Source organism: Leuciscus leuciscus (genome assembly GCF_965113295.1).
Source record: "Leuciscus leuciscus genome assembly, chromosome: 18".
NCBI lineage: Eukaryota > Metazoa > Chordata > Actinopteri > Cypriniformes > Leuciscidae > Leuciscus > Leuciscus leuciscus.
The window spans coordinates 31,427,938-31,561,130 of record NC_138742.1 but is presented as its reverse complement, the minus strand read 5'-3'; the positions used below and the strand labels follow the sequence as shown (position 1 = coordinate 31,561,130).

Below are 133,193 nucleotides of genomic sequence, written 5' to 3'. Positions count from 1 at the left end.
AGTTTAAAAATTCTGATGCAGTAAGTGGGCTGAGTATACGGGAATAAACCATTGACATGGGAGCAGACTGATATACACTTGGGAGATTCACGTTAAATACTACTGGACAATGATCAGAGAAACTATGTGGGATAATATTAAGATCACAAATTGAAATTCCTAAAGACAGAACGAGATCGAGAGAGTGGCCAAGTTCATGTGTGCTACTCTTAACAGATTGAATCAAGTTAAAAGAGTCCAACATTCCTAGGAATTCAGCTACCATTGGTTTTCCTGGGCAAACAAACATGTACATTAAAATCACCAACAATTAAGATTGAATCAGATAGTAATACAAAGTGAGACAAAAAATCTGAGAATTCTTCAATGAAGTCTTTGTGATATTTAGGTGCACGATAAACATTTACACAAAGCACCGGATTCTTATAATCCAACATCATCACTTGGGCTTCGAAGCTCTGATAGTTCATAAATGGCAGTAAGCGACATTTAAAAGTTTTGTTAAAAATAATGGCAAGGCCACCACCCCGACCAGAGTTTCTGGGAGAGGTAAAAAAGTCACAATCAGCTGGAGCTGCTTCCATTATAGGGGTGAGATCAACAGCGTTCATCCATGTTTCAACAATAAATAAAAAATCCAAGTCGTTGTGTATATAAAAATCATTTAAAATGAATGATTTGTTTGCAAGGGATCTGGCATTGACTAATGCCGTCCTTACCAGGGTGTTCCCAGTTGTCACAATCGCGCCCCCACACTCTTCTATCTTCCGCAAATGACACAGATTACCGTGGTTTATACCTTTCCTGATGTGATGGGGCCTTGTTACAAAAGGTCTGGGCACGGACAACAGCACCGCCGGACAAACAGCGCGAAGACACGGGAATCGCAAATCCCGCGCCCTCGAGGAAGTAATATTCCACGCTCTCTTTGATGCGTTTTTTCTTTTTACCACTGGCATTCCCCGTCATTGATTGAATTATCTCCGCGGGTAGAGGTCTCACAAGCCAAGGATGAAAGTAGTATTGTCCAACGCCAGAGAGGTCGGGTACAGATGAACGGATATTAATAATGCTTGATGATCGTAAGTCCATAAAGTTTGGCCATATTGAGGAAATAAACACAACATAAAAAGTGATAACAGTAAAACAAACTGAGCAAGAGGAGCAGCCAACACACCACTGGGCGCCATCTTGATCATCCTCGTAAGCGAAGAATTTCTTATCTTTATTTACATGGGACGGGTAAGTCCATGGAAGCTTCCATGTCGTTCCGCCATCTTGAAAAACTATAATGGCAGAGAGGGACAAAAAGCACTAGCTACCTCAACGCGTTTCATCAACGAGTGTTCGTTCAGACCCGGCTGACTGAAACCAGCTGAAGCGGACAAGGAGATCAGTGAGAGGCGCTTGTCACTGCCCCGGCAAATTTGAAAGGCTGCACTGCACGGTACAATATAATGCTGGATCATACTTACACAGAGCCACAGGAGAAGGAATCCTCATTGCCAAAAAGCAAAAAAATTATTTAAAAGGAACCGTGACCGGCAAATTCAAAATGAGGGTAAATATTGGGATAGCTTTTCCCAGGTGGAAAGAGCTAATGAATGAGAAAGACTTTGAAAAGGACGCAGAAGTTGCCTGCTTTTCTTCTCGACAGGTAAGTCAAAGTTACGGTCTAAATTACAAGCTTTTTTTTTCATTGCTTGGTTGTGTAAATCATTATGTACACTGTAAAAAAAAGTGTAATTTTACAGGTAATGGTCTGTATTATTTTACAAAATATTTTACAAAAATTGTACTGTTTTTTTTACAGTGAATGCCTGTTATTTTACATATGCCTGATATTTGCTGTAAATTAAAGGTCCACTATTAAATTTACAGGTAATTGCTTGTATTTTGGTTTTACATCAAAACTTGTCTGTATTTTTACAAAGTAATATTTTACAGATTTTTTCTGTGAAATTAGAAAACAAAGAAAAGAAGGTATAACTGCAGAAATCTGCATCTATTCAATATGTTGTCCTTACAGATTATTAAGCATGTGGGGGTTAAAGTGAGTTTTTTTAAGGTTAAATAATAGTATTTGTACATACAGTAGCCTACCCTACATAGGCTATAGTAGGCAAATAGTTGCATAGGCTATAGTTGCAAATAGATGCTCATTTTGATCATTATTTCATTGTCTTATTCTCCCATAATTTCATGTATATTTTATTAATATTTTTCCAAATCTCAGTTGCTGCACATTCAGGGCTTTGTGTGTGTGTGTGTGTGTGTGTGTGTGTGTGTGTGTGTGTGTGTGTGTGTGTGTGTGTGTGTGTGTGTGTGTGTGCGCACGCGATGACGCAGATTCAAATTCGCCGCCATTACGTTTCCGCTGTTTAGTCCCGCCCACAACTAGCGTTGCCACCCGTCCCGGTTTTCCAGGGATTGTTCTCTTTTTTGAGCGACAGTCCCGGAAAATGTATATTCTTTCCCGGGACACGAATTGTCCCGTTTTTTTGTGAAAATGTACTTCTAAAGTAGAATTTCCTGGTTTTAAATTAAACCGTTTCCTTACTGTTACTGTGTTTTCTTCATGGTTGTGTACATCCAATCCTGTGTCCGTAAACGTGTAAAAACGGGTAAACAAACAGTGGATTGGCCAATGCCAGGCGTTTACTTTTATTTGATTGGAAGCTCAACTTATCGCCTATCGCCTAGCAACCTGCCTGTGCTGTCGGTCGGTCGCGCGCGCGCATCCATCCACGCACATCCAGGATAAAACAGTGTGGGTTCGCTAGCTAGCTTTTTTAAAACTTTATATTAACTCAGCTTTGTGAAATGGGGGGAGAGACGGACGAGGAGGATAACACAACAAAATCGGATGAGCCACCAGTGTCAAAGAAAAAACGATTTACAACCTACAACTCAGACTGGGCGAAAAGAGAAAACTTTTCTGATTGGGTAAGGCCCACCCAAGGAGACCCGTTCTCCGCTACCTGTGTTTTGTGTCCTGCCAAAATTTCAGTTAAATATGAAGGAAAAACGGCACTGGAAAATCATGCAAAAACAAAGAAGCACCAGAGTTTTGCATTAAGCAAACGCAAAAATCTAGCCATTGCAACGTTTATGACCAAGAATGGTTCACCAGAGGAAGACAGGATAGCAGTAGCGGAGCTTAGCAGTGTATACCACGGAGTGCTTCACGGCCACAGCTACTTATCTACAGATTGTGGTAATAAAGTAAGTGCGAAAATCTTCCATGACTCAAGTATTGCCACAAAAATGTCATGTGGAAGAACAAAATGCGAAGCTTTAGTTCAAAACGTCCTAGCACCTTACAGCCAGGAGCGTTTAGCTACAGAACTGAAAAATACCCCATATTTTTCTGTCTGCTCTGATGCATCAAACTCGGGGAGCGCTAAACTATATCCATACACAGTCCAATATTTCCACGAAGACGAGGGTGTTAAATATGGGCTATTGGAATTTTACGAAGACCCCCATGAAACCAGCAGAGCTATCTATGAACAAATTTTGGATATCACAGAAACAAATGGCTTGTGTGCCAGCCAGATCAGTGCATATGGTGCTGATAATGCTTCTGTAAATTTTGGCAAGCATAATTCTGTTTATCAAAAACTGAAAGAAGTCAGTCCACACATCGTAAAGGGCAACTGCAAATGCCACTTGATCCACAACACCCTGAAAAACGCGAACAGAATTCTCAGCGCTGCAGGTTATGATGTTGAATCCATTGTCCTAAAAATCTACAGTGAATTCTCATGCTCAGCCAAAAAAGTAGAATCTCTGAAAGAGTTTTGCGAGTTTACTTCAGTACAGTACAAAGAGATACTGAGGCATGTACCAACCCGTTGGTTATCTCTTTTGCCTGCAATTCAGCGGATCCTGGAGTGTTGGCCTGCCCTCACTTCTTATTTTTTGTCACTGGGAAAGAAGGATTGTCCTGACATTATCTGGAAGGTTGTATGCAGAAGTGGTGCTGATGCTGCCAACAGCAATGATGAGGATGATGTGACAGTGTCTGGATGTTTCCTGTTGCTCATGCACAATGTAATGCAGGAATTTGACAGCGCAATTCGGAAGTTGGAAAATGAGAGTGCTACTCTACTGGATGTTCACGGAGTAATTAGCCGATTGCGCAGCCAACTAATCTCGCGCCGTGCAGACAGATTTTATGGTAGTAAAACAAAGCAGGCATTCCGAAAACTAAGTGCAAGAGACCAAACTGAGTTTGCAACACTGGTCGACAGCTTCTTTGAAAAGGCTGTTCAATACCTGGAGGCTAACTTTGATTTTGATGATCCAGTTATGTCTAACCCTAGCTGTCTGTGACTGAGTGGTCCAATGGAATGGGATGCTCTCGAGCGACTGGTCGACAAATTAGCTTTGAGCATTGACGAAGACAAACTGTATCAGGACTACACTGTACTGAACGATGTATTTGAAAGCATCCCACAAGAGCTGGCACCAGACAAGAAATGGGCTTTTTTTTTCAAGAAGGAGAAAGCAGCAACTGAATTGCTCAAAGTGGTATCATTTGTTTTTTCTGTCCCTGTCAGCAACGCCTATGCTGAGCGTGTATTTAGCCACATGGAGGATGTCTGGTCAGACAAAAGGAACAGGATGTCAGTGGGGTTGGTCAAAGCCGAACTTCAAGTTAGATTAAACTTTAAATTATCATGCTTGGAGTTTAAAGCATTCATTGAGGGACAGCCGGGACTTCTGAAGGCAGCAAAAAGGGATGAGAAATACACATGGAAAAAGAGGTGAGAAATGTCAGTCTTAGGTGGCCCAAATTTACTAAGTTAACAAAAACAAAACAAAGTTGTATATGTTGTTATAATCTATTATAATACATGTAATCATGTTTTAATTGCTAAAGAGTATAGCCTATCTTTCTACAAATGATTCGATTTTATAATAGATCATAATTATAGAGTATATATGTTTACACAATGTTTATACAAAAGTGTATTTAATGTATGTATTTAATGTAGAAAGGAGTCCAGAGTGAGTGCATCTACGTCAGGGAGTGCTTCTATGTCAGGGAGTGCCTCTACGTCAGGGAGAGCATCTACGTCAGGGAGTGCATCTATGTCAGGGAGAGCATCTACGTCCGGGAGTGCATCTACGTCAGGGAGTGCATCTACGTCAGGGAGAGCATCTACGTCAGGGAGTGCATCTACGTCAGGGAGAGCATCTACGTCAGGAAGAGCATCTACGTCAGGGAGAGCATCTACGTCAGGACAAATATAGGTAAGAGAGGCAATAGGGAGTCCTACAACTGTTAACATAGTATATTTGCAAATATGGGTTGATAAACAACCCTACCCACAACGGTTAGCTGATCAGTTGAGTTTGGATCTGTATCAAGGGCAAGCAGGAGATTTGAACTCAGTCTACTCTCGTGAAGTGGATTGTGAGATTAACAGTGGTTCAAAGCAATCGTATTCGTCGTGAGCAGCGGTGAGCAGGAGCCCTGTTGTCAGTCATTCCGTTTGGATCACTGATCTATATAATGTCATTCTATTTCAGTGGTTTGGATTCTTCGGAAATAACGCCCTTTTCAGTGAGCCTGGTTCGTCACAGCGGACATCATGCCAACCGATCACCGGCTGAGGTAAGATATACATGTGAACGATATTTTATATTACATTTGTGTTAAGTTTACGTTACAGTTTTCAAGCTAACGTTAGCATTTTAAATGATGTTCAGTTAACTGGCGAGAGCTGGAGGCAAAACACTGAAAATGTAGCATTCTCGAGGTCGGCGTTACGTCACAAATCATGTGACCTGCATAGCAACCATGTTTGAAGGGTAAAACAAACCGAAGGCAAAGCCAGAGGCAAATCAAAAAGGTATCTATTCACAGAAGTTTTGCTGTGGATTATGTCAGTTATGGATACTAACGGACTACTTTGTATTAATAATGAATGATATATGTGTATGCGAATGTATGTCGGTGGTGAGAAGTGAATGTAATAAAACACTCATGTAAGCGCTTTGTGACTAACGTTAGCTACGTTACATATCAGTGAAAGGCGCTAACGTTATATGAATACAGATCTTCTTCTTCTATTACATAATGTCTTATCAGTATATAGACAGTCTCCTAGCGCCTGCATTGACCAGGTACCACAGAAAGCTGTCGCTAAAAAAATATTTGTTAGCAAAATATTCTGTTCTTTTCAGAAACATTTAATGTATCCTCAAGCCTTATGGATTCAATTTGTACCTCCAAGATCTGTATTTTGACATGGATTACCATTTTTGTAGCAGTTAACCTCCCAAGTAGCCTACTAGTTTTTCAAATTTTTCATTAGAAATCATCATGTATTTTATATGGGGGACAACATTCTATTTCACGAGGTGCTAGTAAGTTAGCAATTATTGTTGTAAACGACCTCATTGCAATATGGAATCCTTAATTTTTTTACCAGCTCAGCATCTGCAGGTACTGTGTTACTGCAGTGTAACGTTAGAATAAGAGCAAGAAACACCATTTGCTATGCTTTTCCTCCGGACTATATTTTTAGATTAGATTAGATTCAACTTTATTGTCATTACACAAGTACAGGTACAAGGCAACGAAATGCAGTTTAGGTCTAACCAGAAGTGCAATAGCAGCAAGTGCAGGATATACAGTGGTTCCATAAGTGCAGAACATGGATATGTACTGAATAAATATAGAGTTGAATACTATTATAAACAAAAATTTACAGATAGATTTGTCCTATGAATATAATATACAGATAACTATTACTGTGAACAGAATTTACAGCTAGATATGTACTGAATATAATATACAGATGGCTATTACTATAAACAGAATTTTACAGATAGATATGTACTGAATATAATATACAGATGGCTGTTACTATAAACAGAATTTTACAGATAGATATGTACTATGAATATATATACAGATGGCTGTTACTATAAACAGAATGTGAGCATAATATACAGATGGCTATTACTATAAACAGAATTTTACAAATAGATATATGTATAAGTTAGGCTAAAATGAGCAGTATAACAATGGATTTAAAGTAGTACAAATAAAGTTTGGACAGAAGCTATCCGAGTGAAAGTGCAGTGGAAAGTAATTGCATATTACAGTTAAAGTACGGTATTGCAAATGTATATGTAAACAGTCGGTACTGTAAATAAACAGTCGGCAGTGCAAATTGAGCATATTCCAGTCAAGGTAGTAGTGCAAGATGCATATGTAAACAGTTGTTACTATAATAACAGTCAGCAGTGCAAATGAACATTATAGTATTGCAAATAACAAATAACAAAATGGAGGCAGGTGTGAGGAGGGAGAGGAGAGTCTATCAGTATATGAGGGGAGTGGGATCAATGAGGGTTAGAGTTTAATAAAGAGACAGCTCTGGGGAAAAACTGTTCTTTAGTCTGCTGGTCCTGGTCCGGAGGCACCTGAAACGCCTGCCGGAGGGCAGGAGAGAAAACAGTCTGTGGGCTGGGTGAGAGGAGTCCTTAAGGATGCTGCGAGCTCGATGCAGACAGCGTTTCCTCTGGATGTGCTCGATGGCAGGTAGTGGAGTCCCAGTGATGCGCTGGGTGGTTTTCACCACCCGCTGCAGTGCCTTGCGCTCTGCAACAGAACAGCTCCCATACCACACTGTAGCACAGTTGGTCAGGATGCTTTCTATTGCACAGCGATAGAAGTTCACCAGGATAGTGGAGGAAAGCTGATTCTTCCTCAGTGTCCTCAGGAAGAAAAGGTGCTGGTGAGCCTTTCTTGACCAGGCTGGAGGTGTTGGTTGTCCAGGTCATGTCCGCCGAGATGTGGGTCCCCAGGAACTTGAAACTGGAGACACGCTCAACAGCCATTCCATTGATGTGGATGGTGTCGTGTGTGTCTCTTGACACTTTCCTGAAGTCCACGATGAGCTCCTTCGTTTTGGTGGTGTTGAGGAGCTGGTTATTTTCAGTGCACCATGTGGCCAGGTGCTTGATCTCCTCCCTATAGGCAGTCTCATCGTTGTTGCTGATGAGACCAATCACCGTAGTGTCGTCCGCAAACTTGACGATGGAATTAGATCCGTACACAGGCTTGCAGTCGGAGGTGAAGAGGGAGTAGAGAAACGGGCTTAGCACACAGCCCTGTGGTACACCAGTGTTGAGTGTGATGGACGTGGAGCAGTTGGAGCCTGAACGAACATTCTGGGGTCTGTTGGTCCAAAAGTCCAAAATCCAGTTGCACATGGAGGTGTTGATGCCCAGGTCTCCAAGTTTGGCTATTAACTTAGTTGGGATGACAGTGTTGAATGCTGAGCTGAAGTCAACAAACAGCATGCGTGCATAAGTGTTCTTATTGTCCAGATGTGTGAGCACAGAGTGCAGTGCCATGGAAACTGCATCCTCTGTGCTCCTATTGCTACGGTAGGCAAACTGGTGTGAGTCCAATGTGGATGGTAGAGAGTCTTTTAGGTGTGCCAGGACCAGCCGCTCAAAGCACTTCATTACGATGGGTGTGAGTGCTACAGGGCGGTAGTCATTAAGGCACTTCGGGCTGGAGTGTTTTGGCACTGGCACATTGGAAGTGCATTTAAAGCATGTTGGTACAGCTGCTTGGGCAAGAGACAGGTTGAAAATGTCTGTAAAAACCCCAGGGAGCTGCTCCGCACATGCCCTGAGTATGCGTCCAGGGATGTTGTCTGGTACAGCAGCCTTGTGTGCGCTGATCCTGCTCAGTGCATTGCAGACATCTGTGGAGGAGAGTGTGATCGGCGGGTGGTCAGCTGAGGATTTGAGCTTGGTGGCAGTTTCTCTGTTGTCTCTTTCAAAGCGAGCATAAAAGTCATTTAGCTCGTTCAGGAAGTTGACATCAGTGGCTGCGGGGGTGGAGTGAGTGGATTTGTAGTCACTGATGGCCTGAATGCCCTGCCACATGCGCCGAGGGTCAGCATTGGAAAAGTGTCCCTCTATCTTAAGCTTGTAGCAGTGCTTGGCCTCTTTGATGCCCCTTTTCAGATTTGCTCTGGATGTGCTATAGGCTTGTGCATCTCCTGATCTGAAGGCAGTGTTGCGTGTCTTCAATAGGAGTCGCACTTCCCTGTTCATCCATGGCTTCTGATTTGGGTATGTGGTGAATAAACAAAATGTTTGAATAAACAAAATTCATTGCAATTTTTTAGCTTTTAATTTCAAGTGTTGTGTCGAAAATAAATTCAGATCATGTTTGGTCATTGAGCTAGGTGCAAACTAGATGCATGTTGATCTTTTGCGTCACACTCCAGTTTGATGTTTCTCTCTCCTTTCTGGCTCAGTTGCCTCGCTAGGAATCAAATAAAAGGAGAGGTCACTCCTTTTTACGCTGTTGTTGGTGCAACCAACAACACAACAGTTTTTCGGCATGATTTGCAACCAAAGGAAAAAAGCTCGGCCCTCGTTTGTCTTCCGCTTCGTGTTGCTTAATGGCAGGCGCTTGTTTGTTTTACCCTTCGCCGCGTTGCTATGCGCGCGCAGTGGATTATGGGAGTAAAAGTCCCGGATGTCCGACCTCGAGAATGCATCTTTACATTTTACATCTGTTTTAAGAAAGATCAGTTGAACCCACACCTCAAAAGACCTTCGTAGACTTGTTATACATATCAAAGTCCGTTTAATTGTGTATAAAATCTTTGTTAATACGCGATAGTATCTGTCAGTAAATCAATCTCTTAAAGGACAAATCCAGTGAAAAATGAACCTAGGGGTAATTAACACATGGTTACCGAGTCGATCGTTCCCTGAGATGCGTTTTCATGATAATCGAATATAAAGTGTTTTCTCTTTAAAAACAGATTAGCTCATAACAATAGTTTATGGGGCACAGAGTAAGTAAAAGTAAATTGCTATTTAATACCACTAACAAGGCTCAAAATAGCCTCACACTAACACGGTAGCATAATGAGGGTCCATACATGCAAACCGAAGCATTGAGAACTTTGTAAGTGTACAGACAGTTTAATAAGAAGATACTTTATAAAGACAGTACATTACGCGTTTACATGCAGGATCCATCTTGGAAAACAGTCTCGACTAATCGAGTCACGAACGCCGCGCTACGTTAGATTTCACTATGCGTAATTCCTATCGACCAGCTCACTTAGCGCGGCGTTCGTTGCTCGACTAGTCGAGACTGTTTTCCAAGATGGATCCTGCATGTAAACGCGTAATGTACTGTCTTTATAAAGTATCTTCTTATTAAACTGTCTGTACACTTACAAAGTTCTCAATGCTTCGGTTTGCATGTATGGACCCTCATTATGCTACCGTGTTAGTGTGAGGCTATTTTGAGCCTTGTTAGTGGTATTAAATAGCGATTTACTTTCACTTACTCTGTGCCCCATATACTATTGTTATGAGCTAATCTGTTTTTAAAGATAAAACACTTTACATTCGATTATCATGAAAACGCATCTCAGGGAACGATCGACTCGGTAACCATGTGTTAATTACCCCTAGGTTCATTTTTCACTGGATTTGTCCTTTAAATGGCGGGACATTTTGAAACACTGTCTGGAAGCTGAAAACTCTTCTCTTAAATAGTAACCACGTTTTTGGCGGATTTTTATTACCATTTTTAATAACCACAGTTATACTACAAATAGGCCTAACGTTACCAAGGTTTTTTTGTTTTTTTTTGGTTAAACCATAGTTCATTTTCGTAAGGGTTAACGTGGCTATCAAGACTGTTAAGAAAACGAATTCAGTAAATACTGTACTTGTTGATGATACAGGAAAGCACACGAGACTAGAATATGAACACCACATGATAAATTGCATATTCTGGCTGCATCTGCTTGTCAACACGTAGCTATAGAATGCATATATGTGCATATATTAGGCTTATAAAGTAAGTTGAGTTTTTGCATTGTCTCAGTGGAACATATTCTGACATGTGTAAATGTAATACTGAGTTGTAAAAAAAGATATTTTTTTTTTGTGATTTCAGGTCAAGTGGAAAGCAGAATTATCAATGCAAACAAGGTATGGGAATAAGTAATTTAAAATATTGTAATGCCCGAGTCTTCTGATTCCATATGATTGCACTAAAAGTGGCAGAAAATGTAAAAAAAAAATGTATACTATGTTTTCCCATGTGAATATTCATTTGATCCTTGTGAGGCCACTGGAGCTGCACAAGGTTTGGTTTTGCTACAGTAAGACCACGATTGTGTTAGATTCCACCCATCAATTTTTTTTTTTGGTATTGTAACTAGGCTCTGTCATTTAGAAACATGTGTTTTCCTATCACTTAATGACATATATCTCTACCTTTCATTCCAGCCAGAGGATCTGACGGTTGCTGCTCGCATCTCAGCCTACCTGATGGAAAATTCTTGCTGGATGAATGACCTTTATCTTCAACTCAACCTTGCCAAGACAGAACTGCTTATGGTTTCAGCCAAACCATACTTGCTGCGATCCTGCTGATTTGCCTTATACAACATCAGAAAGATCCGGCCCTTCCTATCGGAGCCACACAACTCCTTGTCTAAGCTCTTGTTCTATCCAGACTGGACTATTGTAATGCTCTCCTGGCAGCTCTTCCAGCATCAGTCAAACATCTGCAACTGATCCAGATGCTGCAGCAAGACCTAAACTCACTGCTTCAGATTGTGACCTTGGTGGTATTTTGACCAGATCTGGGTTTAAAGGTTCTTGACTACACCACCTGGTGCCTCTCACACCAGGATATACTTTGCACCTTAACTGCTAAATACCTAATCTTAAGGCAAGCAGGTTCGTAGAAATACACTAAAGATGAACTAGACAGAGACGTGCTTTCAGTAGAAAAATAATAACAAAACTTTATTGTACAATGGTATAATTAAAAGAGCCACACCGTCATACTAGAGGCACAATACTAAAGTGAGAGGCCAGACCTGGTATTGGCTGTTACAAGGGACAATACGATTAACAATTTAACTGGAAAATACTGATTCACTGTCAAGGCAGGTTACCTGTCCGGGGATACGCGTGACGTTCACCGCCCGTGCTCTGGAATCTGGTGCCCACGATCACATGCATTCACACACACACACACACACACACACACACACACACACACACACACACACACACACACACACACACACACACACACACACACACACACACACACACACACACACAACCACTACAAGCCAATGATTCAATCAATATTGTGAAGTGCAGTTTACCACTACAATACGTGGTGCAGTGCGTGAGGACGGAACCAGGAACCTCTCTTGTGAGCAGCTACTCTAGTACTCTAGAAAAAGGAAGAAAAGGACAAGAAAGTTATCACTAGCAGAGTGGATAGAGAATGTAAAACTATATACTACTAGAACAGCCAATACCACATCAGTCAAACAGAGCATTAGACGGAGGCTACGGCAAAATAACCACAATAAAGTAAAGAAAAGATATATAAAAAACTTAATTTAGGCAAGGCAAAGCAGCAGGAGCAATCTGCCTGCAGACACAAAATCATTAAAATTAGTGCTTGATATACACATGCACAAATAGTCACGTAGCATCGTAAACATTTCATAAAAACATTATTTTCTTTTACCTCAATGTTGACATACGAACTGACACAGTGGAGAAACAGCCCTTTGCGCCAGTCTTCACAATCCTACATAACAGTTGTTACACACAGCATATTCAAATACATTTATATTAAGAGTTGACAATAAAACACAGCCATGCATTACGTCAGGGCAACACAACCAGACTCATTTTGCATGTGTTCAAAGCTTTTAGTCCTAACACACTGGATCTACTCGCAACACAATAAACAATAAACATTTACCTTCTTGATGTTGCTGCTTAAATTGCGGTACAGCTACCCGGCGGGTGCTTTGCCCAAGACCTGTGCGCAAATGTGCTCATTAAAATGCATATGTCCCAACAATGACACCCACATTATGATTAACAGTAAAATGCACAAATAATACCTTCAGTAATACACAGCGCGATTACCCGGAAGCGTCTGGCAATCAGTCAAACACCTATTTTCCAATTCATTCGATTCACATGACGTCACTGTAGCTTTGCGCCGCCATCTTTGCGACCGACGGTCTCAGTAATGCCTGCAATATGTTGTGCAGTTGGCTGCAACAACAGCCGAAAGAGGAACCCTGAACTGGTATTTTATTCTATACCAAAAGAAGAGAGAATCATTTATTTAAAAGACTTGAAGTCTCATGTTGGTTTGTGGTTAATTATATTTCCATTATACTCTCAGTGGCCAACATTATACAGACAGATATCGACAGAAAATGTTTTGTCTTCATTTTATTGTTGGATCTGTTTAAATGCACTTTATCATGCTAAGTTAGTAAGATTTGGGGTTGTTTTGAATATAACTGTTTGTCTGTCTGTTAGTTAATACCTACCTAAATCTAATAAATATTTTTCTGAAGTTCATAAAGATATTGTCTTCGTCACATGCGCTTTAGATGTTATTTTGTGTAACGTTAAGTAACGTTAGCTCTGCAGACGATGCATAATATCATCCTTGAAATGCATATTAAAGGACTAGTTCTTCCAAAAATGATAATTCTGCCGTCATTTACTCACCTTCATGTGCAAACCCTTAAGTTTACTTTCCGTGGAAGACAAAGGGACATTTTTGAATATGTAGCCTAATGGAGACTCTTGTCGATGTAATGAAAGTGAATGAGTAACATTAGTCTACTGGGGGCTGTAACGCAAAGTGATCTAATACGACTCGTCCGTTATATTAATATAGTTATTTATTCATATGATAGCTTTATGTGACGAACAAACTGCAATTTAAGTCGTTATATTATAATCACTGATGACCTTACCTCTTGATAGCTTTTAATCGCAGCCAAATCGTGAGTGAATCATTCAAAAAGATTCGACTCGAAAGATTCTTTCATTTCGATATTTGTGTGTATTAAACCTTCTCTCTGTAATTGAACATCTGTTCTTTCGGACAGATATGGCAGTATTTTATGATATTCGGCTGATGTCTCTGGCTGTGCTGATGGACGGATTAGATAGATTCATGCTGAACAGCTGCAGATTCATAGATTCATTCATGACATCGCCTCGACTCTCATGAACGGGCGCCATGAAGCTCTATGACTTAAGTATTTCTATATCATGAAAGGCCAATTGGGGCAAGTCTGGGGTAGATAATAATGGACTAAAGAAAACTGGGGGTAACAAATAAGGATCGGAGCCTAAAATATAATTTTTCTCCAGGTATCTCTGTCTCTCTCTCTCATTCAAATGGGCAGTTTGGGCGGCCATACCGGGCGAGTCGGTCGCAAATATGGCGGCGTTCTATTTGTTGTGACGTAGGTGGCATCTATGAATAGCCCAGTATTAGATACAATATAAATGCTTTGCTTAGCTTGCTACATCATATAAACATTTACCATACCTTCGTTGCACAGGAGAACCACATACCCAAGCAGTAACAAGACTGAAAATGTATCTGGACACCAGAGAATCTCTCTAAGCCCAACAGTGCAGACTGTTTTATAGAAACTGGCCTAGACGCAAATGAGTTGTTTAGCCACTCACGGCTAGCTGGGTGACGTCAGGGGGCTACCGTAGCTGCAGAGGGACAAACTTCAACCAGACAGCGACTACTCTGCCGGTTATAAGATCTATGTGTCTCCAGATTGAAGCTTGTGTTCTGCAGGGGGGCAGGGTTTCATATTATTTTGAAGTTTCCCCGGGCGCCGCCATTGGCTAGCGGACCATCACCTGCTGTTAGCATCCCATTGACTCCCATTCATTTTGGCGTCACTTTGACAGCGAATAACTTTACATCTGAGGCGTTTAAAGACTCCATTTGTCCATTATTTATTTCTAAAGAAACACGAAAATGTATAAAAGGCTCCATTACCTTGTATCTTACTGTGGCGAGCAGGACGAGGCCGAGGGCCGTGAGAGAGCGGCATGAGGCCGGTGGCGTGATTACTCTGATGAGCGACACCTGCGAGACGCACCGGTCTCGAATCTCTCACGGAGGAGCGGAAGCATAAAGGAGGAGCGACGACAGTGAAGAGCGAGAGAGGACAGGCCTGATTTTATGTTGTGTTTTGTTTCTGTTTTGTGTGGCCAGCAGTCGTCCGTGAGGGGCTGCTGGCTTTTACTTTCATTTTGTATTTGGTTTATTTTTGTCATTAAAATATATTGAATGTTCGCCGGTTCCCGCCTCCTTCTTCCCATAACTATTGAACCTCGTTACATTGGTGCCGAAACCTGGGAAGAAGGAGGAACGCGCTGTCAAAGAGCCCTCGCCGCTGTGGGGAATCCGCGGTGCCATCGAGCATGGTGAGCAGAGTCCGTCGCCATGGACGCTCGAGGCGGTGCGCTGGAGTGAGTTGCCGGGGGGACGGTCGAGCTCGCTGCTGGCCGCCTGGGTGCTGGAGGGACGGCTGCCGTCCGTGAGGGAGAGGAGGAGTCGCCGCCGTTCGCCGTGGGCCGGAGCCTGCTGTCGTCCGCCATGATGGGGAGGAGCAGGGAACGGGGGATTCCTGCCGTCTGCCCGTATCCGAAGGAGCCGTCGCCGTCCAACAGGCGGCGGAGGAGTCTCGTGCCGTCCACCGAGGGCTATCCAGCGCCACCGCCAGGCACCGCGGAGAAGATCGCCCAGCTGGTGCAGGGCCAGATGGCAGCGCGTTGTGGGAACCGGACTAATAATTTTTTTTTTTTTTTTCTCTCTCCCCTCTCTCGTCTCTGTCGCTCCTCATGCTTCCGTCTCCTTTTCTCTCGCCTCGTCTGTCCATACCCCCAGGTACCGCAGCCGCCGTGTTCGGTCTCCCCGGAGGAGGGGGAGGGGGGGGGGGGGGAGTAGAGCGCAGTCTCGTGGGTACCCCCCGGCCTGCGAGGGGCGATGGGGGTATGTGGCGAGCAGGACGAGGCCGAGGGCCGTGAGAGAGCGGCATGAGGCCAGTGGCGTGATTACTCTGATGAGCGACACCTGCGAGACGCACCGGTCTCGAATCTCTCACGGAGGAGCGGAAGCATAAAGGAGGAGCGACGACAGTGAAGAGCGAGAGAGGACAGGCCTGATTTTATGTTGTGTTTTGTTTCTGTTTTGTGTGGCCAGCAGTCGTCCGTGAGGGGCTGCTGGCTTTTACTTTCATTTTGTATTTGGTTTATTTTTGTCATTAAAATATATTGAATGTTCGCCGGTTCCCGCCTCCTTCTTCCCATAACTATTGAACCTCGTTACACTTACGTTATGGCCCCGTAGAAGCAGTTTTTGTAAAAATAGGCTAACGATTGCGTCATAACACGCGACTCTCTGTCGCACAGTAGAGAGATTACCGTATGGACAGGAGGAGAAGCTCGCGCGCAATCGGGGGGACGTGGAGGCAAAATGACAAAGTAATTAATCAGAATACTTAGCAAAAGTTTCTCCTGCTCCTAGCTCATGGACACCTCCTACTCACACTCTCCGTCTCTGCAAGTTTCGGAAGGGAATGATTCAGATTTCTCTTGGCACAGCTACTAGAAGACAGACGGGTTGCTCACGTCACATCTACGTCGTCAAGCTCAGTTTGAGTCTGCGCAGTACGCTCGACCATCAGGAAGTTAGTGCTTCTAATTGACTTCACTTGTCTCCGTTGAATCCAATGGGGTCGCTGTGTCCAGTTTATATACTGTCTATGGTGTTCTTGCAAGTGAACGGCGCCTTGTGGTGCCATCATTCCAAAGAGACACAAAACCACTTTCACTGACCTTTACCTGGACTGTTCCCTGCTGGTGGGATGACCTGTCCAACTCAACACATTTTCAAGAAACTGCTAAAGATCCATCTTTTCATAAACACTTGACTCAATAATACAAAATCTTTTTTTTAATAATAAAAAAATTACAAAATAATTGCTATGTGTACTGTGCTACACTAGCTGGGACTTGTCACTGCACTTGTTGCTTCTATTGTTCTCTTAATTTTTAAGTCACTTTGGATAAAATGTAATTGTAAATGTGTAAAATAAGTTATATTAGAGTATAAAGGCATACAGCAATTGCCTTTTAATGTGGACATTTTTACATGTTCTAAATTATATACTAAGATTGTATTTCCTATCATTCATGTATCTTGATGTTCAGTGTTTATGTTTAATGAGTAATACTGTAAATGTGCAGGTATTCTGTACTTATACGTTTAGTTAATTTAACAGAAATTGACTGTACATTTGCTATTATTAAGTACTTAATTAGAGATTGGTCAAAGTTGTGAAATTGGAAATGCAAAAATTAAAACTGTAAATATACAAACTTTGTATTTGAATTTATGTACTTAATGCATTGTTATACATAACTTCATAGTTATTATACACAGAAAAACTATATATTTAAAGATAATTACTGTAGATAGACAGCATTATTATCAAATAACTTTATAAAACGGATGTCTTCATTGTGTATGTATATTTCATTGTGTGACATTGTATATGTTTATATGTTTCACAGGGCTCAGCTGAAAAAGAGATCTCGCTCTCAGTCTGGTTCCCTGTTAAAATAAAGTAAAAAAAAAACCAAAAAAAAACAACCTACATTTACAGTTTAACCTGAACGTTTTTAAATGTAATTTGACATCATTTATCCGTTTTTCCACGGTTTAACCCTCTGAGGTCGGAAAACGCGCCCCTGCGTTTTGCTGGATTTTCTTCACATTGTAGTACAATAAACTTAAATTACTCCGTCATTTATGGTTATACAGAAAAAAGAAATATAAAAAAAGAATCTGTGATATTTCTACTTTTGTATGTGTCCACTTACAATCAAATCAAAACATTGTGCTTTTGTAAAATAAAGAAAATAAACAGGGTGTGCGTTCTGCCTCTCCGTCGCGGTGAACTTTTTTTTCTTGAGCACGTCTATAAACTGAAACAAAACTCAGCGAATCCTTCTCACACATTTATGAGCCATACACCTTTATACACATTTAAGTGTGTACTTTTAAATGATCGGATTCAAACTGAAAACAAATATTCTCTGTTTAAGTAATTTGTATAAAACCAACAGGATGTCCAGTATCTCAAACGCTTGCTAATTACTTTTAATTCGGCCACGCCCACTCGCGCAAAAGAGATTCACATGCAAATCTCCACATGGGACGCGAACGCCCTCGTTACCTCAAACTCAAAACACCAAAACACTTCACAAGTCTCTGCTTTTCGTCGAGTTTGGAAGACACGTCTGAGCTTACATTGGATTTACATCAGAAGAAGAAGAACGCGATTTGAAGACAAGATGTAAGGTAAGAAATTCTTACTTATTAGTTTATGGTATTGTTGCATAAACTTCACATTGCAGTTGAACTGTTGCTAGATATATGGTGAATATTATACTATTTAGACCCGTGTTTACTGTTAAATACTGTTTGTGGATATCTGCTCAAACATAGATATGTATAACCATAATGTTTAATATTTTGGAGCGTGATGGCGTTTGAATGTATCATATTTTGGAGCGCGCTGTGGGTTTGAATGTATCATATTTTGGAGCGCGATTGCGTTTGAAAGGAAAAATGCACCAAACATTAGGCTTTATGTTTTTACTATTATCTCATTTCATATCATCATAACGAATGGAAACATTTGAAGTAACATAAGATAATCAATATATTTTTCTCTAGCATTGTTACTGAAATCTTTTGGAAGATTTATAGGCTGCTTTGTAAAATAAAATTATTTTATGCAGTACTGCACATAGCTTATGCCTACAAGGCACAACAAATATGGTGTTTATATTATATATTGTTGGAAACATTTGTGTGTGTGTGTGTGTGTGTGTGTGTGTGTGTGTGTATTCTGTGAATTTTAAAAAGCAATTTTAACCAGAAAAATCTAAAATGTATTCCCAAAATCGTGCAGGCCTAGTTTCTCTTGATACCAGTATGTTCACTTTTTTCTTTTCTTTCAGGGACCAGATGCAACTGAGTCCTGCTGACTTCAACATTCACATGAGTCTCTGTACATGAACATGGTAAAGTGAAAATCAAACACCTTGGAAATGGTATGTACAATGTTTTTAGGAATGGCACAAAGGTCTCTGTCTTTGGATCATTGTTTTCAATGTGCTCTTTTGTCATTTGTATTTTTGGATTATGTTGTGTTGTAAATAAATCCAAACAATCTAAAAGCCATTCTTTTTTAAATCTCCTCATTCTTTGTGCAAGGTTGCTCTGAATGACAGGGCCTGATCGCTCCTAATAGGGCAGTTAGGGGAGTGTCTTTGTCTTTCTCAGGTGTTAAAACCTTACATATTCATGAGATGATCACGCCTCTTCGAATATGGCTTTGTCACACAAAACACGTCTTAGAAATTTTAAATCAATATATTGTCTTATCTGAATGAGCAGTCAGGGTGATTTTCACATAGTTTTGGAGCAAATATTCTAGGCTACGTCATACAATTTTCAAAAGTCTTGTGAAGAAATAATCAGTATGGGTTTCATGGCCTTATTTCAGTGAGAATTTTTTTTTGTATTTTCGCAAACCACGCATAAATGTCATTATCTCAAAACTACAAACTTTTACATACATGCTGCTGATATATTATTGTAGCAGAGTTTGTGCTGAATACAGTGTAATTAGACTTTAGCCATGAAAATGTCACTAGTAACAGAAAAAAACACAAATGTCAGAGCATGTCAGAACACCTCCAGGCCCAGAAAACAGCTCAGACCTCAGAGGGTTAATAAGCCATTATCAACAGTAATGTACTGTAATTTAATTAATTTTGACTGTAAAGTCAATTCTGTATTTTTATGGTTTTTGCCTGTAATTTTGTGAAATGGTTATTTGCCGTAATTCAACGGAATCCATCTGGAAACTTTGCTGCCAGAGATTTATCGTTTGTATACGGGATTTTTTTTTTTACAGTGTAGGCAGCATAACAGTAGAACATGTATAGTTAAACTCAATGAAGTTCTATTGGAAGACATGTTGTCATAGCTTCTTGGAACATAACGGCTACCGTAGTTGCAACATGCATTTGAAAAAGCGAGGTGCTAGAGAGCACTATTCGTTTAAATGCAAAATAGAAATTCACCGCTAGATGGGAGAAATTCCTACACAGCGTACCTTTAAGGACTAACTTATAGGGTCTTTAACAAAAAAAGCCTCCAAAATCAAGGAGGTCAAAGGGCATGCTTCCTGGTATAGCATCATCAGCTCTCCCCAAAGTCTATTCATGCGGCCAACAGACAGACAGCCTGTCGCATCAACAAATGCTAACAATTTAAACTTCTACATTTATTTTGAGTAGATAACCGATAGTATATTCTCAGTAAAGGGTTTCACCCTGTGTTATTCCACACTGATTAAGGATAGTTCGGGAGACACAAGAAAAGTATAAATGATCTTATACATCTTATAAGTGCAATATATCATATGTAGAGTCCTCGGATTTCTTAAAAACAAAACAACAACAACAACAAAACATCGTGACAAACTTTGACAACATGTTTCATGTTGTATGGACAAAAATACTGTTTGAAATATTTTTGTATAAATAAGATCTAAGCATACTTTTTGCTTAATTAAAAAAAAATTAAAAATAAAAATAAATCTAAAGTTTTTGAACAGATGCTGTTAAGTAAAAATAATACCTTAGGTTAAATTTAAGCAAATCATTTACATCATCCATAAGTCTTCTGAGAAGATAAATAGAAGATAAGATTTTAATAAAACTTTAAAGATTTGATTTAAACAGTCTATTAATTTTAAAATATCTAATTTAAACTTTTAAGGTTATGATTTTAAGTTAATTCAGTATAAAACTCTGGATGTAGTATGCTCTGGAACGCAGCCTAGCTTTACTGTGACATTATCCCCCGAGGCTCATCTGGTCTGTAACTCCTCTCGTCTCTGTACGGGTCTGAAGCTTAATTTCACACTGTGGTTTATCACTGAAGGATCTGGGGCTGTTTTGTTTATGACAACTTAAACTATTTGCATTTTGGATTGTTTTTATCATTGCATAAACAACTACTTATTCAGTGGTCTGAAAATGTAAGGTGTTTTTCTAAATATATTCATTTAGATAAAACTATGTTTACATTTTTTAAATACATTTTAGTAACATATGTTATTCATTGGTTATATATTTTATTTATAATCAATTTAATTTAAAAATAGAGATTAGTTCATTTTTAGAACTCTCTGTGTGTGTGTGTGTGTGTGTGTGTGTGTGTGTGTGTGTGTGTGTGTGTGTGTGTGTGTGTGTGTGTGTGTGTGTGTGCGCGTGCGCGTGCAAAACAGCTTAGAAATTATAATAAATTATTTATTTAATTTTTGAAAATGTACAAATGTAGTTTTCTGTGATGTTCGTGTTTAGGTGTAGGGGATAGAAAATGCAGTTACAGTACAAAAAACATTCTGGATATGGAAAGCCCCCACCATAAAAATGTAAACCCCGCATGGACAAAAAAATGCTGATTGAATCTTTTCATATAAATGAGATTTAAGATGACTAAGTACAGTTTTTCAACAGTCTAAAGTTTTTGAACAGACATTGTTTAATAACAATTATACTTTAGGTCACCGTTAAACAAAATCATTACAGTAATTTTCTAAAAGATAAATTGAAGATACGAATGTATTTAAACTTTAAAGGTGCATTAAGCAAGTCTCTGAGTTTTTGCAGAACTATGCCCCCTTCTGGCGACACGCAAAACTGCAACCAGAGTTGTGCACGCGGTTACGTGGAGTTTGCGTTGGGGTTTGGGATGAACTAGAAGCCGGTCTCTTTGAATCCATCTTCTACTTTTGCAAAAGTCGCTTGAGTTGTCTTCGCTGATGCGGATAATGGCAGCGAATACACAAACCTGCCAGACATAGCCAGGTGAGCGTGAACGCGCATGACGTCACGCCCAGTCGATTCCGTCCCGAATCCCTCTTATTTATTTTACTTTACAGGATTATAGAGACAATCTCAGTGATCAGAGAAGGGCTCATTCAGCCCATCAGGCAATTGTTTAAGCATGTATGGGTTAGAAAACCGGGTATTTTTAACATGAAAAGTTGCTTAATGCACCTTTAAAGATTTAATTTAAACAATCTTTCATTTTAAAATGATCATATTTAAACTTTTACGATTATGCTTTGAAATAAATTTAGTACGAACAAAACTTTGGCTCTGGAAAGGCGTTAGCAGACTAACATTACATTCGCTGTGACATGATGCACAGAGGCTCATCTGGTCTGTCACCCTATATCCTGAAGCTACCATTAATGATGGTCAAGTAACGTCTTTCTCAGAAGAAGCAGCGCTGATCGGAAGAGCCTTATAAGCAGCCTATCAATGGGGACAGCCTGGGGGTTCACAGTTTCTAAATGTTTTCATTGTTGCTCTCTCTCTCTGAAGATAGGCCTATGTGGTAATTTTCTCACAGAGACAACTTAAGGAATTATTAAACATTTCACATATGTGAGATGACTTGGTGACACTTCAAATTTCGAATTATTTTACATAGCCCTGATAAATAAAAAATATACTTTAAGTTCAAGTCAAGTTTTTTTCCACAGACCATCAATGTAGAATATTTGTTTTTATTAAGACTTTACATAATGAAATTAAATTTAAAACATCTTTTATTTTTAAAAGATATACTTTAAACTTTTAAGATTATACTTTGAAATAATTTTAGCACTAACAAAACATTCACAATGTCCCATGACTGTCAAACGCTGGTGTGAGAGGGAAACACTCAGGTTCTATTGTATTACAACTTTAAACTCATTGCATTTTTGTGAAATGATTCTAAAATAATTGATTCAGTAGATTTTATATTATAAATTTATATTATAAGCATTTCATTTTTATACTTTTAAACAACTGAATGTTTTCAACTTTAGTTAAATTAGTAAGATGTTTAATAAGCATTTCATTTATATACCTTTAAAGAACAGAAAGGTTTTTTTTTTACTTTACTTAAATTAGCAACATATTTATTTTATATTATATATTTATTTTATAAGCATTTCATTTTAATTCTTTTAAAGAACAGAATGTTTTTCAACTTTAGTGTGAAATATACGTCATTATTAGAAAATCTCTTTTGATCACTTCCACTGTGCTCGGAAAACCCCCACTATGTGATGGAATGGCATGTGACACAACCGGATGTCAGAGCTCAAAAATAACCCTCATAAATTTATAACTGGGACAAAGTTCAAATATTAAACAATGACCCCCCTTATACTCACAAGGTCATAAATAACCCATTAACCAATTAATCAACGGTCATTGGTCATTTCCAACCCCGGAGGATACATGGTCAAAGGTGACAATGTCATCGAGAGGGCAAGGTCACTACTAGGGCAGGTCAACACTAGGGCAAGGTCAGGTCAAGGTCAGAGCAAGGGCAAAAGGTCAACCCAACAATTATCATTCATTAAAAAGCCATCAATCATTTTGACATAAACTGAATCTTAATACTACTGATGGCAAGATGGATGTTGAGAACGCTAAACAATGGTGGGATCAGAGACACAGAGGATATATTATACACTATCCAGACTCCAGAGATACTGATACAGTGGGAATGCTAATGCAATCTTCTGCATTTTGCTACAGGTTCTCATTCACATCACATCTTATGTGATCTTGGGAAATACACTTATGAAAGAATATTTTGGCATGCCTGATCCATCGCTGCAATCCTCTGATGATAAGTCCACCCTTATGGAACAAAAATATATTTCCCAAATATGAATGATCAATATATTAAATGGTTTAACAGTATATTTGAAAATATACAGAATAATATATTATGTTAATATATTACAAGACATTGAATAATACATAAGGAATTGCCACTTTTCATAAAAAATATGTGACAATATATTTACTAATATCATAATGTATGTAATTTTATTTTCAGCAAAACACTTTATAATATATAGATATACTGTATATGTGATCAGATATGGTACTGCATGTGTAATTTATTGCAGATATATTTGCTCATGCAACAAACACATATATAGAAAAATATATAATGTAATATATTACTTATGTTTTTAATTATTTACATTAACTGTTTGATATTTTCAAGCACACCTGCTTGTACTAAAGTATTTAGCCAAGAGACTATCACTGTGCTGAGGAGTGCACAAACATTACTTTTAAAATATAGTAATTATAGTATTGATGATTTTCGGGCCAGTCATCAACCGAACCACAGGCTCTACTCTTCAGCACAATGACCCCAAAAACTCACACATACCAGAAAAACTTTTAAATAAATAAAATAATAGAACATGAAACACTAATAGATCTCCCCCTATATTAATATTGAGCAAAACACATTAAATAACACTTAATTTTAACATTTGCTCTCCTTTTACAGTCAGCAGCAAAGCATGCTGGGAACTAGAAATCTGTTGTAACTCATTATGTGAATGTGTGTGTATATACATGTGAACATACATTCACATTTATATAGGAACATGTATGTGCAAAAGATAAAATTTTGTGAATATTACATGTAATGCTATTTTTGTCTTCATTTATAAATATTTTATATTCATTAATATATAGCCATACATGGTCAAAACATTGCAAAAAATATAAGCACCAGTTTCCCATAAATGGAAATGTATTATGTAATATATCACATTATATTTTGCAGTATATTCCCATGTATTTTTGTTCTGTAAGGGGCAAGCATCCAGCATTCACTGCGTCCAGGTGGGACATTTGATCATGTGAAAGAATTCCTCTATGGGGATGAGGAGTGGAAAGTAAAGTGGGAGAAAATGTGACAGCATCCTGGGAACGCATCCTAAAGCTCTGTGGTGAAATAACAGGAGGATGCAAGATGCAAGTAAAACTCAGTTTATTATAAATAGTCAGATGTAGACACAGGTCGGGGACAAACACTCGGTGGTGGTGCGGTGATCTGCGTGCTCGAGTGACAAACCAGGAACCGTGGAACATCCAGACGACACGAAGAAACTGACGAAATCCAGACGAAGAACTTTTGCAGACGAAGAACTTTTGCAGACGAAGAACTTTTGCAGACGAAGAACTTTTGCAGACGAAGAACTTTTGCAGACGAAGAACTTTTGCAGACGAAGAACTTTTGCAGACGAAGAACTTTTGCAGACGAAGAACTTTTGCAGACGAAGAACTTTTGCAGACGAAGAACTTTTGCAGACGAAGAACTTTTGCAGACGAAGAACTTTTGCAGACGAAGAACTTTTGCAGACGAAGAACTTTTGCAGACGAAGAACTTTTGCAGACGAAGAACTTTTGCAGACGAAGAACTTTTGCAGACGAAGAACTTTTGCAGACGAAGCACAGGAACAGGACACACACCAAGGAACAACCACAACGATCTGACAACATGAGAGGGAAATTACTGGGCATATAAAGGGAACTGGGATTGATGACAGCTGGAGACACTAATCAACACAACGAGTAACCACGCCCACACAATAACACACACACAGACACATCAGCATGAGACAGCCGATTCATGAACCGTGACAAGCACTCACAGTGACAGCATGGGAGTTGCCATATTGCCACACCCAAGCACATAGAGGTCATCCAGGAATTAAATGAGCTGCTCAGTGTTCTATGGGAAGTAGTGGGAGAAACACACAATGAAACTCAGGAACCCTGACAGTCACACAGATTCAAGGCTGAGAAAACTATTCATGTTATTTTTTATATATAAATTGTGTCAGTGTGAAACATGGGATACGTTTGGTGATATTTTTAAACAGTATTTATAACTAGCTGTATATAAACACAATAGGCAAGGCAAGTTTATTCATATAACACATTTCAGACACAATGGTAATTCAAAATGCTTTACATAGAGAAGGAATTTAAATTGACATAAAATAATCACAACAGATGCATAAGGTAAAAATATAATTTATAAGAGATAAAAAGAACAAAAAAAGCAGAGAGTCCTGAATCACTAAATTCGGTGCGCCTCTGTCTGAATGGAAGAGTCAGAGAGCTTCGGATCGCGAGACACACTAGTAACAATTCCCGACTTCAGAGTGACTGTCACCTCTGGTGGCTTTCGGTAATCACCGTCTCACTTCCCAATCCTCTCAACTCTTCCAACCAGACAGCCCTAACCAAAAATCTAAACGGCATAAGTAAAACCATTATAAAAAGAATTAAAAGAATAAAAAGATGTTACATAAATAAGATAAAATGCAACCAGTCGAACATACAGTGGCACAGCTACTGCTCAGTCAGTAAATGCACAGGTAAACAGAAGTGTTTTGAGTCTGGATTTGAATGTTACTGTTAAAGCACGTCTGATCTCTTCTGGAAGCTGGTTCCAGACTCAGCAGACTCTCCTTGCTTTGAGTGAACCACTGTTATAATTTCTAACTGACGTGATCCTGATAAGCCATTTAAGCCATTTTGCTAACTTCAGCACAAGAGAAAAATTAAGCATTTGTGATTATATTTCTTGAACACTTTATTTTGATGGTTCCTTTAACACATTCTGTTGACTATAAGTAACTTTGGAACTACATGTCAACTTATTCTAACCATAACCCTACCAGTCTACTAATACTCTACTAATACTCTAATGAGAGTTAGTTGACATGTAGGTGCAACATTACTTATAGTCAACAGAATGTGTTAAAGGGACCATCAAAATAAAGTTTAACCAATTTTCTCTTTTTTTATAGACATAAGCCTCGTCTGGATATTCAGTTCAGACTGATGTCTGTTCAGAGTTGAGCTCTATGTGTGTTTGTTTGGTCTGAGTGTTGAGATTCTCTCTATAGATCAGCACACACTGGAGAGGCTCTGAAACCACTGTCAAACTCAACAAGCAGTGAGACATCACGGTCCAAGACATTGGCATGTGAAATATGAGGATTTGCACACAGTGAACCAACACATATGGTAAATAGAGCACAACTAAGGTAACCATGGTAACAAGAAACAACGATGTGCCTGTTGTCACTGACAGGTGTTCTGGCAGGAGTGGGCGGGGCTTTGCATGTGATTATGCCTGTGACAACCAATAAACACACAGGTGTCAGAATTGAGCCAATAGCGAGATAAAAACCATTACCACTGCCACCGAAAGCCACCAATAATGCACACATTACAGGAAAAATAAGTATAATGATGGAGATTATGATGTAACACGGGGTTGAGAAAATCTGAGCAGAGATCAGTGGATATTTCAGTGTCAGAACCCCCTCCAGAGACACCAGCTGTTGCAGGTGAACGCCATAGACTTTCAGACAAAAATATCCACAGTTTAATATGAAGTCAAAGCCAAGACCTGAAGAAAGAAGCTTTGACACTATATATACAGGAGCAGTTGCAACAGGTCACAGAGGAGGAGGAGGAGGAGGAGGAGGAGGAGGAGGAGGAGGAGGAGGAGGAGGAGGAGGAGGAGGAGGATGATGAAAGGCTGAGATCCGGCCTCTGGTCTTTCTCTGAAGATGCACTAAATAAAAAGCCCAAATCAGACACGGCACCCCCACACACAGAGCAGCGATGAAGAAGATGGACAGTCTGATTTCAGAAGAATTATTATAGCTTGAATAAGAAAGTATTTCATTTCCAATGTCATGGTAATATAAATCATAAGCTGCGGTAGAGTAGATGAAATCTCTGTCGTTGTCCTCCATGGTCTAAGTTTACTGCTGCACTTTGAGTTGCTGAAAGAAAAGAGAGAAAAAAACTTTTAAGAATAATAATAAGATGGTTTTAGAGGGGTTGGGTTGAGAGACCAGCTAAACCAGTTTACTATAGCAACTGACAACTGTCCTATAGTAAAGTCCCAATTATCTTGATGGTTCTACAGATTATCTTATCAGATTGTCCTGTGGTGTGAGGTGTGTTAAGAGTGACTGAATCTGCTCGGAAGAAAGTCGGGGCCACAACGATCTCAAATCGTAAAATATCCAACATGTTGAATATTTACGATCAGTAATCCTGTTGTGTGAGGTGAACCCCGAGGACACACACACACACACACACACACACACACACACACACACACACACACACACACAGTAAACTGTGTGTGTGGGTTCAATCTTCATTACTGGTCTATCATTACTGAAAAAAGAAGAAGACAAAAAAGCTGCTACTGGCTAAAAATAGTTGTGGTGTGGAAAATTAAACCTGAGAAACTTTCAATTTCTCTTCTTTATTTATTTTTTATTTTTTATTGCTCACATGCATCGTTCAAAACTGAAGTCACATCGTCGAAACTCTTCATACATTCAGTGACACAGAAGTCTATATGCAGAACAAACTGTGAATCCTTTTTCATTGCTTTCACAGAAAATGTATTCAATGACCACATTTCTCAAATTCATGAACACTTTTGTCATTCATTCTTCACCATCTGCAAAACACTATATATTTGCAGCACATTCTTTGAATGCTACAAACTGATAAAAGCAAATTCAAATCAGAATTATGGCAAACTTTGCACATTTCTGCAGTAATTATATTAAAATATAAAATTTTAGAAGAATATTTACAATGAAATAAAATAATAATAATTATAAACAAAATGTTTGTTTCACATGCATGAACATGGATCAAGGAAAACACACGAGGAAAGAAGAGAGAGGGAGAACTAGAACCCTCACAGTACTGTACATCCATCCATCTATTCCACACATCATGTAACTCTTCCTGTTTTTAGGGGTTTTAGGTCAGTCATGACAAAGTGTGTTTGTTGGGTCACAACTTTTGCCAGTGTTATGGAAGAATGACTTGATTTGAGGCATTTTTTTATTATTTTGTCAGTTTTAGAGCATTTTGAATGTGAAATGAACCGCTGTGTGAAGCTTAAAGTTGGTTCCGGGAACCGTGTGAAGAGTTTTGAAAAAGTGACAAAAGCCTCTAAGTCCGTCTAAAGTTTTTGTTTAATATGAACATTTTTATCAGGCTCCTATGTAGAGGTTTCTTGCCAAGTACCGGCATTTCTGAATGGGCTGAGGCTGGGATTTAGTGAGCTTGAAGTGAAAGTATTTGATGAACGTATAATATGTGCGGAGAATATTATTATCTCATTTTTGACAGAGGTGGCTTTTAGAGGTTTTTGCATCGGAGGTCTTGAACTGTTGTGGAACATTTGGATACAATATATGTATATATTTTTTTTTTTCAATTAAATGAGCATATACATTTAGTATTTACCAGCTTTTATGTATTTACAACAGTTTTCTGCTTGTGGCCCTGTTTCTATATTACAGTTTTTCATTTTTTTTTTTTTTTTTTACAATAACTACCCGTTTCTCAGTAGGTCACATAAAAAAACATATATATACAGTGGGGAGAACAAGTATTTGATACACTGCCGATTTTGCCGGTTTTCCCACTTACAAAGCATGTAGAAGTCTGTAATTTTTATCATAGGTACTCTTCAACTGTGAGTGAGGGAATCTAAAACAAAAATCCAGAAAATCACATTGTATGATTTTTAAGTAATTAATTTGCATTTTATTGCATGACATAAGTATTTGATACATCAGAAAAGCAGAACTTAATATTTGGTACAGAAACCTTTGTTTGCAATTACAGAGATCATATGTTTCCTGTAGTTCTTGACCAGGTTTGCACACACTGCAGCAGGGATTTTGGCCCACTCCTCCATACAGACCTTCTCCCGATCCTTCAGGTTTCAGGGCTGTCGCTGGGCAATACGGACTTTCAGCTCCCTCCAAAGATTTTGTATTGGGTTCAGGTCTGGAGACTGGCTAGGCCACTCCAGGACCTTGAGATGCTTCTTACGGAGCCACTAAGGTTGCCCTGGCTGTGTGTTTCGGGTCGTTGTCATGCTGGAAGACCCAGCCACGACCCATCTTCAATGCTCTTACTGAGGGAAGGAGGTTGTTGGCCAAGATCTCGGGGCGTCACTAGGCCCTTTTTAGGGGGGCTCCTCCCCTTATCTGAGTCTGCTTGGATTTAGCGCATTTTTCAATCTGCAGGGGCGCCGAGCAGAGCGAACATACAAGGTGTGTCGTGAGTGCATTTATTGATAGATTGCTATGATATTACATCTGCATCGGTGTAGTTCTTTGTCATAAATGCATTGCAGTTTACATAATGTAATGTTACTGGAGCATTGGGAGCAACACAGGACGGTTCGGTTTCTCATCCAATACCAATACGTTTCGCTGCGTTCACCTTCAGCCCTTATCACAGTGTGATAGTTGTTTTTTCTTCCAACAAAAATGAAGCGATTAAGGCTACGTCTACATTAATCCGGATACATTTGAAAACGGCGTTTTCGTTTATAAACGCTCTCCGTCCACACTAGCGTTTTCAAGCGTTTTCGGACGTTTCAGTGTGGATGAGAAACTTTTGAAAAACGCCTGAAAACGCTAAATTCACCTTTACTGCGCATGTGTAAAACCCCACAAAAGCTCACTGATATGATTCAGATGGAAAAATAAATAATGAAGTTATCGCGCAATTCTTCTAACAGGATAATTTTATTTAGTAAAATATCTCACCATTCACTGATGCGTCCAGGTCGCACGCAGATGTTTGGTCTAAAACGCGACTGCTCTCATGTATTACCGCAGGACAGCAAATGTGAGTAAATTCTGTCATCTTTGCAGGACTGTGATATGAAGAGTGTGCAATGTAGAATATTTGTAGCAACAGTGTGAAAGTGAAACGCACATAACAGGCGCAATACTGGTATAAACATGAATATCTATTGGTACAATATGCGTCACATGACAAAATTTACGTCATCGTTTTTAAATCCCTCCGGTTTCACAGTCCACACTAAACGGCGTTTTCAAATTTATACGCTTTGGAGTGCGTTTTCAAAAAGCTTCGTTTTCATTAATAAAAACGCCGTCTCAGTGTGGACGGAAGGCCAAAACGGAGAGAAAAAGATGCGTTTTCAAACGAAAACGTATTAGTGTGGACATGGCCTAACACCCATGAAAACATACTTTAGAAAACGATCATGATTTATTTTAATTTTTAAAATTTAAAACATATTATTATGTATTTCGGCATTACATTATGCAGCCATGCACAGAAATGATTAAAGACACCATTGTCTGAAAGCACTAGATGGCCCAGAGAGAGAAACATCATGTGGAGTTATTTTGTTTTGTATTAATAAATATAGTTTTGTATTAAGTAATAATGAATCAGGAGGAGTGTATCATGATACATATATTAGAGTAAGAGTAGAGTAAAGGGATTTGTGATTTTCTTTTAAGTAGCCTACTTGATTTATAGAAGTGGCAAATTGATAATTCATGTTGTTATTTTTAATAAATAGAAATAAATATAGAACAGATTAATCATATTGCCAATAGACAATTACATTAATACAAGTTTTGTCTATATTCTTAATGAATATTAGCTGGTTAGTTAAATGATTTGAAATTAAATAAAATTTCACGGGGTGACTTGATGAATAACCAACCGTATTGTTGACTATAAAGGCTAAAAAGCTTAAAAAATTAAATAATTTATATTTCATTGTAGATGGATATACGATATTTGTTCTTGTCGTGTGGCAAGAGCAAGATTGTCATGATCCTGCCATCTAGTCCTTGATGTTCTTTAATTCTTGAGGCAGGATCATGACAGACCTATGTTTTATGTGCAAGCACATGGTTTTGTGTTTGGACCATGTGCTTGTGTTGTCTCGTCACCTTGCCCCGCCCCCTTGTTATCCTCGTTTTGTCATTATTGCTTCACCTGTGTCACCTGTTGTGTTTTCATTGGTAACGCTTTAGATTACAGCCCGGAAAGTACTGCGTAATTAAATTGAAAGTACAGTGTAACTTTCGGTAATTACAGTGTACCTATAAAGTACTTACGTGTAAGTATAGGGGAATAATATGTAAAGTTTTGGGAATAAAGGGGTAACAACCAGGAAAATAACAAATTATTTAGGCAAATTATTTAGACTGTAAGTATTCCATGTAGTTACAGGGTAAGTATGACATTGCGGGCTGTAAATTAAAGTGGTGTTTCTTACCCTCTTGTTCCATGTAGTTACAGGGTAAGTATGACATTGCGGGCTGTAAATTAAAGTGGTGTTTCTTACCCTCTTGTTCCATGTAGTTACAGGGTAAGTATGACATTGCGGGCTGTAAATTAAAGTGGTGTTTCTTACCCCCTTGTTCCATGTAGTTACAGGGTAAGTATGACATTGCGGGCTGTAAATTAAAGTGGTGCTTCTTACCCTCTTGTTCCATGTAGTTACAGGGTAAGTATGACATTGCGGGCTGTAAATTAAAGTGGTGCTTCTTACCCTCTTGTTTCATGTAGTTACAGGGTAAGTATGACATTGCGGGCTGTAAATTAAAGTGGTGCTTCTTACCCTCTTGTTCCATGTAGTTACAGGGTAAGTATGACATTGCGGGCTGTAAATTAAAGTGGTGTTTCTTACCCCCTTCTTCCATGTAGTTACAGGGTAAGTATGACATTGCGGGCTGTAAATTAAAGTGGTGCTTCTTACTAGGGTTGGGTATCGTTTGAATTTGAACGATTCCGATTCTGTTTCCGATTCCTTGTTTCGATTCCGGTTCCTAACGATTCTCGATTCCGATTCTTTTAAGAGGCAGGGTCAAAAAAGTTTAGATCAATTTTAATTCTATGAATTTTTTACTTTTTATGAAATTTACTATGAATTTCTCACAGGGCTGTTTTCAACTACAATATAAATATCAAATCTATTTTAAACAACTTTTTTAGGACATTTTAAATGAGCTAGCTAACCAACGGTCTTTCTGAAGGAAATAGTCTGACCTTCTCCATCAATTGAAATATAAAAAAATTTGCATCACAATAAGTGTATTGTATTGTGATTGTCACTAACATTTTAGTAACTAAACTGAATTTTATTAGGTTTAGTGACAACATGTTACATGTTACAATGTTTACATGGTACAATTTCTGGTAATTTACGCTTTTTTTATTATTTCATTTCAATTCAGTTATTGTGATTTGATTTAATATTGACTCATTTGGATAAATATTAGGTACTCAAGATAGGCGTTAATTTTTCTCAAGAAAAAAACAACTCACCTAATGCTGTAAACACACAGAGAGCCCTATCAGCTGGCAGTATTATTAAGGTTAAAAATAACTCAAATTAAAATAATGCGTTTTTTTATTTATTATAATAACAACTTTATTTAATGATATAAGTACAAATATAATATGTAATATAGTAGGCTACACATATTTAGCTAAATACTCTCTATATCTCTTTTTTTCTTGCCAACTAGTGCTATAGCCTATATTATGTTCATTAAATGGCTTTCCTGAGGTAAATATGACATAATTGTTCTCCAGCTGTGTTATTGACCTCTTCACGCTGATAAAAAACACTGATTGATCGATATTATGTATGAGGAATATACATTTAGGTAAGTTGTAGCCTACTGTATCTTTCAACAGTGTTCGTGTTTTTTTACTATTAGCTGCTAGTCGAGATGATCGGTTCACGTGCGCTAGGGATCTGTAAATCTCCACATTTACAAGCGCCAAAACGGTATTTATTGTTTGAATTTCGTAATAAAATTGGCAGAATCTGAGAGCTGAGATTTTTTTGTATATCATAAAGTAACTGCTCTGTCTAGTCTGTCGGTCTCCGTGTCCTCTTTGCTTCACGATTTTATTGTGCGTGAGAAAATGGATGTGTGGTGTGAGAGCGTGTGAAAATTGTCAATTGCGTGAGTCTCACAGTAAATGCGTGAGAGTTGGCAGCTCTGCATGTGTAAATGTGTTTTCATGAATATATATTTTTTTACGTTCGCCGGCATCGCGCGCAGTTTTCAAACGGACGAGCAGAGGACGAGAGAATATGGTTGCAACTTGCGAGATACCGAAGAATAAGAAAACATCATATAAGTATGTTTTTAAGGTTTAACGTCAGGGTTGTTTGCTCTGAATACATTTTATGAGATGCTGTGTGAGTTAAAAAGGCAACTCACACAGCGTCTCATAAAATGTGTCGGTTCGCAGTTTAGCATAACAATCAATATACGCTTACACCTGTGCTAGTACACGCATTTACCATGCCGTGTGTACGTTACAAATGTTTAACTAAAGTGTCAGCAAGTTAACATTTGGCAGTTTGAAATCGATTAGGTAGTTACTTCAGTTCAGAATAGGGCTAGAAATGACTTAGACAGCGGTTTCTTCTTCCGGTCGGCGGACTGTGAATCGAAACTAGGAATCGAAATTTAAACTTTTGAACGATTCCGGGAAAATCGCAAAGCTAGTCCCGGTTCCAATCGATACTCGATACTCGATACCCAAGCCTACTTCTTACCCCCTTGTTCCATGTAGTTACAGGGTAAGTATGACATTGCGGGCTGTAAATTAAAGTGGTGCTTCTTACCCTCTTGTTTCATGTAGTTACAGGGTAAGTATGACATTGCGGGCTGTAAATTAAAGTGGTGCTTCTTACCCTCTTGTTCCATGTAGTTACAGGGTAAGTATGACATTGCGGGCTGTAAATTAAAGTGGTGTTTCTTACCCCCTTGTTCCATGTAGTTACAGGGTAAGTATGACATTGCGGGCTGTAAATTAAAGTGGTGCTTCTTACCCTCTTGTTCCATGTAGTTACAGGGTAAGTATGACATTGCGGGCTGTAAATTAAAGTGGTGCTTCTTACCCCCTTGTTCCATGTAGTTACAGGGTAAGTATGACATTGCGGGCTGTAAATTGAAGTGGTGCTTCTTACCCTCTTGTTTCATGTAGTTACAGGGTAAGTATGACATTGCGGGCTGTAAATTAAAGTGGTGCTTCTTACCCTCTTGTTTCATGTAGTTACAGGGTAAGTATGACATTGCGGGCTGTAAATTAAAGTGGTGCTTCTTACCCTCTTGTTTCATGTAGTTACAGGGTAAGTACAATAAAAACACATGTAGGCCTACACACACAATCTGACATCACTTGGAAAACCTTTATTTGAAAAACAACTTATTTCAAAACAGATTTACAACATATTACATTCTTATTCTTCTTATTCTTTATTTATTTTTTTTTAAATCAACTTTTCATTTCAAATACTAAAGTCCTGATAGAAAGTAGCATGTTTTGTCCTTTTTTGTTTCTCTTGCATGGCTTCCTCCTCCTCTTGGTCCTCCTCTTCTTTTTCTATCGTTCCACTGATTTGCCTAATCATAAGAAGGAGTATTTTTCTATTCTGTATTATGTATTAAAAGAAAATACAGTACACCCAGAAATGTTCTCATAATTTACTCATCTTTTCGCTACCGACCAACTGTCACCAGCGAGTGCATGAGAGTCGGCTTGAATGGCTTTGCGTTTGGTGAAGCTTTAAGCGTCCATTGCATCCTCGCGGGAGTTTGATGTGAAACTCGCGCGAGAACTGGTGTCTCTGTTCTTCTGCATGGTTTGTTTTTCATTAGTATTATCTGTTATTGTTTGTATTTTGTTGTGAGCAATAATAAAAACATAAAAAAATTATAATAATCGACATTCGGTTTTTCGGTGCGCTTACGTCAAGCTTTAAATTTTCAAGCGTAAACTTACTCAACCCTCTCATGAACGCGCAGGTGACAGTTGGTCGGAAGCGATAGAATTAAATATTTGGTATTTTTCTTAAAAACGTTTATCGTTTCACTTCAGAAGACATTGATTCATCCATTGGGGTCGTGTGGATTACTGTAGTTATTGTTGTATGTGCTTTTAGGAACACATGAGCTTGCATTATATGCATTTACAGAGATTATTTATTTTTCTAAAAACTTTTGTTTGTGTTAATCTGAAGAAGGAAATTTGTATTCATCTCGGATGACATCAGGGTAAAAGATGAGTAAATGGTGAGGACATTTCTGTAGCCTACTGTAGGCTATTTTCTTTTAACACATAATACAGAATAGCAAGAGACAGGTCATGGGATTCCTTCTTAAGATTCATCAGTGGAAAGAAAGAAAAAGAAGAGGAACAAGAGGAGGAGGAAACCAAGCAAGCAAAAGTGCTTTAAATCCGTTTTTAAATAAGCTGTTTTTTTTTAAATAAAGTTTTCCGAGTGATATCAGATTGTGTGTGTGTACATGTGTTTTTATTGTAGGCTACTTACCCTGTAACTACATGAAACAAGAGGGTAAGAAACACCACTTTAATTTACAGCCCGCAATGTCATACTTACCCTGTAACTACATGAAACAAGAGGGTAAGAAACACCACTTTAATTTACAGCCCGCAATGTCATACTTACCCTGTAACTACATGGAATACTTACAGTCTAAATAATTTGCCTAAATAATTTGTTGTTTTCCTGGTTGTTACCCCTTTATTCCCAAAACTTTACATATTATTCCCCTATACTTACACGTACGTACTTTATAGGTACACTGTAATTACCAAAAGTTACACTGTAATTTCGTTTTAATTACGCAGTATTTTCCTGGTTGTTACACCTTTATCCCCAAGACTTTACGTATTGTTCCCCTATACTTACATGTAAGTACTTTATAGGTACACTGTAATTACCGAACGTTACACTGTACTTTCATTTTAATTACGCAGTACTTTCCGGGCTGTAATCTAAAGCGTTACCTTTTCATTTGTTCCCTATTTAATCCCCTTGTGTTTGCTGTCCTGTGTCGGTTCATTGCTAATCTATGTGAAACCTACCGTGAGTACCTGTTGAAAGTCTTGTCTTGAAAGAAGCGTTTGTTCCTGTCTTAGCTGTTAGTAGTGATGGCCAAATGAAGCGTTTCGAAGCATTATTGCTTTCTGATACAATTGTGTCGAAAATGGTTCATTACTCGAAGCTTCATTCAGATAGAAATTGCAGCACCATCTCCTGGTGAAGTAAATGTAATGCAACAAAGCTGACAACCATAAAATGCAAGTAGGCTTATGTTAAAGCCCCGTTTATTACGTGTTTACCGAGGCGATCAAAGCTGAAACAGTGTTAGTGCTGTGAAACTCATTTATGTAGGTGAATTTTACAGATACTGATGAATTTCATGTGTTCACCTTGATAATAAAACATTAAGCATGATGTGTGTGTGTAATTATTTCTTTAGACAAAGACAGAAGATCAGACCAGCTTAAAAAAAAGTTGGAAACCATCACAGAAATTCTAATGGTTTCTATTAAAATACCAATAGGAACCATTGGCTTTTACTATTTAAACCACTACAGAATTCTTTTTTGTAGTGTGTTTGGGACATATTCCATTAGGATTTAATGCCCCCACCAATAGAACCCAACACATATCAGTAGAGACCCACAGAGACCACTATAATTCCCATTACAACCATTAAATCCAATAGAATTTCTGTAATGGTTTCTATAGTTTTTTTTTAGCAGGGCAGTATCATGTGTGAAAGCTTTATCTTGTTTAGCTGTGGGAAGCAGAACTCTATAACTTATAACTGGTGGGACTGAAAAGGATGTGTCTGTGTAACTGGTTGTACTTGTACTGTATAATGTATAAAGCTTTCCTGTAGCTCAGTGGTAAGAGCATTGCGTTAACAACGCAAGGTTGTGGGTTCGATCCCAGGGGATTGCACATACCTATGTATAAATGTATAGGATAATGCAATGTAAGTTGCTTTGGATAAAAGCGTCTACCAAATGCATAAATGTAATGTAGCAGAGGGATTTTGAAGTTTCTGTCTTTGATGCATGTTTTTATGTAACAATGTTCATATGTTCTCTAATTAATAATAAAATAAAAAAGAAATACAGCCGCCAGGTTTCAAACCTGTCAACACTGGATTGGGCTGTCAAAGCAGTCAGGTGGTTCACTACAGGAGTGAACCAGTGTGTTTGCTTCAGAAGTCATTTTCACGTGACTAGTGACGTAATGATACAAGCTCCGAAGCAGTGGTTCATTGCAAGGACCGTTCGAGTTTGAAGCAAGCTTCGGAGCGTCGGTGTCAGACGTAACATCACTAGCTGTTAGTTAATTGTTTAGTTATCTGTCTGAGTCTTAGTTTAGTCTTGTTAGTCTTATACAGTCAATCCTGTCTTGTTTTGCCCCCTCGTGGGTTTTGTTTTCCTTTTTTGTATATAATAAACCTTGTGTGTCCTGCAAACTGTCTGCTATTGGGTTCATCCTTCAACCTCATAACAGAATGAACCGACCAGAACCGAACCCAGCGGACAGTATGTCCTCGCCCGTCGAGTCCCAATCGGACCTTCTTATAGATTGGTGGCACAAGACGATGTCTGACATCAGAGTTGGCAAGCTGCCGATTCCTTCTCAGGGAGAGAGATCCATTAAGGAGTACGCTCGAGTCGCTAATGAGAAGAGACTCTTCCTACCTGATATCCTTCTCAACCGCTACCTCATAGCGGGTCTCAACGCTCCTCCACCCCTTGCTGAACGGGAGAAGTTGGCCTGCCAGCTGTTTGCTGACATGGTGGACCGTTTATCTCGAAGGGAGTTGCGGGGCTCCATCTTGTCTCCACCTGCCTCGCTGCCAGTGGTCCCGGAGGGTCGCGTCCTGGCCGTTGTCGCCCATGGTGATCAGGCTGGTTCCACTTCTTCTCCCGAGGTCTCTTCTGCACCCATTGAGCTCCGTGGCAAACGAGGGAGACGGACTTCGTGGGATTCTCCTTCGGAGTCATCCTCTACAGAGTCAGCGCTGCCCGAGACCACCCTCCCAGCTCCAGTTACGGTCCCTGCGGAACATCTCCAATTGGTCGCTAGTCCGGCTACGGATTCCGCACCGCGTCCTAGGAGAAAGAGGAGGAGGAGGAGGAGTGGAGCCTTCCGTTCTTCATCTCTTCCTGTCCCAGAGCCCGCTACTGCAAGAGCTGTTCCAGAGCCCGCTACTGCAAGCGCTGTTCCAGAGCCCGCTACTGCAAGCGCTGTTCCCGAGCCCGCTACTGCAAGCGCTGTTCCCGAGTCTGCAGTCGTGAGTGCTGCAGAGAGAGCAGCGGCCGATTCAGCTGCTGAAGCTGTCTTACGGTCGGTTTCTGCTCATCAAGAGATTCCTGACCTCGTCGCTGCCGAGACAATGTCTGAATACTTTAAACGTCTTGTCCAAATTCTTGAAGTCCCTGTCAAGTCAGTCATGTCTTGTCCTGAGTCCACTGAGTCTAAGAGCGCCGTACCCCAGTCAGCTGCCGTGAGCGCCGTACCCCAGTCAGCTGCCGTGAGCGCCGTACGTCAGTCAGCCGCAGACGACGATCTCCCCGATTCTGAGATGTGGAACGTTGGTACTGTGCCGTCTTCGGGGAGCTCAGTTCTTGCAGAAGCAAGACTGCTCCACAGTCGCCTGCAACACCCCCAGTCATGTATCCTGTTGTGTCCCCTGCTGTTCCCCCGGTCTGGTTTCCTGTTTCTTCGCCCTCTGTACCCCTGTGCGTTTCCCCTGTCACCACATCACCCCGGACTGTTTCCCCCAAGACTGTTCCACTAGTGTCCCCGTCCAAGTCTCCCCGGATTCTTCGCCCTAAACCCTCATCCAGTCATCCTAAGACCTCTGTTCCTCCCATCCATCCTGGACTACCCCCTAAGAACTTTGTTTTGCCTGCGCCTCCCCTTCCTTGTTTACTGTTTCTTATTTGTCATCCCAACCCTGTCATAGTTTATTCTTGTCTGCCATTGTTGTTATTTGTCATGTTTTGTTGGTTTGTGTCTATGTCACAGTCTGTCATGTCCCTTGTTTGATGTTCCCTTGAGGAGCGTCTGGAAGCCGCTCCTTAAGGGAGGGGTTCTGTCATGATCCTGCCATCTAGGCTGCGTTCCAGTCCACTTTTAGACACGCACTTGCGAACTTCCCTAAGCACTTCCCCTTGGGGGAATCCCTGCCGCCATTTTGAAGTGCGTTCCACTTCGTGAAGTGGACGAGGGAAGTTTATATGGACAGACCCTCGTTCCCTCGATTTTGACCGAGGGAGCGAGTCTGCTTCAAATGTACACTTCAGGCACCTATATGTCCCACAATGCAGTACGATTGTGACGTCACCACATATCTCATCTAATCACCACCACAACAGACAACTCTATGATATATTAATAATATATATTTTTAATTTAAAACAACCCAAACACACCTATAAACATTTGGATGCTGCATTAAACAAATTCTTAAAGGGAAAAAAAATGTAAATAATAAATCAACTCCACAGCTGATTCCAAGTGATCAAGGGCTTAGGACGTTCCAATTCAGCCCATTGCAGTTTCCGCCAGTAGTGAGCACTCGCAATGACGTACATCCGAGTGAACGAGACGGAGGGAAGTTAGCGAGTGAAGGGCATGACAATTTTGGACTGGAACGCAGCCCTAGTCCTTGATGTTCTTTAATTCTTGAGGCAGGATCATGACAGACCTATGTTTTATGTGCAAGCACATGGTTTTGTGTTTGGACCATGTGCTTGTGTTGTCTCGTCACCTTGCCCCGCCCCCTTGTTATCCTCGTTTTGTCATTATTGCTTCACCTGTGTCACCTGTTGTGTTTTCATTTGTTCCCTATTTAATCCCCTTGTGTTTGCTGTCCTGTGTCGGTTCATTGCTAATCTATGTGAAACCTACCGTGAGTACCTGTTGAAAGTCTTGTCTTGAAAGAAGTGTTTGTTCCTGTCGTAGCTGTTAGTTAATTGTTTAGTTATCTGTCTGAGTCTTAGTTTAGTCTTGTTAGTCTTATACAGTCAATCCTGTCTTGTTTTGCCCCCTCGTGGGTTTTGTTTTCCTTTTTTGTATATAATAAACCTTGTGTGTCCTGCAAACTGTCTGCTATTGGGTTCATCCTTCAACCTCATAATAAAGAGAAAAACAAAGAGAAAAAGAGTGTGATGCTGATGAGGTGAGAAACCCCCCCCCCCCCCCCGCTGCCCACACATGGTTTTAAAGCTATTGTTATCCAATTTTTTTGGCCTTCAAAACATCTTAAAATGCACATATGTAGATCATAGAAATCAAAATTTTCTCGGGGGAGCATGCCCCAGAACCCCCCTAAATACCTCACATTCGGGACCTCAGTGATTATAAAACCGTGCCATATGCGTGTTACTGAATGAATGAAACTAGTTAATAATGAGCATTAGACCATAAACTAAACTTTTTTTTTTTTAAATCATACCCTCATTGGGGGCTGAGCCCCCCTAAAATGAAAATCCTAGAATCACCCCTGCATGGCCCCATCCATCCTCCCCTCAATACGGTGCAGTCGTCCTGTCCCCTTGGCAGAAAAGCATCCCCAAAGAATGATGTTTCCACCTCCATGCTTCACGGTTGGGATGGTGTTCTTGGGGTTGTACCCATCCTTCTTCCTCCAAACACGGCGAGTGGAGTTTAGACCAAAAAGCTCTATTTTTGTCCCATTCCTCCTCTGGATCATCCAGATGGTCACTGGCAAACTTCAGACGGGCCTGGACATGCGCTGGCTTGAGCAGGGGGACCTTGTGTGCGCTGCAGGATTTTAGTCCATGACGGCGTAGTGTGTTACTAATGGTTTTCTTTGAGACTGTGGTCCCAGCTCTCTTCAGGTCATTGACCAGGTCCTGCCGTGTAGTTCTGGGCTGATCCCTCACCTTCCTCATGATCATTGATACCCCACGAGGTGAAATCTTGCATGGTGCCCCAGACCGAGGGAGAATTGAACTTCTTCCATTTTCTAATAATTGCGCCAACAGTTGTTTCCTTCTCACCAAGCTGCTTGCCTATTGTCCTGTAGCCTATCCCAGCCTTGTGCAGGTCTACAATTGTATCCCTGATGTCTTTACAAAGCTCTCTGGTCTTGGCCATTGTGGAGAGGTTGGAGTCTGTTTGATTGTGTGGACAGGTGTTTTTTATACAGGTAACAAGTTCAAACAGGCACAGTTAATACAGGTAATGAGTGGAGAACAGGAGGGCTTCTTAAAGAAAAACTAACAGGTCTGTGAGAGCCGGAATTCTTACTGGTTGGTAGGTGATCAAATACTTATATCATGTTATACAATTAATTATTTAAAAAAATAATAAAATGAATTATTTAACCCCCTGAGGTCTACGGTATCGCCGGCGATACCAGCTCGCTTTTTTTTTTATCAATGTAAAAGAAATTCATAAATACTCTGTTGACTTTGATTTTCCATAGGAGTTTCATACATCAATCGATTCTGTTAAATGTGTATTATTTTTGTGTATACTCACAATAAAAACAAAGTGTTGTGCTTTTTGCCAAATAGAGAAAAATAAACACGAAGCGAGTTCTGCCTTCTCTCTGCCAGTGAAGTCCATTCTGAAACGTGTCCGAAAATGAACAATAACTCAGCGAATACTCAGTCAAACAGGCATACAGACACACAGGCATGAAGCTTGAATTCTCTTCTTTTAAATGAAGTAATTTATATAAAAAACAAATATTCTCATCTTGTGAAATCTGTATTAAAAGAGAGCGATTCCAGTCGAGCTCATCTCATCTCATTACGTTTTAATCGGCCCCGCCCACGGAGAGCGCGCGCTATTCAAACGCAAATGACTGAGACGATCCCATACAAACTGTGAACGCCCACATATCAGCTCGAGAAAACACATCAAGTTTATTCAGATAAGTGTAGTTGTCTACACTGTCTCGCAGCACTGTGAGGAATAATAATAATGGAAAACTTACCTCATAAGTGCTGGTATTTCGAGGAGCAACGGATGGAATAATGTAGTAAGTTTTTTTTTTCATTCTCATGTAAATCGCGTTTCTGTGTGAATGAATGAACGCAGAGATGCGCTGTTTACCACAACTCGCAAAAAGACGGTTTAAATTTGAATTCTGTGTGTGAATTAATGATCTGCTTTTAGCAAACTATTTTGCTATACTGAGTAAAATCGATTGAAATATGTTGAAATAAAATGTATTTGTATAAGCAACGTATTAAACTGCAAATTAACATTTATATTCCTTATAATAAAAACGAAAGACCTATTTTACAGACAAATGAAAGACAACATTTCGTTGATTAGTTTTGGATAGATTACACATTTTTACTGTAAAATATCTGCCACCTCATATAAGCTTTTGTTTGCCAATTTTTGCTAATATGTTAAATATAGTATGTTTTGTCAATGTAGGCTATATTCGAAGTAATGAATCCTTAACTTTGAAATATGTATGATAAAATGTATACTTTAGTTTTTACAAAGAAAGATTACACTTCAATTGTTGTTGTAATTGTAACCTTTTTAATAAAAAAATATATATTTACAAGGTAGATGTAAACAAATTTTAAAAGGTAAATATAAGCATTTTCTTTAAATAATTTTTATTGTGTTTTATTATTGATAAATTTGGGGAGAGGATACATATTCCAAAACTGAAAATACAGTATGAGAATTAACTGCACAATTAATAGACATGTTTTCCTTGGATATTATACAATTTGCAAGCAAAATTTGTGAAAAAAAAAAAAAATTGACATGCTTCCAACTGTGAACCAATTTGGTAGAATATATATATATATATATATATATATATTGCTCTTGCATTCTTTCTTGTGGCTATAGGTGACACACCTGAATGAATGGCTCATTAAGTATGCGGGCCCCATTGTCTCCTCAGGTGTGAACCACTACATATGCATGATGCTGTTGAATGGTTGACGCCCCTTGCGCATATTGCCTTTACAAACAAAAAGTGTTTTACAAGATTTAAATCAATGTATTGTGTTATGTGAATGATAAGGGCAGGATGATTTTCACATCATTTTGAAGAAAAAACTCTAGGCAAAGACATCAATTAGTCAAAAGTCTTATTGACACGTATTTAGTATGTGTTTTGTGGCCTTATTTCAGAAACTTTAGTTTTTAGTTTTTTCAATAACCATGCATAAACATTATTCTCTCAAAAATACAAACATGTACATGCATGTTGCTCACATATTATGGTAGCCCTGTTTGTGCTAAATAGAGTGTAATTATACCTTTGCCATTAATATGTTTATAAGCAACTGAAAAAAGCACAAATGTCAGGGCATGTCAGAACATCTCAAGGACACCAAAAACCCCTCAGACCTCAGAGGGTTAATATAGTCCAAGTGACTACAGTGGCTCAATCTTAACCCTCTGAGGTCTAAGGTGTTTTTGGGGCCCTTGGGATGTTTTGACATGCCCTGACATTAGTGCTTTTTTCAGTTATTTATAAACATGTTAATGGCAAAGGTGTAAATTCACTCTATATAGCACAAACAGGGCTAGCATAATATGTGAGCAACAAGTATGTAGATGTTTGTATTTTTAAGAGAATAATGTTTATGCGTGGTTATTGAACAAAATAAAAATGAAAGTTGCTGAAACAAGATCACAAAACTCATACTAAATATGCGTCAATAAGACTTTTGACAAATGGATGTTATCGCTTCGGGTTCTGGCTTCAAAATTATGTGAAAATAGTCTTGCTTTATCGTTCACAGAAAACAGTACATTGATTTAAATTGTGTAAGACAGGTTTTGCTTGCAAAGCCAATATGCGAGGTGGGCGTGAAGGAGGAGTGGTTTACACCTTAGAATACACCCACTTTGCATAATTAGCCATTCATTCAGGTGTGACACTGACTGAGCCACAATGCAATGACAAAAGATATATTTAGAAGAAGGCTTTTATTGACCATTTAAGATTTTGCTTACATCTATCTTGTAAATATGTTTTGCTATTTTATTAAAAAGGTTACAATTACAACAATAATTACAATTTCAACAATATTTCAAGTGTACTCTTTCTTTGTAAAAAAATTATTATAGGCCTACATTTTATCATATGTATTCATTAGTTTGAATATAGCCAACATTGGAACAGCTAACATCTTAGTTGATGACTTTATTTTTGACAAAAATTGTATTTTATATATATATATATATATATATATATATATATATATAGAACATATGAGCAGAAATTGCTAAACAAAAGCTTATTTGATGTGGCTGTATATTCTACAGTAAATAAAAAAATAATCAGTCGGCTATAAACAAAGCAATTGTGAGCGATAAATAAACAAAAGTAAAGGCAGGTATCTCACAGTAAATGCTTATGCCCCGTTGATGCGGGCTCTAAGCGAATCAAATGTGAGCAAAAAAAACAACAAAAAAACATATCAGAATGATTTCTGAACTCTGATGGTTAGTGGAAGGTGGTCAGCAGAGCACACACATCTGAACACAGTCACACATCTTTATGCCACTCTTGAAAACAGTTCCTGTTCAGTTGAAGACATAAGTGAACATTGCATGCCTGGCATTTCCATGGTGTTAATTGCTTTTTACCACGCACTGCTTTGCAATGCACACATGAGCGGCGACCAACTGTGGCAACATCCCTGTCATCTGAAGTCAGCTCAGCTCCTGGAACCGGTACATGGTCACTATCGGTCCGTTTTGGTGCCGTTTTCTGTGACACACCACAGAGCTCTGTGATAAGTTGCTCCATAAACTCTTTATGGGACAAGTTACCATGTAGCTCTTTGTGCACAATGAAAGAGTTGGTGGAAGCAATGTCCAAGAAGTGTAGAAAAATCTTTCTGTACCACTTCATGGTTTTGTGCTGTGTTGTGTAATACTGTATCAGCTGATCAGACAGGTCAACGCCCCCCATGTGCTTGTTGTATTCAGTCACAGGTGCAGGACATGGAAATGTCTTTGTCCTCCATGTATCTTGCGTTTTCACCCTCCTCTGCGCAGTGTTTCCTGTATAAGCAGGATGGATGGTAGAACAGACAGATACTTCTCGTGTGTCCATCCACTTCACAAATACAAGAGGACCATCGCGAATCCACCTGATGGATCCCCTGGCAGATTTTTTAGAGAGTGAATTAGCTGCATTCCGAGGGCAGTCCTTCCTGTTGTCCCTGTAAGTCCCACATGCACCAAACTTCATTGCAAACAAGTCTTTGAGGAGCTTTGGACTTGTATAAAAATTGTCCATGTACACATGGTACCCAGAACCTAAAAATGTGTGGTCTAAAAGAGATGTTACAGCATCATATGACAGTCCATGGCCTGTGGGAAAGTTGTTCTTTCCTGTGTACACAGAAAAGTCCACAGTGTATCCATTCGATGAGTCTGCAAGAACAAACAACTTGAAACCCCATCTGGTTGGCTTGGCTTTCATGTACTGCGTCATACCTGTGTGTGCTTTGCATGCCACCATTCTTTCATCCACAGCTAAGTTTCTTTTAGGATGATAGATGGATTTACAAGCCTGACGGATCGTGTCCATGAGAGGTTTGACCCTGCAAAGACGGTCATGTTCAGGTGTGCCCCTCTTTCTGTCATTATCCATATCTGCATCTGGGTGACTCATGTGCACATTCCATGAAATGATGCGGTATCTGTCCCGGGACATAACTGTAGCTGGAAAGGGTACGGAGAAAACACTGCTTTGCCGCCAGTAGTCGCTGATGGAGCTGACCTTCACCATGGCCATGTAAAATAGCAACCCAATGTAGCGATACATCTCACTGATGCTGACATCTGTCCATTTATATTTGCTGCCCTTTGCAGTTGCCTTGGCAGCCTGGGCATTGGTGTTGTGGCACAGAGTTGAGACAGCACTTTCTGAAAAAAATTGTTTGAATAGACTCATGGGTGAATGTGAGTCAACAGGGCTCAGTTGTGGTCCAGTTTCCCGTGCAGGACGGAAGCGCACAGTCTGTGGAACCATGTCAACATCAGTCTCTGTTTTCCATGCCAGAGTGGACTGCCTGTTGCTTGCCTGCTTGTTTGCCTTGGCTCTCTTCGGGACAGGTGCTTGGACATGTTCATTGTCACATCTGTAAAAAAAAACACGTGAGCATGCTGATAACACAATCAAAGAAATTGTATTATCATTATCGATCACTAATGGCCATGGATAAAAAAAGACAACGTTTTTTTGTCATTTCACACAAGAATAGGTAGGCTACTTTTATATTATGACGCTGTAAACACAATCAGGCTACATTTCATCTGTAAAATATTACGTCTATGCACTTACTCAGTATGATTCTCCATCGCACTGAGAACTGAACGACACCTGCGTGCCCCTCTGCGGGGTGCTGGAGAAGGAGAGCTTGACACATTCCTAAAAAAACAACAACAAAGTAAAACTGTTAGCATACATTATTCAAAGTAAACTGATGAGCAATTGATGGTTATGGACACACAATGTTTTGTTGATAGGCCATAGGATGGAGAAATATCTATTTATGGGCCGTAGACCGCGTCACCGCGAGTATCTGTTGATGGGCTATATACACCGCACGCATTTAGTGACGCACGCAATGAACGGATCGTTCGCGAACGATCACTACACTACATTTAAAAAATTTACACCTGTATTCACAAACATCTGTGCATAAGGCAGTATTGAAGCATGATAAACTGTCATAGGCTAACCAAAACCGAACATTTATATAAAAATATAATGTATTTAGACAGTATCACATATTTTACCAGAGGCTGAAATATATTTGCACTAAATCACATTATATAAACTAAGTAGATATTCACAAACATGCTACATTACGCATAAGGCAGTATTGAAGCATGATAAACACTGTCATAGGCTAACCAAAACCGAACATTTATATAAAAATATAATGTATTTAGACAGTAGCCTATCACATATTTTACCAGAGGCTGAAATATATTTGCACTAAATCACATTACACCTAAGCAGATATTCACAAACATGCTACATTACGCATAAGGCAGTATTTTAGCATTTTAACCAGTGTCATAAGCTAATCAAAACTGAGTGAAATATATTTCATATACAAATATGTTTAAAGAGCAATATTACATTTAAAAAAGTTTACACTTGAGCGTATACACGAATGTTAGGGATATTGTAAGGCAATCGTTCCTGTAAGATGTCAAAAGCTAGCCAAAACTAGGCAAAATATAGTCTGAAAATTCATATGAGTTCTATATTATCAGAAAAATAATTATATAACAGTAAACAACTTACTCAGAACATGTATCCTCAGCGGGATCAATTCGCTCTTGAAAATGCACCCGTTCATCGTCCGAATTGCAATCTTCCTCTGAGGAAAAGGTGAATTCTTCCTCGCTGTCCAGAATCATCTGAAGGGCGTCTTTACCGGAGAAACGTGCCATCCTCGGAGCGCGATGAACTATCAGTGAATCGGATGAAGAGACTGTGTTTTTATGGCATTGATCGGGGGGCGTGTGCGATGCAAATAGATTACCTAAACTATTTACCATTTGAATAGCGCCGGGGGCAGGGCGGCCTCAGCTCATTATAGAGATAATGAAGCAGAAGGAAAAACGGTACCTCTCCTTGCTTTCAAACGGATTACATAAGCTGAGAATATTTGTTTTTTATATAAATTACTTCGTTTAAAAGAAGAGATTTCAAGCTTCATAAAGACATATATCACGTGTCTGTGTGAGAAGGATTCGCGGAGTTATTGTTCATTTTCGGACGCGTTTCAGAATGGACTACACTGACAGAGAGAAGGCAGAACTCGCTTCGTGTTTATTTTTCTTTATTTGTCAAAAAGCAAAACACTTTGTTTTTATTGTGAGTATACACAAAAATAATACACATTTAACAGAATCGATTGATGTATGACACGTGTTTGTAATATCAAAGTCAACAGAGCAAAATTAATCTCTTTTGAACTGATAAAAAAAAAAGCGAGCTGGTATCGCCGGCGAGACCGCCGACTTCAGGGGGTTAAGTATATCAAGCGACGAGAATACTTTTTTTGCGCAAAAACAAACAAAAATAACGACTTTATTCCACTATTCATTTCCTTCTCTCTGGGCCTCTAGTTGGTTCGCGTAGTGTTTTTGCGCTGCGCGTCACACACATGACCAGCGTCGGCCAATAGTGAGCGTACGTGGTGACGTGCAGAGATGGGCATAAATACATGGAAATGTATTTAAAATACAAATACAAAATACTGTGTGGAAAAATTTATTTAAATACAAATACAAAATACTGTGTGAAAAAATTTATTTAAATACAAATACAGTATTTTGTATTTTGAAAATACACAAAATACTTGTGAAATTGGCCATCCAGTGCAGGGATAGGTCACAGTGAATGAAGAAACTACATAGGCCTACTGACTTATCATTCCTAACCTCATCTCTGCCCTTTCTTTCTTTCTTTCTTTCTTTCTTTCTTTCTTTCTTTCTTTCTTTCTTTCTGGCAATTACAAATAAACTTATGCAAAATAGCAGCCATTTATATACTTATTGCTGGTTACAATGTAGTCTATTACTTGTGGTGAACACTATTAAAAAATTCATACTGTATGTAAAACTGTGGGAACCTTTTCTGCTAATTAGCAAAGAATATGGATGGGCGATATGACCAAAATCTCAATTTTACTTCACAGTAACAATATCATGGTTTCACAATTCTCCATATCAGTTTTGATTCCACAGCATAGACTGAATTTCAAACTCTTTATTTTTTTATTTTTTTATTTTTTTGCAGGTAGTCCAATGCTTTTTAAGTAATTTTATGTAAAGTTTATTTGTTTCTATAAGTTTATTCAAATTAGAAAGTGTATCTAAGAATTAATTTAGATTCATTTGACACTATTTACCCCTTTTTTATTATTATTTTTTTATGTAGGCTACAATAAAACTAAAAGCTGAAGATTTTTGTGGTGTATCATTCATCAGTGTTTGTTTTTCCACTCCAACGTTCCAATAATTCCTGCCCACTAAAAGCTGCACGGATAAATTTGCTTACCCCACAAATAGGCCTATGTAAACGATTTAGAAAAAGTTCCATCAATTCACACTTTATATAATCATTATGATATGTAGGGCCCTATTTTAACGATCTGAAACGCAAGTATCAAGCGTGAAACGCAAGTAACTTTGTGGGATGCAAATCTAAAATGGGTTGGTCTGAAGTCGCTTCATTACTCATAGGTGTGGTTTGGGCGTAGCGTGAAATAAATTATCAGAGCGTCATCTCACATTCCCTTTAAGAGCAGGCGCGCTTGTTCCATGGCGGATTGATATTATAACGGCGGATTTGCAGGAGCGGTTCACAGCCGAGGAGACCGACGTTCTCGTCAGGGCCGTAAAACACAGAGAAGTGACATTGGGGATGGAGAAACACACCCAGATTAGCTTCGGTTAAACAGGCGTATGATAATTTGGGTAAATGTGTAAGCTAGATTTATGCCTATTTTTTCACATCTTCATGGACACAACAATGATTTCCCCTGAAGTCCACTGAGCGCGTAGCCTGGGTTTCCCGATGCTGCCTTGCTCGCAGCGCAATTTTATTCACGCTGCTAGGCAGCCTGGACATCATGGACCAGATTTTCCCCTGAAAAAGGGAACCAATCACAGAACGGGGAGGGAGCAGCAAGACGATGACGACACCGAAGCAGTTTGTTTATATCTATGGATCCAACATGACATCAGACTCGACGTTACCTCTACCCTCATGTTTATCTTGCACAAACGGTAATATTCGCTAAACGCCATCGTGTACAAATAAATCTTTGACCCATCGTCTTTTTCCTCGTCGAATTTCTGTCACTCTACATATGTCATCTGGTATAATTGAAACGATTGGCTATGAGCTACGTACAGGCGCATTTGATAGACATTCATAGCGCCCAATAAACGGCTCTGGGCATTCGTAAACCACGCCTCAAATACGAGAAAATGAACATGTGGTTCCCAGACCAAGTCTCAAATGAGACTTGGTCTGACGTTAGCCAGGCTACTGAGCGCGGGTGCAAAATAGGAATGATACATGCATCGGTGTACAAAGTCAATTGTGCTGGGTGCAAGATAGGGCCCGTAGTGTCATATCACCCAGCCCTAACATGCAGTAATGCTTTAAACACATTTGACAAGCTAGTTGATCAAAATAAACAACCGGTCAAGACTGATTGGCTTACGCTATTTTCCCACTTGTCTCTGCTCTTTTATTCTTTCACGTTAACTGAAGTGAATAATGCACTATTTTAACTTTAATCAACAAGTAGAATTGATCATGACATTCTCACCTTATTCCCCCAAAAATATAAAAAAATCACTGATCTAATGCTGAGCTAGTGAATGTCTGAACTAGTTGATGCACAAAATCAATACCCTGATAAAGAGGTTGACTGGCAAAAAGTATTTTATGTATTTTGAAAATACAAAAATACTCATCTTAAATGTATTTAAATACAAATTACATTTGATTTTTTCCAAAGGCTTTAAAATACAAAATACAAAATAGTATTTTGTATTTCAAATACGTATTTTAAATACATGTATCTGAAATACTGCCCATCCCTGGTGACGTGTAACACAGACGCGCTACGCAAAAACACTACGAGGCCCAGAGAGAAGGAAATGAATAGTGGAATAAAGTCGTTATTTTTGTTTGTTTTTGCGCACAAAAAGTATTCTCGTCGCTTGATATACTTAAGATTGAGCCACTGGAGTCACTTGGACTATGTTAACGATCTCTTTAATAACTTTTCTGGGCCAGCAAGTTTGGGCCACCTAGCAGTCTATGGAGAAGTGATCAGCTCTCAGATTTCATCAAAAATATCTTAATTTGTGTTCCGAAGATGAACGAAGGTCTTACGCGGTTGGAACAACATGAGGGTGAGTAATTACTGACAGAATTTTCATTTTTTGGGTGAACTAACCCTTTAACCTGTTGTCCATAGTGAAATAAGCTAGCTAGGCTAGTGTTAGCCTACATTTCATCAACATTTAATCAGTGCAGGGAAACGTATAGCAAGATATTCATATTAAATCATTGTCCATGCCCATTTTAGCAGACTAAACAACAGACGAGTCAGCAGCACCCCAGTCTCCCCATAACTACCCCTCCATGTCCCAGTGAAGAAGGTGAGCAACACTGTGTTAATGACTTAGCATCATCCCAGGGAGTCTCTGCGGGGTTCTCTGACTGTCTCTCTTGCTCTTTTTCCCATAACAAAAAAAAAGAAGAAAAAGAAATATTTATTAATGACAGAACTCAAACACAAATTATTTTCTCACATAATGACCTTCATGACAAATAAAATAAAATAAAATAAAATAAACAACCTCCTGTCTGTACTGGATGCAGTCAGAAACAATGAATAGCTTACCTCAACCTGCATGTAAGTTACAGACAATTTAAAAATAATCCAGTTTGATGTGTTCATTTAGACTGAATTTTGGCTGTTAAATGACATCTATTTATTATTTACATCTATATTTTATTATTCCCATCATTCCAAACCTCAAAACCTATTGATTTAGTGATCACTGGATCTGTTTTGTAGCACTATAATAACCCTGATGTGGAAATTCAGTTTTACACATCAACTTTATTTTGTTGTTGGCATATATGTGCAGTTATGTTAAAAAATCTGCTGTTTTCATTGTTTTTGAGATGATGATGTTAATTTATTTTAATTAAAAAGTTAACATATATTTCGTTTTTTTTTATTTTTTATCTGTCATTAATTTTACAATAAAAATACACTGAGAATGTGTAAAGGATTGCCTTAAGGACATTTCTATGGTGGCTTTTAATCTTGCATCAAATAGTGAAATGCAGACTTGCATTTACAAATCACAGCATTAAATATTGTGCTAGTATTGAACTACAAGAAGCAAGACAGTTGCAAGCCTTTGATTAGAGTTATGTAAAGCTTTTGATGGGACAGTTAGGTCCTAGAGATGTGGTGACAACAGCTGCGCAGAGGGGGCCCAATTCGATTTTTTTGTCATGGGGCCCAAAATTCCTGGTGGCGCCCCTGTGTGCAGCTATTACATTATGAGTTGCTAAACACATTAATGTTGTGATTAGTAATTAATTAGTAATTCTTTAAAAATTTTCATAATTACCTATTAGTTCTTAATGAGGCTAATCTCATTCAGTAATTATTGATTACCTATAGGGAATTATCTCCTAAATTTGATATTACTTACTGATAAGTTAAGCTTGTTTCTATATTAGTTAATAGTTAATTACCTATTAATGACGGACCATTATTCTAAAGTGTTACCAAAATTTCTTTAAAAAACAAGAATGGCATTCTCTAATCATTAGACTTTTTCTGTTTCGGGTTCATGCACTTGAACATTGAAACTCCCTCCAGAGCATCCAGTCACTTTGAAACAAAGTACCTGACCTGCCAAACACAAGGTCATTTAATCGTAATAATAAGATATTTGACCCAGACAGACCAGTAAAGAACTGACCTGAGATCAGGCAGAGAGTGATGATGATGAAGATGATGATGATGATGATGATGGCAGCTCTAATTCCAGATTGACTTCAGTCTCAAGGATATTCAAAGAAACAGTCGTGTCAGATAACAGTGATAAACAAACAAGCATATCTTCTATCGGTCTCTTTCATTTCTGCTTCCTTGTTCTCTATAACGGTTCCACCCATCTGCATCTCTAACAGGGCAGAAAAGTGTTGAGATATGAGTGAAAGACATGCAGAGCAATATATGCATTCAATCACACACAATGCAGATGCACATCAGTATAGTACTATAATCACATACAGTATATAGGGACTTTACACAGAGGTCTGTTGTTCAGCCTAATCCAACCTCATCTATTTTCTGCCTCTGCAAACTCACGCTCATTTGCATACACTTTTCAGAGCCAAGCCCATATCTATGTATGTATTTATACCAACAGGAAGTCAGGGGGGAAGCGTGGCAGGGGGGCTCAACAGCGCCCCCTTGAAAGGAGTCTGAAAACGTGGTCATATATTAAATATGCTTGCATGAATTAATATGAAACTCAGTACACATATAGATCTCATCGGGTTAGTTGAGATCACGAAGAAGCCTCTCCATGTTTGAGATAGCAGTATTGGTATATTTAAAAGCGATCATTTTGAGTTTGAAATCGGCTTGTTTTTGGGAGATTACCGCCTACATTACCGACGTGTGTCTTAATGGTCCAGTGGTAGAGCTTTCACCAGCCGTGATAGAGGGTTTGTCTTCGAATCCGCCCTAGAATAGGTTTTTGTCTTCTCGTATAGTTTTTTTCTCTCATCAAAACGATTATGTTCATCAGTGGTTGTATATCAAGCAGGGACACGCAAACGTTTGCATTATGTTTTGTTATTTCAAAAGAACGAATAGAGAGTATCCGCAACGCAACGGATTGAAGTGCGCGTCGAGTGAAGACAATGCGGTGTGTGCGCAAGCCACACGAGAAAACACTGTATCTGCGCCACTGATCGCAGCGGCAACGAGCACTTTGATCACTTGATTTTAAAAAAACACATTTCAGCGCTAGTATCTTATTTAAAAAACGAACAAAATGAATGATCTGCCAGTTAACTGGAGATGTTTCATTTATTTGTAGAATTGGTACACAGGGATGAGTTCCCTAATGAATATTAATGAGTCTTCTGCTACCACCCTGCAAAAAAAATTTCCGCCGCCCGGTGTGGCCCTGTTGCGCGGGGACGGCGATTGTGGTTCCGTCCCGGGTTACCATGGTGACGGCTGTGAGTTACTCACAGCACATAATCGATGATAAAAGCACCACGCCAACGGCCCACAATCGTCGGTCCAGCTGATGGAGCGCGTTCAACACCATGAACATAAACAATGGACGAGGGATCAAGCACAGCGCGTCGACACGCGAACTGAAACAGAGTTAATGATGCCCGTCTGCCGATTCAATAGAGCAGACAAACTCGTACAGTCCTGTCTCCTTTAAACCCTGAAAACAGGATATAGTCACTGTAACAAGTCCGATGATGTCGAAACCGGCAGCAAAAACAATGCAGACAGCAAAAGGAACATCCGCACAGAGGTTTAGATGAACCCAGAGCCCACTGTAACGTCCCTTGCACGTTGGCCCGTACCTGTAGTGCGATTCACACGGCACCAAAACTGCTGTGTATTAAACACGCATCAAATCGACAGCATCCCACAAAGTTCCCCTGTCCAACCGTACAAACATTCACGCGTCCCGCCGGAAACACGGTGTCTCGCTCAAATGACGCAGAGAGAACGCACACCATAGCGACACCCCTATATACGAAAGAACGCAATTAAAGGGCACTCCCCCTTCATATTAAATAACCCAACAGAAATAAACAGTACTGCTACACTAACATTGTCCGGGAAGCAGACACACTCTGTCAAAGCAAGACTAAAAACACATCTCTTTGACCTAGCATACACATAACACATTATAGACTTCTATAATTCAATGTTAGGCTGCATAGATTAGGTCAGCCGGAACCGGGAACACTCCCCATAAATCCTGATGTACTTGTTACATCATAAGAAGAATGGCGTCTACGCTAATATTAGTCTCTCTGTTTATCCCGAGGTTTACCGCAGTCCGCCGGATCCAGGCCGTATAAAGATCTGAAGAAGGACCAGCGCCTGGACACGACGACAACTGAAGTGTCCACTAGTCTTTCCCCTGTGAAGGCCTCCTTCTCCTTCCCTTTACCTCTCTACAGATAAAACATTGTCAAAATAGTTCCGGTTCACATGGCTACTCGGAAGCGATAAATAATTCTGCGAATGAGTGGGCCGGAGCGCGTTAAGGGTTTTCGGTGTCGTGTTAGCGGCCCCTAAGTTAATAACTAATGATCTTTGCGACGGAAGTGAATCGAACAAAACTAACTTTAGCTGGACAATAACTTTATTCTAGAGCTGCTGTAAAGCCAAAACAATCTCTGTTACTTTAATTACCTATTATCACTGTAAAGCTGCTTTGAAACAGTCCACATTATTAAAAACGCTATACAAATGAAGGTGACTTGACTTGACTGCAAGTGTGGGTATTTGGAAAGGCCCACTGTAAACCTCAAACAGTGACATTCACCAAATGAAATGAGTTTATTTCTATCAGATATTACTTAAAGTTCATTAGACTTAATAGAAAAAAAATGAAGGATTCAACTGATAATATTAAGCTGAGCTTAAAATGAATGAGTGCAGCAGAGTTCTAGTTCCCAGCATGAGAATGCGTATTGAAATTATTGTTATTTTGTGTTTTTGAATTATATAGGTTCTTGTTATGTTGAAGTTTTGAAGGTTACCATTGTAAGGTTATCACAGCAGATCCTGGGGTTAGATTGAGAATGGACTGCAACATTTTATGATTAGGTAAATGGCATGTTGTGTATTTGCAAGTGAATGTTTTTTTTTTTTTTTTTTTTTGGCCAGTTATATTATAAGGTATGTTATAATAATATAAGATAAGTTCTAATAGCATATGCAAGTGTCTGTATTGATGGGAGAAACAAAGCTGTTTGCATTTTTAATCAATTGAACCAGTTGCCTGCAAAATGATTCCCTGTTTCAAAGCACTCAAAATGCCACATGCTGGTGACCCCTGCTGGTCAAAACAGTGTAAATGCAACAAAAACACATTTTACAGACCAGTTGCAAATGTCTAATACGAAGTATCTTTATAATAGTGTTATATTTTAATAAATTGTTTTGTTTGTTTTATGGTGAGCCTTTTTAATCGGGCCAATACAAGACTATTACAGTAACTAAGGGTACATTTACACGACAACAATGTAAACAGAAAAGTTTTTCCTTTGCTTTTTTCGTGTACAGACGACCATGTTGTCAAAATGATCCCCGTTCACAAAGATCTGCAAACAATGACTAAACCTTGTGGGCACAAAGCAAGGCCATAGACTGCTGTTGTGGTCACTGTGTGAAGATGTAAGATGTGCTAAGTGACGGGTAAGTTAAGCCACGCCCAATTGTATATACGTGAGTTGTCTGTATGGGCTGAAGAACTCAGTAAAATAAGTGAACATGTCGAGCGGGTGTCTGTCGTTCCTCTGCCCAAACCAGCCCCCTATCAAAATATTTCAGAAGAGATTTGTGACCTAGAGAAATGGATCATCAGTGTTACAGACATTATACAACACCACCTGGTTTTTATCCATTTGTATTTGAATACTCACAGCCTATACAGTACATTAGTTCAAGTAATTAAATAATTATTGTCAAATTAGGAATTAATGAAAGCTTACAAGAATCACATTGTTCAGATGACTGTGTGTGTGTGTGTGTGTGTGTGTGTGTGTGTGTGTGTGTGTGTGTGTGTGTGTCACGATCACGACATAGTTGAGACAAAGATGAAAAAAGGCAGGTTCTAACCACAGTAGTTTTTATTTATAAAAAAAATTAAAAAAAATAAAAAAAATAATCAGGATTCAATCAAATAATACAACCTGAACAGAACAACCACCTAACATTGACAAGAATGGAACAAAGGCTAACAGAAAACATTTAAATATATACCAACAAAAAGCAATCAAAGAAATTAGATACAGGTAAGGTGCATTAATCAAACAATGAATAACCATGGTACCAAATGCTAATGAAGAAAATTTAAAATGTGACAGTATGTGTGTCCCAATTCGGAGGCTGCGTCCTCCGTAGGGTGCATTTGAAGGCCGATTGCATCACAGCGGCGCAACGAAGGATGTCCAAATTCAAAAGCTGCACCCTTCGAAGGCCACATTCGAAGGCCGATTGCGTCATCGCGGCGTGGCGAAGGCAACCCCAATTCAAAAGCGACTCCAAATGCACCCTTCATTTCCCTGTGAAATGGTGGATACATCAGAAGGATCCGCAACCTACCCTAACCCATAAATCATTGTGCGCTGGTGACGACAGGATTTTTATAAAAGAAAAATGGTGGTTGAGTTCTGTGGCGGCCGACGAATTCACATATAAATGTAAGTATTGTGTTTTAATCTACTCAAAAAGCTAGCGAAACAAGAGTTAAAAGCCACAGGTTTTCTTTCTTAACTTGAACATAACTCCTTCGTTACCATTGCGTGGCTTCATTTGTCAGGTGGTTTGAGGCAAAACTTGTGCTAATATTTCGTTTTGTTTCAGGGAGAAAGGAGCAGACAGCTCAATTTATTAAAATGAGGTCTGAAAATGACCATTTATTTACGGGTGCAAAAAATAAAGAAAAATTGGGTGCGCAAGACGGCAAAAAGATGTCATTGCGGTGTGGGCGGTCGTGCCCGTTGGGTGCGCAAGACCCCATTTTGCTTGGCGGTGTGCGCGGCTTTTTTCGTAACAGCGCGCGCGGATCCGCATCCGAAGATGAACGACTTCGATCAGAATCTGGCCGAGCTCGAACTTCTCATCACACCGGCACCCAGTTTGCACGTCTAAATTAGTTGCTTACATTTCTAAAATGAGCATACAATAGCATAAAAAGTATTTTTAATGAACACAAATGTCCATGTTTAATAAAAATGTTCACGAAACTTAATGAAATGTTTAGTGAAATTAGAAAATATTTAAGAGATACTTAATTTAGTTATATTGTATACACATTCTCATATCCATATATTTTGTTTTAATGTCACGAGTAAAAATCTCAGGGTTTATTGGGTTTTACACGATTCTTTTTGTATTGTGGTATTGGTGGTGTACTAAAATAAACATTGTCATGTGTGTAGCTTTCTTCTTCTCACCGCTGATTCCTGATGGTTTAGAGGACAATTACTCGAGTCGCCCCCTGTCGTTTCAAAAATTAGTACAACGGCGTGCGCGTCAAGTATAAATGCCTCGTCCATTTGGGGAGGTCCACGTGCAGACTACGGAGACTCGCGCTGCGGATCCACGCAAAAGTATAAACGAGGCTTTTAGTGTTTTAAAAATAATGATTTTTGAAGCTATCATTGAAGTGCCCCAAGCACTACCATTCAAAAGGTAATTTGACCGAAAACGAAAATACGGTCAAACTTAAAAGTGGCGTTTCCATTCAAATGATGCTTTTAAACGAAAGTTTGCCTCAGGTAGATTAACAAAAAGACCCTAGGTTGTAAACGATTATTTTTTTTTTTTTATTGTAATCTAAATAAAAAAAATGAAATGAGGTACTATACATTATTTATTTTTGGTAATTTAAGTTATTTGTAAATTACTACAATTTCTGTGCATTGTTTATTTTTATGTAACTTGATGTGGTTGCCTGTGAAATAAAAAGGAATTGGTCTGTACAGTGTTTTTAAAAAAAAAAAGTTTTATGACAAGTGTAATTTGTAATTTGACTATGAAACAAAATCTCTGCCATCATCATGTTAAGCCCGCCCACCTTTTGGGGATATCCTCATTTGTATTTTTTTAAACAATATTTATAACTAGCTGTATATAAACACAATAGGCAAGGCAAGATTATTCATATAGCACATTTTAGACACAATGGTAATTCAAAATGCTTTACATAGAGAAGGAATTTAAATTGACATAAAATAATCACAACAGATGCATAAGGTAAAAATATAATGTATAAGAGATAAAAATAACAATAAAAGCAGAGAGTCCTGAATCACTAAATTCGGTGCGCCTCTGTCTGAATGGAAGAGTCAGAGAGCTTCGGATCGCGAGACACACTAGTAACAATTCCCGACTTCAGAGTGACTGTCACCTCTGGTGGCTTTCGGTAATCACCGTCTCACTTCCCAATCTTCTCAACTCTTCCAACCAGACAGCCCTAACCAAAAATCAAAACAGGATAAGTAAAACAGTTATAAAAAGAATAAAAAGATGTTACATAAATAAGATAAAATGCAACCAGTCGAACATACAGTGGCACAGCTACTGCTCAGTCAGTAAATGCACAGGTAAACAGAAGTGTTTTGAGTCTGGATTTGAATGTTACTGTTAAAGCACGTCTGATCTCTTCTGGAAGCTGGTTCCAGACTCAGCAGACTCTCCTTGCTTTGAGTGAACCACTGTTATAATTTCTAACTGACGTGATCCTGATGATCTGACTGATCTGTTAGTTGTATTTTCGATGAGCATATCTGCAATGTATTGAGGTCCTAGAACATTGAGTGATTTATAAACAAGTAACAGTACTTTAAAATCAATTCTAAATGCAATTGGAAGCCAGTGCAAGGACCCGAGGACTGGTGTGATATGTTCATATTTTCTGGCAGCAGCGTTCTGTATGAGCTGTAACTGTGTGTGTGCATGTGTGTGTGTGTGTGTGTGTGTGTGTGTGTGTGTGTGTGTGTGTGTGTGTAAATGTGTCATAAGCCATTTTGCTAACTTCAGCACAAGAGAAAAATTAAGCATTTGTGATTATATTTCTTTTAAACTTTTGGTAACACTTTATTTTGATGGTTCCTTTTGAACATTCTGTTGACTATAAGTAACTTTGCAACTACATGTCAACTTATTCTAACCATAACCCTACCAGTCTACTACTACTCTACTAACACTCTAATGAGAGTTAGTAGACATGTAGGTGCAACATTACTTATAGTCAACAGAATGTGTTAAAGGGACCATCAAAATAAAGTTTAACCAATTTTCTTTTTTATAGACATAAGCCTCGTCTGGATATTCAGTTCAGACTGATGTCTGTTCAGAGTTGAGCTCTATGTGTGTTTGTTTGGTCTGAGTGTTGAGATTCTCTCTATAGATCAGCACACACTGGAGAGGCTCTGAAACCACTGTCAAACTCAACAAGCAGTGAGACATCACGGACAAAGACTTGTGAAAGACGGGGAAACAGTGAATCAACACACATGGTAAATAGAGCACAACTACGGTAACCATGGTAACAAGAAACAACGATGTGCCTGGTCTGTTGTCACTGACAGGTATTCTGGCAGGAGTGGGCGGGGCTTTGTATGTGATTATGCCTGTGACAACCAATAAACACACAGGTGCCAGAATTGAGCCAACAGCGAGATAAAAACCATAACCACCAAATGCCACCAATAATGCACACATTACAGGAAAAATAAGTATAATGATGGAGATTATGATGTAACAGGGGGTAGAGAAAATCTGAGCAGAGATCAGTGGATATTTCAGTGTCAGAACCCCCTCCAGAGACACCAGCTGTTGCAGGTGAACGCCACACACTTTCAGACAAAAATATCCAAGCATTATAATGACTGAGTCAAAGCCATGGAAAAAACTGAAAGAAAGAAGTTTTGACACTATATATATATACAGGAGCAGTTGCAACAGGTCACAGAGGAGGAGGAGGATGATGAAGGCTGAGATCCGGCCTCTGGTCTTTCTCTGAAGATGCACAAAATAAAAAGCCCAAATCAGACACGGCACCCCCACACACAGAGCAGCGATGAAGAAGATGGACAGTCTGATGTGAAAATCTCTGTCGTTGTCCTCCATGGTCTAAGTTTACTGCTGCACTTTGAGTTGCTGAAAGAAAAGAGAGAAACAAACTTTTAAGAAGAATTCGCTAAGCTGGTTTTAGAGGGGTTTGGGTTGAGAGACCAGCTAAACCAGTTTACTATAGCAACTGACTATAGCAAATCACTTTGAGTTGGTTTTATATTGTTTCCTTTCACCAGAAAAATGACAAAGATATTTATCAAATCTGAAAATATGAAGTTCCCTTTCACTTTAGGTAAGTTAAGGAAATTAAAAATGGCCTTTGAAAGAATACCACAGAAGAATCATAACAATATTGAAACTTACAACATCGCTATCAAAATTTAAATCCAGTTTTTGTTATTTAAATCCAGTTATGTTTAATACATGTGTATTCATGTGCCATGTCATGATGCATATAAATTGTACACATGCACACACAGTAAATTCCCCGGTGTTAAATAAACACTGCTCTGTGTTTATATGAGAACCACCAGCAGGGTGTTAAAAGTAACACTGAAGCAGTGTTAGAGTTAATGAGATAATTAAGTGATTAATTGAGTGATGATTGCTCGATTATTGAAGACACCTGATTATAAAAAGCAGATTAACAGAAATAAGAGAAACAAAAGAAATACAACTGACTTCCAGACACAGCCTTAGATGAAATCAACTGAAAATCTCTCTTATTGCAAACCAGTTTGACCTTATTTCTATCATTCATCTACAGTTTGACCTTATTTTTATCATTCATCTACAGAAGTTCTTTTTGAGAATTAACAGAGTTTTAGATGTTGATGTTTTATTGAAAATGTTTGGTTACCATTATGGTGATTAGTGTTTCATTTAGTTGGGCAGTTTGACTCTTTATATTTTTTTCTATTAGTGGTTGTCTTTGAAACAGTGTTCACCAAAACAGATATTTCTTTGCAAAGGAAACCATAAACAAAGATGATGAGGTGATGTATATGTCATCATAAAGAAAAGTGTTTGTTACTTATTATTAATCAATTTAATCAATAAGCATGTGTCACGACACACACACAGGAAAAGGTAAGATCCAAGTGCAGTATTTATTAGGGAAAATCCGTACTCACAACTAGTCCAGGCAAGGGTCAAAATCCAAATAAGGCAGTCCAAAAACAAGAAACAAACAAGAACAAGCAAAAACAGACATCCAGAAGTGGTGTGAAAATCTACAAGGACTCCATGAAAAACACTGACACAGACAGGGTATATATACACAGACACTACAAGGTGAGGGGAAACAGCTGCGTGCAATGAATCAATGATGACACACAACAGGATGATGGGAAATGTAGTGAATGACACTGTGGGGGAAGAGGACCTCTAGTGGCTATCCGGGGAACACAAACCAGACACTGTGACATAACCCACCCTCTACGGAGCGGCTACCAGACGCTCCATGACACAACTACAAAACAAAACAAAAGTCCAGGAGGGAGGTGGAACGGTGGAAGATCAGGGGGAGGGATGGGGGGCCAGGTCCATGGAGGGGAACAGGAAGAGGAGATGACGGCTTAGCCTGCGGCCAGGGCGAAACAGGCAGTCCATCAGGCGGCCAGGGCGAAGCAGACCCTCCATCGGGCGGCCAGGGCGAAGCAGGCCATCCATCGGGTGGCCAGGGCGAAGAGGACGACAGTCCATCGGGCGGCCTGGGCGGAGACGACAGTCCATCGGGCGGCCAGGGCGGAGACGACAGTCCATCGGGCGGCCAGGGCGGAGACGACAGTCCATCGGCCGGCCAGGGCGAAGCAGGCTGTGCAGACGGCCAGGGCAGAAAGGTCAGTCCATCGGACGGCCAAGGCGGAGACTATTCCTCAGGCGGCCATGGCGGAGACGACCCTTCGGGCGACCAGAGCGGAGACTTCCCCATTGGGCGGCCAAGGCGGAGACTTTCCCTCGGGCGGCCAAGGCGGAGACTTTTCCTCAGGCGGCCACGACCCCTCGGGCGGCCATGGCACAGGAACAGACACCGGCTCAGGAACAGACACAGGCTCGGCGACGGCCATCTTGTCCGGAGACACAGGCTCGGCGGCGGCCATCTTGTCCGGAGACACAGGCTCGGTGGCGGCCATCTTGTCCGGAGACACAGGCTCGGCGGTGGCCATCTTGTCCGGAGACACAGGCGCGGCGGCGGCCATCTTGTCCGGAGACACAGGTGCGGCGGCGGCCATCTTGTCCGGAGACACAGGCACGGCAGACGTGACGTGAACAGTCTCTGGCTCGACAGACGTGACGTGAACAGTCTCTGGCTCGGCAGACGTGACGTGAACAGTCTCTGGCTCGGCAGACGTGACGTGAACAGTCTCTGGATCGGCAGACGTGACGTGAACCGTCTCTGGCTCGGCAGACGTGACGTGAACAGTCTCTGGCTCGGCAGACGTGACGTGAACAGTCTCTGGCTCGGCAGACGTGACGTGAACAGTCTCGGGCTCGACAGACGTGACGTGAACAGTCTCTGGATCAGCAGACGTGACGTGAACCATCTCTGGATCGGCAGACGTGACGTGAACAGTCTCTGGCTCGGCAGACGTGACGTGAACAGTCTCTGGATCGACAGACGTGACATGAACCGTCTCTGGATCGGCAGACGTGACGTGAACCGTCTCTGGATCGGCAGACGTGACGTGAACAGTCTCTGGATCGGCAGACGTGACGTGAACCATCTCTGGATTGGCAGACGTGACGTGAACAGTCTCTGGTAGCAGTGACAGCAGTGAAGGTCTCTGGTTGGGCATCACCGGCCCAGGGTCGAAGAGAGACCGAAGCGGAGAGTGGTGCCAGGGCTCACCTCTAGCACCTCCTCTCCTGCGACCTCCACGGGTCCCAGAAAACCTGTCCAGACGGGTTCCCTCAAAAGACGGTCCATGTCCGATGGGAGGGGGCTCGGGAGAATTTACCGCCACGGTCTCCTTAGTCAGACGGGCCCACAACGCAAAGCATTGAAAAATGTTCATACGAGGCTCCGCCTCTCCGGCTCAAGAAATCCCACTCTGTTGTATTCCTTTCCTCCCATTAGTAGGGGGAGGGATACGGAACCCCGTACTGCTAGATCTTGACATGATGGAGTCCTTTTGTCACGACACACACACAGGAAAAGGTAAGATCCAAGCACAGTATTTATTAGGGAAAATCCGTACTCACAACTAGTCCAGGCAAGGGTCAAAATCCAAATAAGGCCATCCAAAAACAAGAAACAAACAAGAACAAGCAAAAACAGACATCCAGAAGTGGTGTGACAATCTACAAGGACTCCATGAAAAACACTGACACAGACAGGGTATATATACACAGACACTAACAAGGTGAGGGGAAACAGCTGCGTGCAATGAATCAATGATAACACACAACAGGATGATGGGAAATGTAGTGAATGACACCGTGGGGGAAGAGGACCTCTAGTGGCTATCCGGGGAACACAAACCAGACACTGTGACAGCATGTCACTAGAGTTCTGCACTCCCGCGGGAGTCGACGCAAAACATAGCGGCGCGGGACAAATTTTGAAAGGTCATTGCGGGAGCGGGCGGGATGATGAAGGTGCACTTGCGGGTGCGGGCGGGGGGGATGATACGCTGTACTCCCGCAAATTAAATATGAGTGTAAAGTAAAATATATAAATGATTAAAGTAGCGTACATAATTTGTAGTTGTGAGGGAGATTCTGTTTGGCAACAATAAAAACGTTTTAAGCAGCCTAAATTTGGATATTGTCGTTTGGGGTAGGGCGGGGCCTAATCTCACGCACACTTGTTTAGAGACAATTCCTTCCCGCTGCTCCGTGTTCGAATTCGAAAGCTTCAAGTTCAAAATAGACAGCATGGACGAGGAAAAGAGCACCTCTAGTGCTTCAGATATAGGCCTAAGCGCTTCAGATGTAAGCACTTCTGTAAAGAAAGGCACATTTACTACAAAAAAAATATCACGAAACCTCAAATCAGACATATTTGGCAGTCTTTTTCGGTTGTGCATGATGGAGAGGGAAATCAACTACCTTTTGCCTGCTGCGATAAATGCCAAAAGGTGTTAACATACAACGGACACAAATCGAATTTTTTTCCAAGACCTTTCGTGAGACAGAAAGTGAACATACATCCTGCCTGTCATCTTGCGGGCATTTGCGGGCGGGAGCGGGACATAATATCACAGATGCGGGCGGGAGCGGGACTAAAAATGGCAAATCTTTGCGGGAGCGGGTGGGAGCTGGACTGAACACTGCGGGAGCGGGCGGGAGCGGGACTGAAAATTGTGTCCCGCGCAGGTCTCTACATGTCACCATTGTTGTGATTCATATGCAGATTCTTGATGTCTGTGTGTGTCTAAAATTATTTTCCCCAAAATGTATTTTAAAAATCACAATTTAGAATGTCTGATCTGTGGCAAGAAATTATTGTTGGTGAAAATAACCTAACAAATAACCATGATGGTTAAAACTATATCTTTGTTTCTGGCTTTCTTTGTAACACATTATGTGTTTTGGAAAACACTGTTACAAAGACCACAAACTTGCATAAAAATAACCAAGTCAAACTGCCCAACTAAAGGAAACACCGATCACCATAATGGTAACTTTACAAAACCTATAATTTCCAATAAAACATCAACATCTACACCTCTATTAATTCTCATTAACTAGTTGGTAATAAGTGAAGCTGGCAATGCTGTTTGTGGAGTTGTTTATCCTCCTCTGCTGAGATCTTCTGAGATTTAATGTCTTCTTTTATCTTCAGTTGATTTCATCTCCGGAAGTCAGTTGTAGTTCTTGTGTTTCTCTTTTCTTCAGTGATTCTGCTTGTTATCATTAGGTGTCTTCAATGCTCAATCATCACTCAGTTAATCACTTAATGATCTCATTAACTCTAACACTGCATCAGTGTTACTTTTAACACCCTGCTGGTGGTTCCCATATAAACACAGAGCGGGGGTACATTTAACACCAGGGATTTTACTGTGCAAGTTGTTGAGTACCTCCTAGAAATCTCTGACCAGTGTGGTTTTAACTCACAGAGGAAAGACACCCGTGGTTTGTTTGGGTCTAATGCCCAGTATAGTGATGGAGACATGCTTTGGATGAGATTTTAAACTGAGATCTTTTTGTGATTATTACAAATCCAAGGGTGGTGCTTTAAAAGAGTAGGTACAGTATCTGCCTCTATCCATCTAAAGCCACCAACACACTACAAGATAATCGGGTCAGTTTTGGGCTCAAATCCCTCCTTCTGACAGTCCTATAGTAAAGTCCCAATTATCTTGATGGTTCTACAGATTATCTTATCAGATTTTCCTGTGGTGTGAGGTGTGTTAAGAGTGACTGAATCTGCTCGGAAGAAAGTCGGGGCCACAACGATCTAAAATGGTAAAATATCCAACATGTTGAATATTTACGATCATAAAATCCTGTTGTGTGAGGTGAACCCCGAGGAAAAACGCACACACACTCTGTAAACTGTGTGTGTGGGTTCAATCTTCAGATCGCTGGAAGGAGCTGCTAATAACAGGTCATGTGACCTTCCACAAGTTACAATAATTTTCTAGTTTCTGTAAATTGTTTAAAAATACTTTGAATAAATGCATATATTTATTTATTTTCATCCACATCTGAATGTTTGGCTCCTGCTGCTCCTGCAGTTCAGTCCAGCTGCTATTGAGCTCCAAGAATAGTTTATAGTCAAATTAAATACAATTAAATGATAGCAAATTTAAATGATCACAAAATATTTAAACAATAACAATCTGAAAGCAGAAACTAGCCCGGTTGACTTCTGTTAATCAGCTGAGCGGACACAGTTATAAGCTGCCAATCTCAAAAATACTAAATGTTTGCAGATTATCTAGTTTGAGTAGATACAGTATACAGGGGCCGGTTTCACAAAGATAGACTTTGACTATGGCTTAGATATAGTAGATAGTCAGACTTCAGATAGACATCTAAATCAGACCGTTGCACAAAGCACTTAAGACTCTGACTATCTAAAGTGCAATGCATCTGACTACACTGCAATGCATTCTGGGTAAAATAAGACACTTTTCAAAACAAAAAACATGGCGGATCGAGTAAGCGTATTCAACCGCTCAGTGCAGTTTGCCCAAGAGGAAAATATGTGTTTGTTGGAGGAGTATAACAGTTACAAGGACATTTTACTTGAAATTTAGCGGATAATGTAGTAACAAGAAGAAATGTTTAAATTATGAGCCATTTTCCCTTTTCTTTTGGCTGTTTGTAATGTAACTGATTGTTACTGCTGGTTGCCAAGGTAACAGAGTCTTGGACCTAAATTAGCCTGGGGGTAAGGTGTCTAATTTAACCTGGGGGTTTTGGTCTAAATTAAGTCAGTCTTTAATTTTGTGAAACAGTCTAACTTGCATTAGACTATTCTATGAGCACATTTTAGACTTGTCTAACACTATAGACCGGTCTAAAATAGCTTTGTGAAACCGGCCCCAGGTCTACCATTACTGAAAAAAAGAAGAAGACAAAAAGCTGTTACTGGCTAAAAATACTTGTGTGGAAAATTAAACCTGAGAAAGTTTCTCTTCTTTCTTTTTTTTTCTGATTGCTAACATGCATCGGTCCAAACTGAAGTCACATCGTCGAAACTCTTCATACATTCAGTGACACAGAAGTCTATATGCAGAACAAACTGTGAATCCTTTTTCATTGCTTTCACACAAAATGTATTCAATGACCACATTTTCTCAAATTCATGAACACTTTTGTCATTCATTCTTCACCATCTGCAAAACACTATATATTTGCAGCACATTCTTTGAATGCTAACAAACTGATAAAAGCAAATTCAAATTAGAATGATGGCAAACTTTGCACATTTCTGCAGTAATTATACTAACATATAAAATATTAGACGAATAGGTAACACTTTATAATAACGTTCAGTTTATAATAACGTTCAGTTGTAAGTCATTAATATGTGGTTAGTTAATGATGAACTAATAATTTACAAAACATTCATAAATGATTAGCTAGTGATATACTAACATTGTATGTATGTTTTGTAAATTCTGTTACAAGTCATTTGCAAGGGATTAGTAAATGATTAACTAATCATTTACAAAACATGAATATGCGTTTCATAAATGTTTAATAAATGATGTTACATTTTTTTGTATGTTTTGCTCACATCAGGTGCACAGGGGTTAAAGACTATTTGTGTCAGAGAAGACAGCTGTCTATACCCTCACCAGTCAGCACTTACACTGCAGTACACACTACACACTACACTACACACTACAGTGTTCAACACCTGTTATAGATGTGTAAACGCATGAATAAATCATTTACAACACTTTCTGCATCCCCTAATCTAAAGTTTAAACTATTCATCACTTGTAAATGTGTTACACTTACCTGTTACGAATGATCTGTACGAGTATTCAAGGCATTTACAACACTTTCTGCACCCTCTAATTGCTACATACATACAAAATAAACATAGCATTATTTATTAAACATTTATGAAACGCATATTCATGTTTTGTAAATTATTAGTTAATCATTTACTAATCAATTGTAAATGACTTGTAACAGAATTTACAAAACATACATAAAATGTTAGTACATCACTTGCTAATCATTTATGAATGTTCTGTAAATGATTAGTTCATCATTAACTAACCACTTATTAATGACTTACAACTGAACGTTGTTATAAAGTGTTACCAAAGAATATTTACAATGAAATAAAATAATTATAAACAAAACTAATTGCAATTTCAGCTGAAAGTCTGCCCAGGTAGTTTCTAAAAAGGATAAAGTTACAGACTGTGCTTTAAGCTTGTTTCCATATTAGTTAATAGTAGTAGTTGTAGTGTTAATGTAGTACTACTCGTAAGTCCTGTATTACTTCCTGCACAGTTACTTATTAATGACGGACCATTATTCTAAAGTGTTACCAAGATTTCTTTAAAAAACAAGAATGGCATTCTCTAATCATTAGACTTTTTCTGTTTCGGGTTCATGCACTTGAACATTGAAACTCCATCCAGAGCATCCAGTCACTTTGAAACAAAGGACCTGACCTGCCAAACACAAGGTCATTTAATCGTAATTATAATATATTTGACCCAGACAGACCAGTAAAGAACTGACCTGAGATCAGGCAGAGAGTGATGATGATGAAGATGATGATGATGATTATGATGATGATGATGGCAGCTCTAATTCCAGATTGACTTCAGTCTCAAGGATATTCAAAGAAACAGTCGTGTCAGATAACAGTGATAAACAAATATGCATATCTTCTATCTGTCTCTCTCATTTCTGCTTCCTTGTTCTCTATAACGGTTCCACCCATCTGCATCTCTAACAGGGCAGAAAAGTGTTGAGATATGAGTGAAAGACATGCAGAGCAATATATGCATTCAATCACACACAATGCAGATGCACATCAGTATAGTACTATAATCACATACAGTATATAGGGACTTTACACTGAGGTCTGTTGTATAGCATGAAAAAGCACAGAGCAAACGTGGACTGAACTAGAAGAGGCCTCTAGTTATCACTGGGGGAAATAAAAAAAGAACTGTCTTAAAGTCGGCATGGATTGAAAATTCAGCCTAATCCAGCATCATCTATTTTCTGCCTCTGCAAACTCACGCTCATCTGCATACACTTTTCAGAGCCAAGCCCATATCTCAATATCCAATCAACAACCAATGCAATTAGGCTGAAGTTTCATTCGCAGAACTGTTATAGAGAATAAGGAAGCAGAAATGAGAGACATATAGAAGATATGCATATGTTTGTTTATGATTGTTATCTGACACGACTGTTTCTTTGAATATCTGAGATATGTGAGACTGAGACTGAATATGTGAGAACTGGAATTAGAGCTGCCACCATCATCATCATCATCATCATCACCACCATCATCATTATTATCGCTCTGCCCATAGTTAAAGTTGTATCAAGCATTCTCATGAGATATCTCTGTAACGTTTTTAGTCCAAAGATGAGGATGGCAAAAGGTTTCAAACTACCAGCATGTTTTATTAAATAAAGTAAACTCTGGTAATCCAACTTTGAATGAACTGAATGAACTGAAGGACTTAAAGACACAGGGTGACAACTAATTAATCAATAACCATGGCAACAAATGAAGAGTGGAAAAATGGAACAAAGGAAAACAGGGCTGCGTTCAGCCCCGACAAAGGTTTTGAACTTGAACGTGCCCCAGGTAACCAAGGAAATACAAACTAAAAGTTCATGAAAATTAAAAACAAACTGGCAGACTGTGAAAATCAACGAGATTTGATAAAAGGGAACCTATTATACCCCTTTTTGTCCCTAGAATGTGTCTGTGAAGTCTCAGCACATTTTTTTTATATAGCGCTTTTTACAATACAGATTGTTTCAAAGCAGCTTTACAGAGATAACGGGAAAATAATGCAAAAAAGTTTGTTTCCAGAAGATAATAGCATCACAGTCCATCTTAAGTAAGTTCAGTGATGTTTCATTTTTGTTTTAAAAAGAAAGTTATTAATATAGTTCATTTGTATATATAGCCGCTCTGGAGTAAACCGTGATGTCATCGTCCTGCTCAGTTCAGTTCTTGTATAATAGTGTCAATGCAGGCAGATCATTGTTATTGTTGAATATTAAATTAAATGTTAAATGTAATGTCCCCAACTAAGCAAGCCAAGCCAATGGCAACAAATGTGGGAAAAGACAGTGGCAAGGAACCAAAACTCCATCAGGTGGCAGAATGAAGAAAAAACCTTGGGAGAACCCAGGCTCAGTCGCTCAGTTCTCCTCTGGCCAATGAACGAACAATGTATGATTTATGATCCAGGCAGCATTACAGGTCAGAAGTCAGATTGGTTTGGAACAATCAGAATATTATCCAGATCCATCTCGTTTTAGATCACAGTCATCACACCGGGATGGAGACGGGTTTGTTGAGCATCACTGCTGATGGCTGTCGTGTCGATGAGGCCTTCAATGAGAGTTGACACAATCTCTGCTGACACATGCGTTGTGGTCATGTCTAGGTGCAGGTCCTCCATCTGGTCTGGATACGGCCCGGATCCGGCTGATTACAGTAAACCTCGGAATAAACAGAAAGACTAACATTAGCATAGAAGCTATTCTTCTTATGATGTAACGGGTACAGCGGGTGTTTTAGGAAGTGTTCTCGGTTCCAGCTGACCTAATTTATGCAGCCTAATAATCATTTAACTGATTTGAATAAAAGGAATGTATAATTGTCTATTTGTATGCTAGGTTAAAGAGATGCGTTTTTAGTCTAGCTTTGAACTGACAGAGTGTGTCTGCTTCCCGGACTGTTCCAGAGTTTTGGTGCTAGAGAGGAAAAGGATCTACCGCCAGCAGTCGATTTATTCTAGGTATTATCAACTGGCCGGAGTTTTAAGATTGCAATACACATTACCACAGTATTGGCATGTTTTGCTTGTGTGGTGTTGTGGCAGTTTAATTCACTAAACAATCATCTTTGGCGTAAGAGACTGTCTCTTACGCCAAAGATGATTGTTTAGTGAATTAAACTGCCACAACAATACAAGTGCAACCCGGAGAGAGAGGAAGGCCAGTCTTTATACTGTTATCTTCAAGGTTCTCTAAACACTCCATAGATGAATAACAGTATAAAGACTGGCCTGCCTCTCTCTCCGGGTCGCACTTGTTCCACAGACTGTACTTGTGACTTCTGTGTGGCAACTGGGCCTTCTTGCAAGAATAAATTACTTTTTAATGATCATTTGATTCCAGACTGTCTCTTACGCCAAAGATGATTGTTTAGTGAATTAAACTGCCACAACAGTGGCAACCCGCAGGTAAATTTAAATGATCATTTTGCACAGACTACGCAACCTTGGGAATTCCACCCAAGGAAATTAGTGTCACCAAAGGACACGCAAGTTCATTCATCCAATAAAAGCTCCGAAACATGGGTAACAGTACAAAAACAATTAACTTCATTAAATCACATAATCACTTTAAAACAATCATTAAAACACATCAGGCCTTGGCCAATCATAAGGGTTTGGTTCTTGAGGAAATCACAGGAGAGCCAGCTAACTGGGGCTTACCGGCAGGGTCAGCCTATCAGAGGTTGAATCTGCCTATAGCAGAGAAATCCTTCTCTTCACCAGTGCACGCAAACATACATACGCACACTACTTTTTACTGATGGACACAGCACACTGTGAATAAAACACCACCACCGCTAGAAGGGAATAAAGCCGGCCTCCCTGCCTTTGGCACCCAGACCCTGTAACACAAGAAACAGAGCAAACTTGGTAAAACGTCACTACCATGCACACAGAATTAATAAACGAGAAAGGAACTAAACTGTCCCCTAGCTAAATTGGCAGTAAATAAATTAAATGGCTAAACAAAAACAACAACAAAAAAAAAAAAAACAGATTGTGCAGAGCAAAGGCAGAGTGTCACCACTCTTAGTAGGAATTTCAATAGCAAATAAATCAAACAACCCACAAACAAAAAGGCCAAAACAAGAAAATAATGACCTGCAAAACAACAAAAGGACAGAGCGCCACCACTCTTGACAAGATGGAAGTCAACAAAACAAAATGAAAAATATGATATTAGATACAATAACTGAAAAACAAGGAATATCGCTCCTGGCCAAATGTAGATAAAGACAACTTAAACAAAAGAAGAAAAACAACCCCAAAATAATTAATATTAAATCTGAACAGATAAATCACTCATAGGGCAACGAGTTTCCAACGTTCCCTTGACCGGAACAAACAAAAAAAGAAAATATTCAGCAAAATGAGCACGAAACAAAACAGCAATGCTATCTGTGAGCAGGGTGTGAAACGCGCCAGGACTACCAGTCAACACTCCCGGTGTTTTAAAGAGAGCACCGATGATGATGCGTGCATAATCAGGGGCATACACACAACAACGGCAGCCACAACAGCAGTGCGAGACCCGCAAGAGAAACAGAGCAGCTGATTCGAACCATACGAGAAGGAATGGCAGTCAAGTCGGAGCTTACTTTCTCAAATGTCCACATCTGATGCTGAAAGCAGCAGCTATACAGCGTTAGTGACGTTGACAATGACGTTGATCTAAGGCGCAGATTTATCACCCTTTATATCACCATGGTGACAGCTAATTGGCTTACAACCAAAATTTAATTATTAGGGAAGGTAATGGACTTCCCCACTACATGTGTCTAAAGCTGTGTCCCAATTCAGAGGCTGCATCCTTTGAAGGTCGAAGTGCGCTGCCGACGCGGCCTTCGGAGGATGCACCGAGACTTGTTTAAAGGGGAAAGTATAGCCGACTGTGTCATTGCGGCGCGACGAAGGCTGTCCCAATTCGAAGGTCCTTCGAAGGTTCCTTCAAAATGCGGACTGCAAATGCGTCCTTCTTTTCCTGTGAGTGCAGGAAACATCAGAGGGATCCTCTGCAGCCTTGCCTACCCCAGAATTCACTGCACGCCAGAGACGGAATTGCCAGATTACACTTTTAAATGTAAGTATTAGGGCCGTTTCTCAATACCAAGTTTGCAGAGTCTGGACTTGCCAAGTTCAAACTCTCGAGGACGGGAGGACGCGAGCCCAGTCATTCTACAAATGGAACGGCAGCGTACTTGATAGCATCACTCAGCACGCAATAGGCCTACATGCTTACTTCAATTAACTTCATCTTTTTTATGTTCAGTCTATTAAATATATTAGTATTAACTAATATGTACCTACTCTGATTATTTTCACTTTATATTACAATTTTATATGATATTAAACAACTGCCTCTTTTTTATTTTAAAAACGATTAAACATATTAATATGTGATCCGGGTAACATTACCTACTGTGATTATATTTACGTCGTTTAAAATAAAATAAAACTGCCTCTTTTAATTAAGAACAATCTAGCAACAAACCCAATCAGCTACAATTTAAATAAATAACAAAAGCGGGAAAACCGGCGGAAAAGTGTAAATCAGTGCAAATAAAAATGGAACAGCTTAGGATTGCCATTGCAATTGCTATTCTTTATCAAAATGCTGAAGAGGAGGCTGCCGAACAGAGGAGACAAATCCTTCAAAGTAGAGCAAGGATGCAGCGGAGGATGGCGAAGAGACGTGCCATATTAGCATGTCTCTTCAGCTTTGTACGTTTTTCGAATTATTCTTTCTTCATAAACTGCCCATATACTTATGTGGACTTGATAGTTTACTAGGTATATCCAAATGAAAAGTAATAATAATAATGTATTTCTAACAGGTATTTCAAATATATATATAATCTATTCACTCATATAGGCACCTTATCAACAGACCACATAAAGTACAAACTCACAAAAGTTATGTGAACTATTGCAGGGATGTCATATGAGACTACATTAGATTTTTCAAAGTGTACCAAATAAACTGACAAGTACAATAGAGGTCTGACAATTAATAACATTTAAATTAACTAGCCTACACACTTCACACACATTTTATTTGTCTTTTTGGTGCTCAAATAAATTGATACTTTGTTTACCATCTTTATATAGTTAGGTGCACATCATATTACTGCATTAACACAAACAGGACATTTAATGTCTATAATAAACATATGGGCTACAACTTTTAGACTCTGGGAAGAATGTTGTGCTAGTGCTTATCAATAAATGAATGAAACCGAAATTGAGTATAAACAAGTACTTCACGAAAAGAGCAAATGTTAGAGGGAAATTTAATTCTGGTAGACTTTAATTAATTTTAGACAATATCCTTAAAACAATTGAATAAATAGCCTATAGTAATAAATACGTTAAATATAGTAAAAACATTTTAAAAATCAAAACATATAATAAATACATAATGCAACGACAGTACATATAGTAAAAACCTTTTTAAAAGCAATAGATATAACAAACACATAATACAACAAAAGTAAAAACATTCTTAATTTATATATTATCTATATATTTTAACAGGAACAAAGCCCCACTCGAAGGTATTCGCAGATCAACGACCAGGTTACCTATCCTGGTCAAGTTTTTTTCTGGAGAGGAAAATTATTCATTTTCCAAAAGCAGAAGAAATGGAGGAGGTGGGGTGTGGCTTTGCTCGCCTTGCTGGCCGCTGTGCTGCTGGTGCCATCGACGGGTGCCACGTCAGGATTGTTCCTCCAGCAGAGCCACAAAAAAGGTGCTACATAAACAGAAAGATCTCCCCTTCCATCATTCTACAGGACACCTGTGATGCCAAAGGCACACTTATAGATGGGTATATTGGCAATCCAGGCTCTGTACACGATGCCCTTGTGCTGCGCAGATCACCAATGTACCAGCAGGCTCTGTGTCCACCAGATGGATACTGTCTCTTGGAGATGGTGGAGACCCTTGCCTGCAGCATCCTATTGCAATCATGACCCCATACCGCCAGCCTGTCGCAAGTAAGAACACTCTTTTTTATGTCAGACAGACACACACACAGAGAAGATAAACCAAATTGTTACTTTCATGAATATGCAATACACCACACATTTTCTACACGATTTTTGATTAACAGGCCAAGTTGAAGCCCAATACAACAGGCATCATGCACAAGCACGGACCATCATCGAGCGCACCTTTGGGATGTTAAAAACTCACTGGCGTGCAATTTTCTTGCGGGCCCTGGAGATCAGGCCACTGTTCGCCCCAAAGGTGATTGGTGCCTGTTGTATCCTCCACAACATCTGTGTGATGGGAGGTGATCTCTTGGAGGAGGAGGAGGAGGAGGAGGAAAACCAAGGACAAGAAGACAGCGAGGATGGTGAGAATGCAGCAGTGTGAGAGGGACCGATCAGGGAAACATCTCCGAGGACGTCTGGCTGCTCAGCTTTCTTCTCCTGAGGAACTGCCTGCGTGTCTAATTGAACATGACTACATCAAGACAGTAAACCTTTCCAGATGTTGTCATGTTCATTGAAAGAGGAAAATAGACAGATATGATATTAATTAGAAAGATATGAGTAAATGTGCAAGTAGATGGATATAAAGATAGATAGATTTATACGTTTTCTTAATGTTGGTGTGTTCTTCTCGATGAGATTTAACTGCATGATAGTAAATAATTGTATATAACTATAGACATTGGATTTTATATTATTTGTGTTTTTGTTGTAAATATAAAGAATACACTGTTGCTACAACACTTTTGCATTTTAATTTGTTTTTATATTTAAATAAAACATTAATTTAGAAATGATTAACAAGTTTTCAACAGAGACAGGTATGTCTCTGCTCTGGCTGTTGCTGCCCTCTCTCTCTCCTCTTCTCTCTCCCTCTCCTCTTCCCTCTCTGCCTGTTCTTTTAGAAAGTCAAGAAGAGCCTGGCTGTCCCGTCGCCTCTTTCTTGACTGCTGGCTGCTCCTGGCTTCCTCAGAAGGGGTAGAAGCTGGTGTGCTGACTGAGCCACCTGTAGTGGCAGTCAGGTTTGATGCAACAACTAGGGGCAGAGTAATTGAGTGCAGAGAAACAGGCAGATTACCTTGTATTTATCTTTTAGGTTGTTCCATTTTTTCTTGGCCTGTTTGGCAGTTATGGCCAAACCAGAAGTGGAAACAAAATGCCTATAGGCAAAATAAACCCATAAAGATTGCCATGATTCCATTTCAATAACCTATTTATTTTTGTGGATGAAGACTGTCCAAATCTAGCTTCAAACCTTCAGACAGGGACAGGGGGCTTAAAATCCGGACTGTACGGCCAAAATCCGGACGTATGGCCACCCTACACCCGCCACTCTATCAAGGCCTGAGTTTCCTTCATTTAAGTTTTAATGAAAAATAATACAATTCTAAAATACTTTGGAATTATTTTTTTTTTTTTTTTAAATAAAGACTTAAATATAAGAGAATTATACAAGCACTCAAAATCAATACTCACTCCCATCCACTTTTGGAGGAATTGCGCTTCCCAGTGAAAAGGCTGTCGTTGGCCGCCCGCCTAGGGTGGTCATTTCTATAACACCAAAAAGGAGGAAACTTTGCGTCATTTAATGAAGCAAGAATAATTTCATAGGACTCTGGTGTACTCGCAACTACAATACAATTTTGTCCATCATATCGATGGCATCATGATACAGTGATTCTGAAATGGCCTACTCTATTCATTGCCAGACATTTTGATCTACAATATATCTTGATGTAGACCTATGTGTAACAGAAGAGGCAAAAAAGTGTTTGTTCACAGTATTTGTATTTATTCAAGACATTCTGATGTCTGTTTCAAAAACTGACCACTGAGATGAACCTGTCTTGCACAGTGCACAGTGCCTGAAAACATAACTTTTCTGGACTTCTGGAAATAACAGAAATGCATAAACAAATAATGCGAAAAAATAAATAAATACACATTTCAGTTCTTAACACAGAAGTTCCCCCTCTGCAGCAGCTCAGGCGACACCAGCTCCTCTAGGTCATCATGGACAAATTCGTGCTCTTTTGTCCATTCCAGATTAAACGAGGTCTGACGTTTCGGCATGTTAACGTTATGCTATGACGTAGCCAGCACGTGGACTCCACGATGTGGAGGCTTGTTTACGTTTTTAACCAATGATATATCAGATATTTATTTGACACCGCTTTCAGCCAATCATTTGTTTGACCAGAGATCTTACGGCATTAGATCTTACGGCATTAGGCGCTATGCTGCTGCGTCCCAATAAAGATTCTAGAGCGGGGTTTTTTTTAGGCTGATTCAGCGTAACTCCAAAAAGGAGGACAAATGAGTGGAATACAATAAAGGTTCAAATGTTGACTTATATATTACCAGTATGTGATTTGATATAGGTTAGTTTATACTCTTTAGACTTTATTATGCACTTAAATTGACCATGGTGAACATTTTTAGACATTCTAGAACATTTTAACCCCGTTTAGTTTTTAGGCAGATATAATTATATATGTATATAAATATAACTTATATAAAGTTTTATATTTAAAGTCCAGTACAAATGTTACTGCTGCTCGTCACAATGGCTGTCACAGTTGCTAGGCGACAAAACCAGACCGTCCCATTGCATTGAACCACTCCCGGGACACAGCTTGCAACAATTTGTTAATGTGACAATACGTTTTGTTAGTTTCATTTTCCAAATAACCAGTGGTGGAATGTAACAACATAAATTTACTCTGGATTAAAGTATACATTTAAAGTACTTTAGATTGTTATTCAACTCCACTTAATCTCAGAGGCAAATATTGTACTTTTTTTAATGAAAAACTGACTTTTTACATATGGATATTAGATTTTGATATTAGATATTATTTTAAAAAAATATGAACAGTATATAATAGAAACACTAAAAATATGTCTTATAGATCAGGGATAGGCAACGTTCGGTCCTGGAGGGCCGCTGTCTTGCAGAGTTCAGCTCATAGACACGGTTTTGAATGTAAAAATATTTCATGTTTTGATTTTTGTGTCTGTGAGTTCATTATTCTTAATTTTTCTTCCCTCTTTCTGAGAACATCTCAGTGACTGGCAGCCCACGCCTGAGTCAGCCCTGCAAACCTCTTGGTGGACAGTGGAAATATGCATTCATCCCAGATGATGTCCCACTGGCAGAGGCCTTACCAGGGTCTCATGGACCTGGACCCACCAGGACCTCCTGCTCAGCTCAATAAAAGTCTACAAAAATCTGTATCAGTATACAATCTGTTATAATTTAAACTTATTTTATTTTTCTTATCTTAAACACAACTTGTCTTGTAAATAGTTATAAAATGTTAAAATTCCAAAAGTGAGAAAATACAGTAAAAGCAGTTGTTTAATTGCTTAACCACTTTATTTGCAGTCCTTTGTTATTTGTTATTGCAAAAAGTCACTAAATCAGTATGTAATCAGTGACAGTGATTATACTATACATTTTAAATGTTATAAGTTAGTATTTCATGTCTGTATAATTTAACAATTTTATCATTTTCTATTGTTGTAAGATTTTTTTTTTTCAATTTATAAGTGTTGTCAGAGATCACATTCACTAGAAATATATTCAGTGAAATATCTACTGGTGAAATTATGGGGAGTAGAAAACATTCTCCCCGATATAAATTATTTTCAGTATTACATAGAGTAGTTTAATTGCACCAGAGGGCAATTAGTTGTACTTGTGTCAGTCAGTGTCAAGTGTTAATGTTTGAAAATGAAGAGGCAACACTTTTGATATGGTGTAAAAAGAGGAAAGAAAGTGAGCAAGATAAGGGTAAGTGATGAAATATTGAAAAGATATTGTTGACATGGTGGATGCTGCATCGCGTTTTATCAGTTTAATTGGTTTATTCCCAATGCTTTAAAGACGATGTGCTAATGTAACCGTGTCAGTCTCATCCATATTGCGGTAATAAACATGCTTGATGATTGTTATTGTGGGCGCTTCAAAATACATTAATAATTCTAGATATTTTTTTTAATCCAAATTGTTTTGAATGCACATTGGCTTCTTTGATCCTCTGCTATCTTGATCAAAGAGAAAGCCAAGTTATTCACCATTATCCCATTGAACTCCCATTGAACAGTATAGTGTAGGCTGTATATAACCTGCTTTCTCTGTTCTGCAGTGATACTCAATAAACACTCACATTTTGGTTCAAAAATCTAACCTTGATCTCTGAGTCTGGTTTATCCCGACAGAAGTTTACATGTTCATAATATTTTTGTACTTCGTTTACTTCTGAGTGGTCCTTCACCAGTTGAGCTGAGGAATGGGAATGCTGACCGATGCTAAACAGCACATGAATCATCTTGATGCAACAGCTACCTCTGCTGATGAACAAGAGAAGTAGCCATAGAGATGATGGGGTGTATACTATTATGTTGTACACAATCTATTTTAATAAAAATGTAACATTCTCATTTTATTTGTTTAAAATGTTTGCTCTCATGACCTAAGAAGTCCTACAAAACAATGATCTTATTGTCCCGAGGCATATTTGCACTACAGAGAAGTGGAGAAGTGGAGAGCATGAAATTGAACTGGGATTTGAAATGACTATCATGAGGTGGCATGTTAGAGTGGTTTATTGAATATATTCAGCAAGAGACACGCAGTCAAATTTCAGGTTCGTGACCAATTGAACCAACATGACCAATTTCTCTGACTTTCTTCAGTTATCCTGACAGTTTATGCTGACAGCAGTATCATGTTCATACCATACAGCATCATACCGTTTACTGCATTTTGAGCTAATTTTACAGGGATCTGGGCAAAATTATAATGCAATGCAATACAATGATGACTGAGAGAAGAACAAATAAACATTCCTCAAAAGCCTGATGGATCATATTTAATTTTCACAGACAATATTTTTATATTTTTAATATATATAAATGTTGATGGCTCCAAACAGTTCATAAGTAGTTGAAAAATGTCTCCAAGTTCGTTTGAGTTTAATGTGAGACCAAATATTCACAATAGGGTTCAAATCTGGACTATGACCAGCATTGTAAAAATTTGTCCTGTAAAGTAACGGTAACATACTTGCAAAAAAGTTGCCAGTAATTCATAATTTTACAGTTATTTACCATACATGACAGTATGTTTCTGTGAAAAATAAATGCACTAAATTAAAACTTGATTTCACTTATTTTATTTGCAGAAACTGGCTGCCTTAAATTAGCCATTTAATTTAACTGCCATTATTACTGTGAACTTACTTCATTTGAGTCACCTAAAATAGTTCTCAAAGTAAAAATAACTTAATAAAAAATAAAAAAATAAAAAAACTACATAAAAACAACATAAAAACTAGAAACATCAAGATAACTTAAATCTCTTGCTAATAATGCATGTGCAACTGGAATTAACTTAGAGATGTTCACTGCATCAACAACTACACAGTTACTGCATTTAAATAAAGCTACAGAAACCCTTTAAATCCCAACAGAACATTAAACACTAACAGATTTCTTCTATATTATTATGATTAAAAACACATCAAATGCACTTCATTTCAACATTTACTCTCCTTTTATTGAGTTCAAAGCTGCTTCGAAACAATCTATATTGTTAAAAGCGCTATATAAATTAAGGTGACTTGACTTGAGTTCACATTACTTTTTTTTCTATTAAGGACTCCTGCAAGGGACGTTCTGAGTGAATTAACTTGATTAATATGGAATATGGAATAGACTTCCACGATTGGCTGATGAAAGTGTTTCATGAGGTAGCATTTTCACGCAGATAACAGTCAGCCAGTTCTCTGGTTATTTATGTTATCATTTAATAGATTTAAGGGCTTATTTTAACCTGTTTGATTTTGCCTTTGGCACCAAACAAACCAGAACCGCTCCTACACAATGACATTCTACCTCTATATGCTTCACTGTGGTAAATGCATTTATTATTATATTTCTCATCAGATTTCTGAAGACACCGCCCTGGAGCATCACATGCAACTCATGTTCCATTGTGATCTATCACTCCACACACAACCTCCCATTTTCAGCCAAAAACGTAATTCTGTCTTTGATGTTTTTCTGCGACTGCAATGGCTTTTTAAGTAGTGCATTTGTGTGCACCGGTTTTGTGAGGAAAAGGGAGCCCTACCTAGCATAAGCGTAGAGTGTACAGTGCTGAGTGAGTGTATAGACCACGGGGATTGAAGAAAAAGAATAAAATATAACTTGTGTAGCTTTTCATATGTTTTTTTTTCTTCTTTTTTTTTTCTTTTTTTCGTGTGTGTGTGTGAGTGATATATTTTCTTTGTAATGCCATCAATACATCTTGGTGATTCATATTTAAATGAACCCGAGTTGTGCGTATGCCTGTTTAAGGCTGGGTTATGTAACACTTGTAAAATAAAATTATTCTGTTTACTACCATCAATGTTGCCACTGAATAGACCTTGCATACAGTCCTCAGTCCTATGGTTTTGTGACAGACATTAAAAACACTACAAATCCATTTTCACAGAATTTTTTGACTAAGGTGAGATTATCTACTGGGTGTATAGAACATTTGGCTCATAAATAGTGAGATCGCTATGGGAAAGCTTCCAGCAAGCAAACTCGCTAATCCTTATCGCTTAATGCACACATTAAATATGAAACTGAATGATTCGTCATGCACTGCTGTGGACCCAGATCTGAAAAAAAAAAAAAAAGTCTTTTTTTTTTTTTTTTTTTTTTTTTTAAAGCTGTTTATTTAAGCTGTAAATGTGTTTATGTGTGAATTATTCCTGGTACATGATGCATTTATTAGCAATGTTGGCCCATAGGTATTTATTTAGAGTTGTAAAGGGCTACAAATATATATATCATTAAAACATGTAGAATATTTTTTACATTAAACAAATATATTGATAATCAGGGTATCTTGCACCAATGGTCATAATTTAGTTATTTAGACTATATCTATTTTAGATTTTGATAGTGCTCTCATCCACTGTTTGTAGGGAAATATTATTGCTCTTTCATAGGAGACTTAATGGAGTTCTCATTTAGGTTTCTTTAGTGTTTCAAAAATGTCTCGTACATTTTTGATATACAGAGCTATGCAATAAATAGCAATGAATTGCATCTCAGATATGATTTGATTTTGGAAGAATTTGATGAGATTGTGATAGTAAATGTTATATCTTGAGCGCAATATTAATAAAGCAGGAGGCGTTAACAAAGTATCCATTTGCCCATTGTTGTCTATAAAAAATGTCGCTGTAGAATAACAGTAATCTACTGGCAGCTGTGGTTGCCAGCAATGCACTGTTAATTCACAGCCATTTACCGTTAATTTACAGCTTTCCATTTTTACAGTATGTTATCGTAAAAATACCATGGAAGGTAGCTTGTATCATTTGGGAAACCGATTGCTTCAAACAGTTCGAGTTCAAAAACTAGTGTTTATACTGATAGTACTTACTTCATTTGAGTCCACTGAATTTTAGAATTAATTATATATTATGCATTATTCACATTAATTATGGACCTGTACTGTATATAGTAGTTCTTAGTCCCCTAGGATGTATGAAAAAATATTAGCTACTGATTACAGAAGCTAATAGTGAACTACCTCATTCAACTGAGCATTACTAATTCATTTAAGTTGCATCAAATGCAACAACCCATAAATTGTGACAAAATGTTCAAATAGTAATTTGTCAGTTGGTTATACTGTCAAATGTTGTGCAGTAAAAATGTACATAACCTTCTTTCGTGTTATGTTTTTAATAATTGATTTTACCGCTCCCAAGTGTTTATGCTTTCAGCCTTGTTATCACTAGTCTATTTAATATATGCATTAAATGTAGTCAATTAATTTTATTTTAACCTTGTATTTAATGTGTTTTATCTCTCACCATGAGGATATGGATGTATTTTTTATTTTATTTTGTTGGCATATTTCCCAGCTAAGTACAGAGACCACAAAGTTATACCAATGAAAAACTTCAATGTCTTATGCAAATTACACATAATAAGCTGTGCCATGTATCCCTGCAGTGGAAGCAGAGAAGACGGGGGGGCATTAGGGCACATGTTGAGCCTGAATTTCAAGATTTGCACTTGAGAGAGAAAGAGAGGGAGGGAGAGAGAGAGAGAGAGAGAGAGAGAGAGAGAGAGAGAGAGGATTGCTAAAATATATGAAAATATAAAGTGATTAAAATGTTACTGGGTTGATAGAATTGAGTGGAATGTATATAGCTTGAGGAATTTTCGAGGAAATATGCAACTCAAATCCGCACATGCCGCTAAAATAAAGTGTGTTCCTGATTTCATTACTCTGGTTGCAATTATCAGCGACAGCAATATTTCAAAGCTTCAATAATGCAAGTGCACTTCATGGTCAATTATAAAACTCTTTCATCTTAAAGAGTGAAGGAGGGATGCTGTGGGAAAGATTTAGAAAGAGAAAAGGTTAAAACATACGGCGACTTGCTTTTGCCAACCTTAGCTATTTCTGCACCGTAACACCCAGTGATGCCAAAATCAACAACAACAACAACAAAAAGCTATTAAATTAGACTATACAAAATATATAAGATGACATTTATTTGAAAGAAAGAAAAACAGATAATTAATTGCAGCTGCATAGTGCACCAGTATATCATCATAACATTAAAACAGGCACATGAGTTAAAAGCTGGGTGCAGTTTTGCAGCAACCAACACTGTTAGACTTTTCTGTAATTTCTACAGTTATTTACTTTAAATCCCCCAGTATTATACTGCTATTTCTCTTTACAGTAAATAACTGTGATTCCAATTGCATCATGGGAATTTTCTGTGACGTCTAACACCACATACAGAGACTTACTGTATTTTTTAAATTTGCTGTATACTACTGTATTTGACGTAACTGCCTCTCTGGCTGGCACCATTCCACCGTGCTTTTTATTTCCTAATTGTTGCCTTACACCACGTGTCTACAACGCTATAATAGCCAGAGGCTGTCTATATTGGACACATTGAAGCGACCGGACCTTTAAATGCAAACCTGTTTATCCCTTGTAAGAACTAGTGCGAGCGCTTGGACTCGTATCGGACTACGTCTGAAATATAACGGCCGCGGCGCATCACTACACTGTCTGGGATTTGTCGTGTCGCGTCAGACAGACATCCAGTGTAGGTAATGGGGTCTGTCTTTTGTTGGATCGCGACGTTCGTGTCTGGCCCGGGGAAGAGACGGAATTCACTTCACCGAGAGAGAGATCAGCAAGCAAGGTAAAAAAAAAAAAAAAAAAAAAACATTCTGTGTATGTTGACAGGATTGTGCCCAGTTTAACGTATGTTATAACGTTAACGTTAGCCTAACGTTACTCGTCGTCAACATGGCGGTAACGAACTTTACCATGGTAAACTGAGCTAACGTTTCATTTTACACACTTTGTTAGATTATTGAATTGTCGAGTTAAAATATGCCAACGAGCAACGCGTTTACATTAACAATAAATGTGAATAAACTAATGTGAAATTCTGTTTATATCCTAATGTTGGCCTACTGATGAGAACCTTTATAGTTTTAGCATTAGTTTGCAAACTATACCATATTATAGTTGTTTTTTTTAATGGAATTTAATATTTACTTCCATTTTTGTGTTTAAAGGCAACTGCAACAAAGCGCCAATTCGCGCCAGTGACTTAGCAAGATTCCAGAGGTAGGCCAGCCCATTTGTGATATATTTTGAGATAAGTTTGCTGAAATGATTAGCATACACTATGTGAAAATTGCTTTTGAGCCACTGGTGCAGACTAGGTAGCTAACAATATCTTATAAAATCTCTATAAAATTGGCTAACTTTATATCAAATAAGTGACCTTTGCATTATGTCTAACTTTATTACACAGCAAATGAACCAATCAGAAGATGGACCATTGTCTTTGTTCAGTCTCACCAGATTAAATGTATCCAGGTAAGCACTGCAGTAAAACTCTCACTAATTCATTCAGACCAAATCTAGCATTCTAAACAACTTAAGTTTATATTTTTGCATTATTTTTATATTTTATTAGCCAGCGACTCTACCATTGCAGTTCCACCTGACTAGGAAGGTCCTGATATCAGCGCACAGGTGGGTTAACTACTGTAGGAAGGAGAACGATCATCACACAGTGATTTCTTGCATGTATCTTACTGTGTATTTGTCTCAAACAGGTACTCCTTCACTGCAGACAAGCTTCTTTCTATGCATCTCAGCATTTTTGGACAGAATTTAGGATTTGTAAGTATTAAAATTTAATCTGGCATAATTTAATTTAGTTCTTTTGTATGCTATTTATTGACAAAAGCTGTTTACAAATATATATTCTTAAGTTTTTGTGAAAATAATAATAAAAATTAACAAAAAAGGAGGTTAAAAATAATGTGACACTAATATTCTCTCTCGCTCTCTCTCTCTCTCTCTCTCTCTCTCTCTCTCTCTCTCTCTCTCTCTCTCTCTCTCTCTCATATAGTTTTGGAACCGGGATCTCCTCTGAAGGACTGAGTACATTTGTGTTTGTGGGCACGCATGCAGACCAGGGAACACTCTGATGTTGTCAATCAAGTTCTGAACAGGAACCAATCTTTGGAGAAGTTCATTTATTCACAAAGGTGGACAAAAACATTGTGTTGGCTTTTTAAAGATTATTTTGATGATGACTTTTACTCCTATGCTGTAGAAAAGATGGAGTAGACAGTCAGACATTGATAATAATAATAAATGTTTCTTGAGCATCAAAGAGACTTCTTTCAAAAACATTACGCCACTTAAATACTTCTTTTGGCCACCAGTGTACATGAATCCAACACATTTTTGGAAATAAGTGAAATTATTTTTAAGGTGGGGTTATGTGTCTTGTATTGTGAAAAGAACTGTGTTTTGTCCTGTTTTGGACATTTCCTTTTTGAATGCTTAATGTATTTATATTCTGCAGTTTTATGAATGTAATGGTTGATATTTCATTATAATACTTGTATAAGCTAAACAACCAATGACTCTACATTCATTTAGTCAAATGCTAATGTTTTGTTTATGATTTTATGTATGTTTTCAAAAATGTTTGCAGTGAAGGACAGCACATAATGTGTTAATTTAACACGTTTACACATCTTTGTGCTAACCTCTCTGACATATTTACTTTGTTAAAATCATTAACACAATGAATGAGTTAAAATTAACACAAAAAATGTTGTCTCTAAACTTACACATTAATGTGTAAAAATTTCACACATCATTTCCAGCATTGGCATGTTTATTTTGTGATATATATGAAATGTTTTAAATAAAAAAATGGTATTTTGTGATAACTTTGTCTAATTGGTTTGTATGAAAGTAGTACTTATGTAGGATAAAAATAAAATTAATCATATATCAAAATTATCAAATCTAATTTATATTTAGTACAAATAAAAATAATTACAGTAGTGTACTGATTAGCTTAGTTTTTACAGTAATGCACTGTACTGATTAGCTTCGTTTTTACAGTAATGCACTGTATTACACAAAACTGAAATACGGTTTGGTACTGTAACTCTTAATTACAGTAACTTACTGGCAACAGTGTTGCCAGTAAGTTACTGTAAAAAACCCTTGAAAAGTCTAACAGTGAACTACTATGCTAACTTGATCTCCAAACTGAAATATCAGTTGGCCAGACAGTTATTCATCATTTCTGAATCATTAAAATCACGTTTCCACTCCCAACTCGTCGTATATTGACATTTTTAACACACAGGCATCCCCTTTAGCGCTGTTTTCCGACCTGCAGGGTACTCCATTCATTTCAGTTGTTTGCCGTATGCGTCAGATCAAGATGCATTTCATTCCTAGCATTTGCATATTATAAATATTAATAATTCTTATATTTTGAAGCGTTCAACAATATAAAACATGTAATAGGCAAATAAAAGTACAGTCACGGTGTCATAAAACAGGAGGTGAGATACAAAGATGAACTGAACAGGTCTTTATTCACAGATAGTTTAGATCGTTCAGGATCATCAAGCTGGAAAGTGATGAACATAAGGGCCCCTATTTTAATGATCTCTAAGCGCATGGGCTAAAGCGCACGGAGCAAGTGCACCTAGTGTGTGTCCGATCCACTTTTGCAAGTTTAACGACGGCAAAAATGGTCAGCGCTCCCGGCGCATGGTTTAAAAGGGTTGTCTCTATTCTCTTAATAGTAATGGGTGTGTTTTGGGCGTAATGGGTGGTGGACCATTTTATTTTTTTATTTTTTTATAGAGCTTGTGGTTATATCAAGGTTAGGATCATGATTTTTTGGCAGTACTATAGAACACAGTAAGAGTATATTAGTATGATATCAGACATAAGCACCGATTTATGTTTCGAGGGTGGGTGCAACGGAAAATAAATTACCAACCAAATATAAACACATCATTGTTCTATGGAAGCTTGTTTCCGCCACAGAATAAAACATTTTAAAAGATAATTACGACTTTTTATCTCACAATTGCGAGTTTACATCTCACAATTCTGACTTTATAACACGCAATTGCGACTTTATTTCTCACAATTCTGACTTTATATCTCCCAATTGCGACTTTATTTCTCAGAATTGCGACTTTATATCTCGCAATTGCGACTTTATTTCTCAGAATTGCGATTTTATATCTCGCAATTGCGACTTTATTTCTCAGAATTGCGACTTTATATCTCGCAATTGCGACTTTATTTCTCAGAATTGCGATTTTATATCTCGCAATTGCGACTTTATTTCTCAGAATTGCGACTTTATGTCTCGCAATTGTGAGAAAAAAAGTCTGAATTGTGAGATAAAAAGTCGCAATAATTATTATTTATTTATTATTCAGTGGCGGAAACAAGCTTCTATTGTTCACCTCTTTTTCAATGAGCGAATGATAAAACACATATGCAACAAACGCCACTTAAAACATTTCAACATTCCCATTACTCGATGATGGACTTGATAAATTCATTACACAAAAGTTATTTGTGTCTCGTGAAGAGAAACACATGGACTGCAAATACATCACCAACCAAACAAAAACACACATTCTTTCCATGAGTGTTGTGGCGAGTCTCTCTCTTGCTGATATACCTGATGGTTATGGAGTTGATTACTTAAAATGCAATTTATCATTGCGGAAAAAAAGCAGAGAGCGCAAGCTTTTGTGTCAGGTAGTTATGTCGTAATGCTAAATATAACGTTACGTATTTATGACCCTCCGGGGCCCAATGTGAAATCCACTCAATTGATTTTGTTATTGGTTTAAATGAATGGAGAACATCTAGTGTTTTTCTGTGAGTCCTCAAGCACACACGGGATTGGTCATTTGATGTCAGACTTAAAGGTGCTGAAGGCCATTTCTGAGAAGGGCAGTTGATATTTGAAATCACCAAAACAAACACACAGCTACCCAAAATGATCACACCCCTATAGCTCTGCTCCCAAATTCTCAAACACTTTATGCAACTCATGGCACCTTTGAAAGTTTGATCATCTCTAAACCTATTTTGAAACTCACAGTTTGTACAACTATAGCTTCATGCAACAGACCACCGGATACCACTGACAGAGAAGACCATGGTCATGTAGATGAACACACGTGGTGTATAAGGTACTTACTTTGTAATTTCACTGTACAGTCAATTGAAAATGTGTTGAAATGTTTGAAATACTGCAATTTTGAGGATCTTTTGGGAGTACTACAAAACGATCTCATAAAAATTCATATCTATAGCACAAATTTTACATGCATATGATACGCACTGTAAAACCCCTTGGGTTCGATTAGTGGTGTGGAGTATGTGCATATTACACGACATAAAGTGGCGCCAGCAATGTACTGTTAATTTACAGCCCTTTAACGTTAATTTACTGCTCTCCTTTTTTACAGTATGTTACCATAAAAATACCATGGAAGGTCACCGATTTGGGAAACCGATTGCTTCAAACAGTTCGAGTTCAGAAACTAGTATCCAAACTGATAGTACTGTGAACTTATTTCATTTGAGTCCACTGAAAATTAATATCTCTTCATATAAAACTGCAAACACCTAATATGTAATAGTGAATTAATAAAAAAAAAGAACATGACTTTAACTAAAATCTTTGCAGTTTGTATTTAGCGAACAATAGCACGCATGTACTATTGCATCAGCAACTACACAGTTCATACATTTAAATAAAGCAACACACAGCATAACATCAGTGTTTCTCTGCTCATCTTTGACTGAAGCACAGGCTCTACTCTCCAGCTCAATGGTGACCCACAAAACTAATTAATTAAACTAACAGTTCTCTCCTATATCATCTTGTGCAAAAACACATAAAACACTTCAGTTTAATATTTACTCTCCTTATCAGTTAATGACTTCACATAACTTTTTTCTATGAACTTTCACTAATAAATCAGTAAAATGAACTTCTTACGGTTAGTAAATCTGACTGTAACATTTTACAGTATATTACTGTTTTTTCATTATTTTACGGTAATCTACTGGCAGCTGTGGTTGCCAGTAAATTGCTGTTTTTCTACAGTTTTATGCCGTAAACAGTTGATTACCGTTAAATTATGCTTCACTCTGTTATTTATTTATTTATTTTTGACAAATTTTAACCCCACTGCAAAATCTTCAGTTTTAAATGAACACTTGTGTGTCCACACTACAGATTGTTAGAGTAACACTGAAGCAGTGTTGAACTTAATGATATAATTCAGTGATTAATTAACTGATGATTGAGCATTAGTGATGAACACCTGATGTTAACAAGCAGAATCACTGAAGGACAGAGAAACAAGAAGATAAAAAAGTGAAACACAAGAACTACAACTGACTTCAGACACATAAGACATTAAATCTCTCAAGATCTAAGAAAAGGAGGATTAAACAACTCCAAGAAATAGCATTACCAGCTTCACTTATTACTAACCAGATTGACTTTTCATTTACTTTTTTTTCTTTCATACGTCTACAGAAATTCCTGTTGAGAATAAACAGAGGTTTAAATGTTGTTTTGTTTCATTTGACGTTACCATTATGGAGATCAGTGTTTGCTTTAGTTGGGCTCTTGACCCTTGACTTTAGCATTAGTTTTTTCTTAGGTGAAAAGCAATGGTGACAGTCAACAAAATAGATAACATTAAATCTGAACATCACAAAACCGGCTACTAAAAGTCAACACAAAACCAACAGCAAAAGTAAAAATTAAAGAAAATAACCAGACAATTCAGCTGCACTGTTAGACTTTTCAAGGGTTTTTTACAGTAACTTACTGGCAACACTGTTGCCAGTAAGTTACTGTAATTAAGAGTTACAGTACCAAACCGTATTTCAGTTTTGTGTAATACAGTGCATTACTGTAAAAACGAAGCTAATCAGTACAGTGCATTACTGTAAAAACTAAGCTAATCAGTACACTACTGTAATTATTTTTATTTGTACTAAATATAAATTAGATTTGATAATTTTGATATATGATTAATTTTATTTTTATCCTACATAAGTACTACTTTCATACAAACCAATTAGACAAAGTTATCACAAAATACCATTTTTTTATTTAAAACATTTCATATATATCACAAAATAAACATGCCAATGCTGGAAATGATGTGTGAAATTTTTACACATTAATGGGTAAGTTTAGAGACAACATTTTTTGTGTTAATTTTAACTCGTTCATTGTGTTAATGATTTTAACAAAGTAAATATGTCAGAGAGGTTAGCACAAAGATGTGTAAACGTGTTAAATTAACACATTATGTGCTGTCCTTCACTGCAAACATTTTTGAAAACATACATAAAATCATAAACAAAACATTAGCATTTGACTAAATGAATGTAGAGTCATTGGTTGTTTAGCTTATACAAGTATTATAATGAAATATCAACCATTACATTCATAAAACTGCAGAATATAAATACATTAAGCATTCAAAAAGGAAATGTCCAAAACAGGACAAAACACAGTTCTTTTCACAATACAAGACACATAACCCCACCTTAAAAATAATTTCACTTATTTCCAAAAATGTGTTGGATTCATGTACACTGGTGGCCAAAAGAAGTATTTAAGTGGCGTAATGTTTTTGAAAGAAGTCACTTTGATGCTCAAGAAACATTTATTATTATTATCAATGTCTGACTGTCTACTCCATCTTTTCTACAGCATAGGAGTAAAAGTCATCATCAAAATAATCTTTAAAAAGCCAACACAATGTTTTTGTCCACCTTTGTGAATAAATGAACTTCTCCAAAGATTGGTTCCTGTTCAGAACTTGATTGACAACATCAGAGTGTTCCCTGGTCTGCATGCGTGCCCACAAACACAAATGTACTCAGTCCTTCAGAGGAGATCCCGGTTCCAAAACTATATGAGAGAGAGAGAGAGAGAGAGAGAGAGAGAGAGAGAGAATATTAGTGTCACATTATTTTTAACCTCCTTTTTTGTTAATTTTTATTATTATTTTCACAAAAACTTAATATATATTTGTAAACAGCTTTTGTCAATAAATAGCATACAAAAGAACTAAATTAAATTATGCCAGATTAAATTTTAATACTTACAAATCCTAAATTCTGTCCAAAAATGCTGAGATGCATAGAAAGAAGTTGAACGACTGAAATAGATGATTTTAGCCCATTTCAGCTTGTCTGCAGTGAAGGAGTACCTGTTTGAGACAAATACACAGTAAGATACATGCAAGAAATCACTGTGTGATGATCGTTCTCCTTCCTACAGTAGTTAACCCACCTGTGCGCTGATATTAGGACCTTCCTAGTCAGGTGGAACTGCAATGGTAGAGTCGCTGGCTAATAAAATATAAAAATAATGCAAAAATATAAACTTAAGTTGTTTAGAATGCTAGATTTGGTCTGAATGAATTAGTGAGAGTTTTACTGCAGTGCTTACCTGGATACATTTAATCTGGTGAGACTGAACAAAGACAATGGTCCATCTTCTGATTGGTTCATTTGCTGTGTAATAAAGTTAGACATAATGCAAAGGTCACTTATTTGATATAAAGTTAGCCAATTTTATAGAGATTTTATAAGATATTGTTAGCTACCTAGTCTGCACCAGTGGCTCAAAAGCAATTTTCACATAGTGTATGCTAATCATTTCAGCAAACTTATCTCAAAATATATCACAAATGGGCTGGCCTACCTCTGGAATCTTGCTAAGTCACTGGCGCGAATTGGCGCTTTGTTGCAGTTGCCTTTAAACACAAAAATGGAAGTAAATATTAAATTCCATAAAAAAAAAAAACTATAATATGGTATAGTTTGCAAACTAATGCTAAAACTATAAAGGTTCTCATCAGTAGGCCAACATTAGGATATAAACAGAATTTCACATTAGTTTATTCACATTTATTGTTAATGTAAACGCGTTGCTCGTTGGCATATTTTAACTCGACAATTCAATAATCTAACAAAGTGTGTAAAATGAAACGTTAGCTCAGTTTACCATGGTAAAGTTCGTTACCGCCATGTTGACGACGAGTAACGTTAGGCTAACGTTAACGTTATAACATACGTTAAACTGGGCACAATCCTGTCAACATACACAGAATGTTTTTTTTTTTTTTTACCTTGCTTGCTGATCTCTCTCTCGGTGAAGTGAATTCCGTCTCTTCCCCGGGCCAGACACGAACGTCGCGATCCAACAAAAGACAGACCCCATTACCTACACTGGATGTCTGTCTGACGCGACACGACAAATCCCAGACAGTGTAGTGATGCGCCGCGGCCGTTATATTTCAGACGTAGTCCGATACGAGTCCAAGCGCTCGCACTAGTTCTTACAAGGGATAAACAGGTTTGCATTTAAAGGTCCGGTCGCTTCAATGTGTCCAATATAGACAGCCTCTGGCTATTATAGCGTTGTAGACACGTGGTGTAAGGCAAAAATTAGGAAATAAAAAGCACGGTGGAATGGTGCCAGCCAGAGAGGCAGTTACGTCAAATACAGTAGTATACAGCAAATTTAAAAAATACAGTAAGTCTCTGTATGTGGTGTTAGACGTCACAGAAAATTCCCATGATGCAATTGGAATCACAGTTATTTACTGTAAAGAGAAATAGCAGTATAATACTGGGGGATTTAAAGTAAATAACTGTAGAAATTACAGAAAAGTCTAACAGTGTGCATAATTTCTTCTTGCTGCAATAGACAATTTCTTCTTGCTGGGAGTCATGGACAATTTTTTGTACTATGCTGGTACCCAACAAACTTTTGAGTGTCCCCATTATTGAGATACATACGCCGATTCTTGATGTCTGTAAAAATAAAATGACATCTAAACCTCTGTCAACTTTTAATAAGAACTTCTGTAGACGTCTGACAAAAATAAAGTCAAACTGGTCAGTAATAAGTGAAGCTGGTAATGCTGTTTGTGGAGTTGTTTAATCCTCCTCTGCTGAGATCTTCACAGATTTAATGTCTTTTATCTGTAGTTGATTTCACCTTTTTTCTGTTCTTCTTGTTCCTCTTTCCTTCAGTGGTTTGACTTGTTAACAGCAGGTGTTCATCAGTGTCTCAATTAACTTAGAAAATTAGCTGAATTAACTATGAAATAATTCACTCTGTCAAGTGGACTATATTAGTGAACTAATGTAGGGAATAGTGAATGAGGGTATAGGGTGTGATTTGGAACACAGCCACTGAGTGTCGACTTTGAGCTATGTTAATTCAGTATTCCTGTAGGTTACTTTTTCGAAAACAACAAATATCACCCAGAATGCATTTTGTTCTACGTTCAATTATTGTTTTAATGGAAAACAGCATGTTACTGTCAAAATTTGGCAATTTTTTACAGTGTATATACACTATTGCAAATAGATTACACACAATATATATAAACACAGCAAAAACTCCAGTGTCAAATTAACTCTCCTGGGAGTTTATTTGACTCCACACTCAAGAGTGTTCAACAACACTGAAGCAGTGTTAAAGTTAATGAGATAATTAAGTGATTAACTGAGTAATGATTGACCATTATTGAAGATACCTGATGATAACAAGCAGAATCACTGAAGGAGAAAATCACACATTTTAAGTCACCATTATGGATATCAGTGTTTGATTTAGTTTGGCTCTTCAGCCTTATATTTTTTACTTTAAATTTTGTTTGGCTGTTATAACTGAATTATAACAGCCAGGTGAACAAAGAGAAAAAGTGATCAGGTGGTTTTGGTTATGTTTTGACATAATCATTATTTGACCTGAATCACTAAACTCATTTAGAGCCTAATCTTTGATTTAGATGCAGATTAGGGGCTTTGACTTTTGCCCAAAAATCATATTTGAAGTTCGTTCGTTTGTTTATTAATATTAATATTCAAATATATTTGAATATTTATTAATAATATTTTTACCATTTAATGCTTTCAGCAAGACTTATATTGGTATCAAACTTAAGTTGTATATGTTCTGTCCACCAGAGGGCAGTGTATCAGTCAATGTCAGTAGGTAGGCAATGATGATTTCAGAAGAAAAACACACTGTCACAACTGTTTTTTTATTTGTTTTTTTATTTATTATTATTAATAAAAATCAGACCCTGGATTAAACAGTATGCTTTCGACAAGTTTTATCCACTGTTATTATTAAAAATAAATAAAAGTAAGCCAGTCAGGCTAAGTACTGAAAAGACTAAATAAATAAAGGTAGGCCCTATTTGGTAGACCTATTCAAAACAAGCACATCCTACCAGCCATTACGGCCCATTAACAGATTGTTTCGCTCACATATTCTATCAGCCAGCCATTACTGACACATTGTTTAGAGATCTGACAGCAATTACCAAGAACAAGGCACTTTGAGATGTAAATCGAACACTCAGGATGCATTACCCTCCCCAATCCCCATCAATCATGTAGATTAGAACACTTCGAGATGCAGGGCTATATCCCCAACAATCAAACATGTAGCCTAGGCTAAACTAGAACTCGCCATTATGGGCTATCTGGCTGGCTGCAGTTTATCTGGCTGCAGACTTTTTTAGGTTGTTCGCCAAAAAGACAAGGTGATTCACATTTTCTGGCTCTAGAGAAGAGCGTTGCTTTGTGACTCCCCGTGGTGGAAAACACTCGTTCCACCCTCACGGTTGTCCCACATATTGCCAGGTAGCCGCGTGCCAGCTTGGCGAGATGGGGGTACTTGGGGCTTCTCTCCTTCCACCAGGACAGCGGGTTGCTGTCAGACGGGGGTGGGGGTTCACTGTCGTAGGCCATCATTTCTCTTTGGAGCACATCTTCATTCCGTCTGACTGTTAAAAATAAATTCGTTTTTGTTAATGTTGTTTAGGCTACGTTTTATAATGCAGTTTTTATATTTCCAATGTAGGGCTATATATCGAGTTTTGAGTTGTTATGAAAGGCACTTGATAATTTAAACGTTTTTGTATTATTTATTATTGATAATAATATCATCATTACAACCTCCTGCCGAGTTTTGGCAGTACGCATCGCCAAAGAGGTCCCCCATCGCGCTAAGAGCATTATTTTCCTTGCGCTGCTGTGGCTCCGTAGTCATGGCGTTCTCATCTCTCTTCGCCGGTCTCCTCGCTGAGCTCTGCAAGCTCCCTCTGAACCTTATCTCGCACTGCCTGCCGCGACTCTGCCTGCCGTCGGTGAAAACGCGGGTCGAGGTAGCTGGCTGTGTTCAGTAGCAAGAATGCATCTTTGTCGGGGCCATATCACGCCTTCAGATCAGTTGACATCATTGTTTTCATCTCTTTCAGTCCTGTCGAGTCATCGGTGGAGGCTTGAGTTGTGTCAGAAGCACATTCTGCAGGGGGAGGACCGCTGATGCTGTTGGGTAGTTTTCTGTTGACAGCGCCTGGGTGGCTACTTTGAACGGCTTCAGCACATCTTTCACCTGCGGGACAAACACACAATTAATAACAAGCTTATCCTAGCGCCACTAACGATAGATAGCTAGCTAACATGCTATATTGCTAGCTAGTAAGCGTAGTTAGGCTATGTGCCACTTGACGTTACACAAAAAACAAACTTAGCTTAGCTAACGTTAACTAAGCTTATACATGTTACTACGTTTGCAAACAGTAATGTTAACATTAGGGACATAATATTATTAGATCAAACATAATTAGCCCACGTACTGACCTTCTCCATCAGGGTCCACTACACAGTGCTGAGCTCCAGACGGCTGAGTTTCTTCTACATTATCACCGCTGCAACAGGGGCTTGTTGATCAGCTGCCCGACAGATCATATCGTAGGTACTGTTCCAGCGGGCGGGGCAGTCGTTGATGAGCTGGACTGGTTTGAGACCAAGGAGCTTCTGCTTGGACTCCAGGAGGTAGCTGTCTGTAGGGGAGTGCTTGATTTCCCTTATGCCACCTTTGGTTGTGTCGTACAGCTTCGTTATTTTACCATTCATGGTTCCTGTAGCAGGGGATCCTGAATCTTGGCTCTAGCTCGTGGACGAAAGCTTGAAACCCGCTCCCATATATCAAGTTAATGGGCATCATATCTTCGCAAACGAACCGGGCCAGCAAATATGTCGCTCTATTTTGACGGGCATAGGGGAGTCCTCGTGAAGGAGATAGCATGGAGTCGATTCTGGCCCCCCCCCCAAGCCCTAATGTTGATTACAGCATCACAGTGATTCTACAGCTTAAGATCCAGAATTTTCAATATAATCCACATAAATTCTTAAAAGTAGTTCTGATAAAAAAACAAACATTAAAAAAACACTTTCGTTTAGGCACACACAGATATCAAGAATCATTGTATGAATCTCAACAATGGTGACAAACAGAATATTCAATTAGGAAAAAGGAATTACTAAGACAATTCAGATCATAATATATTCATACCGCAATGCATGGTGGGAGCCATTAATGAGTTTGACTGGTGGCACCCAGAATGCACTCCAACTTGCTTTATTATTGTCACCATTGTTGATATTCACAGGCTTGATTCTTGATGTCTGTGTTCCTAAAAAAAACACTTTCTCAAAGTCTTTTGATCAGAACAACTTTTAAGAAATATTTTGGATTATATTGAAAGTGCTAAAAAGCATATGCTGTAGAATCACAGGACTGCTGTAATCAATGTAAGAATTGCTGCTAAAACAAAACTCACCCTGCAATAAAGCAATAAAACGCACCCTGGACTGAAGATCGAGAGCATAGGACAGGGGTCGGCAACCCAAAATGTTTAAAGAGCCATATTGGACCCGAAAAAAAATAAAAAATCTGTCTGGAGCCGCAAAAAATTTAAAGCCTTATATAAGCCTTATAATGAAGGCAACACATGCTGTAAGTGTCTATATTAGCTTTATTAGCCCCCTAGTATCAAAATGATAAGTAGCCTACAAATACATAATGAGCATTCATGATTAAATGTTTATTTTCCATGCAGCGCATCCTGGAGTGAATGACGCACCACGTGACTACTCTGCTGTACGATGGTGTTTTAAGTTTAACTTTCATTATAATTTTTATGTATTACGTTTTATTTATTTGTGTATTCTTTTTACAACGTGGAAAAACTTTAACCCTTTCACACGTAAGTTTAAAATATTTTTTAAAGTTTTTCAAGGCGACCGTTATTTAGAATGTGTCACTTTATGGTTTCCAAGGTGACGCGTCATTTCGTGTCACGTGACACACCGCAGCAACAACAGAGCTGAATGAATGATGATCTGCTTTTATGTCATTTTTCCTTTTTTATTCAAAATTTTCACAAATTTGTTAGATATGGCATGAAATATCTGATATTCCGATTGTCAAATATATGCAAGTGGAAGTGTTTTGTTGTTTAAACACCATAACGATGGCGTTAGTTGAGCTGTATGCGCGATGGCCGCAGACGCAGTTCAGAGAATCGGATCTGTTGGATTTACAACACGTGAATTCATCCACTTCTCCCGAAATACATCAAAGTAAGTGGCTGGTGAACTGGGAGAAGAATAGAGTAAACTTTAAAGTTACTTACACAATGTGTATCTGATATGAATAAAACGTGTCTTGGAAAGGATTATTGCCTCTTCCTTTAACATCAGTGTGTATTTTACAAACTCTAAATGTATTGTTTTTTTAGTACTTAACGTTATATGTCTGAAACCTAAAATAAACATTATGTGGTTGAAAACACTGAAAAGTTGTGATATATGACAGCTCTGAGCGCGCCTGTCTCTGGCTCAGCGCCAGCCAACGCGCGAGAGCACATTTGAATTTAGCAGTTGATCACGTCATGCACGGACTGTTCTGATCACACCGATGCAATCGTACGTGCGAAAGGGTTAAGAATGTTTGTCATGTTTTTCCTCCTACAGAAATTATATTAAAACAAAAAGAGCCGCGGGTTGCCGACCCCTGGCATAGGACATTATCTTGTCCAAACTTATCTCCTTGTTTATATGCATCCCCCTTCTCCTTCTTCAAGTCACTAAAAGTTCACTGAGATTGTCTATATATCACATATTATGTATCTTCTGAATCTATTGTTTTTCCTTTTCATGTTTGGTATCATTTTAAATGTCTCAGTTCGATTGGTAAAATGGTCTTAATTTCATTGGTAGTATGAGAAAAATGTAAACCTTGGGAAAATTCTATTCTCCTCTTTGGGTGATGTCTCTTCAAGATATCTGATAATTCTCCCCTCTCCCCCAAAACCAGGTGTTACCCTCTGGGGAACATGAATTGACCCAAAACAACTCTAAAAAATATTTGTATAACCCTTTTGTTTTGGTTAGGGTATTTAAGGCTAGGTGACAGAGCAGTCTTTGGGAAGCCTGTAATCAGGAACATCCCCCATACAGTGCTGTTTCAGTGTTTTCCCATTGGAAAACACTCACACATCACTGTATGTCTCTGTCAGGAATGCATTGCTTACTTTTAGAGTCATCTTTGAGTAATTGATGTCATGTATTTATTATTTCTGAATTGGCTTTTAATCACTTGTGTAATTGGCATGACACATTTTACCTGACAAATAAATGTTACATCTTGATTTAATCTGCATTTTTCAGAAATCATTATTACTAGTAGATTAAAGTGTAGTCTGGTGTTTCCACAAATGTCTGTCCAGGATAGATCAAACCGAAGGCACTATGAATGGAGCATGGGGCACATCATTAAGGAGACCTTCCGATTTCTGACTATCACTGACTTAGCACGTTGCAAGCTCGCAACTATTAAAAAAATTACACCTTTGTTATGAGTCAGCAGTGAGCGGCCGCTTAGGGTAAAATAGTTGCACTGCACCCTCTGACTATTTCAGAACTGGCTAGTTTGTGTAACAAATTAGCTCAAAGGGGAAATATTAATACTAACTCATAATTATCAATTATGATTAATTATTAATATTTGGGTCAGTTAATTGGATTAACTTGATGTAGCTAAATTAATATTACAATCAATTAATCAGTTCCAACGAACTCTTTTGATTATTCATTTATTCTAAGAAAAGCGTATTTTTCATGGCCACCGAAAGATAATTATTTCCTAGCATGTACAGTGCTTAGAGCATGTAACAAGATCAAGATTGTAAAAGGGACTTTGTATGCAAACAGGGAATCAGAACCAAATACATGTTGTGCACAAGTTTTATTAACTAAATCACAAACATAACTAAACTAAACAAACATACACACATTCATACATACATACATACATACATACATACATACATACATACACGCATAGGTAAAAGGGTAAGTGATGTGGAACCGGAAACCGGAAATGGAACTATGGAAAAGATATATTTAACTATCAAAAGAACCATCAGCTTATTTTCAGAGCACCTCATTAAATTGATACTTGCATGGTCTGTGCAGTGGACAATTCTTGAAGTGGTTGAAAATTGAGTTCGTTGATGGTGAGTGTCAAATGTCACTGTACAAGTTGCAATCGTTTTCTTCTCTGCTGGTTCTCTGCATAGTTATTTCAACGCTGTTCCCATGGCTGGAGTGCAGATTGTGGCCTGCAGGCTCTGGGCTCGCAGGACACGCAGAGCAAATGGTGGGAGTTGCGATGGACTTCGTCCGCATTGAATGAAGACATTGAACTCCTGAGGTTGTCCTTGATGCTGTTATGGTTGAGAGAGTCCTCTCTCTCCTGAGTGAGTCGAAGCCTGCTACCCTGGGGCCTGCTGAGGCCACGTTGGACAGCACAGCATCCTGAACGTACCGAGAAGCCAAGAGTTGATCGTTGCAAGAGTGATGGTAAGGTTACAGTTTTCTTCTTGGTTGGATTGAAGAAAAGACAATCTGACTTTCTTTGGGAGAGTGAAAGGATGGCAGGCTGTGCTCACGGCCTGCTGGGGCCCTTGGGTTTCAACTTGAAGAAGCAGCAGTAGACACCAGAAGAGAAGAGAGAGAAGGGCTAATGGAGAAGCTATTTATTGCTGGACAAAGGTCACACCTTTCGGGGTTGGCTCAACCAATAAGAAAGGGGGAATTTCCAAGTGGGAGATTCCTCTGTTGCTAGGATTTATGACGCTATCTCAAGTGTGGTTAGACATCTGCCTTCCCTTTTTGTATTCATTAATGCTCAGATAGATATAATAAACACACACTGCATTCTAAGAGAAGGTGACGCGCATTAAAGTCTAAATCATTAAATGATGATTAATTAGATAGGAGGTATGATACAGGTAAGGTTACATTGACCGTTGGTTGTATAATAAAATACATACCGTAGTATAGGTCATACATAATAGTACACAAGACAGTAAATCATTCACACAGTTTCTGGGATGCATGTTCATTTATACACTGTTAGACCTTACCAGGTTTTTTTTTTATAGTAAAATACTGGCAAATTTACTGTTAATTGTGCAGTTCTTTACTGTAATCTACAGCATGTTACTGTAAAAATGCACTAAAACTCGAGTTAACTAATTTCACTTGCAGAAACCGACTGCCTTAAATTGACCAACTGTCATTTAAATGTATTAACAAAAATGTATAATGCATTAATAACGTGAGCAAAGTATTACTGTGAACTTATTTCTTTTGAAACCACAACAAAACTTTTGTAAATAAAGAGATTTCCACTGGACCAGCAACTACACAATCACCACCTGTTAAAAAACATGCAGCCTTTCATCAATGTTTGTAGATCTTCTCCTGGACTGAAGCACAGGCTCTACTCTTCAGCACAATGGTGACCCAAAAAACAAGATTTACAGTAAAATACTGGCAACAGTGTTGCCAGTATAAACCTGTTTTATAACTTACAGTTTATTACTGTTAAAATACATTTTGTGGGTGTGACTTTTTTTTATCTTACACTGTTAACCCTTACACTAGTAACATTGATGCAGTGTTGCAGTGAGATAATTAAGAGAATATGTAAATGATTGTTGAGCATTAGTGATGAACACCTGCTGTTGGAACAGAATAGAGAAACACAAGAACTACAACTGACTTCCAGCCATTACACATTATTAACCATATTATTAACCAGTATGACTTTATTTCTGTCATACATCTACAGAAGTTGTTATTTAGATGTTTAATTGAAAATGTTTGGTTTTAAGTTACCATTATAGAGATCAGTGCTTGCTTTAGTTGGGATGCTGATGCTAAAACATAAGTGTTTCTTTTGCTGCTTGAGCTGGTTTTGTGCAAGTCAGTTTATGAATGATTGTGGTTATAATGATTATGATGACAAAATCATCATATTGCCTGTTCATTCACTAAGGAATTCATTCTCACTCATTCAGAGTTTAATCCTCAGTCTCATTACCACCACTGTGAAACCACAGCAATAAATTACAATGACTCATTTTTTTAACACATCATGCTTAAAAAACCAACAAAAAAAACCAACAAAAAAAATCACAATTTATATCACAATTTAGCACATGAATCTCAACAATGGTGGAAATATTTTTTTTTATTCATGCAGCAGTGCATGCTGGGAGTTTTATATTATCCTGGAACCCAGCATGCATTGCGACATGAAACTTTTGATTGTCACCATTGTTGAGATTCATGTGCTGATTGTTGATGTCGGTGTGTGTCTGAGTTAAGCAGGTGTTAAAAATGTTTTAATGCACAATATGATTACTATATTCTTCAGAAGCCCTGATTACAGAATTATTGATTTCATATTGCAGATATATGTTATATATGTAACATCCATAAATTCAAAGAATAAATACAGGAAAGATCAGAGAATCAGACATGTCTAGGATGATTATTACATCATCACAAAAGCCAAAAACACCTGGGGCTCGTTCTTCGTACGTTGCTTATTACATCCGAGATCAAATGACACATCCAAGATGATATCATCGTGCTAATCATGATCTGGCTAACTCGGTTCTTCGAACACACTTGCCGGATATGATTAGTATCGCTGGATTGAGTTATCTGAGATAATTGCGCGTTCATGCGCTGGGTTAAAAGGGGACATGTATCGATAGTAGAAACATTGATCAGCAACGCTGCTATTGGCTGTTCAGCGTGGCCAAAGAGCGCGCTCAGTTTTTCTCCTCAGCAGAGCAAGAACTAATAGTCGAAGTTAATTCGGAATTTTTATGTTTAATCAAAACGCCAGGGAACACCTCAAAGTCTGCAAAAGCCAGGAGAGAGGGCTGGCAAAAAGTAGCAGACAATTTAAATCCGTTAGAAGTGGCCATGTTAGATGTTTTTATCACTTAGTAGCCTATATTTTTGTATTTTAATAATTGCATAATTACTTTATTCATTGTAATGTCAGAGTCACCACACTAGAACATGGGAACAAATAAAAGTGAAGTACAAAAATATTCTACATAATGGTAATTTTTAGTTATATTAGTCTCTTTTATAAAAGGCACTGTTAAATAAATGGTTGTCTGTTTATAAAAGCAACCAAGAAAAAGGCTGAGAAAAAAGAAAAAGATCTTAGTAGCCTACACTGTAAAATATTTTTTGCTGCATTAAATTAAGGCTGTATAGTCATTTCAACTGTTACATCTTGAGTAATGATGAATTGCTTTGACTTGTGAAAGTGAAAACTGATAAACTTATGTTAATGTAAAATATTTTGCCATGAGTTATTGATCACATTTTTCCCGAGTGTAGTTCATTGTAATGACTTTGTGTTTTCCTCTTTTGTGCACTTTTACATAATACACCAACACTTGTATCTGTTCCCAAGAAAGTGGTGACTGAAATATGTGCAGTAAGTGGACATTTTCTAACTTTCCAAAGGAAAGAAAGTATAAGACTTTGTAATGTCCATTTGTTTCCATTGCACTGGACTGTGAATAAACCCTCTCAGATAACTGTCATATGGAGGAACTAGCCTACCTGCAAGTGCATAAATAACTTTACTTAATTTATACTTGTATGCTTTATGGCTGCAATATAAGTGTCAGGATTCCACATCTACAGAAAGGCCTACAGAAGAGTCTGCACAGACAGAGGAGACATAGGCCTACAGGTGGGCAGTGTATAGCCAACTTTTCCTTTTTATTTGTTGCATGAGGCATGTGTCTAATATCTCTTGTTGCAGGCACTTGACCACTGGCTTTTCTTTACAAAGAACAATTGAAATAAAACTCAAGGAACTAAGCATATTTGTCTTTTATTAAACATTTAATGAAAAGTGGGGTTTTTTTTTTGGCAATGTTGTGTAATATGGCACATGCAACAATGTCACAGGCCCTGTCAGGTGTGCAACCCTCAGACTTTTCAGACACTGAAATCTTCCCTTTAGCCAAAGTTCATTTCATTGTGTGCCCTTGTCCTGGCTAGAGCTGCATTGTAACTGGTTTGGGTCAGGGAATGGGGTCATAAAACACCTGTCTGCAGGCAGGAACATGTCATAATCACAAAATGCAGTTCTGTTAGGATCAGCATAAGTGTATGTAATACAGTGAGCTTGATATTTAATTGTGGAACTTTCCTTACCACTTTCAAATAATGTGCATAAATGTGAATTTCTGAAAATTCTTAAGTCATGCACAGATCCTGGCCATTTTGCTTTCACATTTGTGATATGGAAGATTTTAGTCAACTGCCTTTTTTTAATTTGATATAATTTATTAATCTGGAATATTAAGAATCCCAATAGTAACTGGGCTGCACATTTACATTGTGAACCCCCTTTATGTTCATAATCCCCTTCATTGAGGCCTTGATGGCAGTCTATGGAAGCCTATAGTCTATGGTACCAATCACGTTAGTGAAGTCTGAGTGACACTAATCGGCATGGTCATGATTGCATGATCTTCATAAAAAATTATGATAGCAAAAAAAAAAAAAAAAAAAAACTGCTTTAAAGAAAACTGCTTTACAACATTGGGTCTTAAGTGGCTTGGAAATGCCACAAAAAAAAACCTAATACTGTTTTTTAAACCTAAAAGCGCCAGGTAAACTCCGAATGACACGACAGACAGCACTTTCCATCAAGTTCTCCGCATCTCCAATAGTGGAAAGGAAAGAGCCACTCGCAAATAGTCTTAGGGCAATGCAAACAGTTTGTGCTGTAGTTAAAGCCCGACTCCGACAAGTCGAAAATAAATGTGCGTTTCCAACAATTTAATAATGTAAACGACAATCTCACGAGAAAAAATATACATCTCAGAAAGTGCACTATCGCGCTGCGCTGGACTTCCCGTATCAGCTCCGCTTATGAAGCCGCAATCTAATCCTGTTTACATGAAATAAGCCTCTGGGGCTCGTTCTTCGTACGTCGCTAACTCAGTTAGCTGGATTTGATTGTTGACGATTTGGCATGATCTTGGATTGTTTGGTTCTTCGACGCTCATCCTGGACTTGCTGTCATAGCAACAGGTGCGCAAACTTTAACCTGCTCGGGAGCAGGCTTATTTCATGTAAACAGGATTAGACTGCGGCTTCATAAGCGGAGCTGATACGGGAAGTCCATGGGGAAGTCCAGCGCAGCGCGATAGTGCACTTTCTGAGATTGAAATTTTTTTCTCGTGACTCGTGAGATTGTCGTTTACATTATTAATTTGTTGGAAACGCACATTATTTTCGACTTGTCGGAGTCGGGCTTTAACTACAGCACAAACTGTTTGCATTGCCCTATGATTATTTGCGAGTGGCTCTTCCTTTACACTATTGGAGCAGAGAACTTGATGGAAAGTGCTGTCTCTGTCGTGTCATTCGGAGTTTACCTGGCGCTTTTAGGTTTAAAAAACAGTTTTAGGTTTTTAAGACCCAATGTTGTAAAGCAGTTTTTTTAAAGCAGTTTTTTTTTTTTTTTTTTTTTTTTTTGGCTATCATTTTTTATGAAGATCATGCAATCATGACCATGCCGATTACAGTATGTCACTCAGGCTTCACTAACGTGATTGGTACCATAGACTATAGGCTTCCATAGACTGCCATCAAGGCCTCAATGAAGGGGATTATGTGAACAGAAAGGGGGTTCACAATGTAAATGTGCAGCCCAGTTACTATTGGGAGTCTTAATATTCCAGATTAATAATATTATATCAAATAAAAAAAGTCAGTTGACTAAAATCTTCCATATCACAAATGTGAAAGCAAAATGGCCAGGATCTGTGCATGACTTAAGAATTTTCAGAGATTCACATTTATGCACATTATTTGAAAGTGGTAAGAAAAGTTCCACAATTAAATATCAAGCTCACTGTATTACATACACTTATGCTGATCCTAACAGAACTGCATTTCTTCATAGGTGATTATGACATGTTCCTGCCTGCAGACAGGTGTTTTATGACCCCATTCCCTGACCCAAACCAGTTACAATGCAGCTCTAGCCAGGACAAGGGCACAATGAAATGAACTTTGGCTAACTAAAGGGAAGATTTCAGTGTCTGATAAGTCTGAGGGTTGCACACCTGACAGGGCCTGTGACATTGCTGCATGTGCCATATTACACAACATTGCCAAAAAAAAAAAAAAAAAAAAAAAAAAAACTTTTCATTATAATATAATGAAAAGTTTAATAAAAGACCAATATACTTAGTTCCTTGAGTTTTATTTCAATTGTTCTTTGTAAAGAAAAGCCAGTGTTCAAGTGCCTGCAACAAGAGATATTAGACACATGCCTCATGCAACAAATAAAAAGGAAAAGTTGTCTATACACTGCCCACCTGTAGGCCTATGTCTCCTCTGTCTGTGCAGACTCTTCTGTAGGCCTTTCTGTAGATGTGGTGGAATCCTGCAACTTATATTGCTGCCATAAAGCATACAAGTATAAATTAAGTAAAGTTATTTATGCACTTGCAGGTAGGCTAGTTCCTCCATATGACAGTTATCTGAGAGGGTTTATTCACAGTCCAGTGCAATGGAAACAAATGGACATTACAAAGTCTTATACTTTCTTTCCTTTGGAAAGTTATAAAAAAAATGTCCACTTACTGCACATATTTCAGCCACCACTTTCTTGGGAACAGATACAAGTGTTGGTGTATTATGTAAAAGTGCACAAAAGAGGAAAACACAATGTCATTATATGAACTACACTCTGGAAAAATATTTTTACATTAATATAAGTTTATTAGTTTTCACTTTCACAAGTCAAAGCAATTCATCATTACTCAAGATTTAACAGTTGAAATGACTATACAGCCTTAATTTAATGCAGCAAAAATTATTTTACAGTGTAGGCTACTAAGATCTTTTCTTCTTTTTTTTTTTTTTTGCTCAGCCTTTTTCTTGGTTGCTTTTATAAACAGCCAACCATTTATTTAACAGTGTCTTTTATAAAAGAGACTATAATATAACAAAAAAATTACCATTATGTAGAATATTTTTGTACTTCACTTTTGTTTGTTCCCATGTTCTAGTGTGGTGACTCTGACATTACAATGAACAAAGTAATTATGCAATTATTAAAATACAAAAATATAGGCTAATAAGTGATAAAAAACATCTAACATGGCCACTTCTAACGGATTTAAATTGTCTGCTACTTTTTGCCAGCCCTCTCTCCTGGCTTTTGCAGACTTTGAGGTGTTCCCTGGCGTTTTGCATTAAAACATTAAAATTCCGAATAAACTTCGACTATTAGTTCTTGCTCTGCTGCGGAGAAAAACTGAGCGCGCTCTTTGGCCACGCTGAACAGCCAATAGCAGCGTTGCTGATCAATGTTTCTACTATCGATACATGTCCCCTTTTAACCCAGCGCATGAACGCGCAATTATCTCAGATAACTCAATCCAGCGATACTAATCCTATCCGGCAAAAGATGATATTATCTTGGATGTGTCATTTGATCTCGGATGTAATAAGCAACGTACGAAGAACGAGCCCCTGCTCACGAGCAGGTTTAAGCTTGCGCACCTGTTGCTATGACAGCAAGTCCAGGGGCTCGTTCTTCGTACGTTGCTTATTACATCCGAGATCAAATGACACATCCAAGATAATATCATCTTTTGCCGGATAGGATTAGTATCGCTGGATTGAGTTATCTGAGATAATTGCGCGTTCATGCGCTGGGTTAAAAGGGGACATGTATCGATAGTAGAAACATTGATCAGCAACGCTGCTATTGGCTGTTCAGCATGGCCAAAGAGCGCGCACAGTTTTTCTCCGCAGCAGAGCAAGAACTAATAGTCGAAGTTTATTCGGAATTTTAATGTTTTAATGCAAAACGCCAGGGAACACCTCAAAGTCTGCAAAAGCCAGGAGAGAGGGCTGGCAAAAAGTAGCAGACAATTTAAATCCGTTAGAAGTGGCCATGTTAGATGTTTTTTATCACTTATTAGCCTATATTTTTGTATTTTAATAATTGCATAATTACTTTGTTCATTGTAATGTCAGAGTCACCACACTAGAACATGGGAACAAACAAAAGTGAAGTACAAAAATATTCTACATAATGGTAATTTTTTTGTTATATTATAGTCTCTTTTATAAAAGACACTGTTAAATAAATGGTTGGCTGTTTATAAAAGCAACCAAGAAAAAGGCTGAGCAAAAAAAAAAAAAAAGAAGAAAAGATCTTAGTAGCCTACACTGTAAAATAATTTTTGCTGCATTAAATTAAGGCTGTATAGTCATTTCAACTGTTAAATCTTGAGTAATGATGAATTGCTTTGACTTGTGAAAGTGAAAACTAATAAACTTATATTAATGTAAAAATATTTTTCCAGAGTGTAGTTCATATAATGACATTGTGTTTTCCTCTTTTGTGCACTTTTACATAATACACCAACACTTGTATCTGTTCCCAAGAAAGTGGTGGCTGAAATATGTGCAGTAAGTGGACATTTTTTTTATAACTTTCCAAAGGAAAGAAAGTATAAGACTTTGTAATGTCCATTTGTTTCCATTGCACTGGACTGTGAATAAACCCTCTCAGATAACTGTCATATGGAGGAACTAGCCTACCTGCAAGTGCATAAATAACTTTACTTAATTTATACTTGTATGCTTTATGGCAGCAATATAAGTTGCAGGATTCCACCACATCTACAGAAAGGCCTACAGAAGAGTCTGCACAGACAGAGGAGACATAGGCCTACAGGTGGGCAGTGGATAGACAACTTTTCCTTTTTATTTGTTGCATGAGGCATGTGTCTAATATCTCTTGTTGCAGGCACTTGAACACTGGCTTTTCTTTACAAAGAACAATTGAAATAAAACTCAAGGAACTAAGTATATTGGTCTTTTATTAAACTTTTCATTATATTATAATGAAAAGTTTTTTTTTTTTTTTGGCAATGTTGTGTAATATGGCACATGCAGCAATGTCACAGGCCCTGTCAGGTGTGCAACCCTCAGACTTATCAGACACTGAAATCTTCCCTTTAGTTAGCCAAAGTTCATTTCATTGTGCCCTTGTCCTGGCTAGAGCTGCATTGTAACTGGTTTGGGTCAGGGAATGGGGTCATAAAACACCTGTCTGCAGGCAGGAACATGTCATAATCACCTATGAAGAAATGCAGTTCTGTTAGGATCAGCATAAGTGTATGTAATACAGTGAGCTTGATATTTAATTGTGGAACTTTTCTTACCACTTTCAAATAATGTGCATAAATGTGAATCTCTGAAAATTCTTAAGTCATGCACAGATCCTGGCCATTTTGCTTTCACATTTGTGATATGGAAGATTTTAGTCAACTGACTTTTTTTATTTGATATAATATTATTAATCTGGAATATTAAGACTCCCAATAGTAACTGGGCTGCACATTTACATTGTGAACCCCCTTTCTGTTCACATAATCCCCTTCATTGAGGCCTTGATGGCAGTCTATGGAAGCCTATAGTCTATGGTACCAATCACGTTAGTGAAGCCTGAGTGACATACTGTAATCGGCATGGTCATGATTGCATGATCTTCATAAAAAATGATAGCCAAAAAAAAAAAAAAAAAAAAAAAAACTGCTTTAAAAAAACTGCTTTACAACATTGGGTCTTAAAAACCTAAAACTGTTTTTTAAACCGCCAGGTTTAGCGCCAGGTAAACTCCGAATGACACGACAGACAGCACTTTCCATCAAGTTCTCTGCTCCAATAGTGTAAAGGAAAGAGCCACTCGCAAATAATCATAGGGCAATGCAAACAGTTTGTGCTGTAGTTAAAGCCCGACTCCGACAAGTCGAAAATAATGTGCGTTTCCAACAAATTAATAATGTAAACGACAATCTCACGAGTCACGAGAAAAAAATTTCAATCTCAGAAAGTGCACTATCGCGCTGCGCTGGACTTCCCGTATCAGCTCCGCTTATGAAGCCGGGATCTAATCCTGTTTACATGAAATAAGCCTGCTCCCGAGCAGGTTCAAGTTTGCGCACCTGTTGCTATGACAGCAAGTCCAGGATGAGCGTCGAAGAACCAAACAATCCAAGATCATGCCAAATCGTCAACAATCAAATCCAGCTAACTGAGTTAGCGACGTACGAAGAACGGGCCCCAGGATGAGCTTTGAAGAACCAAACTATCCAAGATCATGCCAAATCGTCAACAATCAAATCCAGCTAACTGAGTTAGCGACGTACGAAGAACGGGCCCCTGATCATCTTCCTCTTGGCTCTTTCTTGCCATAACAAATGTGTTTTATAAACTCACTGTTACAGCAACTAAATCAAATACTGATCTCCATCATGGTGACAACAAACTTTATTATTAACTAAATCTCTGTTAATTCTCAACAAGAACTTTTGTACATGTATGAAAGAAATAATGTTAAACTGGTTCTCTTACGAGAGGTCTCTCGTACTGCGTAAGATATCTTACGCTAGGGGAAAATCCTTTTTCCGCGAGATATTGAAGCCAAAAATTATCCTTAATTTTGTAATAATGCAAAACGCGTTGCGGCAGCATGCAGACATAGGCGAGGCAGCTCGCGCGCCTATTGGCTGCTCTGCGGCAACTGCAGCAGCCTATCGAGCGAGGCCTGGCGTGACGCCAGACCCAATCAGGGCACTTCGCGCCCGCTGCGTCACGCCCGCCGAAATGGCCGTGGTCTAGGCCTATAAATACCGCTCGCAGGCAGCTATTATCTGATTTTTCATCCTTCAAGCGAAGCACATGTATCGCTGGAGCTGGAGAAGAAGCCGCGCCGTCTGAGAGAGAGCACCTTCAGCGGGACGAGTCACTGAAGTCGCTGGCCGCGCCGCCTTCCTGCCTTCCTGCTGCGCTTTCCGGCGCTCATATCCTTTCCATTACTCTGTACTCTGTTTGTGTGTGTGTGTGTCGCCGCCGCGACACACATTCTAAAAGGGCTAGCGTCTTTTTCAAGATGCCTTCCTGCGGCTCGTGCAGAGCCACTCTCAGCGACGGGGACCGCCACGTGGTTTGCGTTTCCTGCCTGGGTGAGGAACATGCAGTTCTCGCGCTCGCTGACGGCGGCTGCCCTCACTGCGAGCTGATGACTATGGCGACTCTGAGGACTCGCCTGGCCTTCTTCGCTGAGACTGCTCCCCCGCCCGCCGCGGTGTCGCGCCGTAAAAAGCACCGTGCCCAGCGGGTCCCGGAACCTTCCCCTAGCCGCCAAAGCTCGCCGGTTCGCCTGCTTGCTTCCCCGGCTTCGTCAGCCTCTCTTCCTGACGGACAGCAGCCGCTGTCTGCCGCCGCTTCCGTCGACATCACTGACGAGGAAGCCCATGTCACGAGCGCGACGCTTGTGTTGCAGCACGCCGAAGCCTCTCCATCGCTGAGCGAGCGGAGCGCGCTTCGTATTCAACCCCTAGCTATCCATGCAGACGCATGGGCAAAGCTGCCCGGGGTTTCGAAGTGGGTGCTGAACATTATAAAAAGAGGCTATTCGCTACAGTTTCGCCGACGCCCTTGCCGCTATGCGGCGCGCGTCGAGACCACGGTAAAAACTCTCAAATTCAGAGCGAAGGAGGGCTATACAGCAGATACTTCCTGGTACCGAAAAAAGACGGGGGTCTCAGACCCATACTAGATCTAAGGCAACTGAACAGAGTGCTTGTGAAGCGACAGTTCAGGATGCTCACGACCAGACAAATCCTTGTGCAGATTCGCCAAGGAGATTGGTTTGTGTCAATAGATCTGAAAGACGCGTATTTTCAAATACAGATAGCGTCACGTCACAGGCGATATTTGAGATTCGCCTTCGAGGGCCAGGCATATCAGTACACAGTCCTGCCGTTCGGTTTGTCCCTGGCACCCCGTACATTTACGAAGTGCATGGATGCGGCACTCGCACCCCACAGAATGAGAGGCATGCGAGTACTGAACTATTTGGACGATTGGCTGATTCTAGCGCAATCTCGCTCAGTGCTCATAGAACACACGACCATTTTACTCGATCACCTCGAGAATTTGGGTCTCAGTGTCAATTGGGCGAAGAGCTCTCTGTCACCCAGTCAGAAGATATCTTTCCTGGGCACAGAATTGGACTCGCTGTCCATGATAGCGCGACTATCACCGCAGCGCGCGGTAGACATTCAACGCACAGCGAACTCGTTTCGCTGCGGCGCGTCTGTCCCGCTCAAGAAATTTCAGAAGATGCTTGGTCTCATGGCCTCAGCATCATCAGTGCTCCAGCTGGGCCTGCTCCGCATGCGCCCGCTGCAGTTTTGGCTGAAAGCGCGAGTCCCACGCAGAGCGTGGGCATCCGGTTCGCTTCGCCTCAGGGTCAATCAGAAGTGCGTCACAGCTCTGAAACCTTGGAGAGCGAACGACTGGTACCAATCAGGTGTAAGCCACTTTCACCTCTCGAGGACGAGGGTGAAAGTGGTGTCCACGGACGCGTCCACCTCGGGATGGGGAGCGCTGCTCGAGGGCAGACTGTCCTTCGGCCAGTGGTCGGAACGGGAAAAGCTCCTGCACATAAACTGCCTCGAAATGCTGGCAGTAGACAACGCGCTGCCGCGTTTTTGTCCCCAAATAAAAGGACGCCACGTCCTGGTCCGTTCGGACAACATGTCTGTGGTGTCCTACATAAATCGCCAGGGCGGCCTCAGGTCCAGGAACCTGTACAGGCTGGCAGAACGCCTCCTGGTATGGGCTCAGTGCAACCTGCGCTCGCTCAGAGCAGCGCACGTGCCAGGGCTCCTGAATATAGGACCAGACAGACTGTCCAGGAACAATGTTCCGGCAGGAGAATGGTCTCTACACCCACAGACAGTCCAACTGCTGTGGAAGAAATTCGGCAGTAGACCTGTTCGCGTCTCAAGAAAACGCTCACTGTCCGGAATTTTTCTCCAAGAGCAGGGACGCGCTGGCCCATGTGTGGCCCCGCCGCCCGCTCTATGCTTTTCCCCCCGTCTCTCTCCTGCCTCAGGTGATAGAGCGGATCAGGGAAGAAGGATGCTCAGTATTGCTGGTGGCACCGTTCTGGGAAAACCAACCTTGGTTCCCAGTCGTGATGCAGTTAGCAAGTACTGCCCCGTGGCCAGTACCACTGAGGAGAGATCTCCTCTCACAGACCCACGGCTCGATCTGGCATCCTCACCCGGAATTATGGTCCCTTCATGTCTGGGCCATCAACGGGTACATGTTGGACTCCCTAAAGGAGTATTAAACACGATCACGCAGGCTAGAGCTCCGTCTACGAGACGGCTCTACTCCTCGAAATGGTCAGTGTTTTCGGGCTGGTGCACAGCCCGTGGTGTGTCACCCACAGACTGTGGTGTGACGGAGGTGCTTTCCTTCCTACAAGAGCTGTTGGATAAGGGCAGGGCCCCCTCCACGCTCAAAGTTTATGTGGCGGCTATAGCAGCGTTCTCAGGAACAACGCTTGGTCAGTCAATAGGAAGGAACGATTTAGTCATCCGCTTCCTTAGAGGGGCTAAGAGACTGAATCCTCCCAGACCTCCCTCAGTCACCGTATGGGACCTTTCTACGGTTCTGGAAGCCATGAAAGGTGCGCCATTTGAGCCTTTACAGTCAATTGATTTGAAACACCTGTTTTTCAAGACTGTGTTTCTGCTGGCTCTCGCTTCAGTGAAGCGTATAGGGGATCTACACGCGCTCTCTGTGAGCGCGGCGTGCATGGAGTTTGGGCCTAATGACTCAAAAGTTATACTCAAACCTAAGCACGGTTATGTTCCAAAATCCCTCAACACACCGTTTAGGGCGCAGGTTATCTCCCTGTCAGCCCTACCGGTCCCTGATGAGGAAAGAGACGCGAGCCTCCTTTGCCCAGTCAGGGCATTACGAGCTTATGTGTCTCGCTCGTCTGTTTTCAGACAGACGGAGCAGCTCTTTGTTTCATTTAGCGGACGGTCTAAGGGACTAGCCGCGTCGAAACAGAGCCTATCCAGATGGATAGTTGATGCTATAGCGCTGGCATACGCCTCCAAGGGCATGCAGTGCCCGTTGGGTGTCAGAGCGCACTCCACGAGAGGCATGGCCTCTTCGTGGGCCTGGTCAAGTGGGATTGCCTTGCAAGATATTTGTATGGCGGCAGGCTGGGCCTCCCCGTCTACATTTATAAGGTTCTATAACCTAGAGGTTCCCGCCCTGCAGGCCAGGCTGCTGTCGGTCTAAGTTTACCAGTATTATCTGACCTGATGCTATCAGCTCAGAATGCTGCGTCTACTGAGCACAGCTCAATGTTCGACAGTGAAAAGTAGCAGCACGAGATGTGCCTGGGCAAACTGTGTAAGACCCACATTCCCCCATCAGTTCAGGCCGTACCCCGCCCTGTCTGTATGATGAAATTAGCGTCTGAGCGACGCTGCCATATGTGGAAGAGTGCGGCTTCACCCCTCCCTCTTCCCGGACTCCCTGTGAGTTCCCTGAGTGATTGTGCACTATATGTACCCCGGGCTTTCACCCTTGGGTCTTTGGGGTCAGATCTCAGCACGCACAGCGTTTTGCATTGGGTCCCCTAGCGTAAGATATCTTACGCAGTACGAGAGACCTCTTGTAAGAGAACGTACTCGGTTACTGACGTAACCTCGGTTCTCTCTAGAAGAGGGAACGAGTACTGCGTATCTTGCCGTGCATGCACACGCTCTGGTTGCTTCGATGATGAAAAACCAGATAATAGCTGCCTGCGAGCGGTATTTATAGGCCTAGACCACGGCCATTTCGGCGGGACGTGACGCAGCGGGCGCGAAGTGCCCTGATTGGGTCTGGCGTCACGCCAGGCCTCGCTCAATAGGCTGCTGCAGTTGCCGCAGAGCAGCCAATAGGCGCGCGAGCTGCCTCGCCTATGTCTGCATGCTGCCGCAACGCGTTTTGCATTATTACAAAATTAAGGATAATTTTTGGCTTCAATATCTCGCGGAAAAAGGATTTTCCCCTAGCGTAAGATATCTTACGCAGTACGAGAGACCTCTTCTAGAGAGAACCGAGGTTACGTTAGTAACCGAGTACGTTTCACACTCAGTGTTGCTGGAAGTCAGTTGTAGTTTTTGTGTTTCTCTTTTTTTCTGTTCTTTTTTCTCTGTCCTTCAGTGATTCTGCTTATCAGGTGTTCATCAGTGTCTGAATTCACTCACTTCTTTTATTCAGTCAAGTGGACTATATTAGTGAACTAATATAGTCCACTTGATTGTTATAGCGAATACAACACAGGCTGCGGAGCGGTCTTGAATCAGCCTGAAGGGGTTGTAATCGCTATAACAACCGCCTCTCTCTACATTATCCCGCTTATTACATGGCTACCCACCAAATAAATCAATAATTTGACACAAAATATTGATTTAAAAAGGAGTTTATTGATTTAAAAACTATTGTATTGCTTCCACTAAAGAAAGCAATTAAGACCACTAAAGACATTAAGCATTTATATTCATTATCAACTGAATTTGTAAGTATTTTACTGAAAAACGTATTAATGAATGACTGTTGCGTCGCTCGTCAGAGGATGCTCGTTCACGTGGCTTTACTGCCCCGTGTCCTCTGGCTAGTACTATTTTTTTTATTTAAAAACCAACTGACATCGCCCGATTGGCGCCAATGCGGCAATTTTTATTTATTTTTTTGCCAATGGAGCAATATTAGACATAAATAAATTGTGTATTTCGTCAGTCATAACTGCGTTAGCTAACCATTAAGCCAGTCCCTTAACATGTAGCTTATTCACATAAGTTAGTTGATCAGGTTAACGGTTTTAACGTTATTCTTATGGCTGACTCGAGATAACGTTCCGTTCAATGCTTAAAATTTACATTCACGTTAACGTTACCATTGTAAAATCAAAATAAGCCACGGGTTTTCTTTAAACGTATGTTCCCTTTTGAAATCGGTCAGGAATTGATTAACGTCGACATATTGTGTAAACTTAGCTAGCTAACACCAAGTTAACATTTTCAAACTAACGTACATACTTATAACGTTACCAGAGAAAGTCAGTAGAGCGCCATGTCTGGCATAAAAATTAACAGGCTAAGTTACTAAATACAGCAGCACATTTAAATGGTTGTATGTTTCACTTACCAGAGTTTTTCTGCGATGTAACTTGATTCTCTCTGGTCTGGTGCAGGAAAGTAAAGTATTGTGATCCACGGGGCGACTTGAAGAGCGGTCTGGTGACTGCGTCACTGGTCGAGATTTGTGTTTAATGCCCATGCGCTGGCCTGTGTGTAACCTTGAAATTGTACATTCGTCGAAACTAATTTTTCTTATTTAAAATCTTAATGAAAAATATTTATATTTAACAATGTTTTGAACGAAAAATATATAACTTGAAAAATAAAACAAATAATAGTAAACTGAATTGAAAGAAAAATGATTAATTGAATGAGGTACTGCCTGAAAACCTTTTTCAGTGCACTCTTAAAGTACCGGTACTAATAAAAGTTAATATTGTATTGTTTTTAATAGCAGGGTATCGTGATACCTTTCTAGTACCGGTATATCGTGCAACACTAATATGTACCAAAAAATCTTTAAACTTCACTCTGGGATCTGTGGTCCCATCCCCCAGTGAGAGCAAGAAGGTCAATGAAATAATAAGAGCAGTATTTCTTAATTTGCGTAGCTGTGTGACAGCAGGAGTCAGGACGTGTACATTCACTAAACAACGGAAGCAGAAGAGTAAAATATATACGCGCAGCACTTGACAAAGAAACTGCATGCATGAGAAAATAAAGCAGACCTGAAGCGCGCGCACAAGCCGTTGAGACAGCATACGATCGCGACTTCAGTTCTCTTTCGCGGATTATTAGGTTTGAATAGTCAAAATGATATGTAAAAATGCACGTCTTGGCGAGTATTCACGTAAACACAGTCGGGTATGTCTTTAATGAACGTAAACCGTTTGTAAAAATAAATCGTATATGTTCCAATGTATTGGATACGTGTAGGTCTTAAAGGGCCGGACCGGCAGCGTAATAATCTGTGTGATTAATGTTAATCCAACAACAAAAGAAAATAGACAGTCACCCAATGCTTGACTGAATAAATGTAATATATTTATTAAGAATCAGTCTATAGTTAATTTATAGAGTGAAGACCTTATTTTTTCAGCTACAGAAGGTCTATTTAGCTTTCAAAAAATAAATTAAGCACTGTTTATTTTATTTGTCTCTTATAGTATTTGTCATATTGTTTGTAATTTGCTTTTTTGCTTATTTTTAATAACAAAGATATAATTAAATAAAATATATATATTATAATTATAAAATTACATTTAAAAAATAGTAAATGACTCGTTTCATGAAATAAGATTTTGGTCATCCCAACCTGTTCAGAGTTGTGAAAGGTTTGTAAATGTTAGCATGATTGATAATAATGTGATTGTTGCAAACATCTCGGTAAGGACGTTCACACTGACATGTAATTATTATTAGTATTATTATTTTTAATAAAGGGTAGGGAATGGTCATAAAGCAGGGCAGGAACATGTGTTTTAGCTTTTTTTAATTAATTTATAAAACAATGATTTGTAAGTTCTGTCATATTTTTCAATTACTTTTACTGTTTTAGTTGTTTTGCCGTGGTATCGATTCAGTATCGGTATCGAGGTATTTTGGTCTGGTATCGTATCGAAGTCATAATTTTGGTATTGTGACAACACTAGTACATATACCAAATAATTGTGTCTGATTTGTCTCAGTCGTTACAGTTATAACCGCAAAATGACCAAAAAGAAACAAAATCTAACGTTAACCCTCTGAGGTCGAGAAACGCGCCGACGCGTTTTGCTGGATTTTTTTCACATAGCAGCAACATAAACTTAAATTACTCCGTCATTTATGGTTATACAGAAAAAAGAAATATAAAAAATAATCTGTGATATTTCTACTTTTGTATGTGTCCACTTACAATCAAATCAAAACATTGTGCTTTTGTAAAATAAAGAAAATAAACAGGGTGTGCGTTCTGCCTCTCCGTCGCGGTGAACTTTTTTTTCTTGAGCACGTCTATAAACTGAAACAAAACTCAGCGAATACTTCTCACACATTTATGAGCCATAAACCTTTATACACATTTAAGTGTGTACTTTTAAATGATCGGATTCAAACTGAAAACAAATATTCTCTGTTGAAGTAATTTGTATAAAACCAACAGGATGTCCAGCTTCTCAAACGCTTGCTAATTACTTTTTAATTCGACACGCCCACTCTCCACATGGATCGCGAACGCCCTCGTTACCTCAAACACAAAACACCCAAAAACTTCACAAGTCTCTGCTTTTCGTCGAGTTTGGAAGACACGTCTGAGCTTATATTGGATTTACCTCAGAAGAAGAAGAACGCGATTTGAAGACAAGAAAGATGTAAGGTAAGAAATTCTTACTTATTAGTTTATGGTAGCCTATTGTTGCATAAACTTCACATTGCAGTTGAACTGTTGCTAGATATATGGTGAATATTATACTATTTAGACCCGTGTTTCCTGTTAAATACTGTTTGTGGATATCTGCTCAAACATAGATGTGTATAACCATAATGTTTAATATTTTGGAGCGCGATGGCGTTTGAATGTATCATATTTTGGAGCGCGCTGTGCGTTTAAATGTATCATATTTTGGAGCGCGCTGTGGGTTTGAGTATCATATTTTGGAGCGCGCTGTGGGTTTGAGTATCATATTTTGGAGCGCGCTGTGGGTTTGAATGTATCATATTTTGGAGCGCGATTGCGTTTGAAAGGAAAAATGCACCAAACATTAGGCTTTATGTTTTTACTATTATCTCATTTCATATCATCATAACGAATGGAAACATTTGAAGTAACATATGATAATCAATATATTTTTCTCTAGCGTAGTTGTTGAAATCTTTTGGAAGATTTAATTTATTGTTATTATTATTTTATGCAGCACTGCATAGCCTATGCCTACAAGGCACAACAAACCTGGTGTTCATTATATATTGTTGGAAACGTGTGTGTGTGTGTGTATTCTGTGAATTTTAAAAAGAAATTTTAACCAGAAAAATCTAAAATCTATTCCCAAAATCGTGCAGCCCTATAGTTTCTCTTGATATCAGTATGTTCACAGTTTTTTCTTTTCTTTTTTTCTTTCAGGGACCAGATGCAACTGAGTCCTGCTGACTTCAACATTCACATGAGTCTCTGTACATGAACATGGTAAAGTGAAAATCAAACACCTTGGAAATTAAAGGTATGAACAATGTTTTTAGGAATGGCACAAAGGTCTCTGTCTTTGGATCATTGTTTTCAATGTGCTCTTTTGTCATTTGTTGTGTATTTTTGGATTATGTTGTGTTGTAAATAAATCCAAACAATCTAAAAGCCATTCTTTTTTAAATCTCCTCATTCTTTGTGCAAGGTTGCTCTGAATGACAGGGCCTGATCGCTCCTAATAGGGCAGTTAGGGGAGTGTCTTTGTCTTTCTCAGGTGTAAAAAGATTACATATGCATGAGATGATCACGCCTGTCATGATTCTGCCTTCTTGTCTTTGATTTTCTCTTGTCTTGCGGCAGAATCATGACAGGCCCATGTTTCATGTGCAGCACATGGCCATTGGTTTGGCCATGTGCTTGCGTTGTCTCGTCATGTAACCCCGCCCCCTTGTTACCCTTGTTTAGTCATTGTTTCACCTGTGTCCCTGGTTAGATTATTGCTTTACCTGTGTCACCTGTTCCTGATTAGTTTCTCCCTTTTTAATCCCCTCATGTTTTCTGTCCTGTGTCGGTTCATTGTGAATACTGCTGTGATGTTACTCTGTGAAGCTTGCCTGTGCTATTATTTCATGTGAGTCATTGCAAAATAGTAGTGATGGCAAAATGAGGCTTCCTGAACCACTGACACCTCGCAGCCCATTGCTTCAGCCAAAGGTTCATTACTCGAAGCTTCATTCAGCATTGCTCACTAGTGACACCTAGCTACTGTGCAAAGAAATAGCAGACAAATTCATTCATTCTGAACCAGTGTGAAATAACTGTATATATATTTTAGAAAAATATTTGTATAAATAAAAATATTTATTTATTTATTTATTTATTTATTTATTTATTTTTTTTGTACTCGCTGTTGATGTATGTAACCTTTCATTTGCAATAATAAAAAGACATGAGCAGACATTTGTCCATTACTGTGTATAATATAAAATATGTATATTTCTCTGTCTGAATTTACTTGTGCAGAGTCACACACACAGTTAATTAAATATTCATTAATTGTTTGGATAGTGACAGTATGAACAACAACAGTGACACTGTGTTGAGTGCAGTGCTTATGTTGGAGGGAGTGTAATAAAGTAAACTGCAACAGAATAGTCTGGAAGGAAGGATTACAATCGATTTTTATTGAGAAACAGAATTATTTCAAGTGTGTTGGGGTAACACACTTATTTAAAAAATGCCAGTGCCAGCTGGTATAAATGAGGATACTGATGCTTCTGTTGAGCCCAGACAGGGCAGGATTCCCTCTTTCTTGCTATCTCCATTACCAGGAAAAAGGAAGAGTCACAAAAAGCAAACAAATCCAAAAGGACAATCCAAATAAAAAAATCCAGAGCAATCCAAATAATCTTATCTAATTAATATAACAAGACTATATAGCTAAGCCTACTATAATTAATAATAACAATATACTATAACTATTCTAACCTGATAATGTAATAATATACAGCCCAAACACATATATGACACAATAACGACAATGACAATGATAGTTATTTAACTCTCTGACTCTTTAACACTACTACATCTGCTTCTACTACTGCTGACAACACCCACAAGGTGGCGCGAGTTTCGAGCCGCCTTTTATTCAGAAGCGACACTCAGACCGAACCGATGACGTATCCACACAAACCGAGGCCTCGTTTGTCATCAGTCACGTGATTTTCACGTTAACAACACAAGCCTCGAATCGCGGCTTCATCTGGCACGCCCATTTTTTCTCGACACACGCTCCGACGCCTCGGTTCAAATGTCACATCACTACAAAATAGTTCCTGTGAGTATCCTGTCTTCGTTACGAGTCCTGTGAAGATCCTGTTCGTGTATTTGCTGTTAGTTAGTGTCTAGTCTTCTGTCAAGTTTATAGTCTAGTTAGTATCCTCAGTCTTGTCTTGTTTTACCCCATTGTGGGCTTTATTTTCCCCTTTTTGCCTATAATAAATCGTGTTTAGTGTACTTTGTCTGCGCCTGGGTTCTCCTTCCTCATCATCATAACAACGCCTCTTCGCATATGGCTTTGTCACACAAAACACGTCTTAGAAATTTTAAATCAATATATTGTCTTATCTGAATGAGCAGTCAGGGTGATTTTCACATAGTTTTGGAGCAAATATTCTAGGCTATGTCATACAATTTTCAAAAGTCTTGTGAAGAAATAATCAGTATGGGTTTCATGGCCTTATTTCAGTGAGAATTTTTTTTTGTATTTTCACAAACCACGCATAAATGTCATTATCTCAAAACTACAAACTTTGACATACATGCTGCTGATATATTATTGTAGCAGAGTTTGTGCTGAATACAGTGTAATTAGACTTTAGCCATGAAAATATCACTAGTAACAGAAAAAAACACAAATGTCAGAGCATGTCAGAACACCTCCAGGCCCAGAAAACAGCTCAGACCTCAGAGGGTTAATATTGTAAGGGTCACAAGCCCAACTAAAGCAAACACTGATCTCCATAATGGTGTCTTAAAAATAGTGATTTTCTCCTTTGGTGATTCTGCTGGTTAACATCAGGTGTCTTCAATAATGCTCAATCATCACTCAATTAATCAATTAATTGGCTCATTAATTTTAACACTGCTTCAGTGTTCATTTCACACTCTTCAGTGTTCATTTAACACTCAAATTTTAACACTTTAACACTCTTGAGTGTGGAGTCAAATAAACTCCCAGGAGAGTTAATTTAACACTGGAGTTTTTGCTGTGTACACTATTGCAAATATATACGCACTTTCATGAGATCGGGCTGGAATACTAAGAGTTTCAACAATTCACCACTTAATTGTGAAAAAAGTTCATTTAGTTCATTCAAAACATTGTAAGATATTAAGATTTGTTTTCAGGGAATATAAACTTGAAACTGTTTGGTGCACCCTATCTCTGAGATGATGCATTAGCTGTCAATATGTGTCATCTACATTACCTCAGAGTAAATTATAGCAGACACATACTGAATCTAATTATCCCCTGTCACAGTGTGGTTGAGGAGTTGAAGAGAGGATCTGTGTGCAAGCGGTAATATATTGAAAAACAAGACACAAGAACACATGAAGCACTTGTGAAGCACCCTGAAGAGGTCACAACCAACCTCCCACATTGCAACACTGTGATGTCCCAGAAGAAATAAACCAGAACTGGACCTTTTCTGAGCCACAAAATCTGTGTATATTAAATATGGAGTCATCTCAGCCTTCATAAGCCTGTTAACAAGCAGAATCACTGAAGGAAAGAAGAGAACAGAAAAAGAGACGAGCAGAAACACAAGAACTACAACTGACTTCCAACCACCGTCTAAGATGAAATCAACTGAAGATAAAAGACATTAAATCTGTGAAGATCTCAGCAGAGGAGGATTAAACAACTCCACAAACAGCATTACCAGCTTCACTTATTACTGACCAGACTGACTTTATTTCTGTCATACATCTACAAAAGTTTTTATTGAGAATTAAGGCTGTGGCTGAAGTCAGTTGTAGTTCTTGTTTCTGCTCGTCTCTTTTTCTGTTCTCTTCTTTCCTTCAGTGATTCTGCTTGTTAACAGGCTTATTAAGGCTGAGATGACTCCATATTTAATATACACAGATTTTGTGGCTCAGATAAGGTCCAGTTCTGGTTTATTTCTCTGCTCTTGGCTGACATGTGGCATTGCTATGGCCTGCTTGTGGCCCAGATCTGGCAAACAGGAGTGAGCCGCCCAAGGGCCGTCATTCCACGATGCATGTGGACCAGGTCATCTTTCCACATGTGCCAGATGTGGGCCGGATCTGGGACGTCACAGTGTTGCTATGTGGGACTGACCTCATCAAATGTTTGCTCATTTCCACAATTTTGACAGCCTTTTCCTTAACTTTAATTAGCAATTTTCACAGTAATATACTAATCGTGTAACTCACAGAGTAGAGGTTGTGCTTTGAATGAATTTTATTATTATTATTATTTTTTGCCAATTTGGCAAGTCCAGTCCTCTGAAATCTCCATAGATTAGGTTCTAATTTGCATTCATTAATATGAGAACCAATTACAGCTCATGTAATTTTAGCTGGATGAGCAAAATCGATAGTAGAAAATAAGGAGAGGAATGTTAAAAACAAAATAAGACACTTAACAAGGATCCGTGGAGGAGCAGGCAAACTGAGAATCTATCACACATCCTGTGAGACTTTCCATTGGCCTCAGTTTTTAATATCATTCTGTTATAAACTATATGAATTGGAGCAACAGAATAAGATGAATATATTTGCATTTACATATGAAGGATCGATAAAATATGTATATCTGTCTGATTTCTACCCTAGGATAAGTGGGTTGGTACTAGTTGATTTTGATTTATGCGCATGAATCATGCATGTACTGATGTGAGTGAAATATTAATAATTGGATGGTTGTACTGTTAGATTTTCACATTTTTCCTCTTCATTGTGTTTGTCCAGAAGTACTTGTCCTTGTAATATCAACATACAAACAGTGACTCCCATCTATTCTAAGAAAGCCCATGGTGCTTTTAAAAAATATGGTGTGAATCATAAACATTAAAAAGACAGAGCGAAACATCTTGCTTCCTCCCCAAGAAGTGAGGACAAAGCAAGAATCCAACATAACGTGACGTTTTATTGCTTTTGTGTGCTGATAAATTCACTATCATGCCCCTATTGAAGCAGTTTTTCAATACTGCTAGTTTTTAAAAGACTTGCTAGTAATTATATATATATATATATATATATATATATTGTGCCTTGAAATGCACTCAATAGGGAGATTAAGGAGGTCTTGCACATGCCCCTAGTAAAATAAAAGATCTCATCAATCTCACTAATACCTGGTAGCCCTTAAATTCACTGAAAGTCAAAACTTTCTTCAATTAAACAAAGACAAAACTGAAGTCATTGCATTTGGAAATAAAGATGAAGTTCTCAAGGTGAACACATACCTTCACTCTAGGGGTCAAACAACTAAAAATCAAGTCAGGAATCTTGGTGTGACACTAGAGTCAGACCTTAGTTTCAGTAGTCATGTCAAAGCAATAACTAAATCAGCATACTATCATCTAAAAAATATTGCAAGAATTAGATGCTTTGTTTCCAGACAAGACTTAGAGAAACTTGTGCATGCTTTCATCACCAGCAGGGTGGATTATTGTAATGGACTCCTCACTGGCCTTCCCAAAAAGACCATAAGACAGTTGCAGCTCATACAGAACGCTGCCGCTAGGATTCTGAGCAGAACCAGAAAATATGAACATATCACACCAGTCCTCAGGTCTTTACACTGGCTCCCAGTTAGATTTAGGATTGATTTCAAAGTTTTATTACTGGTATATAAGTCATTCAATGTCCTAGGACCTCAATACAATGCAGATATGCTCACTGAATATAAACCCAACAGATCACTCAGATCATTAGGATCATATCAGCTAGAAATACCAAGGGTTCACTCTAAGCATGGTGAGTCTGCTTTTAGCTATTATGCCAGCCGCAGCTGGAACCAGCTTCCAGAAGAGATCAGATGTGCTCCTACAGTGGTCACATTCAAATCCAGACTCAAAACACTTCTGTTTAGCTATGCATTTACTGAATGAGCACTGTGCCGCTGTTCGTCCGACTGTACTGTACTGTATTTCATAATTATTCTTATTTCTTTTTATTATTTTAATTTCTTCTATGTAAAGCACTTTGAATTGCCATTGTGTATGAAATGTGCTATATAAATAAACTTGCCTTGCCTTGCCTTGCCTTGCCTTGATCTAAGAAAATGATTCATAAAACATAAATATCAGTTTACCCTTTATGTTTACTTTCTTCACTGGCACAGATGAAAATGAAAAGACTGTTAGTCAATGCTCAGCTTCAGTAGGGGAAGAGAAGGAGACTGGGATAAAAAGAAGATTGATGGAGAGAGGAGAGAGTAGGTATTGACAAATAATCTACTGACCACTGACATAGTTTTTCTGGCTTTCAAATGTCTTAAAATGTCCACAAAAACCACCCTAACTCACTCAAATTTGAGACCTCTGTGATTATAAAACCCTGCCTATATGGCCCTGTGGATACTCACCCAATATACATAAAGTTAGGGTGATATTCAATGACTTAACCCGTGATATAAGATTTTGGCCATATTGCCCATCTCTCAGTCATCCATTCCCTGTGTGACTTGCAAAGGCACGTCCACAAATCTCTTGCGTTTGGTTTGGTCACACCACAAGGTGACCTCAAAGCTTCAGCACTGCCACTCCGAGATCGATTGCAATGTCTGAAGTAAAACACGCCCCCCTCATTACCATATGGACAAAGAAATTTAGAAATAAATAAATGTGGAAATAAATAAATGTAGACATAAATACAAATATAGCCTACATAAAGAAATGTGGAGATATATAAAAGTGGAAATAAATTTATAAATAAATGAAAACAAATAAATGTGGAAGAAATACAATTATACATAAATAATGAAATAAACATATAAAATGTCATCATTATGTTTTGTTAGTTTTAGTTTTCATGGACCTTCTGTTTGGTTATGGACTCTGGAGTCAGGGAGCTGATTGAGACGCACCCTGTGGATTTGGTTCCTTTGCCATGTCTTGTTCTCATTGGTTTATGGTCTTGTCATGTGGTATTCAGTTGTGTCTTCACATTGGTTAATGGTGTTGCTTACTTTCAGGTGTGTCTTGTTATGTGATTAGTCCTTGTGTATATATGGGCATCATGTTCCCATAGATTCTTGTCAAGCTTTGTTCTCTGTAACTGCTGTTTGGTGAGTCTCATGTTTATGCTTCTCTATTTGTAGTCATGTATTGTTTATTTTGTATTTGTTTGTTTTCAGTAAATTGCACTTGGATTAACCTGTGCTAAATTGAACAATATAATGGTGTTGTAATGGAATTCAGTCCCTTATTGCAATCATTTGAGTGCAAATAAATAGTCTTTTGTAATCTTGTTTTTGTTATAAATACTGTGTGCTCACGTGTCCCTTTAAAATAATTCCAGGGCTTTCCTTCTGTTCACACATTCAATATGCTGGTGAAAAAGCTAAGCTGGATCACTTGTAAGTACTAATTTAGAACCAATTCAATGCATGATTTAAAATGTTTCAACTTGTTTTTATTGGATTTTCAGTGCTGCTGTTTCTGTATCAACATGGTAAGGCAATACTGACTAATACAGGTTTAGTCTGATTAAATGAAGACTTTCAAGTGCAGAACGTTTAAGTAATCTTACTTCCGATTCCTCTCTGCAGGTGCAGAAGCAAAAAAAATTGTGGTATGTGAAGGAGAATCTGCACATCTCACCTGTGGTGAGTAATTAGTCATATGTTTGGCTTTTGTTCCTAAATGCAACAGTATGAGTGCAGGGAACAGGCTCATACAGGGATCTGGAGCCTTTGTGTCTCCAACCACATGGAATGTCCTTAAACTACCACAATTCTGTGTCTTTTCTTTAAACAATAGATTCGGGTTTCATAAAGGTCAATCAAGCCAACTATGGGCGGACTTGTTCCAAAACGTGCATTAGTGGGAAACCAGCTAATCAGATCTCAAATACACGCTGCAAAACAGCAGAGTCCCTCTCTATAATGTCTGCTCGGTAGGTTTAACTGATTACATAGGAAAATGTACAACTTCATTTTATACATTAAGCACAATAGCTTTAATATACAGACAATATGAATCTTAAGTACTTGTCATTGTCTGTCCATGAATCAGGTGTGATGGTAGTACGTGCTGTACGGTTCCTGCAGTGAACTCTGTTTTCTCTGATCCTTGTGTTGGAACTTATAAATACCTGGATCTGTCTTATGACTGTGTCCCAGCAAGTAAGTAACTTCCATCATAAATTAAGGTGTAGCAAATGAGTAAAAATATTTGAATATCTTGTACTGGTAGTTACTGTATATTTCTGACCTCTGCTCCCCTTCCACCCAAATAAAATGTAGAAAGAAGTGTAACCTGTGAAAATAGTCAAAGTGTCATTAAGTGTGGTAAGTTATCATCTTTCTGTATGTTCTTTTACTATGCTGAGGTTTGTGTACAGCCTCCAGTCCACAATACAAACAATCATTCAGGAAATTCTCACCAAGTGTCTGTGTATCAAAAGGTAAAGGTGTTATTTATGTTCATCATGCCAATTATGGAAGACGAGATCTCGTAACCTGCCCTCATGAATTCGCAACCAGTCCAGACTGTTACTCCCCTCAGACCAGCAGCCTGCGTTCCAGGTACTTCATCTACAGTCACTTAAGGGTTCACTATCTTCTATTATTTTTTTTTACATATACAATACATCAAAGGGTAAGTGTACATTTGAGACATTATCCTGTTTATTAAATGGCTACTTAATATGGACAAAGAAACATTAATTTTTAGTTTACATTTTTGAGAGGCTGTAGAATAATGCTAATAGACACTCTCTCTTTTAACTTTTCCAATTTTGTTTTCTTAAGGTGTGATGGGAAGAAGTCTTGTCAACTAAATGCTTCAAATTCTGTCTTCTCTGATCCATGTGTGGGTGTTTATAAGTATCTGGAAGTGACATACTGCTGTAAATGATATTGACCATCCTGCCACAAATGTACCTTGTGTCCTGATCATGGCAAATGACAATGAAAGCAAAATAAAGTAAATATAAAAAATAAAGTGGAGTCCAGATGCTTTAAAAATGGTCTGAGAATTTCAGTGCAAAAACAACCTGGTTTTTCAATGCCGAAATGTTTTCTGAAAATGTCTACAGTGGCTAAAAAAAACTTAACAAGGGCCAAGAACCCCAACTAAAGTAAACACTGATCACCATGATGATAACATCAAACGAAACGCTTCATCAACATCTAAACCTCTGTTAATTCTCAATAACTTATGTTATTCTCTGACAGAATAAGTTCGCCTGGTTAGTCATAAGTGAAGTGAATGCTGCTTAATCCAACTGAAGATAAATGAGATTAAATCTCTTCAGAGGAGATTTCATCTAAGACTGTGGCTGAAGAAAGTTGTAGTTTGTGTTCTTGTCTTTCTTTCAGTGCTTGTTCACAGCAGGTGTTTGAATGATTGAAATGTTTCCAGAACTTCATACTAACTTTTTAATAACATTCAGGAAACTGAACATTATGTTCTTGGAATGTTACAAATCAATATTCCTAGAATGTGAGTTGTGGATAAAAATTAGGTTGAAAAAACATTGAGGAACATCATGCCTTTAAGGGCGCTTTCACACTGGCAGTTTAGTGCGGACCGGGGCACGGTTCGCATGAAAAATCGCTAATGTGAACGCTGTCATCGGACCCGGGTGCGCACTAGAGTACCGAACCCGAGACTACCTGGAGGAGGTGGTCTGAGCTCGGTTGCTCCCGAACCGTGGTGCGGTTTGCGTTAATGTGCAAGCAACACGGACTCGGGTGCGCGCTTGTTCAGGAAGTATAGTATCCCGCGCATGCGTATCACTGTCGATATCATTGTTTGATTGCGTTTGCGATGACGTAAGATCACTGCCAACGCACCTGGGTTCGATACAATTAATTGAGTGTGAAACCAGACCAACGCTGCGGGAGGCGCCGGGAACTAGCGCACTCGGGTTCGGACCGCAGCAAACGAACCCAGTGGAAAAACGCCCTTAAACGCGTTCCCAGAACCAACACTGAATATTTGGAGAACATTCTTGTAACAAAACTCTGTTAGCTGGGTAGAAGTAAGGTGTATTCATCTGAAGTTGCTGATCTACCGTGTGTCAGGAAGGGATGAAGTTAACCGGGATTTCCGAATGTCTCTCATTCCTGTGTTCTAACTTGAGCACAGGCTTGTAAGTTTGAAGAGGAGATGATCTCTCCAACTCATTCATGTGTTCAGACTCTCCAGATGTTGAGAAAGATTTAGATCTTTAGCCACATAATTGAGTATTTGTTACTTCACCTTTATGTTGGCCCTTCTCTGGTTGATCTACCCAGTTCTGACTTCGACCACGCTTACCTGATTCAGATGCAGGTCAGGGAGAGGAATTAGGCCTTGTTGCAGAGATTTCAAAGGACCTTTCAAGAGCCATTCTGATGAACTCCTGGAAGCATGCGAATCTTGTCCAGAGTTGTCCAAGCTGCGTGCCCAAATCACATAAGGTTGGCCTAAAACACAGAAACAAATGGATTCAACGATCAGGGCGTACGAACTAAGAGATGATCAAAACCGCCTGGACGTGTCCAGCCCCATTGCAGCCAGTGAACCTGCCAGACGGTCCATTTCAGAAAGTTGCAATAGATAGCATAGGACCTTTTGAGAGAGCCACACAGGACTGTCAATTTGCTATTACGATGGTGGGTTATTATAGTAAGTGGCCCGAGGTTGCATTTACCTCAAATGTTACAACCAATACCGTTTCAAAGTTTCTAGCATCTGTGTTTGCGAGAGAAGGTAACCCACTCACCTTAGTCAGTGATAAGGGTCCTCAGCTTACTTCTACTGCATTCGCTGATTTCCTGGCTGAAAGAGGAATAAAACACATTCATTGCAGTGTTCACTGGCCCCAAGCGAACGGTGCTGTGGAGAGATGGAATCGTGTTTTAAAGAACTGCATCCAAGTAGCTGAAATTCAACAACTTCCATGGAAACAAGCGGTCACAGATTTCCTCCTGAACTACAGAGCTACACCGCACGCAACCACAGGCGTATCACCTTTTGAACTGTTAAGAGGGAGGAAGATGCACACAAAGCTAAACACTCTGTCAACCACAACAGCTCAGGGTGAGAAAGTGACAATGGGCATATGTGACCGTGTACAGCGGGTTCAGCAAAAGATGAAACGGTACACAAATAAGAAACGTGGAGCAAAACCACCACCCTTCAAGTGTGGAGATTGTGTACGTGTAAGAAAACCTATGCATATACCAAAGGTTGGAAGGAAATTCACTGTTCCAATGTTAGTGAATAAGAAACTGGGACCAAGCACGTATGTCTTGAGTGATGGGAAGAAATGGAACGTGGCGCACTTGTCTCTGGTTCCAGAAAACACTCAAATTGCATTAGAAAATGCTCAGGTTAGCCCTGGAACAGAGAATGTTGTGCGTGAGCCAGTTAAGAGCACACGGGCTAGACAGCCTCCTGTATGGTTAAAAGACTATGCTACAGAGTAAAGGAAAACAAAGAAGAGTGAATGAAATAACACTAGTGTTGTAGTAGGGAAGTAACTGAAAACATGTTGAATGTGTTCATGTGTTTATAATTGATATGTTATAAGATACAGAAGTAAACTTTTAGTTTAAGGGCATAATTCATAATGGATGGAAATTGGGCTGAATAATACCACTTGTTAAGAGTCTTTCCTAAAAGAAAGAGGGGAATGTTATGTTCTGTGTTAATGTTCATGGACTGCAATACTGAACCAGTCCGCTAGAGGCTGTAAGAGAGAATTGTCTGTGGTTGGAAAAAGTAAGAAGAAAAAAGAGTGAAGTAAAGCGTGGACAATGTAAACAAATCATTCTCTCTCCTTGTTTATTTCTTTTTGTTAAGAGTCCCAAGATTACATAAACACTGTGTGCACTACAATTAATAAAGTAAAAAAAACCAAACATTGTACACACTGTAATTCACATTATATTTTGTTGAGTGACGAATGTAAATCATCCATTTTTTAAAAATGCATCAAAACAGTACACCCATCACCATATTAAGTCATATTGTTTGAACTGAGCCTGAGCATGCTATTGTTGCACATAAAATATCAATGTTCATAACTGTGCAAAGAATTCAAAAACCTTTAGAAACTCATACAATAGTTCAGCATCACACACCCTGAGGTGGGTTAAATAGAGAGATTAAAAAATACCCAATTTCTCTCCAAAATGGTACCAGTTTTTGTGTTTTGATAAAGAAATGAGAATCATTAATATTATCAGTTTACCTCACCTAATGCACTGAAAAAGGCTAAGATAGTGAGCTAACACTAAATACACTATAATTCCATTCCATTAAATATGTTACAATTTAAAAGTAAATACACATTGTTTTAGAAGGGTGGCATCATCCCTTACATTTTACACAGCTACATTTACTCATATTGCAATGCTGACAATATAATTTGTAAGGCAAATTGTGCATTAATTAGTCAAGTCAAGTCAAGTCATCTTCATTTATATAGCGCTTTTAACAATGTAGATTGTTCCAAAGCAGCTTTACAGTGATAATAGGAAATTAAAGTGTTTTGTCTTTATAGCAGCTCTAGAATAAAGTTATTGTCCAGCTAAATGTGGCAGTATAGATGTTTGGCTTCAGGCTACTATTGGTTGCTTCAGGTCTATTTATTAAGCCTATCACAGCTAAAGGCGGAGCATATATACCTGCCCTGTATTGAGTCACGTCACGGGTTTCGCAGTAGCCAATGCGACATCTAGTGTATATGTCTATACCCGCCCGCGCTCTCAGATCATTTGGTCTGTGTTCAAGAGGTAAAAACAATATAAATACTGTTCGTTTTCTCACACAAACCTCTCGTTTCGTGTCTTGGGCCATCAATGTGTACTTACGATGTGGAATTGTTTAATTTGCACGATGGGGAATTGTTTTAATTTGGACTCTGTGCATGCTCTTTGAGACAGTGACCATCGACCTGCATTATATGACTGACAGACAAGAACGGTTTGACCTAAAAATATCAAAATTGAAACTACTGCGGAAAAAAAGACACCTACATCTTGGATGCCCTTGAGGTAAGCTAAAACATACCAACATTTTATTTCAAAGTGAACTATCCCTTTAAGGATAAGGCTGCGGATGACAGTTTCACGTCTCATCTCAATGCTTTGGTTCTGTGAACAGATTGATAATGTGTCAATACTGTGTGCATTACAAGCATGAGGAGTTGTCCTGCATATATACCTGCATGCAGTTTGTGTGTGTGCAGTTTTCTGCAGATTTTAACAAGTTAAACTTAAGTTTTTTAAAAGACCATTTTATATATATATATATATATATATATATATATATATATATATATATATATATATATATACTGTATATATTAGTGATGCACCGAAATGAAAATTCTGGGCCGAAACCGAAAATTTAGGATGTACTTGGCCGAAAACCGAAACTGAAGCTGAAAATGGCTTCTTTTAAAAACGTATGCTACATATATATAATTTAAATTGCTTGAATTTAATGGATATGAAATGAAAAATCACAATATAATAATCAAACTTTTATTAACAGTTACATAACAAAACATAAAATATGTTTTACAATAAATATAAATAATAATACCAAATAATATTATTCTTCAAGTTTTATGTTCCGTCAAATAAAATAGTTTTTTAAAAGTTGTGCAAAAAAAATAAAAATCCACAATTTTGGAGATTTTTGTAGAACAAATGTAACATATTGCAACTTCGGTGTCCTCTTGTATATGTCACTTTTGTGAAAAAAATCCTGGTCGATTTTTGAGACATAAGTGTTCATTGAATCGTTAGTAAATTGCCTATATTTGGCGTTGATCCGTTTTCAACACCAAATATAGGCAAATCCACGGACAACTAAACAGGTTCCTTGCCACTGTTGCCTTTGGCTTGCTCAGTTGGGGATATTTTGGGGATAATTAATTTAATTTTATCAATCAATAAATTCCTCTTGAAACAAACTTTGTTGTATTATTTAAATGTAATACTGTGAAGCTGCTTTGATACAATCTGTATTGTGAAAAGCGCTATACAAATAAACTTGACTTGACTTGACAGGCATTAGGACGAACGTAAAGAGGGCGCTTGAGACGTGCACAAGTCAGCAATGTGGACTGCCATAACATCAATGAAAAACATTACTGAAGGCTACATATTATGTACTA

At 38.8% G+C, this 133,193-nt stretch overlaps 2 protein-coding genes and 5 long non-coding RNA genes across 8 annotated transcripts; 2 read left to right on the top strand and 5 right to left on the bottom strand.

Moving 5' to 3' along the window:
* Positions 1-11,670: 11,670 nt before the first annotated feature.
* On the bottom strand, positions 11,671-14,635 carry LOC309480021. The gene is made up of 3 exons (XR_014199508.1): positions 14,423-14,635; positions 12,963-13,016; positions 11,671-12,877 (listed from the first exon to the last, which is right to left on the bottom strand). It is a non-coding gene; the product is annotated as an uncharacterized lncRNA (long non-coding RNA).
* Positions 14,636-25,768: 11,133 nt separating this feature from the next.
* LOC309480681 lies at positions 25,769-69,379 on the bottom strand. Its single transcript, XR_014199711.1, has 3 exons — positions 69,154-69,379; positions 60,825-61,071; positions 25,769-27,292 (listed from the first exon to the last, which is right to left on the bottom strand). It is a non-coding gene; the product is annotated as an uncharacterized lncRNA (long non-coding RNA).
* On the bottom strand, positions 45,062-47,874 carry LOC309480241 (piggyBac transposable element-derived protein 4-like; the record flags this gene model as incomplete). The annotated part of the gene is made up of 3 exons (XM_082144653.1): positions 46,899-47,874; positions 45,231-46,695; positions 45,062-45,079 (listed from the first exon to the last, which is right to left on the bottom strand). Exons 1-3 carry the CDS (start codon positions 47,018-47,020, stop codon positions 45,062-45,064), a joined length of 1,605 nt encoding a protein of 534 aa, XP_082000779.1. The 5' UTR covers positions 47,021-47,874.
* Positions 69,380-75,195: 5,816 nt separating the features above from the next.
* LOC309480690 lies at positions 75,196-76,985 on the bottom strand. The gene is made up of 4 exons (XR_014199723.1): positions 76,925-76,985; positions 76,527-76,608; positions 75,648-75,939; positions 75,196-75,457 (listed from the first exon to the last, which is right to left on the bottom strand). It is a non-coding gene; the product is annotated as an uncharacterized lncRNA (long non-coding RNA).
* Positions 76,986-84,284: 7,299 nt separating this feature from the next.
* On the top strand, positions 84,285-85,503 carry LOC309480708. The gene is made up of 3 exons (XR_014199742.1): positions 84,285-84,696; positions 85,079-85,130; positions 85,321-85,503. It is a non-coding gene; the product is annotated as an uncharacterized lncRNA (long non-coding RNA).
* Positions 85,504-91,129: 5,626 nt separating this feature from the next.
* On the bottom strand, positions 91,130-93,303 carry LOC309480691. 2 transcript variants are annotated; one of them, XR_014199724.1, is made up of 4 exons: positions 93,038-93,303; positions 92,611-92,662; positions 92,010-92,420; positions 91,130-91,812 (listed from the first exon to the last, which is right to left on the bottom strand). It is a non-coding gene; the product is annotated as an uncharacterized lncRNA (long non-coding RNA). The 2 variants fall into 2 exon arrangements; XR_014199725.1 differs by lacking the exon at positions 91,130-91,812 and having other exon boundaries at positions 91,827-92,420.
* Positions 93,304-126,125: 32,822 nt separating this feature from the next.
* On the top strand, positions 126,126-128,049 carry LOC309480653 (L-rhamnose-binding lectin CSL3-like). The gene is made up of 9 exons (XM_082145280.1): positions 126,126-126,138; positions 126,372-126,429; positions 126,501-126,524; positions 126,622-126,678; positions 126,833-126,968; positions 127,088-127,197; positions 127,318-127,362; positions 127,479-127,599; positions 127,825-128,049. The coding sequence occupies exons 2-9, from the start codon at positions 126,399-126,401 to the stop codon at positions 127,928-127,930; spliced, it is 630 nt and encodes a 209-aa protein (XP_082001406.1). The 5' UTR covers positions 126,126-126,138; positions 126,372-126,398; the 3' UTR covers positions 127,931-128,049.
* The last annotated feature ends 5,144 nt before the right edge of the window (positions 128,050-133,193 follow it).

Bases quoted from the DNA above. Each gene is read 5' to 3' on its own strand.
- LOC309480653 (XM_082145280.1), top strand. From the start codon at position 126,399: ATGCTGGTGAAAAAGCTAAGCTGGATCACTT. The intron at 126,679-126,832 runs GTGAGTAATTAG...TTTAAACAATAG, and splicing joins ATCTGCACATCTCACCTGTG to ATTCGGGTTTCATAAAGGTC. The intron at 126,969-127,087 runs GTAGGTTTAACT...TCCATGAATCAG, and splicing joins CTCTCTATAATGTCTGCTCG to GTGTGATGGTAGTACGTGCT.